This window comes from Argopecten irradians, chromosome 1, assembly GCF_041381155.1.
Source record: "Argopecten irradians isolate NY chromosome 1, Ai_NY, whole genome shotgun sequence".
NCBI classification, from domain to species: Eukaryota; Metazoa; Mollusca; class Bivalvia; order Pectinida; family Pectinidae; genus Argopecten; species Argopecten irradians.
In genome coordinates this window covers 64,218,225-64,362,403 of record NC_091134.1, presented here as the reverse complement: position 1 = coordinate 64,362,403, position 144,179 = coordinate 64,218,225, and the positions used below count along the sequence as shown (strand labels likewise).

The window sequence follows — 144,179 nt, the reverse complement described above, 5'->3', positions numbered from 1 at the left end:
TCGTGGAAATAAATTGAACGGTATCGGAGTAAGGTAACTTTAAAATTGTGTCATCACATATATGCAATTTCCAGCTTGCCTCATGTCGGTGCAGGGACAGCACACACACATTGATGACGTCGTTAACAATGCATAACGTGACGTCAAAATTCGTTAAAAAGCAGATTGGCCCAGATCGGCCCTGTGGCAGTCAACGAAAAAGTCAGATCGGCCCAAATCGGCCCTGTGGCAGCCTAAGGGTTAAGCACCAATGTATCAGGCAGATTATGTCAAAGGTATATATGTAATCATATGTTTATAAAAATCAATTAAGTACAAACTTTGTTGAACTTAAATAAAAGAAATAAAACTGTGATTTTTGTGTTTTTACAGATCTACAAATCATTGAAGATATTACAGAATGTCTCAACAGCGACAAGAAAGGACTGGATAAACTTATAGTTAACCTAAGGTTTGTATCTTCATACATTTAGCATTTACAGAGGACTCCAGCTATTTGCATAATGGTTATTTAAATAACTCACTTTAATATTTGCATAAAATTGTCTGGTCCAGGTTTTTTGCTTCTTTATCTTTGTATTTCAACTTTGTGTATCTACATCAATTTCCATGAACTCTGCTTATTAAAATATCTGTATATAATATACTAATTACCGCTTACCCTGCAATAGTTCTGACATTTGTTAACTGTCAGATTATGATTCTAAGTTACCATAAAAACTTGTGTAATTTGCGCAATTTTTCTGTGCAAAAATTAAATATGAAGTTGGGGGTGCGCAAAATACATTGATAGAGGCGAATAAAAAATTTTACTGGGAAAAAATCTGTCCATTCTGAGGGGCTGACGATCTATGAATGTCGAGGTACTGCTCTGTTATGGTAGCCATTTTATATGATAAAAGGTATTAAAGATTGTAAAAACAATGCCTCACCTATTAAAGTGGATTATCTAAGGCTAATTAAAGTGTTAAGTTATGTGTCTTGTTTCCGTTTGCCCCGAGAATTCAATGGCGACTGACCGAGAGCATGGCTTCTACTTACAGCAAGACATGTATACCCTGCACACCTTGTAGTATTATGGGACAGCCGCAATCAGTGACTTTGGCCGAGTCAATCTAGTTTACCTGTATTTTTTTAGGGGAGAGAGTCTGTAGAAAGTGTGTGTGTCGGATTGTCGTACAATTTATTACAATAAAATGTAAACAATCATCGCAAGCGGCTGTTTTCCCTATATGTTTATGTGTGGCTATACGGAGTTGTACCTTTGAGCGCCCGGATGTACCTTTGTGTGACGTCATCGCCATCTTTTCTGAAATCTCCTATACACAAACATTAGTGCCAGCCAGCCACCTGTGCATGATCACCAGTGACTGGGTTTGCTGAGCTGTGAATGAATGTCTAGTTAGCTTAAGTGATCTATATATCGTCAACAATGCATCTGTATCTACTTAAAATCAAAGAATTTATTCTTCAAAGTGCATCAACATTCACTTGATTAAAGTCCTATTACGTCTTTATTTTAGATATTATAATTACGGTAAGCTTCATATTTCTAGTCAAATTGCACATGAAACTCCAAAAGCAAATCTAGCAATGCTCCAGCTTACGTAGGGAACCGGGCGACTGCAGGCCGTGTGCAAAAAGTCAAAATACACGTGGGATTTATAAGATGCCTAAACTGACCTATATCTAGGACTTTCAATAAGTGGTTTGCAATTTTATAACTGCAGAATTAACAAGCTACAAGGTTAGTGACATTTTCAACCTATTGTTATATATAATTAGCCATCAGCTTGGATCTGGTACCATACAGGTAGCGAGTTTACTCACACTGCACTACGTATCCTCTAGCTGATTGCTGTTGATTGTAAATGATCTCAAACACACTAATTATTTATTGTGACAATTTTAAGTAAATAGGTTCTAATCTTTTCAATTATTCCTGATTAGTATTCATGTGTAATATCTCAAAACATTGACATGTGCACGGAGTATGGCGGACCAGACCGCCGATGTTTTGGACATCTGTAAGATATTTCAGTTTATATTTCAGTTTCAGGTTACGGTGGCCAATAAAAGAAAACAAACACAATGCGGTTTGAATATGTTATTTCTTCTAAATACAACACTTCTTTGTGCAAGTTGTCAAGCATTTATGGGGGATATTTTGCATTGAAATTGTCACCTTCATACATCGATTTTGGGACTCCCTGGACATCGTTTTTTTCCAAATTTTTTGATGCGCAAAATATACTGATAGTAGATTTTTTTCCAAATTTTCAGCCCTAAAAGTACCTGCGCAAATTACACTGGTGCGCAAATTATACCAGTTTTTACGGTAATAATCAAATCTGTTCCCCGACATTTCTGTCCAGACGGTGAGGTTTATGGACTAACGGCGTCCAAATTATCAAGTCTACACTCTACAGCAATGATTTACCTTTGGAAGCTTAGTATTTCGAATTTCAAAATAGATATTTGTATATATTATGCATGCATTTTGCACATCAATTATTGAATAAGAGGAAAATGAAAAGAAAATAAAGTTAAAAATGATTTTTCGTTCCTGGAATCTCATTTGATGGGGATAATGTTCCAAACAGCCGGGAGTATGTATGGATATTCATTGCTTCAAAAAGTAGCTGATATATTAAATTAGAGGTTTTGTTGGGCTTATTTGTTATTACAATGATTTGATAATACCAACATAAAATTTCATTTGTAGACTACAACTTTGTTTACTCCGATGTGAGAAGTCCATCCAGTATCTACAAACCACTTGTCTGCGCCATTTACCCCTCATTAACCTGGAGAACCACCCATTGGACTCATTAGGACCCCACAAACTGTACATACGCATCCCTAAACAGTCCAACCATTATGTGGTGAGTTGTGTTTAGGATCATGATAGAAATACCACTGACATCAATAAGTCTATTACACTGGTAGATTCCACTCCTGTTAAGTGTTCAACTTTCCAAACTTTAAAAACATGCACGAAAGCATGTCGTAGGTCCATTCCAATGGTAACATTGTTCTACATCTCTTGGTTAAAATGTCTTCATTAATTATTTTAATCTTTTGGCATTCATGTTTAATGGAATTAAATCCAATCTCTGGCTAAAGGTACTGAGTCTATATTTACAATACCATGGATCCTTTCAGGTTCTGTCACTGCGTGAAAAGAAAGATCGATGTGTAGAGTTTAAGTACTACTTAGTAGAGACCACAGCCTGTACAGCGGACGGTACAGAACTTGACCTGGCTGATGACATCGGAGCCAAACTGTTCAGGTCTGCAGGAAGACTGTTACCACTTGATACGTTTGCTTTCACACATGGCCCCTACAGTAAAGTGTTTGGTAAGTTATTCTTTGAAACAATTTAGATTTTGATCGAAATCGCAATCATTGAATTTGTAGACCTTATGTTTTTGCTTTAAAGTTGCAAAAAAAATTGTAGGTGATCTAATACTAGTGTTTTTAGTGCGAGTGTACTATCGCACTATTATTTTCCTTGTCCGTGTGGAGTCTGTGTACATCCACTATCCGCAAATTCCATCTACGCACGTGATACCGGAAGTTTGTGTCTTATACTGTTTAATAGATTTCGTCGTGATTAAGTGACACCGACCTTTCAAAAACATATACTAAGATATACCTGTCAGAGATGTTCTACTATAAATTAAAAACAGTGACATTACACAGTGCTACACACATTTGTTTTGTGTAAAGAAAGCGGCATATCATACAAACTCTTGCATCGGTCATGATATTCAAAGCATCTGATCGACTTTGGAAACTTCCGGAACAACACAATGCAAATCAGGTTTATGTAGTCAATAAAAGAAAGTGACGAAAAGGATAACTTTTAGTACCGGCCAAAGATATTTACAGCGTTATTTAGCAGATTACATTTGATTTATTTCACATCATCATAGGTCCTAGGTGTACGTTGCACTATCGCTTACTAAACCTTGTGACCACAGACCACATTTTCTGCAGTTCTAATAAATATTTATAAAATTATCCACCCTTGCGTAACAGAATAAAAAAAAACATTATAAAATATCAGTCTGGGTGTCTGAGCTCTAGATCCTATGTATATGAGAAAGGCGTTCAAGCATGACACAGGTAAGTCATCACGTTCACAGAGACTGGACAGTGTTCTAGTAGACTATTTTGAACAGCGAAACAAGTCTATCGTATCAATATGATAATAAACACACTTCTATGCACATAATTAACAAAGTTCAAAGTAATTTCACATTTAAAGTTGTGATGAAGTAAAGGAAAGTATTTATTTTGATACATCAAAATTCCAAAGGATAATGAACAAACATGCTATGTACACCTGTTGCCGAGGATGATTCCATACTAAAAATTAAGGTCAGGAAGCAGTAAGCGATCACTTAATGTCTAACAGACATTTTTCTAGTTTTTAGCTTAAGGCTGTATAGCCTTAAGGCTATTGTGATCATGGGTGACCTACTTACTCCAAGTTGCCCTTTCTACTACTACACCACCTACTTCCTGTCTGCTCTGTGTAGAATACACAAGACTGTGAATAATACACAACTACATCTAGATCTACCTTGCTTTCTTTGTGTATATTTACACACTCAATCTAAGCACACTAGTGACTCCCCATCTAAATTACATAATCTCTGATAATGATATTACAAATTACTTACTATCTAACGCTTAAAGACCTCAGAGTAATAAAGTAAAATAATCACAGTTTCTTTCTGTGTACATTAAAATAATGTTTTTAAATGATTGTTGAATGCAGATCTGAGACAAAAGACAATATTGCTGCCCTCAAGTGTGAATGATTTTACTTATATAAGTGAATACGTGAAAAAATATAAGACTTGCTTTCTTTATATTTTGAAATATTTTCTTTCATTTTTAAGAGTTTGAAAAAGAATGTCAAACAAAACACAAATGTATTTACTGTGATCAGTTGAATATTTTTGAAATAATTCATATCAAAGTCGGTCACAAGACATTTGACTTCTGATAGATACTCAATGCCTTAAATTAATCTTAATTTTCTAGGACATACAGTATCTGTTTTCTGGGGAATGGGGCATCTGCTTAACAGCGTAATGTTTTATGATAAATGGATTACTGGAAGTCAGATATTTATCATTAGGAAATTATTAATTTTTTTTCACATAGATAATAATTGTAAAATTCGAATGGTGTTTCATAATGTCATGTAATGAACATAACTTAAACTAAAAATCATATTTAATTATTATTTGTGGCATTACTTCAAAAATTATTACATTTACATCTATAGTGAAGTGAAACAGGTATATATGGTCAGACCATAAAACCAATTTGTCATCTACGATTTCATTTCAAATTTTAACATGTTGTAAGTAATTGTTAAGCAATTTCTGCAGGTGTGTTTCCCTCTTTCCATACATAAAGTGTAAAAAATGACAATTTTTCACTACATAATTTCTGTGTTGTACCAATTGGATGATTTTCATCAAGCCATATGGTTTTCTGTAGATTACTGAAGAAAAAATATGCCAATTTTTAGGTCATCTGACCCGAAGGGTCAGGATGACCTATAGTCGTCATGTTTCGTCCGTCGTCGTCCGCCGTGCGCCTTGCATTAACTTTTCACATTTTGAACTTCTTCTCAAGTTCTACCAGTGCGATTTAGCTGAAACTTACACGAAATGATCCTGACATGGTCCCGACAAAGTGTTGTTATTTTTCGGGTCGATCCGAAATCCAAGATGGCCGCCACAGCCGCCATCTTGAAAACACATTTTGAACTTCTTCTCAAGTTCTACCGGTGCGATTTGGCTGAAACTTGCATGAAATGATCCTGACATGGTCCAAACAAAGTGTTGTTATTTTTCGGGTCGATCCGAAATCCAAGATGGCTGCCACAGCCGCCATCTTGAAAACACATTTTGAACTTCTTCTGAAGTTGTACCAGTGTGATTTGGCTGAAACTGGCATGAAATGATCCTGACATGGTTCTGACAAAGTGTTGTTATTTTTCGGGTCGATCCGAAATCCAAGATGGCTGCCAAAGGTGCCATCTTGAAAACACATTTTGAACTTCTTCTGAAGTTCTACCAGTGTGATTTGGCTGAAACTGGCATGAAATGATCCTGACATGGTTCTGACAAAGTGTTGTTATTTTTCGGGTTGATCCGAAATCCAAGATGGCTGCCACAGCCGCCATCTTGAAAACACATTTTGAACTTCTTCTCAAGTTCTACCGGTGCGATTTAGCTGAAACTTGCATGAAATGATCCTGACATGGTCCTGACAAAGTGTTGTTATTTTTCGGGTCGATCCGAAAACCAAGATGGCTGCCACAGTCGCCATCTTGAAAACACATTTTGAACTTCTTCTCAAGTTCCACCGGTGCGATTAAAAGCTGTTAAACTATTACAAAATTATGAATATTTTGTACTCTGTAGAAAGAGATATTATATCTAATTTTACTTACTGGTAACTGATCAGACAGCTGCTGCGAATTTTAACAAATTATGAATAACTTATTACTCACATTTTCATTATCAAATAATTTTCATGGGGATGCTTACAGTGATGTAATACCCGATATCAAAGCTGACTTATAACACCAAATACATATGAAATAGAAAACATATCCAGATTCACAAAATATGACATTTTCTTTTATAATGCATATAGACTTTAGTTCTTAGAGATTACCTTAGACTTTCTGATTTTTCCTGAGCCATAAACTATTGTCTACCTTTAATTTTACACAGCTATCTTTTCACATATTTTGCAAAATATAAAGTTCATTTTGATGGTCATGTTCACATGATCATGTACCAAAACAAATAGAATAACCATGCTTCACTGAACTTCAGATTGTACAATACAGAGGATTCCGCTTATTTGCATAAGGCATTTTCAAGAAGAAAATATTCAAATAACCGGAGTATTCGAATAGGCGGAGATGGCGTTTCGCACCTCGGTTTGACCCCCCTACATGTCAACAGGCAATATCATTTCCTTCTTTTGATCAAAACCTAAGTTATTAACGCTTAAAACGAACAATAAGTAATTTCGAAGTTATAAATCAATTTTAATTGTTTAGTAACAAAACGATGTTCCAATGTTAGATTTTTAGCCCACCATCTGATGATGGTGGGATATTTCTTGAGAACTACTAAAGGGATTTTGTTCAAACTTCACATGGAGGTTACCCTTGGTCCCTAGTTGTGCCATACAGATTTTGAGGCTGATCGGAAAAACAAGATGGCCGCCAGGCAGCCATCTTTGATTTTGGCAGTTGAAGTTTGTTATCGATATTTCTTGAGAACTACTGAAGGGATTTTGTTCAAACTTCACATGGAGGTTACCCTTGGTCCCTAGTTGTGCCATACAGATTTTGAGGCTGATTGTAAAAACAAGATGGCCGCCAGGCAGCCATCTTTGATTTTGGCAGTTGAAGTTTGTTATCGATATTTCTTGAGAACTACTGAAGGGATTTTGTTCAAACTTCACATTGAGGTTACCCTTTGTCCCTAGTTGTGCCATACAGATTTTGAGGCTGATCGGAAAAACAAGATGGACGCCAGGCAGCCATCTTTGATTTTGGCAGTTGAAGTTTGTTATCAATATTTCTTGAGAACTACTGAAGGAATTTTGTTCAAACTTCACATGGAGGTTACCCTTGGTCCTTATTTGTGCCATACAGATTTTGATGCTGATAGGAAAAACAAGATGGCCGCCAGGCAGCCATCTTGGATGTTGATAGTTAAGGTTTGATATCCCCATTTCTCAAAAAGTGCTGAAGGGATCTTTCTCAAATTTAATATGTAGGTTCCCCTAGGGCCCTTGTTGTGCATATTGCATTTTTGGACCAATCGGTGAACAAGATGGCCGCCAGGCTGCCATCTTGGATTTTGATAGTTAACATTTGTTATGGCTATTTCTCAGATAGTACTGAAGGGATCTGTCTCAAATTTCATATGTAGGTTCCTCTAGGAACCTAGTTGTGCATATTGCATTTTGGGACCGATCGGTTAACAATATGGCCGCCAGACAGCCATCTTGGATTTTTATATTCAAAGTTTGTTATCGCTATTTCTCAGAAAGTATTGAATGGATCTTTCTCAAATTTCACATGTAGGTTCCCCTAGAGCCCTAGTTGTGCATATTGTGATTTGGGACCGATTGATCAACAAGATGGCCGCCAAGGAGTCATCTTGGATTTTGATAGTTGAAGTTTGTTACCACTATTTCTCAAATGGTACTGAAGCGATCTGTCTCAAATTTTATATGTAGTATGTTTGAAAAAGTTTAAAAAGTAGAGAAAAGATCCATCTTTCCTTTGTCAGATATACCGTATTTTCCGGACAATAAGTCGCACCTGTGTACAAGCCGCAGAGGCCTTTTTTACGATTTTTTCAGGTTTTGTACACACATAAGACGCACCGTTACATAAGCCGCAACCAAAAGTTGGGCCCATGCACCCACGCAACCCTCTGTGTATACGATCGATCTCTAATGAAGCACGGTAATGCTTATCGATCGATCAACAATACAAGAAGAATTCTCAAAACATATTTAAATCCAGTTAACGCATGGCTTCATTACCAGCCACCATTTTCGAATTCATAGACATTTGTCAAAACAACATTGCAAGTTGATCGGTCCTTTCAATTGAAGTTTAATCACGATCGTATGATCATTTTGCCAGGGCAAATGTATGTAAATTTGTTCTTTATTTATGTTCAGAATTGATACGTTAATATTTTCAAACACAGTCATGTTTAGTTCTTGAATGGTATCGATCGTTAATCTTTTATCGATCGTCAGCCGTTTTCTCAAACAGATTCACGTGTCGATCTAACGTAAACAACAAGAGATCCCAGAGGAATCTTGGCGCCCACCAAAGAATGATCTAAGTCTGACAAAGGAAAGAGGGATCTTTTCTCTGCTTTTCATACTTTTACTGCATATGGAATTTGAGAATGATCCTTTAAGTACTTTCTGAGATATATAACAGTAACAAACTTCAATTATCAAAAAACAAGATGGCTACCTGTCGGCTATCTTTTTGACCAATCTGAATATGCAATATGCACAACTAAGGTCCTACGGAAACTTACATATAAAATTTTAGACGGATCATTTCAGTACTTTTCTGAGAAAAATTGGTAACAATTTTAATTTAAGCTTCAACTATCAAAATCCAAATGGCGGCCTGTCGGCCATCTTGTTCACCTTTCGGTCCGAAAATGCGATATGCACAACTAGACACTTAGGGGAACCTGCACATGCAATTTGACACAGATCCCTTCAGTACTTTCTGAGAAATAGCGGTAACAAAATTCTATTGTCAAAATCAAAGATGGCGTCCTGTCGGCCATCTTGTTCATCGATTGGTACCAAAATGCAATATGCATAACCAGGGACCTAGGGGACCATGCACATGCAATTTGAGACAGATCCCTTCAGTACTTTTTGAGAAATAGCGGTAACAAACTTCAATTGTCACAAGAGATCCCAGAGGGATCTTGGCGCCCACCAAAGAATGATCTACCGTATTTTCCGGAGTATAAGCCGCTACTTTTTTCCCTGAAAATCGGGAGTGCGGCATATACACCAGTGCGACTTATCTGTGGACGAAAACCAAAATCTGACGATGTTTTGGCATTATTACGTCGTGATTCACATGTGAAAATCGTAAGTTTTACTCGCCAGTTTTGTAAAGTTATACATCGAACAAATCACTGTAAAAGTGTTTAAAAGATAAAATATGCAATGAAAATATATTAACGATGAAAATGATTACATATCAGATGCATATTCATTCGTAAAATTGTTTAATTCAAGGAAAATCCGCCGACTGAAACGTGTTTGTTTACTAGCGCAACACAATAGCGGTTTAGTAAAGTTATACATCGAAAATATCACTGTAAAAGTGTTTAAACGATATAATATGTGATGAAAATATAATAAAGATAAAAATAATAACGTACCAGATACATGTTCAATCGTAAAATTGTTTAATTCATGGAAAATCGGCCGACTGAAGCGTGGTTGTTTACAGTCACAACACAATGGCGGACTGATTTCGCTATCGATTTGCTGCAGGATCGTTACCAAGAAAATAATAACTAAAACGTCAAAAACCATCAAATATCAAACAATAAGTTAAATATATTATTTAAATATTATTTGAGTGAAAGAAATGTCCGCAGACAGGGAAAAAACAATCTTCTGAATGACTGCTAAATATAACTTGCACACGTGTTACACACGGTCAACATGTGTATTTCTCAGAATCCTGTTGCTGTGACTTCAATGAAATAATCGGCAGTCAAGTTTATAGTGTGAATTACATGTAATATAGAACATTATAGCGATGTTAAAAAGCACCAAACAGTCGTATAAAACATCATTTAATCGATCTCTGCAGCGGCAAACACCACGAAATCATATCCGGAAGTTTACAAAAATAAGGCTTCGGTGAATTGCATCATGGGATGGCAAGTTGAGAGAGAACACTCTAAACGAAGTCAATTTTAGGTTAATGATAGTCTTAATAATAAAGTAATCCTATACACATCAATATAATTAATACGCGAAGTATATCAAAATAGATATAAAAGAAAATCGTATGCATATTGAGGAAAGTATTTTAACCGGCATGTTGAAATATGAGAGAGAGTAAGCGTAAATCGTACGGCCGCCATGTTTGTTTACACACAAGAAGTCTTACGTAATGGCAGAGTAAACAACGAACAGAAACATGACCAAATCAATTTTGCTAAAGATATTTACATCATTGTGAGTTTTATTTGTTATACATTTACAGAACAAGTTTACAGACAGTTTTCGTGATTCTAATCGATCGATAAGCATTACCGTGCTTCATTAGAGATCGATCGTATACACAGAGGGTTGCGTGGGTGCATGGGCCCAACTTTTGGTTGCGGCTTATGTAACGGTGCGTCTTATGTGTGTACAAAACCTGAAAAAATCGTAAAAAAGGCCTCTGCGGCTTGTACACAGGTGCGACTTATTGTCCGGAAAATACGGTAATTGTTCCAGGATTAAAACATTGACTGTATTTTACAAACTGAAAGTTTCACTGAATCTGGACACGCCAAATAGTCCACATAGACTTATATAATTCAAAGTCATTAATTAATAAAAAAACGACTGTTTTATCAAATTTGGAAATGAAAATTATGTTACTATTTCAGATGATGAGGATGAAACTGAAGTGGAACTCCAACGAAGGAAAAGAAAGGTAAATTTCCATTGTTACATGGAGGTGATTAACAGTTATAGAATAAGTATTACTATCTCTTGTTCCATGTTATGTGTCCATATATCCTCTAGTGTGAATATATGGTTACTCCCTATTACAGGTCCTGTTAGGAGAGCTAGAGGAGCCACATGCTAAACGACAGAAGGGGGCAGCATATTACGTCCCAGAGCTGTCGTATATACTGGCAAGCTGTGAGGAGAGAATACCTCTGGTAGCTGTCGGACACGAGGTAAAAGTATATTCAGTTTTATGTTGAGATCTACGCCTCAATTGATCTGATTGGTGTAGAGTGTAGGTTCTGTGATTGGTTTACTTACTAGATGAACCAATATTACATGGATCAAAATAGATGACTGTGACCTATATTGACTGCTCATCTAAACCAAAGAGTAAACCTTTCTGGGCAGTTAATCCTTCATTGTTACTGGTTGGGGACCGTTATCAGACTGATGATGTGTTAGTTTTACATTCTATTAACGTGCTAGGTTTGATGGTGGAGGAGAAACCAGAATACCCAAAGAAAAACTATCAACCAGTGGCCTGTACCTGGTGACTGCCCCTCATGAGATTCTAATTTCTGACAACTGATGGGTCATTGGGTGAAAAAAAAAATTACTTCACTGCTTTTGGGAGAAACATTTATCTATTTGTTCACATATAAAATTTTGTTTTTAGTTTGAAAGGAATGGTGTGGTGCATTCTGGGATACAGGTGGACTCCGAGGGTAGCTGTTTCTGTCTATCAATCCTCAGGTAAGTTGTTCTGTCTATCAATCCTTAGGTAAGTTGTTCTGTCTATCAATCCTTAGGTAAGTTGTTCTGTCTATCAATCCTTAGGTAAATTGTTCTGTCTATCAATCCTTAGGTAAGTTGTTCTGTCTATCAATCCTTAGGTAAGTTGTTCTGTCTATCAATCCGTAGGTAAGTTGTTCTGTCTATCAATCCTTAGGTAAGTTGTTCTGTCTATCAATCCTTAGGTAAGTTGTTCTGTCTATCAATCCTTAGGTAAGTTGTTCTGTCTATCAATCCGTAGGTAAGTTGTTCTGTTTATCAATCCTTAGGTAAGTTGTTCTGTCTATCAATCCTTAGGTAAGTTGTTCTGTCTATCAATCCTTAGGTAAGTTGTTCTGTCTATCAATCCTTAGGTAAGTTGTTCTGTCTATCAATCCTTAGGTAAATTGTTCTGTCTATCAATCCTTAGGTAAGTTGTTCTGTCTATCAATCCTTAGGTAAGTTGTTCTGTCTATCAATCCTTAGGTAAGTTGTTCTGTCTATCAATCCTTAGGTAAGTTGTTCTGTCTATCAATCCGTAGGTAAGTTGTTCTGTCTATCAATCCTTAGGTAAGTTGTTCTGTCTATCAATCCTTAGGTAAGTTGTTCTGTCTATCAATCCTTAGGTAAGTTGTTCTGTCTATCAATCCTTAGGTAAGTTGTTCTGTCTATCAATCCTTAGGTAAGTTGTTCTGTCTATCAATCCGTAGGTAAGTTGTTCTGTCTATCAATCCTTAGGTAAGTTGTTCTGTCTATCAATCCTTAGGTAAGTTGTTCTGTCTATCAATCCTTAGGTAAGTTGTTCTGTCTATCAATCCTTAGGTAAGTTGTTCTGTCTATCAATCCTTAGGTAAATTGTTCTGTCTATCAATCCTTAGGTAAGTTGTTCTGTCTATCAATCCTTAGGTAAGTTGTTCTGTCTATCAATCCTTAGGTAAGTTGTTCTGTCTATCAATCCTTAGGTAAGTTGTTCTGTCTATCAATCCTTAGGTAAGTTGTTCAGTCTATCAATCCTTAGGTAAGTTGTTCTGTCTATCAATCCTTAGGTAAGTTGATACATTTGTTTTAATTGTATTTATGTCTATTCCCCCTGCAACAAAGTTGGAAGGTATACAGAACTGACTATATGTCTGTCTCTTGTTCGACACATGGAAATATATAACGGAGACTTCTGATTGGTCAAAATTTAAAAATTGTCCAACTAAGTTAAAATTTGCTTGGTCAAGATCATGTTATCCTGATTAACATTATGTAGATACTGAACACTTTATTTCCATTTTGTTGTAGCTTACCTGATGTGGAGGGTTGTGAGAAGAAAGCTTGTGATGGTCTAAAGAAATCACTTCTGTCTCTCAAACTGCGCATTCTCAATAAACCATCCCGGAACTGGATAGTAGAGGTAGTTCAATCATCAAAATTATATTCTCATTTCTGATATGCTTCAGTATCTATAAACAAGATTTTTGATTTATAAACGTTTTAACAAGTATCTGATATTGAAAAGAGAAAAAGATAATGAAAAAAATGTGATGATAATAATAATAAAGGCAATTACGACATCTGCTTCATTTCTTTTCCAGTTTTTGTTTGCAAAGGCACCCTTAGACACGGCTAACAAGAAGGAATCAGGTAAATATACTTGTGGATGTTTGTTTTGACTCCATGTTGCTCTGATAGGGGAGGGGGGCACAATGTGACATACCTTGTAAAGAGGACATAGATATGTAAATGCTAACCTGATAGGGGAAGAGTCTATTCTCTAGCTGACATTGGAAGGGGAAGAGTCTATTCTCTAGCTGACATTGGAAGGGGAAGAGTATTCTCTAGCTGACATTGGAAGGGGAAGAGTCTATTCTCTAGCTGACATTGGAAGGGGAAGAGTCTATTCTCTAGCTGACATTGGAAGGGGAAGAGTCTATTCTCTAGCTGACATTGGAAGGGGAAGAGTCTATTCTCTAGCTGACATTGGAAGGGGAAGAGTCTATTCTCTAGCTGACATTGGAAGGGGAAGAGTCTATTCTCTAGCTGACATTGGAAGGGGAAGAGTATTCTCTAGCTGACATTGGAAGGGGAAGAGTCTATTCTCTAGCTGACATTGGAAGGGGAAGAGTCTATTCTCTAGCTGACATTGGAAGGGGAAGAGTCTATTCTCTAGCTGACATTGGAAGGGGAAGAGTCTATTCTCTAGCTGACATTGGAAGGGGAAGAGTCTATTCTCTAGCTGACATTGGAAGGGGAAGAGTCTATTCTCTAGCTGACATTGGAAGGGGAAGAGTCTATTCTCTAGCTGACATTGGAAAGGGAAGAGTCTATTCTCTAGCTGACATTGGAAGGGGAAGAGTCTATTCTCTAGCTGACATTGGAAGGGGAAGAGTCTATTCTCTAGCTGACATTGGAAGGGGAAGAGTCTATTCTCTAGCTGACATTGGAAGGGGAAGAGTCTATTCTCTAGCTGACATTGGAAGGGGAAGAGTCTATTCTCTAGCTGACATTGGAAGGGGAAGAGTCTATTCTCTAGCTGACATTGGAAGGGGAAGAGTCTATTCTCTAGCTGACATTGGAAGGGGAAGAGTCTATAGGAGATTTCAGAAAAGATGGCGATGACGTCACACAAAGGTACATCCGGGCGCTCAAAGGTACAACTCCGTTATATCTACACATAAACATAGAGGGAAAACAGCCGCTTGCGATGTTTGTTTACATTTAATTGTAATAAATAGTACGACAATCCGAGAACTATTGCGTTATTTGAATTATAAAAAGGGTAAATAAAAATATTTAACAATAATATTTAGATATAAACATCTGGTATTTATATATTTTACTCCGTTTATACTCCATTTTCTACCGCCACGAGAAAAAAACACGGTCGCCATTAGACCTACGTATAAACATTGACAGAAGTTACAAAATTGACAGAAACTACAAATTAAATTCCAAGTTTCCCCAAATATTATACTGATATTTTAATAAGCAATTACTGTTTTCTAAGTCTTACTTGGTAAAACACCTTACGATGTGTGATTATGACCAAATTAAAATTTGCCTTCGTAGATACCCCAAGCGCACTGCAGCCATTACGTACAGTACTGCCGAGATCCTGAATTTCGTCATTTTTCATAGTCACAAAATTATGTATTCTGGTTAACTTTTTCGTTGGAAATTTAAGAATTTAGTTTATAACATTCAAATGAGTCATTTTATAGTTACTTTTTATCATATTTTTAAACAAAACTTAGAGTATTTTAGAATTCTCAAAGCCGTGCGCAATGTGTCCTGGTCGGCATTTATACATTGTAGTAATTACGATCTACATTGTAGCTATATTCATAAATCTAAATGTAGTCTATCTAACATGTATTCAAGTTATTTAAAAGTAATATCACCTAAATTTGGGACTTCACATAACGGCACATGGAATAAAAGTGATTAAAAAATAAAAAAATAAACTCATGAAATTGAACGATTTCACTATTTTGTTTTTCGAGATATCGGCAGCCATACTGTACGTCTACGTACACATACATGTATATCTTCATTTATGTGTAACAGTGGTTTATACCATTCATTTAAAATAATATATACATGGGAAATAACGAAATATATATATTTTACAAGTACTTATTGAGATATGTGTTGGTAATTACGTATAAATATTATTAATTTCCCAATTATCGGCTGTTGCCCGAGGTGATCTACCAGCGAAGCCATGCACGAGCGGCCGTGGTCTGGCCAGGTGGTTCACTTTTCGTTATATTTATATTAAATAGTGTTATGAACAGATTTTTCGTGTATAACAGAAATATGATACATTGAAATCAATTATCTATTCATAACTTTTTCACAACATGGATTTCTACGTGTGAACAAAAAGCGGGTACGTGTGACGGCCCGGCACCGCATCGCAAGCTGGCTTCAACACTAAATCTAAACAAATATATTTAGCAATAAACAATTGTAAATATAAATGTCTGTAACCTCTGAAACAATAAGAAACTATTTTGAAATCAGAATTTGCAAGTATGAAAGTGTATACTTTTGTCAACGTATCGATTATGTATCAGGGATGTACGTATCTGTTATTGTTTTTATTAGTCGCCATACCGTGTTTGTACCTTTGAGGACCCGGATGTTAACTTTCTGTGACTTCACGCCATCTTTTCTGAAATCTCCTATTCTCTAGCTGACATTGGAAGGGGAAGAGTCTATTCTCTAGCTGACATAGGATATATAGAGGATCTTATACCAGTGACCATGATTCTTCAGCAGGAGTGACTGTTAATTTCAGGTGTTAGTAATTTTTGTCAATGTTTTTCATTTTTTCATATTCAGGTCCAGTACAGCGTGTGATTTTCATGCATGAGCTGAACTTGGACAATCTGAAGAAGGTGGTAAGAGAAGTTATAGATGAATGGTGCTCCATCTGTCACCTCTACAGCCTCATCACTGACTTCGCCGAAATCTACAATGGTAGGGTCACCTTTAGATTTAAAGAGAAATTCCTTTTTAAACAGAACTTTTGTGCTTCTAAATTTAGTTTAAAAGATAAATATCATTTTAAACAGATCTTTCATACTCCTGAAGTGTTTATGTTACTAACGACCATCTTGACTGCTTTGATTTATGAAGGCGAGGGCTTCTATATTTTACAGACATTTCAAAGAATTCTATTTTTGCAAGATAACTATGTAACATAAGAACAAATGCTTGCACTATAAAGGCAAAAATGAAAGTCGCAGTAATACAAAAGCAGACAAACATGTTAAATTGGTTTGTTCAGGTCTATTAACGGATATGATCATTCAGGATGTGGTAAACTATAATGGGCAAGAATTGACATAGTTCTGAAAGAAAAAACACAGATCTACAGCCTTAAACTGGCAGTGACTCCATGGGAACATTGAACTTCAAATCTATAGGCAAAGGGCTTCTAGGGGAATATTAGATACCCAAAGCACAAAGTCCTTAGGGCCTACCACAAGAAATGCAACTACAAAATGTATAAGAATTGTAAATACAATATGATGTGAATACATGCATTCATTAAACTGACATTCATATTGCTATTGAAGTAATGAAGGGAGTGTACAATAACATTTTGATATTGATTTGAAGATCAGCGTTCTGGATTGCGGTCTACTGTAGATGTCCACTCCTATAGCTACAGAAAGCTGACCCTGGTGTATGGGCCAAACAAGTCAAGTCTGGTAAGTAACAAGTTGTGGTAGTTCAGCTGTCCACACATACCATTTTCAGAACGCTAGCTAATTCTCCAAAATACTTAATAAGCCATTATTCAGGGTATTTTTATATAGCCATCCAATTGTGAAGCAATTATAAGATTAATGACTCAAATAAGTCTTAAAAGTTCTGACTTGCAGCATTGTAACTGTCCACTTGTTGGTGTTACATCATGTTTACAGATACACATCCAGTGGAAGAGTGACAGTAAACAGTTTACTGTGACCTTTGGTACGATAGGTCCCTCCATCACCCTCAACCCTCACGTGATCATGTCCACGCAGATACAACAACATCTCAGCTGTCACAGAAATCTTGCTCAGATTGCTCAGGTAATTTAGACACAACGTCAAAGCTCTGTCAAAGCAAATATTATGAAATAGATTTGTATCGTCAAATAATAAGTCTTTTAAATTCAGAAATAAAATGCCTTTGTTGTAATTCTTCATTTGTACATCTATTTAGATTTTGTTTCTTTCACTATAAAATTATTAAACAAAGACATATAAATGAAAGTACTTTTACTGGTTATGAACCAATAATTCTATGTGCCTGTATCCCTCTCGGTCTCTTACCAGTATCCTGTATCTATGATGAAGATTTGTAGAAGACATTTGATTTATATAACAATATGTAAGCTGTTGATTGTTTGATGCAGGTCCTACATGACACCTGGTCCCCAATGATGTCCATCAACAAACTCACGAACATCATCATGCATGCTCCTATTGGGGTGAGTACAAGATAAAGGAAATCTTATGATAATCAAGTTCACATTGATAGACTTATATTGTAAGATACTAACCGTGTATTCTGTTTAACCAGCAACTATTATGACATTCAAAACAAAGCAAATTGCCAGTTGTTTACTTGGTTTCACCGAAGCAAGACACATTTTTTGATGCAGTGGAAAAGATTCATTCACTAAACCGAATAAAAGAGTGTACTCCTTTTACTGTCATAGGAAATATATAAGCACATTTGCAAACAATACCTGTAATTTTATTCAGTGTGTTATATCACTGAAACAATATGAAAATACTCAAAAACTATTGATTACCCATCAAAGAATTACTTTAGAATACATACTTTTGCCATGAGCAAAGGAAAAGACGGGTCTGTATGACGTTTGATTCACCTCAAGGTTAAAGTTCTGGGTCAAGTTAGAAAAAATTCTGTCAGATGTTGAACAAATTCATGTAATCGTATTTACATATCAAGCATTTTGTACTGATGGAAAAAGGCAGTATTTATTTGTCAGCATGTTGGGCAGTTGCAGGATAAAATAGCAGTTTTACAGCAATAATTATCCCGTCACCAAGACAACTTGTCGAGGAGTAGGTTTAATGTGACATCTTTTGGGATCACATGTTTTACAGTCATGTTGTGATGATGGTGGATTTTGATACATTCTCAGTTATTACTGATTTTATCTTTGTAGAACAACGCTAACAGACTGGCACAGTCCTTCTGTGTCATACCACAGTCTACAACACACGTCAGAATCTCCTACCGAAACATGTATCCTTTCTTTTAATAGATAATTGGATTTTCTATATATCTGTAAAAACTAAAGAAAAATATTTTAAGAATATATGTATGTGTATATGATGGTAGTGTTTGAAACTACATAACAATGTAGAGTGCAGACTTTATTATAGAGAACTTCAACCATGGAAGGGGTGCAATCATAAAGAAGTAGTCTTCATTTTGGGTATACTTATGTACAGCCAAAACATCTGTGTTATGTGAACTTGTGTGAAGTACATAATAATGGAATTTATATATTTATCTTAGGTTAGTTAAATTAAATTAAGAAGCATCGAAATTAAAAAAACAGGTATTTTAAAGATGCTCCACTGCTTACAAACGGTATTTTCTCACTATTGAAAACAGGAGCAGACGATTTAGTTTTTTTCTTAAGTAACCAAAGTTACTTACTTTACACCATAACACCATTGAAAAGTTTGAGCTTCTAATTTTAATTCAAGTTAAAAATATACGAAATAATTAATTGCATCCCAAAAAAATTCTGTGGCACTATATCCTATATGGAATGAAGTACTGATTGCGCATGCACGAAAGGCAAAATAAATTATTCTATATTATTTTATGTGTTGATTAGACATATTTATACATGATTAAACATCAATTTTTGTTCAAATGATGAATATCATTTAAGCTCCATCGGTTGTGGAGCATCTTTAAGTTATTCAATTTTAAGTAAGTGAGATACAGATTTAATAAAAAAAAAATTGATACAATTTTTATAGTACAAGATAGCTGATTTATTTATGTTACTTGTGATAACTGACCTTGACCTTTATTAGAAGCTCTATAGATGTCCATTTTCGTAGTAACAAGATTGTTGCGATAGAGAGCAGCAAAGTTGTGGAAGGATTCAATCCAATATCACTTTTAAAGGTATGTATTTGAAGAATCTAAGCTTGTTCAAAAACTTCCCCTGCAGGTGTACCATCATATACAATTTGTCAAAATTCATTGTTACTTGTTCTGATGTTAGTCTTATGTCTTTATTTCACATCTTCACTTGATATCTTACATATTATTTAGTCTGTCTAATGTCATAGCCAAATATGTGATTGATAGTCAAACCATTCTAGAAATAAAGTGCTCTACAATGATTTCCATTGCTTAAGTTTTATTATTCCTTTAATATACACCCTTTGATTGACAGACATTTCTGAACATGTATGTGGATGATGCCATTATTGGTCGGCATAATAGGCGAATGTCAACAACAGAAGACGATAATCCTTCATCGCCAGGTGGAATGGATACCATGGATATGTTTAGTCTGTCTTCAGGACCATCGATGGGATCACCGGCGTCAAGGCAACGACAAGATGGCGGACTACGCTTCCCCAGCCCCATGACTCCTCCCTCAAATCCACACACACCAGCTTCACCAAGTGCTGCTCGCATGTCAGGGGTAAGTGATTCTTAAATCCCAATATGTAATGAAATAAAATAAAAATTAGAAATATGAAGAAAAATCTACATATAACAAAGTACATTCCATTCATTTAAGGATAATATTCTTGATCTTTATGTGGCGATAAGGAAGTTGACTTGAATGTATCGTCTCTCATGATTTAGTTGTTCCTTTCTTTCTTGTGAAATTTAAATAAGAGAGAACACATCACAAGAGATGCTGTATTGTAGCAATACATTTAAATCTTAATTGAATTATATGCATTCTAAACGATCTAGGATAAAGTAAATTCATTTTTTAATATTGACTTTTTTCCAGATTGCTCCTTCACCATCAACAGCTTTGATTGGTACCCCATCTCCGGGGACACTTCTGGGGGCGGGGTCTCCAGGAAATCCACAACTCCATGTCCCCTCCCCCAGCTCCTTTGTGCCGACCCCCTCCCCTGGATCCCTGGGGATCCATATGCAGTCTCCAGCATCACAGTTCATGGGCTCACAAGGTGTGTAGAAAAATTACCTGTTTATAATGAATTGTTCTTAGTACTAACTTACTCCTGTAGGACAGTATACATTTTCAGCTACTGAAGAGAGTGAAAGTTAGAAAGCACTACAACTTTTTAAATTAATACCTGTCAAAGGAAGTATTTAAAGTCACTCACTGTAAACAGGTTGAAACTGTATTAACCCGATGTCAATGAGAATTTATTATAATTTCATGTTAACGGAGAATTGGTGTTACAGGTACATATGTACTTAAATTACATCATAAAACAATTTGATCACAACCAACAAATTACTCTAATTTATAGGGTATTCAGGTTCAACTTATTGTGGATCAACGTATGTATATTTGGTTTACAGATATGTAAAATAAAGATAATGAAGAATCAGTCTATTTTAATATTAATGTAGTTTAATGTCCGATGTACAATGAATTATATAGAATTACCTTTGCTGGTAGGTATGGAAGGATCACCGTTTGCCAGTTCTGGACTAGCCATGCCTTCACCAGGGCAGCGTAACTGGCCTAACTCACCTTCTGTGCCTGGTCCCTCACCAGTGTCACGCCACGGAACAGCCACATCACCAGGACACCCAGCCCTTCATTCCCCTCAAACAATGAAGGACGGAGAACACGGCAAACCTGGAAGTAGGTCTCACAAAAATCAATGAACAGATATTAGGTTTTATAAAATGATTGATTCATATGTTTTTGCACCATAGAATGTATCTAATGGTAGGCTATTCAAATTGGATTTTGTCCGTGGTCAGTGGTCCATCCTTCTTTCTGTCCTTCCGTCCGTTAACAATTCTTGTTATCGCTACTGAAGGGGGTCATTCTCAAATTTTATATGTAGGTTCCCCTAGGGCCCTATATGTGCATATTTGGTTTTGGGACCGATTGGTAAACTTGATGGCTACAAGGCAGTCATATTTGATTTGATAGTAAAAAAATTTCACGTTTTTTCTCAGAAAGTATAGTAGAGATTATTCTCAAATTTCATATGTAGGTTCCTCTTGGGCCCTAGTTGTGCATAGTGTATTTTGGGACCGATCGGTCAAGAAGATGGCTGACAAAAGGCAGCCATCTTGAATTTTGATAGTGTTTTTTCTTGTTTTACTTAATTTACTGGCCTATAATTTCACTGGTAAGCTTGATTTGGTCTTTTCTTTGAATTTTGAATAAAAATCATTTCTACGTTACTTTCTCTGTTTGCAGTGATGGGACATCCATCTCGCGTGTTTACACATCGTTCCTGGGCAGCCTCCATTCCAACCCTTCTATCCCATAATGCATTTGATACTCTGCTCACGCCGTCTGGACAGGGCAAGGTCACATCCCCCTTGGAGAGGTTCTTTGGTTGTGTGCTATTCACCAGGAACCTTCCACGTATTATACAGAATGAGGAAAATGTAAGTTGTACATGTACTTCAAGGCCATTTGTTTTTGAGAGGGAGTGGTTTTGGGAACAGACAATGAAGAAAATCCCTTATAAAGACTACTTTCAAAATTTAGTCTTTTTTTTTTAGCTATGAAATGCTTAAGAAATTGAGAAGTAAAATAATTAATAGTAAGCCCAACAAAAATGTTTTGCTTTAGAAGTTTTGATATTGAAAATCATATCATAAATCTTTTGGAATAAAGTAGTCAGCTTCTTATTAGTCGTCGTGTTTTGTAATTGAAATTGCCGCTGGCATTCAATAGATTAATTACCTCTACTATATCAGGAATGTTTGCCAGAAAAAAAATGTATTGTTATTTTCTCTTTCTTTGCAGTTGAATTTGGTGCGATCGTCCGATGCCAACGTAGTTATATTCAAGGTTGACACGCTTCAGTTCCGTGTGAGCTTTAACGCATCCACTCTCCAAAGTCTACATATGAATGCTACAAACTTGCCAGGTAGGTGCTGTGCTGTCACATGTATGTTATATATACAGTGGACCCGCGATAATCCGGACACCGATAATCCCGAAATCTCACAATCAGGACGGAAATGTCAGGGAACGGATTTCTGTAACATTATTTATACTCACTAGTCCGGAAATTCGGATTCCGAATCCGGAATTGCATTTAGGGAAAAGAATGTAATTTTCATTTATAAATTCCCGCATTAATCCAGACAATCTTCTGTCGTCACGTGCAGAGAAAATCCAAGGCCAGCTCCAGTCATGTGTAAAATATACACTACCACTTGCCACTATTGTGTGTTGTCATAACGACGGCTGCCAGGTCATAGCCACGGGCGTTTACCTGAACACCTGTCTCACAGGTACATGCAGTCATGTAACAGTTCATTGGTTTTCTAAAGGAGATCAAACTTCAGTGTTGTTATTGAGATACGCAATATATTTTTAGCCACACACTTTGAACCATGCAGTTTGAGCTTGGGTACGTATGATGTAGATACCTCACTTGCAGAACATATCCCTCTGAGTTTCGGATACATTAAAGTGAGAAAATACTCACAAAATAAGTATTTTTAGCCCACCATCTGGCCCACCATTATCAGATGGTGGGCTATTCAAATCGCCCTGCGTCCGTGGTCCGTGGTCCGTCGTCCGCCGTCCGTCGTCCGTTGTCCGTCCGTAAACAATGCTTGTTATCACTATTTCTTAAAAACTGCTGCAAGGATTTTGTTCAAACTTCACATGGAGGTTACCCTTGGTCCCTAGTTGTGCCATACAGATTTTGAGGCTGATCAGAAAAACAAGATGGCCGCCAGGCAGCCATCTTTGATTTTGGCAGTTGAAGTTTGTTATCAATATTTCTTGAGAACTACTGAAGGGATTTTGTTCAAACTTCACATGGAGGTTACCCTTGGTCCCTAGTTGTGCCATACAGATTTTGAGGCTGATCGGAAAAATAAGATGGCCGCCAGGCAGCCATCTTTGATTTTGGCAGTTGAAGTTTGTTATCGATATTTCTTGAGAACTACTGAAGGGATTTTGTTCAAACTTCACATGGAGGTTACCCTTGGTCCCTAGTTGTGCCATACAGATTTTGAGGCTGATCGGAAAAACAAGATGGCGGCAAGGCAGCCATCTTTGATTTTGGCAGTTGAAGTTTGTTATCGATATTTCTTGAGAACTACAGTAGGGATTTTGTTCAAACTTCACATGAAGGCTACCCTTGGTCCCTAGTTGTGCCATACAGATTTAGAGGCTGATCGTAAAAACAAGATGGCCGCCAGGCAGCCATCTTTGATTTTGGCAGTTGAAGTTTGTTATCGATATTTCTTGAGAACTACTGAAGGAATTTTGTTCAAACTTCACATGGAGGTTACCCTTGGTCCCTATTTGTGCCATACAGATTTTGAGGCTGAAAGGAAAAACAAGATGGCCGCCAGGCAGCCATCTTTGATTTTGGCAGTTGAAGTTTGTTATCGATATTTCTTGAGAACTACTGTAGGGATTTTGTTCAAACTTCACATGGAGGTTACCCTTGGTCCCTAGTTGTGCCATACAGATTTTGAGGCTGATTGGAAAAACAAGATGGCCGCCAGGCAGCCATCTTTGATTTTGGCAGTTGAAGTTTGTTATCGATATTTCTTGAGAACTACTGAAGGGATTTTGTTCAAACTTCACATGGAGGTTACCCTTGGTCCCTAGTTGTGCCATACAGATTTTGAGGCTGATCGGAAAAACAAGATGGCCGCCAGCCAGCCATCTGTGATTTTGGCAGTTGAAGTTTGTTATCGATATTTCTTGAGAACTACAGTAGGGATTTTGTTCAAACTTCACATGGAGGTTACCCTTGGTCCCTATTTGTGCCATACAGATTTTGAGGCTGAAAGGAAAAACAAGATGGCCGCCAGGCAGCCATCTTTGATTTTGGCAGTTGAAGTTTGTTATCGATATTTCTTGAGAACTACTGAAGGAATTTTGTTCAAACTTCACATGGAGGTTACCCTTGGTCCCTATTTATGCCATATAGATTTTGAGGCTGAAAGGAAAAACAAGACTTGGATTTTGATAGTTAAGGTTTGATATCCCCATTTCTCATAAAGTGCTGAAGGGATCTTTCTTAAATTTAATATGTAGGTTCCCCTAGGGCCCTTGTTGTGCATATTGCATTTTTGGACCAATCGGTGAACAAGATGGCCGCCAGGCCGCCATCTTGGATTTTGATAGTTAAAGTTTGTTATGGCTATTTCTCAGATTGTACTGAAGGGATCTGTCTCAAATTTCATATGTAGGTTCCCCTAGGGACCTAGTTGTGTATATTGCATTTTGGGCCGATCGGTTAACAAGATGGCCGCCAGGCAGCCATCTTGGATTTTGTTATTCAAAGTTTGTTATCGCTATTTCTCAGAAAGTACTGAAGGGATCTGTCTCAAAATTCACATGTAGGTTCCCCTAGGGCCCTAGTTGTGCATATTCTGATTTGGGACCGATTGATCAACAAGATGGCTGCCAAGGAGTCATCTTGGATTTTGAAAGTTGAAGTTTGTTACCGCTATTTCTCAAAAGGTACTGAAGCGATCTGTCTCAAATTTTATATGTAGTATGTTTGAAAAAGTTTAAAAAGTAGAGAAAAGATCTATCTTTCCTTTGTCAGATATAGATCATTCTTTGGTGGGCGCCAAGATCCCTCTGGGATCTCTTGTTAATGTATGTGAATCTCTTCGAATTCATCGTCTATGGTATATGATATAAAGGCTACGGAACATGTCATATACACGTGTGTGACATTGTGCACAATGTTGGACGTGAACGTGCACGTGGTTGTTACACACATCTGTAATTCAGAAAGCAAAGATTTGTGGAAATGGTCAATAAAAACACACAATATACAAAATAACAATTATATTACTTCATAAAATGTTCACAACTGTTTATTATCATAGTTTTCTTATGCCAAGAACGTAGATATAGATCCTTGGTTAGGCATTTTGAAGAGTAATTTGCTGTATGACAGATCAAGAGTGGATAATAGCTATATGCATACATAGAACACAATTAAAGATGGCTTTCGGTTTCGTATTTAAATAAAAAACATGTTTATTTAATATGATATGAAAAGAACACCTATAAAACATAACAAAAAAAGTATTTATTATAATACACGTATATTACATAAAAGCCTATCATCCATTAAAAGGTCAAGGGGAGTAACTCGTACATGGCAATTTGATCGACTAAGAACACAGAATTCGGCTGTCCGGAAAATTTGGAATCCGGATGGTTGTGGTATAACGATGCCTTGAAATGGAAATTTAATTTAAAGATTGAAGTTAAAGTAAGCTATATATAATTTGATATGATTGACCCACAGGTGTTCGTTTCTAATATAAGTATAAGTATAATACTGGGTCAAGGTCTATAACTCGGCCGGCCATATAACACTACCCAATTTCAGAAAAAGTATGATTATTATCCAACCGTATAGGATATAATAATAGAAATACTCTCAATCGACAGCCAGATAATTTATCTTTAATTTGGTATATGATACAATATATATCATGCCGTATAAATGTCACTAGGTATCTAGAAACATCGGAAAACAGCCAGATTTCAACTGGTCGGACACTGTGGTGTCCTCCGATAAACACGCTAGGGCTCTAATGGGTAGTTCAAAAACCACTGCATGTCAACACTTCAGCTTCATAGGAATTAAAGTTTGGTAAAAAACAAACTTACCGGTATGTTAGTGTTTATCTATGTACCATCCATTTGCGCAATACAGCCTTTTGAAATTTCCGATTGAAAAAATGTGTGTCTCTAGCCGTCATGTTGATATGTGTGTAGTACATTTGTTTTCTCGGCGTTGATTGGTCAATTAATTTTCGAGAGCCAATCAACGCAAAACAAATCTACTGCACACATACTTACATGGCGGCTAGAGACATAATTTTTTTCAATCGGAAATTTCAAAGGGCTACATTAGGCAAATGGATGGTATTTATCCAGGGATTTACTAACCGGTAAGTTTGTTTTCTACCAAACTTTCATTCTTATGACGCTGAAGTGTTGACATGCAGTGGTTTTTGAGCTACCCATTAGAGCCCTGGCGTGTTAATCGGAGGACACCACAGTGTCCGACCAGTTGAAATCTGGCTGTTTTCCGATGTTTTTGGATACCTAGTGACATTTATACGGCATGATATATATTGTATCATATACCAAAATAAAGATAAATTATCTGGCTGTCGATTGAGAGTATTCCTATTATTATATCCTATACGGTTGGTTAATAATCATACTTTTTCTGAAATTGGGTAGTGTTATATGGCCGGCCGAGTTATAGACCTTGACCCAGTATTATACTTATACTTATACGTTATGAAACGAACACCTGTGATTGACCAGTGTGAATATTCTTCAGGCACATATTTCAGAAATACATATGATATGTCGTGTATATGTCTCCAGGCCATAACATGACAGATTTGTCAGTTTTACATGTCCGATTAAATGTCCGTGTCTGGTCAGGTGTGACATATACATTTAATATGTAATAACCTTAATATGTCGTATCTATTCTGAGAAACATGTACATGTAGGCACATATTCACATAGGGTATAAAAAGGCCTGACAGAGATAGGCAGATAGAGTCTTAGGGAGTTTTAGAGAGTCTCAGGTCTGAACCGCTCCCTCGGGAGTACGGTCCCACTTGTGATTCAAGATGCCAGGCACGGCATGATTCTGGACTGTATGTTGTAAAAGGTACCACACGAAATAAAACGTCGACACAACATTGGAGTTCTTCGACTTTCATTAAAACAATAACTATGTGAACCTCACGGACGATGAACTAACAACCAACTTCAAGTCATACTCCATCATCATAAACTTACAAGGTAGGTTTCGCCCAATGAAATATAAAGACTACGAAATTGAAATTTATCCTGTACATAGATATAATCTTCAGATCATTTTCAATGTATACAGCGAACAATATGGGTGGTCAGTTGCCTAGCTTGACCATGAAAGTACTCCTCTAAGCTTTACATAGAACATGACGTATTTTTTTCCAAAACGAGGCCGCATCAACAAACGGAAGCGTGCAACAAAATGTCAGATAGAAGTGACAGTCTTGACACGGCATGTTTAGTTAAAAAATCAACAACAACAATACATATCATATAATCTAAAACACTTCATGTTACTTACATACGCTCGCTAGCTTTGTACACCAAATATACATGTAGTTAGTCTGCGGATGTTTGTGCGCTGGCATATGTGTTGAAATTTAACTCACCACGTGCAATGCCGTTACACGAGTCCCAACAGATCCCGGCAGTTCCACTTGAGATGTGGCTTCTGTTTTTCTATTGCTACATGCCATCTCTGAATTTAATTCCCTATAGATATCCTAGGGTGCTACAGAATCCATTATAATTTCCTCCACTTTGTTGCCAATTCAGATATATTTTTCTTTATCTCACACACTTTCGTTCAGCCATTTTTATCCCCCGCCCAACGAAGTTGGCGGGGGATATGCAAATGGATTCCGTCCTTCCGTCCGTCCGTCCGTCTGTCCGTCCGTACAAATGGTTTCCGGAGCATAACTCTAAAACCAGTAGAGATATTTCCACGAAACTTCATAGACACATTGTTCTTATGGTCTAGTAGTGCTTTTTGCTATTTTTAGGTTTTCATTTTTTGCACTTTTTCCGTAACCATGGAAACATTGCTGAAAATATCATATTTTTGTACCAGGTTCGTTTCCGCAGCATAACTGGAAAACCGGTTGAGATATATGCACGGAACTCCATAGGCACATTAGTCTTATGGTCTAGTAGTGCCTTTTGCTATATAAAGGTTTTCACTTTTTGTACTTTTATCTGTAACCATGGAAACATTGCTGAAAATGGCAGATTTTTGTGTAAGAATCGTTTCCGGAGCACAACTCTAAAACCAGCAGTGATATTTCCATGAAACTTCATAGACACATTTTATGTAGGACTTCTAATTTTGTATTATGCTTTACTTTTTATTTAATATGCATGCAGTAAAACTCTGATATATCAAACTCAATTACTATGAACATTCACTTAATTCATATGTAACTCTTTGCTGTTTAAAACAAATCAAAAATCGCACTGTTAGCTGCTGAACTTTGTTAAAGCTAAGATCAATTCTGGTATTTTTCAAAGAAGCAAATGTTTTCAAAGTTGGTTTCACTTTGTTAAAAAAAACATAAATATGTTTTGTATATATTCTTCAATTGCAGTTGGGTTTTAAAATACTTTCCCTATACTCTTACTAGCGTATAAAATTAATGCATTAATTGATTCAGCTTTCCATTGGCGGGGGATCTAAATGACTTTGTCCTTGTGTTTACTTTTGTGCGTGACAATGCGCATGCGCGAAACTTCGACAACACAATCTATCGCCACTTCATTTGCATACAATTTTGTCTGACGGACACCGTAATAATTCAAGGATTTCCTTCAATTTTGTATTCAAGACACATTTGTTCAATCTCAAACGCATAAAGAAATTAAATTGAGGTACTTTAATATGTTTTTTCATCTTTTCTTCCGTTTATCGCATTTCACAAAAAAATATTTATTTGGTTGGGCGAAACCTACCTTTAAAATATTATATGGTTTAGGCTGGGAACGAAGGTGTCTGGATTATCAAGGTTCCACTGTATATATCTTTTATTCCTGATGGCTCTCTTTCAAATTGGAATTTCTCAGTTCTCTTACTACTGTTATGGAATTTACTGTATCTTATTATAAAAATATCTTTAATGTACTATTAATGTTACTGTCATTGGTTTGTGAAATATTTTTTAGATTCTCGAGACCAATTCCCCACAGAACTGATCAACATCCTGGAGAGATTCTTTGATTTAAAGGTAAGCACTTTTCTGTTACTGAGTTTGATGTTACAACTGAAGTCTTAAACAGAGACTTAGTCTGTCTTCAGAGCGAGATATGAAATGCAAAAAGTAAGAGACCAACTTATAACATGGTATTAGATTTCATCCCAAAATGACAGAAAAGATATACAGATAAAGAAATTAAGTGCTGTAAGTAGTTTTGATTTCACTAATTCAGCATTGCCCAATACATTTCTCGTAAAATTTTAGTGAACCAATCATTTGATCTTGATAATGCCGTATACTCTAACATAGCTATTGACCATTTTCAATGATAATATTGTACCTTGACTGTGAGGCTTTCCATGACTTAGTGTAGTTCACTACTTAGAAACACACTAAGCCATGCCTTTTGTTATACAATGTATTTGTATTTCCAGGTTGCTACACATCCATACAAAGTTAATGCCCTTAGAGCGTTCTGCAGACTGTTACCACTGCCTAGCAGAATTCTGAAAGACTGTATACAGATCATGAGGCTTGAGATGGTAAGTTCTATATACTATCATGGTACCATGGTACAATCACAAACATTTTGTTTCTGCATTTTGCATGTGACATTTTAAATAAAAGATTATTTGATCCTTGTTCATTTCAGATGAATGAAACACGTAACACGAAATGGACTGTAGCATTCTGTCTAACAATTCCACCGTCTGCAGCCTCCATTGCTCCAGCTGGGACAGCAGCCATTGCTGTTAAGCAGAAGATGGTCCTAATGGTAAGATAACACAAGATCTTACAGCTTGCCATCAATGTTAAATGGCAGAATATGATAAGTTTCAGTATTATAAGTAAGGATTTAGATCTCTGGTCTGTACTGATTGTCATAACTTTAAACATGACACAAAACCTGAAATCCTTTGAAAGGCATGTCACATGCCTCCAATTTAGAAGTACTTGGTAACCAACTGCTACATTGAGGCTCATTTCAAGATAAATCTAGCCGTTTGTGTAGAGGTAAATCATTCAAATGTTTAGATGGGGACTAAGATGTCCTATCCCATTTATCATCATTTGTCTACAAAATATTTGGAAGTTAAAGCCAACTCAGTATTTACTGAGACATGTCTTTAATCACTTCTGTTTTGTTTACAGAATTTGAAAATCTAACAAATTCCTATTCAAGTTGAAATTATCAAATAACATTAATTCTTATTGTTAAGTTTGGTAAAAAACCCATATTTTACAAATTCTTTGGCATATTTGCTTTTACTTGTATTTTAGTGCGAGTGTACTCTCGCACTATTATTTTTGATGCTGTGAAACAGCATTCTTAGGTACGCTCGGAGAGCCTGTGCACATCGAAACAATGAAACCACTCCGCGATGAAAATTAAAAGTTGTTTTGTTTATTTCATGTAATACTTTATGGTATGAAAAAATAAAACCCCAATATTCAAAACCACAGACATAGAATTTGTACATACGTATACACCATGGATAGAGTGTTTTAAGTGTTCAGTTGGGACCCTATGATATTTGTATTACTCCGAGAACACTGGTCTCCCGAAAATCACGAACAACGCCTTCTTCGCTGTCTTCCTCCGCGACAGGCTTTCGGTGGATTTTGGATTGTGTATGTTTATTTAAATTTTACGTAATTCATGCTAATGATCAATTATTGTAATAAAATGTTAGGAAGGTATTTGCAAAAGAAAGTTCTTATAACGCTTATACAGTTTTTTGTGTTGGTTGTATTGACGAACTATACCTGAGATATTATTGCGCAGTAAAAGTTAATAGTTTTGAGTACGTGCCTCCTCCCTTGATCTGTCACTTGGAGTTCTGTCTTTGTTTATCGACAACTGCGGTATATGGAAAGGGAAAAAGTACCAAATCTATCAACATAAACTTACAAAATATAATGAAAATATAGATCTTTTTATGTACGAGCAACTTAAAGTGACAAATAAACTTATATTGCCGTGTAATGTACGGTATCCTTATGAAGACTTGCTAAAGTCCGATGTATTGCAGTTTTCTTGATGGTAGCGTTCTTATGAATTCAAAAGAAATTTGACTGTTATAAATTACCAAATAATGTACCCTTAACTTGACAAACGTATATGGCCATGTTTTATCATTAGTCAAAAGTTGGCAAAGTAAAACTCACGATAAATGTTCTGCACGATAACATCTCGGCAACCAGTTACTGTAAGGCTTACGAAGACTTGCTAAAGTCCGATACATTACATGACGTTTTCTTGATGTTAACGGCTAGCGTTCTTGTGAATTTAAAAGAAATCCGAGTGATATACTTAATGAAATAATGTACCTTTTATTTGGCAAAAGTATCTGGCCATAATTTATTAGTCAAAAGTCGTCAAAGCAACCCATGTTAGTTTTCTAAAAAGGAAACCAAAACATATCCGGAAATGGTAATATTTCTAATGTTATATTTTTCTGAAAATATTCTTCAATGTTAAGTGGATATTAAGATACGAAAATGTTTACTTATTATTTTTTTGTCTTTGAAGAGACATTGATGAAATTGATGATTTAGCAATTAATAAAGAATTATAAAAACATGATACTCAGATTCTGATCATTCGGTTTCATTGGTGTTGAAATCATTATTTCAAAAATAATTTGGAAATAAAATTTATTACAGTTATCTCAGGATAATAAGTTATTCAACTTATTGTTCTTGAAAAACTTCAAATATCATAAAATAATACGGTATATCGTAAATATTTTTTTATTAAACTTCGAAATTCAACACTGCACACTTATGTATAGTTTACTAAATTCTATATCTAAATGAAAAACCATTTTTTATACCTTTGTTTGAGTCCTTCATTCACAGCATCTATGAGTGGCCTTGGCTCTTTGATTCTTGTGAAGTTTGTGTACATTCACACTTAAGTAAGATAAAAAATAACCCACACTTAAGTAAGAGAAACAGAATAAAAAAAAAACATTATACAATATCAGTCCGGGTGCCTAAGCTCTAGATCTGATGTACCCAGAAAGGCATTCAAGCATGACACAGGTAAGTCACCACGAGCACAGGGACTGGACAGTACTGTGTCTATTGTATCAATATCAATAAGATAATAAACAAACTTCTATGTAGCGTGTATTTTTTTGTCCATTCACAGCTGCAGCTGACCAGGGCGGATGTTCAGCTCCCGATCGGTGTGGAGCCTCAGTCTATTATTGTCCAATTATTGTATGACTTTAATGCTAACACAGTCATACAGATGGAGGTGCCGTCACGGAACCAGCCAGCCCAGCAACCAACTCAGGCTCACATGGCTGTCTCTGCCTTCCTCAAAAAGATCGAGATGCACCAGAACACGAATGAGTGTGCACTTTTCCCAACAGTTCATAAACTCATGCAAGGACTAGTCGTGCCAGGATAACTTTGTTTTGGCTATCAGATTTGGGGAAGAGAGTTAGTGGTTAATCACTGAAGAATTGAGTTAGGGATATTACTGAGAGGGGTAGTAGGGGGAATCTTCTGATTACTATGGCAACATGGTCGGGGAGAAGGGTAATATGGTAGAATTTTGAGTCAGTTTGTGCTACCAAGATAAAGTTGATTGAGGAAACCAAAGCTTGTTTGACACTTTAAGATGTGTGATTAAATGTTCTTATATTTATCACATTCTAAATCATTTTCATTGATGAATAAATTCACAAAAAAGGATTTACATTAATCTATTTGAAAAATGAAAGATGATAATAATAAGCATCTAATTGCTGGAGATGCCTGTCATTTAGGAAACTATAACTTACTGGCAGCAGACATGAAGCTTTTGATCAATTATTCATACTTTTACATTATTGTAGACTAGGATTTCCATCAGAAATGAAAAGTGAAATTGTTGTAAACCAGAGGAAACAAGTGTTGACAGTGAATGAGAATCTCTGTGGCTTTTACAATTATTGTAAATGTAATGTTTATTGTTTACAGAAACCATATAAAAAGTGGCTATGCTTTGTTAGCATGGATGAGGTAATAGATTTGTTCAATCTTATTGTTATACATGTATATGGTGATAATCTTGTATCTAATTGATTGAATGATAGAGACAATCATGGTTTTGTGGTCTAATTGCAGGATCAAGAAACAATCTTAAGACTCTAGCTTTACTTCAGCCAACTATTAACATAGAAACTTTTCATAATGTTATTTGTCAATGTCTAAACTTAAGATTATTTTATGATCTTAGACCTAGGTGTAAGAAAGAGGTAGAAAAACCAACATTGAATTAAGGAATATTTCTTTGATAAGGTTTAACTCAACCAGCAATGCTAAGTCTCATTATTATTTCCTTCTTGTTTGCATTTTAGCAAGTGCCTGGTAAAACAAGATGTCTTGAGTGTTTACATTTCAATGGATGCTGCTGTACAGTTTATTATTGCTTGATTTTTATCAGATAGTTCGATCACATGAATCTGTTCAAGCTTTCTGTATCATTTGTTTTGTCAATATGATGTTCAATATCATTCGAAGGTTGTAATATTGCCTATTTATAGAATTATTGAATGCAGTACTTCGAATACTTTGAAATTGAAATGTTAGTTATTAAACTTCAAACCTCAACTGTTTACTGTAGTGAATAGACTATTTCCTTGAAAATTATAAATGCAGACATCAGTCAGCTATTATACTTCCACATGACAATGTGCAATGTCTACATTGATTTTATAATTGGATTAAGCGACTTTGTTCAATATGAAAGTTTGCTTGTAAATAATATATGTTGATGAAATTGTGAATACCTGTCATCTGTTAGTTATAATATAAATTCTGAGTCTCCATTTTACATGCAACATATATCATTTGTGGCAATATTTTATTATCAAACTTTCCACATTTGAAGAAAAATAAATATGATTACAATGAATTGTGATATTTTCTGTTATCAGTCAGTGCCCTGGGGAACTAGCTTTTCTGTGTGGTCCCTCTGTACCTTATTCCAGATTATCTATCTCCCACATCATGTGAAAACGAAATTGATTAGCAATAACCATTAATCAAAGTACTGAAAGTACTGAGACTTAAGCCTAAAAAAAACATTACAAATCAAGAATTCTGATTTGCATTGATAACATAAATGATAAATCTCAATGTACAACAGCATGGCCATCAATTGTTGTCAAATTGCAATGGTAAAGAATTTTTTTATATACTTTTTTAGAGTTAATTTTCTATTTCCTTCTACTCAAAACAAAAAAACATGCGTTATGCAATACAATAATCCAAAAACATTGCAATTCCTTAGATAAATGAATATGATATTGGTGTACATCATATCATAAATGAATTTGATATTGGTGTACATCATATCATACACATCATGTAAATTCCCAGTTGGACAACTATAAATTCCAGGTAAAAGTGTTGTATTATAAATGCAAGGACACTATCATAAGATGACAATTTATTTCATTATATATAAACAAATAGCAAATCATAAAATAGGGTTGACCATGAGTCAATGATTTATAAATATTTCCTTCTCTCTTTCTTTTGAGAAAATGGCAAAAAAATGTCATTTGTCACTCCAAGATTTTGTTATTATGTGTACCTTGTATTTATCATATCCTTTAAATCCCTTTACGGCAATCTTCAATTTACTCTGACAACATCAATTGGATAGTATCCTATATATAACTTATTCGTGCATATGCATATTATTTCTTTCATTCCTGCATATTTAATCGATATTGATTGAAAGACTTTTTTTGCATCATTAGCAATGTCAATAAAGCTAGAGCGCATCATGAAATTGGCCTCCCTCCAATTGGTATTCATATTGACTATGAATGCCAACTGAGAGCCAATGCTTATATTAATATTTACAACCTGAACTCACTCAAGGTTATCTGTATTTTACACAATATCATAAGCCACCTATATTTCAAATTATTTTGTAAATGTTGAAAATATCAAAATACATTTTAATTTGCATGTATACTTTTCAAGCCATCATTAGGTAATAGAAGCTTTTTTTAGGTATTTTTATTTCAACATAAGTATGTTAATTTAACACTGTTTGTGTCCGTTTTTATCATAATGATAGAATTCATTCTGTGTTATGAAAATTAGATCGTGGTTTTAATCTAAGAAGCATGCATAATTATGGGGAATAAACACAAAGAGTAAATTCTGCAATCATAATTTGAATGATAATAAGGTATCAACCATGAAACAGTGTCTCATTAAATTCAGTGATTTCATTCTGATGTACTGAAAATACAGTTTCAGTGTTTTTTTTATTCATATATGATTTTCATATGTATTTGAGGAAAAGGCAAAAAAGATGATTTCAAGGCCATTACATTAATCATAGAAATGATCATGCCGCACAAGTATATATGGATTTCATGATTTTAGTGACACCTCCAAAGTTGAATCTTTGTTAAGCTAGCGAGATGCAAACAACATATTTCATTTTGAACATTAGTTTACATAAATGTTAGAAGAAATGAAATTGTAGGTCTGAATGTATGTACTTGTTTTACTTATAACCATAGATGTAAATGTAATATCTTTTGCAATACTGCCACAAATGCTAATATAATTCAAAATGATTTTTAGTTTTATGTCGATTACACCATTCTGTTTTTACAATTATCATTATAGTAAAAAAAAATAATTTTCTAATGATAAATATATGACTAATTCATAATAAAAACATTAAGCTGTTAGGCAGATTTCTATTCCCCAGAAAACAGATACTGTGTGTTATATGAAAATTAAGCTTAATTCAAAGCTTTGTGTATCTATCAGCAGTCAAATGTCTTGTGACCGACTTTGATATAGATTATTTCAACAATATTCAACTGATCACAGAAAAACCATATATATGTTTATTTGACATTTTTTTTATCAAAATTCTTATAAATAAAAGAAAAGATTTTAAAATAAAGAAAGCAAAAGTCTTATATTCATTAAAAAAAGTTCTTTGTACTACACTCTTGTGTTGCTCACTTATGTATGCAAGTAAAACCATGCACACATAATGGCAGCCTTATATTGTCTTTTAACTCAGGTCTGTTTTCAAAAGCATTATTTAAAGTACACGGAAAGAAAGTTTGATTAATTTACTTTTTTTAATTATAACTTTTAGGTCTATAAGACTTAGATAGCAAGATCAGTAACAGAGATTATGTGTTTACGTTAGATGGGGGAGTCAACAGTGTGTATAGATTGTGTGGACAGCAGTCAGCTGGAAGGTAAGGTACTAGTCTAGCTGTGTATTAGGTGCCATTATACACATGCAGGCACAGGGGAGTAGGAGGGGGGGATTGAGATGTAGTACACAGTATAGATAAACAGCATTTAAATTAGAGGAGAGGGGTGAGATGTAGTACACAGTATAGGTCAACGGCATTTAAATTAGCTGGTCAACGGCATTTAAATTAGCGTGTCATAGGTCAACGGCATTTAAATTACTGAGTTGAAAGGTTACTGAAAGTAGTGCCTATGACTTAAGCCATACAAGGTATGGCTTAAGTCAAAAATGTGTTGAATGTGATGTGTAAAATACAACACGGAGATCCATCCCCAATGAAGGTGACTCATTAACATTAAGTGTAGCCCAGCCAGTCCTCATGGCATACCTACATCAATCTGTATGAAGTATAGAACTGTTGACTATGTTCTATTGGGTGTATTGGCTTGCAAGTTTATAATTATGTAAACGTTGATATACATGTAAATCCCTCCAGTTCTTTCACAGAATTTAGAAGTAACAAACAGATATAAAATTCAAAAGTTCATGCTTGAAAGATGCTTATAAGCCATATTTTTATCAGTCCGAAAATATTGTGATGGTGTAAACCACCAGCAACCCATGAACTAAATATATGTAATTATTATATTATTATGTATACATGTATATATACTTTCAACTTTGCTAGTCAAGGGTATTCAGTTCAAAAGGTGATCACTGAGGTATTATTGTAAGTGTGCCTCGGATAAAGCAATTTAAAACTTCATCATAGAATTACAATTAAGAAAAAGAGGTAAAAATCTTGGACAAAGTTGTTTATTCTTTTAACAAAATCAATACAAAAGAAATAAATGTTTACTTTGGTATATGATATGGAATTTAATTATAGAAATGTAATAATACATGTATAATAATGGTCTAAATGATGTACATACATATTATGCGATAAATGCATGCTACCAAATAGCTAGATATGTATATGTAATATAAATGTTTTCATCAAAATGGCATCCACACAAAAGTGAATTTGCCATCACAGTTTGACATTGATGGGCTATAAGATATGTTGTAGTATGAACTTACTAAGACTGATCTTTTCTTCAGACAACAAACAAATTCAAATCTGTTATACCAGATCATTTTGTAGATTTTAGTAAACATGAAAAAGATAAGGCAATTAAGGGTGATTTAGCCATATGACAGATTAGAAATCAGTGGACAAAAACAGGAAAAGTTGGTGCACCAAAATCAGAACAAGAGGCCTAGAGGGCCTGTATTGCCCACGTGGTTTGTAATGCCAAGTACTGTTGTGAATACGGGTTCATTGTTTCTTTTCTGAAGGAATTTGAATATTTACCTCTAATTCCCCTATTGGGCCCCGCCCCTCCTGCCCCCGGAGGGTCAGAGCCAAAATTTATACAAGTTCTGTTCCCCTTCCTCCAAGGATGTTTGTGGGCAAATTTGGTTACAATCCATGCAGAACTCTAGGAAAAGTAGCGATTTATAGGATTTACCTCTATTTCCACTATTGGGCTTGTCCCTCCTGCCCCCGGGGGTCAGAGCCAAAATTTATACAAGTTCTGTTCCCCTTCCCCCAAGGATGTTTGTGGCCAAATTTGGTTACAATCCATGCAGAACTCTAGGACAAGTAGCGATTTATAGGATTTACCTTTATTTCCCATTTTGGGCCCCGCCCTTCCTGCCCCCTGGGGGTTCAGAGCCAAAATTTATACAAGTTCTGTTCCCCTTCCTCCAAGGATGTTGGAGGTCAAAGTTGGTTACAATCCATGCAGAACTCTAGGACAAGTAGCGATTTATAGGATTTACCTCTATTTCCCCTATTAGGCCCCACCCCTCCTGCCCCTGGGGGTGGGGGGTGGGGGGGGTGGGGGGTCAGAGCCAAACTTTATACAAGTTCTGTTCCCCTTCCCCCAAGGATGTTTGTGGCCAAATTTGGTTACAATCCATGTAGAACTCTATGACTAGTAGCAATTTAAAGGAAATGTTGACGGACGGACGGACGCCGCGCCATGACATAAACTCACCGGTCCTTCGTGCCAGGTGAGCTAAAAATTGATGACTTTTTCTAAATTTGAACTATTGCATACTACAATTATAATAAATGGCTTTAGCAAGCCATCCTCATCTATCATTCCGGCTGACGGGACATAGAGAGAATGCTTTCATCAGTAATAATGGAGTCTGTACTACATAGACTGGCAGTGCAGTCATGGAATGAGGCAAAACTAACTTATAAACATCACTTACAAACACAGTAAACACATCCATGTTCTTATTCACAAGTACAGGAATGTAAAAAAAAAAAAATCACAGAAACAAATCAATTACCATATATCAGTTTCACCAAGACTCACCACGGTCATATCTTCCTCAACAACCAAGTTGCCTTCTCAAGTTCACAGATTATTCTATCCACTGGAATTCCTATTAAAGGAGATACCAAGTTAAGGAGGTGGAAGAAAACCCCGATACCTGGAGTAAAACTACCTGAAAATTGCTCCATCATGGTTTTAAACTCCCAACCCAAAGGTGAAGGACTTGTGGGATAATATATCGGAATGTCAGCTACAGTAGCCCCCCAATTAGGCCAATAAATGTAATATCAAAGTAGGATTTTGAAATGATTCCTTTATCACAGACGTGTTACAATTTAAGTTAAAATATTATGGAACCAGACAAAGCAGGCGTGGTAATTTCCATTTTAGTTTTAAGCTGAATTTTGATTAAAAATGGCCATGAAATGTATAAAATGTGAAAATTGAAATTTAAGCAGAATACTAATTTGCTGATGACTATACTAAACACTTGCTGTCATACCTCTTGGCAACATATTAGTTGGATTGTTCTGGATAGCATATGAAGTAACCAGCAGCAGCATGGATTAAGGACAAAAAGCCTTATGACTTAAGAGATAGGAGCTAGTTTCAGAATGACGCCATTAAAACCGCATGGACCCGGTGGCCTCTCAGAATGAAAAGAAGAAGAATTCCATGAGGGCGGATGTGTCGCATGCAACTAAAGTTCTCACAGGGAAATAATTTTCTAGTTATTGTTACAGTGACCTTGACCTTTGGCCTTCAAACCTGAAAAGTAATCCCAAGTAGAAGTACATTTTGTACATAATATATGTAGATCTAAAGATACAATTACATGTACTCGAAGACCAAAATTAAGCACATATAACCATACAGTTTACTGACACTTGCTAGTCATAATATTAATAGTGTAAAATATTAATATGAAAAAAGATACAGTTGTTTCTCTCAATTAATTTACCAGTGAAAAATAGACATACAAAATGTAAACATTCAATAATCACATTTACATACCGGGCAAATCCAATTGATATCAACAATTTATTATTGTTTTGACTTGGTATAAGCATAATCTACTGTAATTTTCAACAATAAACCACAGAGAAAAAATGTTGGTTCAACAACTGCTAAAGTTTGATCACACTTCCAAAGCTGTACCAGTATACAGACATGTACAGTTGTTGTATACTATATTCTGCAATAAAAAATAACTATCACAACAGATTTCTTTTCGATGTACTGCTAATATATAATTATGAACATTTTACTATCTGCAAAAATAATGAAAAAAATAAATCATCACTAAATTAATAATCTGGGACTCAAAAGTTGTATATAAAATATCATAAGAAATTTTAAGGGAGAAGCTTCTTTCTACAAATTACAGGTATCCTAATAAAATTAACATATATTTTAACAACATTAAAAATCATTTGCACCTAATGTTTAGTTTTTTTGACTCTATCATCTGTAATTCATTCATTATTGTGAAAAGAAGCAAGGAATGTTTTGACTTCTGGGAAGTGTATTACACCAGAAGTTCATATTTATACACAAATATACACCAGAAGTTCATATTTATACACAAATATACACCAGAAGTTCATATTTATACACAAATTTATCACTTTCTATAACAGATTTCATTTTGGGTATTTTGACAGATGAGACTATTATCAACTATTACATTGTTTAAAAAAAAATCATTGAATACAATGTCATTTCTCAAAAAAAAACAACACATTAATAATAAACAGCGCAGTGCTATGTGTAATGTACTATGCGTAATATCCTATGTGCAGAAACGATTCATTTTAGAAATTTGAAAAGCCTTTCTACATACATATATATACATAAAATTGTAGATTTTTTTTAATTTCAAGGCAATATGTTTTTAAGAGTGTACTGGTAATTCACAAAACTGTCATGAATAAAGAATAGAGACAAACAAATATAATGTAACAACTGTGATGACAAACATTGTTGACATTAGGTACAGGTGTTCATTTTGTGGTAAAGTATATTTGCCAGAGATTTATATTTACTTTAAAGTAAAGTGAAACAAGAGATCCCAGAGGGATCTTGGCGCCCACCAAAGAATGATCTATGTCTGACAATGGAAAGAGGGATCTTTTCTCTGCTTTTCAAACTTTTGCAAACATACTACATATAAAATTTGAGACAGATCGCTTCAGTACTTTCTGAGAAATAGCAGTAACAAACTTCAACTATCAAAATCCAAGATGGCTCCTTGGCGGCCATCTTGTAAATCGATCGGTCCCAAATCGAAATATGCACAACTAGGGCCATAGAGGAACCTATATATGAAATTTGAGACAGATTCATTCAATACTTTCTGAGAAATAGTGATAACAAACTTTAACTATCAAATTCCAAGATGGCAGCCTGGCGGCCATTTTGTTGACCGATCGATCCAAAAACGCATTATGCACAACAAGAGCCCTAGGGAAACCTACATATGAAATATGAGAAAGATCCCTTCAGTACTTTGTGAGAAATAGCGATAACAAACTTTAACTATCAAATTCCAAGATGGCAGCCTGGCGGCCATTTTGTTGACCGATCGATCCAAAAACGCATTATGCACAACAAGAGCCCTAGGGAAACCTACATATGAAATATGAGAAAGATCCCTTCAGTACTTTGTGAGAAATAGCGATATTAATCTTTAACTATCAAAATCCAAGATGGCTGCCTGGTGGCCATTTTGTTGACCGATCGATCCAAAAACGCATTATGCACAACTAGGGCCCTAGGGGAACCTACATATGAAATTTGAGAAAGATCCCTTCAGTACTTTCTGAGAAATAGCGATAACAAACTTTAAGTATTAAAATCCAAGATGGCTGCCTGGCGGCCATCTTGTTAACCGATTGGTCCCAAAATGCAATATGCACAACTAGGGCCCTAGGGGAACCTACATATGAAATTTGAGAAAGATCCCTTTAGTACTTTCTGAGAAATAGCGATAACAAACTTTAAGTATTAAAATCCAAGATGGCTGCCTGGCGGCCATCTTGTTAACCGATTGGTCCCAAAATGCAATATGCACAACTAGGGCCCTAGGGGAACCTACATATGAAATTTGAGAAAGATCCCTTCAGTACTTTCTGAGAAATAGCGATAACAAACTTTAAGTATCAAAATCCAAGATGGCTGCCTGGCGGCCATCTTGTTAACCGATTGGTCCGAAAATGCAATATGCACAACTAGGGCCCTAGGGGAACCTACATATGAAATTTGAGAAAGATCTCTTCAGTACTTTCTGAGAAATAGCGATAACAAACTTTAAGTATCAAAATCCAAGATGGCTGCCTGGCGGCCATCTTGTTAACCGATTGGTCCCAATATGCAATATGCACAACTAGGGCCCTAGGGGAACCTACATATGAAATTTGAGAAAGATCCCTTCAGTGCTTTCTGAGAAATAGCGATAACAAGAATTGTTAACGGACGGACGGACGGAAGGACGGACGGAAGGACGGACGGACCACGGACAAAAAGCGATTTGAATAGCCCACCATCTGATGATGGTGGGCTAAAAAAAAAAACCTAGCAAATATAAATACACGTATACACACACAAAAAAACAGCTTTCACTGCAGAATGTTGACAATGTGTGTGACTATATCAGTCACAAAAATCAACAGCACAAAAATGAAGTATTGGTTCTCCCCATTTTTATACGGAATTGATGTAGGAAATTGTTTTTTGATTGGTCCGCAAATTGAGGTAATCATAGCCATGTATCACTTTTAGACATCTGTTCATTCTTTCTGGATTCTTTGTCTGTAGAAAGTTAAGGAAGAACAAAGATACATGTTTGTGAAGTCATCACTGGGATATTTGGCATGTGCTGATTATTATGTACTTGACAAAAATTCATGGGTTAAATTCCAATTGCATCTTTTTACTAATCCAAGATGTGACAATATTTTTTTATTTGATAGAGATAAGTGATAATGTAAATTTCCTGTATAATACCATAGGGTATTACAAATATAATGTGAAGAAGTAAATATCCTCAATGAGCTTAATACACAGCAATGTACACAGCAATGTAAAAGCATTTAACAGCAATAAAGATCATGGCACAATACAACAGAAGCAATATTTTCTATAAAAAGGATACATTGATGAACTGATGGCATGGAGCTGAAATGAAAAGACAGATAATTTGTCAACACAGAGTTTAACATTCACCAATATGGGCAATAGTTACATTAACTTTATTATTTGTACTGATTATGATATCGCCATTGAATGGAATTTCTACAACTTCAATTATCTGATATCTCAAAAGCAGAAACTCAAATATAAAATTAAAGTAATGTAAACCAATTTTCTTTAAATTCATTAAAAAGATTAAAAGTCTTCATGGCTAGGCCAACAGTAATCTAATTTCCATTGACAGTAATCGGCAGAGTTATGGCCCCTTGAAGGACTGACCTGATCAATGAGTTTTGACATCTTGTCATTGCTGGCTGATTTCCCTTCCTCTGTGTCACGTCTTTAATAAAATTTAGGTGAATACATTATTTTTCAATGCAATGACTTTAAATCAGATTACTGTGTCTACCATTTCAAAGAAAAACTGAGACATCCTCAAGATTACCCACTTTGAAAATGCAATTCTATTCCGTTATAATAGCAATTTTTCTTGTTATGCAATTACTTTAAGATATTTTTTTATGAGAAAATTCTGACTACCAGATAAACGAAGCACAGAGGAGTTTTGACACTGTGAATTCTAAGGCTGCAGGTAATATGGCTGAAACATTAACTTACCGGTGCATATCCTGAAGTAGCTCCATCTCAAAGTGAAGTCTGGCCAATCTCTCTTGCTGTTCCCGGATATGATCCATCTTCTCAAATGTCATACTACCACCTACAATGTCACTTTAAATATAGACAGGATACAAAGTACACAACAATCACAGTACACATAATAATGACATATTAATCCAACTACCTGGTAGATAAAAGCATAGTGAATATAATGCTAAACACTTTAAACATTATGTCTCGGCATCTACTTTCAATTCCTAGGTGTATCTTTTTACGATATCCAATGATTACTCCTAACATTTATAGTATATGAAGTGTTGAGATTTACTGTACCAAAAGCTTGAAGTTTTCCAGAGTGAAAATCTTCTAGCAGCTGAAGAAGTCCCTGCTCCATGGTCCTTACGTCTGCTACATCGGTGAGGAAGGAATGTTCATTACACGGACGGCTAGTACCCACAGCAGACTTGTCTCCCTTTAATACTGTAAAATGTGTAAATTGACAGACATACACTACACAAGTCTCCCACAGAAACCAGAGGACTGATAAACAGGGAAACATTTCTGTAAATATTATACTTTTTTAAAGAACATTTTTAATGAATTTTGAAGGTTTTATAACAAAATTATGATTGCTTTAATGAAGTAAAATTGGTTGTAATGAGAGAATGACACCAATCAAAATTTCTTAAAGTAACTAAATGTGACCTAGAAAACAAACCAGTTGGAAATTGGTCTTGTAAGAATAAACTACAAATAATTATTTTTGTTGTAAATGTATTACTGTTACACATGAAAATATTAATTACCCTGTTTTGAAGCGCTGCCCTCAGTATTTGACTGGATGCTGACAGGGTACGTTTCACTCTTCATCATACGAGAAGCCATGTTGAGTTCTAATTTTCACCACTTCTGTATCATTCTTTTATCAGACCTGTTTTGTTGGGCTGTAAATAAATATAAAGGAGGATGACAACAATGATATACAATAAGCTCCGATCTGAACGTTCCTTGCCAAAATATTGTACTTATATAACATGTCTACATGCTGTTTTATTGAAGCAATAGGAACACTTAGAGATTTACAGGTCTATCAGGTCTCTAGGGCTCTTTAGGGCTTTTGGAGAAGAAATTGTTTAAAGGCAAATGTTGGCGACAGATGGATGTGGGATGGCGCATCACTGTATGAGTAAGTCTGAAGTCGTGGGTTCGAGTCTGGCTGGCAGCACACTATTCTCGCCTTATTACACATGTATGTATACATTATACAGTACACATTCACCTATCTGAACATTGAATTTCCTCTCCCTTTATGTCATCCTTCTTCAAGGGTTCCTATCACTTACAATCTTGGATCTCTACACCCCTGGACTATCTCATAGTAAAACTGGAGGCGAAGGAACAGAACAGATAATTTAGTCCTTTGATGCACATAAAAAGAGCTGTATAACTCTACACTGTGGTTGACTGTGTGGCTTTGAAGTTGGGTATCACTCTATCTGTAGTTTTCAAAGAAAATCTTTGCAGGCCTGTAATTGGTTCAGTTGTTTTCCGCTGAGCTGCCTCCAATTTTTCTATGAGATAGTCAAGGGGTGTATAGATCTGATCGTATGTGATCAGAATCCATTGAGTATCGAGGATGCCTTTATGTTAATACTAACAGTTATTGATTCCATATCAAAGATATTTATATCTCTCTTTAGATTTCAGTTTAGCCCTATAGTTTAATTTTTCAATTAATTTGAAAAGTCTATTTTTGCAGTTGATTTTTTTATGTTTTCTAATTTTTATGATCAAAAGTGTATTCACCAATATTTTTATACAGTATCTGAATGGAAACAGTAAACATTAAAGAAGTTGGTGTATTATATAAGTCTACAAAATGATACATAACATTCTTCTTTGGTGTATCACCATTCGTCAATATTGACGATTTTAGGTGAGGTGATCGGCTCAGTGTTGTGGGGGAAGGGGTTATATACAGCGCATTTTTATTTCTTCTGGTGCTGGAATAGATAAAAGTAGGTAGGTTAAAAACATGATAAAAAAAGAGGTGTTTATTTGTGAGTGGGGGCTTCAAGGGCTACATTGTTTATGTTTGCCTTGAAGCCCTCCAGTGTAGTGTTTTGTACTGTTGCCACAGGGAGGAGATTCCAGTGTGTGATGGTGTGTGGGAAAAAGGAGTACTTAAATGTAGCCTTTGTGGCTGCGATGTGTCTGTATGCATAGGGATGTGTGTGTCTAGTGCGGGTGTCTACAGGTGTTAGGTATTGTTCTGGGTTGATGGCAACGAGATGGTGTGTGATTTTATATAAGAGGATGAGTCGTGATTGTAGACGGCGTGTTTGTAGTGTTGGCCATTGGAGTGTGTATAACATGTCTGAGACTGAAGAAGTGTTATGATATCTGTTGTGTACATATCTTGCTGCTCTGCGTTGAGTTTTTTCTATTTGTTGTATTTGGCCAGTATTGTGTGGGTCCCAGATAGAGGAGCAGTACTCTAGTTTGGGTCTAACAAGTGCTTTATATGCGTGTTCTTTTATGTGTGGTGAATTGATTGTGAGGTTTCGTTTTAGGAAACCTAGTGTTCTGTTTGCATTTGCGGTGATGTTGTTAATGTGTTTGTCCCATTGGAGGTTGTTTTGTAGTGTGAGGCCTAAGTATTTACTGTGTTTGACGTGTTCAAGTGAGTGGTTATGGAGAGTGTAGTTGTGGTGGATTTTGTTGCGTTTGGTGGTAGTGGAGATGACGTTGCACTTGTCGGGGTGAAATTGCATTAGCCAGTCGTGTTCCCATTGTCCGGCATTGCCAAGGTTGTGTTGTAGTTTCTGTGTGTCTTCTTGTTTGTGTATGGTCTTGTAAATGATACTATCCTCTGCTAAAAGTCTAAGGAGGCTGTGTTTCATGTATTCATGTAGGTCGTTGATATATATTAAGAAAAGTATGGGGCCCAGACAGGTTCCTCGAGGGACTCTGGATGTTACTGGTATTTTGTGTGAGTGTTTGCCCTCAAGTATTACTGTCTGGGTGCGATGTGAAAGAAAATCTGTTATCCTTGCATGTGTGTTACCTGTGATGCCGTAGTATTTGAGTTTGTACTGAAGGCGTTTGTGTGGCTCTTTGTCAAAGGCTTTTGCAAAGTCCATGATTATGATGTCTGTCTGCGTGTTGTTGTTGTGGTTTTGTGTGAGGTCGTGTATGAATGTGGCCAGTTGGGTTTCGCACGATCTGGAAGGTCTAAAGCCGTGTTGTTTGTCGTAAAGTATGTTGTTGTTTTCCAGATGTGACATGGTGGCGCTGGTGATTATATGTTCCATTAATTTGCATGTGATGCATGTGAGTGATATAGGTCTGTAGTTTGCGGGATTGTATTTGTCGCCTTTTTTGTAAATGGGATTGACATTTGCGTGTTTCCAGTCGTGGGGAAGTGTTCCTGTGGTGAGTGAGCACATAAATATTTTTGTAAGGATTGGAGCTGTGATGTCTTTGAGTTCTTTCAATATTCTGCCATGAATGTTGTCAGGGCCAGTTGCTTTATGCGGGTTTATATTGCTCAGTAGTTTGTGTATGCCCTGTTGTGTTATGTGGATGTCTGGCATAATTGGGTGTGGTGAAGGTCCTTTGTCAGGTATGGTTGTATTCTGTTCTTGTGTGAAAGCAGACTGGAATTGTTGGTTTAAGATGTTGGCTTTGTCAGTTGTGTCCGTCAACAGCTGTCCGTCTTTCTGTAGGGCTGTGATGTCAGAGTTCTCTTTCTTAGTTCATTGTAAAGGTTTGAGAGTATTTTTGATCGTTCTATCAGAAATCTTTTATGGAAATAGGCCTACTTTATTGTAGGATTATTCCAACAATGTTATAGACACTTTTGATCACAATGTCGTGTCGATTATTAATAGTGAGCACAGACGCCTGTGTAGTGAGTGTAGGATAGGTCCAGCTGATAGATCAGGGAATGGACAATCTGAATGAAATACAGATCCTTATAACCACTCCGTTTAATAGAGGATCTGAGAAAATCTGATTAAGGGTCATGTTCGGATGACCTTTATACCACGTGTAATTCAGATCAAATGCATTTTCTGCACGTTGCTCTGTCAATTGACAACGCCATTTCGCCCCCACATACAACTACGATTAGTTTTATTGTGCTCTTTGGGCGAGATGACTGACTACATGGAAATAATTCTGACAGATTTTCAAACTATTTCGTCCCCTGAAATTCACTGTCAAAATTTTGCCAGCAGCAATTTGATTGGCCATTTACAAAGGTCATCTGGACATGACCCCTAATGGCATTTTCTCAGATCCTCTTATCTAACGTAGTGATAAAAAGGAGCTGTATTTTAATCAGATTGGGGAATGGACAACTGCTGATGGCCAATATTGGGGTAGTGCAACCTGCAGTAGTGATCAACTGTTAGAATCTAGTCATTGATGATATAGAAGGTAACGCTTTGCAGGTTATTTCGTGTACTACATTATGTTAACTCACCTGAACTAGAGAAGATTGTAAAAAAAATGCTGATCAGCATCAAGGCGTGTTGACAGTTGTAATCAGGAAACAAAAGGGAAGGAACTCTGATTCTGCCTCTTTCACTTCCTTGATAGACTTACCTCCCTTGTTTGACTCTTCATAAATTACTACTAATCCTTCTTGCAAGATGAAGTTTCTCTTCACACTCGTCGTCGTTTGTACCGTGAACTCGGCTTTTTCAGAGGTGATGTATCAATTTACTTGTGTTAATTAATATACAGTGTATGTTCATATAACAATACATGCTATTTCATGTTGATTTGTTATTATCGCAAGGTGACATTATCAGATTATGGTCATATCCATTACTCTTGGCACCGAGTTTGACGTTTTGTCAATGATAGCCTACGTACGTCACTGGCCTATTATAGATGCTTCCGCACTCCCTTTCACTGTAACTGCTGATGGACCCTGTGTATTTGCTTTGAAGTCGGGATGACAGATTATTGTCAATTCATTTGCAACCTTGCTATAGCCTAAAATATTAAAATGTATATGATTGCTTTTCATAACAGAAGGCTCCAACTGCCCAACCAACACTCCAACAAACAAGCTTTGAGGACAAGAGATGCAAGTGTGTGTGTCCAAAACTTGTTTCCAACATCACAAAAAATGATCAGAGTGTTTATATTAAGGACATTTTGGATCCTGAGGATTGGTAAGCCTATATTATTTAGAACATTTGCGCTTCATGCATCATTCATGAATGTTCGTGAAATCATAATTTTGTCCAATACATACCAATGTATTATAGGGGGTAATGCCAGATATCTATGTATGTTCAGGTGAAAATAAGATAAACATATTTAGAATAAAATGTTTCATATGTCTCTTAACCTGAATTAAAGTTGTAATCACTATTCTATATAAAGTTTACGGCTTTACGCATTCTTTAGATTTATACAGTAGTAGGCCTAGATACTGTACAGTAATGTAATTTGTAATTTAGTGTGAGATTGTTGTAAATGTCTATTTTACAGTCAATATTAATAGAATCCTATTTGTTTTTTCCAGTAAATGCAAGCATGTGGTGACCAACGCTACAGATGAACTTTGTGTTCAGTGTGAATGTAAATATGAAGAAAGAAACACAACCACCATCAAGGTAATATTTTTAAGAAACGTTGCAATTTAGAATTAAGAAAGAATTTCTTCAGTAACAGAATAGTATACATATGGAATAATTTGCCGCAACATATTATAGATGCAGATACTGTATACAACTTCGAAGTAATGTTAGATGAACACTGGAAAATATTTGTTTTAAAATCTAATAGTCTATATTGTAGGATCATAGCCATTGATATACTGGAATTTATTTACTTATTTTATGAATGTATATATTGTTGATATGGATATAGAGACTTCCAGCCTGCATCCATCAATTGTCCTAGTAAATCCTAATAATGTTCAACAATGAACAGACTAGGTCAGTCTCACAAATGAAACAGATCTAACAGGGCTCGACATTAACCATTGCACGACTGCCCAAGGCAGGTCAGTTATGTCTGTGACTTGCCCGACTGGGCAGGTGGATACTTTTAAATTTAGTGCCATTGATACTTGTTTGGGCTGATGTAGAGTTGATATCCCAGTCATTAAGATAGAATTAGGGGCCATGCAACAAGAGCTTTCTACACAGATTCATCAGTATAATTAGTCATGGTTAAACCAAGGATTTATAAGTGAGAAGGATTCGTGACTGTCTCTTTACACTACTAAACACCACGCGAGACGTTTATGAAGCAGGAATAAAAACCATTTTTCTCAACAAATACTTGTCTTATCGAGTCAAACGTAACAACAATGTAAAGTTAATTAAAATTCACAACGCTTAGAACTTGCTTTAAAGACAGAAGATTTAGAAGAAATGTCTTAAACTATCGTTAAAAAAATACGACAACTCATGAAATGACAGCACGCTTCAGAAAGTAAGAAGGTAACCTTAGCACCCCCATGCTACATCAAAGGCTGCGCCAGCGAATATCAAAGGAAATCAGTCGTCGCCCATCGGCACGGTCAGTGCATAAACACAAAAGTGCCTGCGCTGCCTTTGCCCAAAACCCAGTGTGAGTTATCCGTCTCACTTATAAATCCTTGGTTAAACAGATGTTTGCACACCCATGTAGTATACATGCTGTGATAATTCAAGTGCTTTGGTGACACGGTCATAATAAATATTTGACAGAAAGCATGGCAAAGAGATTGATAACAAATGGTAGCTCAAAAGCGACGGTATGGCAATGGTGGAAATAAAAAGTTTATTATTATGTGCAAGATTAATTATGCACGACCAGCTTTTGACTGAAAATCAAGAAATTTAGAATATAGAGGCTTTGCCATGGCGAATGGGGCTGAAAATTTGCGAACATTGGCTAAAAAGAAAGCCCTGACATTATACAGAACACTAAAGTAAAATATAGTAAAACAATTGCCTGAAGATTGCCTAAAGTATTGAAAACAAATGACTTAGTTGATTATATCTTCTTTATTTTTACAGTACATAATTAGATATATGTCCTACAACTATACAGATACCATATTGTGATATGGACTCCATTCAGTGTGTTACTTTATTTTCCTCCTCAGGTAGTGGTGATCTTCATCATCTGTGTGGTGTCCTTACTGTTTGTGTACATGCTGTTCCTGCTGTGCCTGGACCCACTCATCGCGAGACGACCTACCCAGTACCAACAACAGACAAATGAGGAGGTGAATTTGGTAAAGTGTGCGGGTGTGGTAGCCTGCTTGTACTGACTTACAAACTGTTACCATATCCTCCCTTATGTCCCCTCCCCCTCAAAAAAACAAAAAACATGTAAGATCACCAATGATTATTTGGTCAATAAAAAGTGCTCATGGGGATTATCTCGAATTAAACTACAAAATAATGTATTTTCTTTTGTTTTAACATCAATAAAATTTCATTGAAATAATGTATGACAACATACATCTGGCAGCTGTGTTTCCTTAATTATGCCTCTCTGTATTTAGCCAGAGGTTTACAAGTCCCCTTTGTCTAAACCCTAGATGCTGTGCATCACCTTCCAACAATGTGCATAGGTTTGTATTTCAGTTACATAACCGGGTTACAAGATTTAGGAACAAAATTAAATCTCAGCTTTTAGTGCTAAGTACTAGAGGATATGGTGACAAGTCTTGTTTCACTCTTTACTAACATGTGCTCAGAATAATTATAATCTTATTGTATATCATTTCTGAAGTATTCATTTTAATCAGCAATGTGTTAAGGTTTCAAAAACACAATACAAGCACTGGACATTACCCATGTCATGATAGTTTTCTTCTTTTAGAGCATATCACACAAAAATTACTGATAACATATATATGCATAGTATATTTCCAAATGACATAATAGTTTTAATATATGCTAATGAATGGAAATTCAAGTGTGCAAAAATGAAATAAGATAAAAAAAAATGGTAATCTTCTATAGTCATGAATAATACGTACAAATGTCTTGTATACAAACATGGATATTGTAAACCAGCTTTCTTTTGTGGCTACTAAGATTTCACAATTTCCATTTCAAAACAAAATTGCGAAGAGCAACATTTGCAAATTTGAAAATTAAAGATCAATCCCTATCAATAGATATTGATATTAATTCACAGAGAAAACTTTCTCCAATTTCATGAAAGTAAATCGCACGTGAAAGAAAGTTGGTTTTCAGTATAAGATGTGAAAATGAATAGTTTAGATAAAAGTGATATACTGCTAGTTTGTTGTTGGATTAGAACTGTAAGTCTAGGATTTATGGTGTACACTATATATGTAATGTATACATATCTGATATCTATCTATCACATGTTGATAAGAGGTCAGTGATGCAAGAGGGGTTATGGTGTCTTGACATTTACTAGACTTCGTTTTATAGGGAGAATCTGACTTATACTGATGGTAAGTTGGTGGGTCATCAAACAAAAGCTTTAAGGCTCCAATACCAAAACAATTCATAAGATCACAATAGAACTCATAACAAAGGGAAACATTATGTCCTTTCATAAAGCAAACTTACCTCCCCTTGAAATCAGAATTACTGAAATGTTGGAAGTAATTATGTATACCTATCTAGCAACATGATAAAAACAACTAAAAGAATAGAACTTCTTTTCTTTTAACTACTCTACTAGAGACTGATTGCTTTACTACAACTTGAGTATAATTCTATTATGTATTCTAACAGCGATATGTAACAAAATCTGCTGACAAGGGCAATAACTCCCTCTATCGAAAACTGGGACTGTTTCTATATGTTATCCAAATTACAATTTAGTTCGTGACCAAAGCAAAATTTTGAAATAGATTTTTAAGTATTGACTTTTCGTGATGATGCAGACTAAACAGTAACACACAGATGAAACCAGAATAATTTTGAACACCATGAGAGAACATTGAATCTGAATAAATCATCATTATTATAAAAACAGATTGACTCAATAATGATAGTTTTTTCAGAATTCAGAGTGTGGTGATACTGTATCATAATAAGGTGATGATTGGTGTGTGATAACAAACAATTCTTTGAAATATTCTTTTTCCTCTTTCACTTTAGCAATAGAACATATTAACACTGGTAGATACAGAATATATATCCTGACATAATATCAATTAAACACTTTCTATTTTCACTTTGGTGATATAATTCATTAACACTGGCATAATATCAATATTCTTATTCCACTTTATTTTAGTTGTAAATTTAACTATTTGATATAACATCCTGTGGTGTATATTTTGTATATTTCCTTATTATATATAAAAAAACCTTTAATTGTATTATCATGTGTATCTGTAATCTTCCTTTATCACTGCTGTTTCAGAGATATTTATCTGTAATTATTTGAAATGTATACATAAATGCTGTGCTGAAATGTTGTTACATATGATATAAAACAGGCATTAAATTCTACATATTCCTTATGCTATATTATGTAACAATTTAAAGTAATACCAATATATGATAAGTCCTCGGTCTTAATTTCTAAAAGTTTAGATCATTGTATTGGTAGTAAAACTGAAAGAGAATCAAGTTTATTGAAAAGTAGTGCAGTGATGTGTCACTTGGCTTAGGGGTTATCAAGTTGAGTACAATATTATTATATATAATGAAAAGGAATTGAATATGGTACCATAAGCTTTACCATACATAGAAAGAACCAATCTGCAATGTTTTAACATATGAACCTCAATATTTCACAGGATGACCACTCTGTCTCCCAGATGTCCAGTCGGCCGGAAATGACCAGACAACGGTCAATCATTAATCGTGTGACAGATGAACAAAAGAAGTGGAAGGGGACAGTACAGGAACAGAGAAAGACCATCTACGACAGACATGCTCTCCTCAACTAAAGGTCCTTATACTCACCAAGGTGGGAGGAGTTCAAATAGAATGTTCTTAACCATGAATATGAAAATGATATACCCACTCTGAAAATGTTGGCGTAATATTCTTCTCGTTTACCATCTGTACCATGGTCTGGTGGAGCTAAATTGACCACGCTAAGATTGCTGGGCAGGTCTCTGGTTATTTTGAGTATGTATATGAGTGTGTTGTTGGTTAAGTATATATAATGATTTGTTTAGATTTCATTGAGATTCAGAACCTATTTTGGAGTGAGGTTAATTCAGAGGCTGATATATGTTAATGTTAAACATCTATATACCAATACTGAACATGAAAGTTTACACAAAAGTGAACCACTGCCGGCTTTGTTTGAATTAGTTTAGGTGATGTATGATGAATATGATAGATATTTAAAAATTTACCTGATATATGATATTTGTTTAGAGACAGATTACAAATGATTTATAACTGATGTCTAACTGCGTTGTATTGCAGCTGCAATGGTAATGTTCACATTCTGATCAATCAGAGTTAATTTTGTTCATGTCGTGACTGCAGTTTAACAAAGGGAAATAACTCTGGTAGATCGGGATTAACATGCAATGTGGCTTAATATATATGTTAAGTAGTAATAAACATCTACCTGGACTGTTGATTAGGACACTGTGAATAGTTACTGTAGTAAAACTAAGACACTGTGAATAGTTACTGTAGTAAAACTAAGACACTGTGAATAGTTACTGTAGTAAAACTAAGACACTGTGAATAGTTACTGTAGTAAAACTAAGACATTGTGAATAGTTACTGTAGTAAAACTAAGACACTGTGAATAGTTACTGTAGTAAAACTAAGACACTGTGAATAGTTACTGTAGTAAAACTAAGACACTGTGAATAGTTACTGTAGTAAAACTAAGACACTGTGAATAGTTACTGTAGTAAAACTAAGACACTGTGAATAGTTACTGTAGTAAAACTGAGACACTGTGAATAGTTACTGTAGTAAAACTAAGACACTGTGAATAGTTACTGTAGTAAAACTAAGACACTGTGAATAGTTACTGTAGTAAAACTAAGACACTGTGAATAGTTACTGTAGTAAAACTAAGCAGATGAACTACCATTATGTTGTCCATATTAGGTTCTATTATACATTGTCAAATGAATCAGGAGGTGTAAAGTAGATCTTGTCAAGTCAATATGTGTTAGTGCATGTTCCAGAGCGTAGATGCCTGTCATATTAAAAGTACATTGCATCTAGTATTGGTAACACTTACCTGCTGAAAGTCTATTACAGACAAGGGAGCATATTCTGTGAGAATAGTCTAGTATCAGGTGTTGCTTGCTAAATAACTAGTTTCAGTTTCAGGGAGAGAGGTTTTTGTAAATATGTTGAATGTCATGGCACTAAGTTACATTCATTTTGGGATATGAGCTTCAAGTTCTTCAAGCTCTCAAATATTAACAACACATTTTGATCATAGACCAAAACAAATTGCCTTGAGAACAAAAAAACACTAGCCTGGCCATAGACCTTGAGAGATCTGAAGAAGTATTTTTTACTTGATGAAGGTTGAATTCATGGACATTGTATATATGTGATACATATGTTACATCATTTACATTATATAGAATTTGTCTGTATATTAGTAAATGTAAAAACTGCCAAAGAACTGTTCATTTTGTATTGAATCATCATCTTTGATGCAGACTAACAAACTGTCTGCTTTTCATAGGGACACCTTTGTTCCACATAAGTAAATATACCTTTTCATAGGGACACCTTTGTTCCACATAAGTAAATATACCTTTTCATAGGGACACCTTTGTTCCACATAAGTAAATATACCTTTTCATAGGGACACCTTTGTTCCACATAAGTAAATATACCTTTTCATAGGGACACCTTTGTTCCACATAAGTAAATATACCTTTTTATAGGGACACCTTTGTTCCACATAAGTAAATATACCTTTTCATAGGGACACCTTTGTTCCACATAAGTAAATATACCTTTTTGCACATCTTTGTGCACAAGTGCTACTCGTCTAAAAAAAACTCAACACAGATGATAATAAAATCTTAGGATAAAGAAAACATTTCACCCAAGTACTGTATCGTAATGTTTATCTACTAATTCTTACATTCCATATTATACATTGTGCATTGTTTTATACTCAAATAAGGAAAGCATTACTAGGGCTCGGAACCCTATAGACATCCCTATGTCTGTCATGTTTACTGTCTAACAGTCTCCAGCTATGTTATAGAAACCCTAAGGTTGGTTTGTATGGTAATACTTTATGTTATTATGTAGATGTGCAGTAGGCATTTCAATATTTCTAAGAAATCCATAACAGCTACCTACTACAGGCATCCTAAATTTAGGTTAAAATACTTAAGACCAAAGCACCTGTTAATTACTTCAGATAATTTAGATAAAGAATTTTAAAATAGATTCATAGTACAATGTCTTTACATATATCTAAATTAAAATCTAAACGTAGAGCCATTTCAAAACCTCTTACTGTAACTAAGGACTAACTGGTAGGGCAGGGCCCTTTCAGATGGATATCAAACTCCTGTTTTCTACACCTGTAAAAACCTATAAACTTAACTTTTCAACTTTTTTATTTTAGTTAGATTTCACAATTATGCTCACACGAATCACAGCAATTATGTAGTAAGTTGTAATGATGAAGAAGATTATGAGGAGTATTTTATTTATTAATTTATAAGGTAAATTCTTAAGAGGAGTGCTTGTTTATGTGTCCGAATTTTATCTGTGATATTTTTTGTTTGTGTTTATACACATCATTTTATTGTAGATAGATCTTTACTTTCTACTCTCTGTAATCCTAAATACATCATTTTACTTTTCAGTTAAATTTGAAATCATGTGCACATGCCTGAACCATATGAGACCTAATGTTATTATTTAGGTTAAATTTGGTTTTATTTCAGTACAAATATCATCAAGCTCCTAACATCATAACTTGATGGATACAGGACTATTTTAATCTCAAATTCTTAAAGATGTTGCAGATAAATTGTGAAAATTTTGTGTGTGAGTTTGGTTATTTATTTGAAAAGTGTTTGTTAATATAGTTTATCATTTTACTTTCCAAAGTTTTGTATGTTTCTTACTGTTAATCTCCCATTGCCGTTTCTTCTTAGATGGCCACTTAGATAAAAATACACTGTATTAAGAACAGAAATATAAAAACACACTGTATTAAGAACAGAAATATAGCTTACCAAAGAATAAGATCAGTCTGTTTATAGATTTCTTACATCACTTAAGGCAAGTTATCAAGCAAATTAATCAAATTGCCTTTGTCCATTGTTTGGAAAAAACTTCTGTTAAACTACTGAATCAACACGATATGCTTCATAATTCACTTATATGGGTATATAATTTTTTTTATTGTATATTAGAAATAAGGAAAACCAACTCTTCTTAGATGGAAGAACAAATGTCCTTTAAAAGATTTTGTATAAAATGGCCAGAGTGTTTCTTTGTGTGAATTCATTAGAAGGGTCAAACACGTCTAAACTCAGGTGACCATTAAGGCCCACAGACCCTTTGTAAAGATGGGCTGACTATATTATACATAAATTATGTGATGATGTGGGAGGGTGTGTGTTTTGGAGGTATGGTTTGAGGGAGTGGGGTGTTTAGGGGTTTAAGTTATAATGTGTTGTTTCTGTGAAATTTAGATGACACAAGAGTAAACGTTGTAATAATGAGTTGTCTTGAATTGTGTAATATTGCTGTTCATGTTATATAAAGTGTATACATGTACATGTACGTACAAAATAAAACAAAACCTGAAAGTAGCACCTGGTCATCTGGTCTGTTATATTTTGAGGTTTGTAATTTATGAATATGATGTAGACTCTTCTTCCAATGAACAAAATAGATTAGTTCTGTTTATTTATACAACCAATGAACAAAAACATTGATTCTTAGATGATATTTGTAGGCTTATTGTTAATGCATTTAGACCATTGCCATTGTCTGGGCTAATCATGGTTATACATTGTGCTTCATCCTCTTGTATATGACCACTGATTTGCTCAGAAACCAGCCTTCCTGATTTATTGTTTTGATAGAGATCTTGTAAAACATACAAATTACAACCAGTAAATGTAGTTGTTTGTAATGTTAAAGGAAAACATCAGATAGTTACCTCCCCTGTTTGTGACACGTCCACTTTGATACAAACTGAAACCCTGATACCTTGACAAGACAAAAGTTTTAACTAAATAAACATTCAAATTCCACTTATAAAGTTCTTTGTAAAAGGTGTGCATTATTTATACTGTATACACTTGGTTATTTATCGAAAACACAGAATATATAGGTGTATCTAGCAGGATATCAGCTAGGTTCTGTGCAATAAACTTATATATAATTAGAATTTACAGTATTGTACTTATGATGCCTGTACATGTACCGTATTATTGCGTATATAGTACACACTTTTTAGCCCACCATCATGAGATGGTGGGCTATTCAAATTGCCTTTCGTAAGTGGTCCGTCGTCCATCCGTTAACAATTCTCGTTACCGCTATTTCTTAGAAATTGCTAAAGGGATCTTTTTCAAATTTCATATGTAGGTTCCCCTAGGACCCTAGTTGTGCATATTGCACTTTGGGACCCATCGGTCAACAAGATGGCCGACAGGCGACCATCTTGAATTTTGGTAGTTAAAGTTTGTTACTGCTATTTCTCAAAAAGTACTGAAGGGATTCTTCTCAAATTTTATATGTAGGTCCCCCTAGGGCCCTAGTTGTGCATATTGCATTTTGTAACTGATAGGTCACACGGCCGCCATCTTGGAATTTGTTGTTGAAGTTTGTTACCACTATTTTTTAGAAAGTACTATAGCGATCTGTCTCAAATTTTATATGTAGTGTGTTTGAAAAAATTTGAAAAGCAGGGAAAAGATCCCACTTTCCATTGTCAGACATAGAGCATTCTTTGGTGGGCGCCAAGATCCCTCTGGGATCTCTTGTTTTCATATATTAACAAGTGAACAATTGGGGTGGGTATCAAATTCACAGATACAAACCATGGCCAGGCCTTGGGTCATGACGTACGGTCGTCAGTGGGCTGTAACGTGTTGTACAAGTCCTCGTGATAGGATAGTGTTGTAATTAAATTCTTGGATCTTGCTCAATGCATATACATGTATTCAATATAAAATTAATACAATGCTTGAAGTTTCTAATTTTAACTCATTGAAAGCTCATGTGTTACTAACTGCGCACTATAGTGTCTGTTCTTCTGACCTGATGAACTGTCATAAAGTCTGTCATCTTCCAGAAAGTGTGAACTTACTGCAGAAATTGGGTCTCTTTAACCTTTAATCCAAGGGTCAATTGAATGGAAACTTTTTTCTACAGTCTGTAAAATCTTGTTTTAGAAGTAAAAAATAACATTGTCAATGGCAACCATGGTCCTTTACACTAATGAGGACAAATAATAACAAGAACTCGTTAATGAATTCAGCATCATATTCCTTCATTTCGATTTTGTGAACACAACTTACATACCTTGTCACATTATTATTGTTATTGATGAGTGAAAAGAGCAACATAATATGCACCATGGTCCATTTTAAAGCAATGTGAAGGTACTGAAAGGTATGGTGACTACTCCGGGAGAATGAGTACATGTATTACTTAGATAACTCATACAACACTCACTCCGTACTGTTTTGTGTTACATGTAATATTAATGCTCTTCCAGGAAAATTAAACTTTATTCAATCGTCAAATAATGAATTCTGTCTTTAAAACGATATTGGTTTTTTTATCATTGAAGAATGAAATACACATGTACCTCTTACAAAACCTTCACAATTCCTTATGGTTAACAAATCAAAGTTCATGATTTCAGTATACTGTACTACAATGTACCATATTCCATTGCATCAAGCTCAAATAATGACAAAGTTGAAATCAAAGACAAGTTTTCAAATACAGTTTACACAAATATGGGTTTAATCACTGTAACTCTGAACAAACAGCTATTACAACCTGTCTATCACAATTTGATTTTTATCTTGATTATCTTTCTTCTGAATGAAAATTGTTTTATGTTATTTTTCTTAGGTAATCAATATACTGTTCAGGCACTACTTAAATATAAAGCTTTTTTGATAGCTTCAAAGCACCAATTAATTCATATGAAAGCAAGAGGATTCTGTTAATTGAAGCTGTTTTGTGTTTTAAATTTAAAATGTTAAAACATTTAAAGTTGTGATACCTGTTATCAATACAACTTCAGCGGGCAATCCCCCTTTTTATGGTAGTACTACCAACAAAGGCTGATCTAGGACCTCATACCAACAACTTATTCTAACATAATAACATAATAAAAATTATGTTGCTATTGTAACCAGTATATTTACTTTTGTTGCTATGGTAACTCATACCAGCACAATTAAATCTGTTGCTATGGTAACCCATAACAACACAATTACATCAGTTGTTATGGTAACTTTTATCAGCATAATTACATATGTCGCTACGGTAACTAATAACAACACAATTACATCTGTTGCTATGGTAACTCATACCAGCACAATTACATCAGTTGGTATTGTATATTTCAATACAATAGAGATAATTACATCTGTTGATTATGTAACTCATACCAACAGAGAATTCAATTTATTTACATGTGTAGTTACGGAAACTTAGGTATTCAAAGGTAACTATAGTAGCCCATTCCTATCATCGGGATACATGGTATTTTATACCAATACCGACAACAAAAACTATAGATAAGTCTAGTAAAGGGAGACAAATCTTGAATGTGGGGAAAAATAACTCCTTGTAATCGCCATCACCTTTAACATATAAGTATATCACAGACATGTAACAGGAACAACAACAAGTGAAGATACACCAGGATGATAATACATCCACTAATGGCCATACAAAGTGACTTACAGCATTTTGATTGAAAGGGCCCAGAAATCAAAATGGCAAGTATTGAAAGAAGTTAAAAATATTTTGTATTTGATAAAGAAAACCATTCTTGTGTGAGCTTAATTAGGAATTTAGAATTTGTACATGTATACAACAGTGATACCTAATATCATTGACTGCTGTATTTCTGTTAAAACAGGTTTTTAAACCTATGTATACATACAGAGCCAAGGTATGATGTATAAAATCACAACACTATTAAATTATCCATGTTTTATGTGGATATGATCTAAAATATGTGTGCTTAAATATAAACCATATGAATATAACCTATTTTCAACATATTTATCATTTGTTACCACACATATAAACAGTTACCTCATCATCACAGGAACTAGCTGGAACATTATAAATATTGTAAACATCGTCGTCAGTGGGCTGTAACGTGTTGTACAAGTCCTCGTGATAGGATAGTGTTGTAATTAAATTCTTGGATCTTGCTCAATGCATATACATGTATTCAATATAAAATTAATACAACGCTTGAAGTTTCTAACTTTAACTCATTGAAAGCTCATGTGTTACTAACTGCACACTATAGTGTCTGTTCTTCTGACCTGATGAACTGTCATAAAGTCTGTCATCTTCCAGAAAGTGTGAACTTACTGCAGAAATTGGGTCTCTTTAACCTTTAATCCAAGGGTCAATTGAATGGAAACTTTTTTCTACAGTCTGTAAAATCTTGTTTTAGAAGTAAAAAATAACATTGTCAATGGCAACCATGGTCCTTTACACTAATGAGGAACAAATAATAACAAGAACTCGTTAATGAATTCAGCATCATATTCCTTCATTTCGATTTTGTGAACACAACTTACATACCTTGTCACATTATTATTGTTATTGATGAGTGAAAAGAGCAACATAATATGCACCATGGTCCATTTTAAAGCAATGTGAAGGTACTGAAAGGTATGGTGACTACTCCGGGAGAATGAGTACATGTATTACTTAGATAACTCATACAACACTCACTCCGTACTGTTTTGTGTTACATGTAATATTAATGCTCTTCCAGGAAAATTAAACTTTATTCAATCGTCAAATAATGAATTCTGTCTTTAAAACGATATTGGTTTTTTTTATCATTGAAGAATGAAATACACATGTACCTCTTACAAAACCTTCACAATTCCTTATGGTTAACAAATCAAAGTTCATGATTTCAGTATACTGTACTACAATGTACCATATTCCATTGCATCAAGCTCAAATAATGACAAAGTTGAAATCAAAGACAAATTTTCAAATACAGTTTACACAAATATGGGTTTAATCACTGTAACTCTGAACAAACAGCTATTACAACCTGTCTATCACAATTTGATTTTTATCTTGATTATCTTTCTTCTGAATGAAAATTGTTTTATGTTATTTTTCTTAGGTAATCAATATACTGTTCAGGCACTACTAAAATATAAAGCTTTTTTGATAGCTTCAAAGCACCAATTAATTCATATGAAAGCAAGAGGATTCTATTAATTGAAGCTGTTTTGTGTTTTAAATTTAAAATGTTAAAACATTTAAAGTTGTGATACCTGTTATCAATACAACTTCAGCGGGCAATCCCCCTTTTTATGGTAGTACTACCAACAAAGGCTGATCTAGGACCTCATACCAACAACTTATTCTAACATAATAACATAATAAAAATTATGTTGCTATTGTAACCAGTATATTTACTTTTGTTGCTATGGTAACTCATACCAGCACAATTAAATCTGTTGCTATGGTAACCCATAACAACACAATTACATCAGTTGTTATGGTAACTTTTATCAGCATAATAACATATGTCGCTACGGTAACTAATAACAACACAATTACATCTGTTGCTATGGTAACTCATACCAGCACAATTACATCAGTTGGTATTGTATATTTCAATACAATAGAGATAATTACATCTGTTGATTACGTAACTCATACCAACAGAGAATTCAATTTATTTACATGTGTAGTTACGGAAACTAAAGTATTCAAAGGTAACTATAGTAGCCCATTCCTATCATCGGGATACATGGTATTTTATACCAATACCGACAACAAAAACTATAGATAAGTCTAGTAAAGGGAGACAAATCTTGAATGTGGGGAAAAATAACTCCTTGTAATCGCCATCACCTTTAACATATAAGTATATCACAGACATGTAACAGGAACAACAACAAGTGAAGATACACCAGGATGATAATACATCCACTAATGGCCATACAAAGTGACTTACAGCATTTTGATTGAAAGGGCCCAGAAATCAAAATGGCAAGTATTGAAAGAAGTTAAAAATATTTTGTATTTGATAAAGAAAACCATTCTTGTGTGAACTTAATTAGGAATTTAGAATTTGTACATGTATACAACAGTGATACCTAATATCATTGACTGCTGTATTTCTGTTAAAACAGGTTTTTAAACCTATGTATACATACAGAGCCAAGGTATGATGTATAAAATCACAACACTATTAAATTATCCATGTTTTATGTGGATATGATCTAAAATATGTGTGCTTAAATATAAACCATATGAATATAACCTATTTTCAACATATTTATCATTTGTTACCACACATATAAACAGTTACCTCATCATCACAGGAACTAGCTGGAACATTATAAATATTGTAAACATGATAAAAAGGATACTTATAATAAAAATGGTATGAAAAAACGATAAGATCAGATAAATCAAAATTTACATTTCTAATAATAAATGCAAAAGATTTAAAACAGACAGTCAGTCCTCCAAAAGTTCTGTTACATACATTCATGTAACATATTTGATAATGTGTATATTTTGCAATAACACTATCGTAACCATGTACTTGTGTTGTACATTTTTTGTATAGTATATTGTATTGTTATGACATTTAGGAGCTCTAAGGCTTAAAACAAATAAATATTGAACATAGTGTGTTTAATTTTGAGATGCATATTCCTTAGCATAAAACAATCAGGAAATTCAATCATTAAAAATGATAATGAAGCTAGTTCTTTTATATATGCAATACAAAATAGATTTGAATAGTTCTGTACTTTGAATACATTTATTGAAAATACACATGTAACAGATTCTTTGGAGTGCTGTGTAAGAAAAAGCTTAAAATAACAGTTTGAAGTACATGTACATATACATAATCTTTGTTTTGTATCCTTTAGATGTTGTTAATGTTTAAGCTTTTGTTTCTTATGAACACCAGCTTTAGATGTTGTTCATGTTTAAGCTTTTGTTTCTTATGAACACCAGCTTTAGATGCAAAACCCAAGCAACACTGTTTAGAATATTTGTTTTGACTACAGTTTTGATGTGAACACACATTGGAAAGGAAACTGTGACAAACATACATGTTCAGGCTTGGGTCAATATAATATTAATGATTGATAATAAGGATTTCTAAACAAACAAAAAAACTAATTCCATGAATTGAAAGAAAAACAATGAACAAACATGCCTGAACACAGCTGCAAGCTTGTACAGTGTATATGATTATATGATTGATATAAGCAAATAAATGATTCCAGAATTTGTTTTACATTAAAGCTTCATTTATACAATGAAATCTACATATTGATTGCTTCCTTACTGTTCTAACGATGTCCAAGAGTTCTTTACAGATGGGTGCCAATGCCAGACATCAATCTGTCAGAATATCTAAGTATGAGGCCAGACATCCTCGATACTCCAGGGGTTCCGATCACTTACGATCTCTACACCCCTGGACTATCATAGTGAAATTGAAGGCAGCTCAGCTGAAAATATTTGAACAATCACAGACCAGCAAAGATTTCCTTTGAAGACTACAGAGAGAGCGACGCCTAACATCAGTCACACAGTCAACCACAGTGTACCGTTATACGGTTCTTTTGATGTACATCAAAGGACTAAATTACCTGTTCTGTTCTGTTGCCTCCAGTTTGACGATGAGATAGTCCAGGGGTGTAGAGATCGTAAGTGATCGGAACCCCTGGAGTATCGAGGATGGAGGCCAGAGGAAACTTACACTTGACTAAATGATGACTCTAATGACATACAGAAAGTATGCTGAGATAGGGGAGGTACATGTATATCGGATTCCCTTCAATATTCTTTACTCAACACTAAAGGGGCCGATAGATATGGAAGAATGAAACACATGGTTATGATATCATTTTGTTGGTTTTTGTATGCCCACAATTTGGTTTTCCACACTTTTTAAAATCTGTAGTTTTTAACAGATCTTTCTGACTATCCGTTGATTACCATTTTTCACTTAAAATGAAGCCAGTATTTGTTGGAAAAGCTGTGAAAGTTGGTGAGGTAATTTTACAAATAGACGTAATCCCTTCCTGGTATATGGGTATGGATATCTATTTTGGGGTTATATTTAAACATCCTTCCTCCACCTACCGTTTTTTTCACTTTTTCACACATATATGTCTGTTAACGTGTTTTCCATTTTCAGTTGTTTCACCCACTTTTATACACACAATGTTTTACACATGTTTTTTAACATTCCATCTCAACTCTGCTTTTTTGTTATCACTATTTCTAGTTTAATATACTTGGGCTGACTTTATACATAGACAAGTAATTTTTTTTCTTTTCACAAAATCTGAGAATTTTGGAAAATAAAGATAAATATACCAATGAAGTAAATTCTATGAAATTTCCTTTTATATAAAAAAAATTATCAAATGAGACTTCCAAATGTAACAGTCTTTTTGTAAAATATAAAATCTAAAGCATTATTTTTTTTTTTAATTTTTCAGGATCTAAAGACCTCAGCTCTGACAGGTTTGAGACTTCCTTCTGTGTTACAGTCAGCTGTCAAATGTATTTCCCTCATTTTTGTTTTAACTTATCCACAACAGTTGGGGTTAAGGTGCTTGATGAAGTTTGTCTATTCCATGTATATATCCTCAGTCGGATGAGTAAATGCCATGTATTCCTGGTAAAATCTCTTAAAAGCATTGCTGAAATGAAATGAAACAAAATTATAATCAGACGATAAAATTTACCAGGTAATAATATATTCAGCTTAGAATTTAAAAACAAATCATGTTGAATTGACAATTGTAAAAGTTTTATTATAATTGAATTTGAACTGAACTTCTTCCACAAAAATGTGTTAAAGCTTTACCATTTAGGTACAAAACAAGAAAGACAGATAACTTGTTCTACTGATTCTGTTAGACTGTTTTGACCTTGAATGAAGGTCAAGGTGATTCATATAAATAAGGATACTGGTAGCCCTTTAATCTGATATACTATACTGCCCAATCAGGTCCCAGTCCTTAGTTATTAACTAGTCTATCTTATGTAAAGATGTCTGCATGTTTGACCCCCTGTGACCTTGAATGAAGGTCAAGAAAGATGAGAGAAACAGGCTAACAATCTTGTCTTACCCTAGAGCCTCACTGACACTCCTGGTCGACTTTTCTCCCAAAAATACATGACAAGCAAATCTGTATGCTTTAGGATGCTTTGTTATGAATCCAAAATATCTGAAAATAAAACATCATAAATTTCAATTTTTAATGTTTACACCATTTTCTGAAAAAGAAATTCAGAGAACTCCTTTATTTTTCAGTATTTATTACATTATCTACATCCTGAGATATTCCTACATTGTACTAGATATGATAATCTAACATTAATCAATATTGAGGCTATCCAATGCCATAGCAGTTATGTATGCTTGCCGTTGACACAGAATGGCCCTATAGTTGCTGTTTAAGTCTACTTTTGATCCAGATTAGTCCCCTAAAAGCTTCTGTTACAATAATTCCAGACACAGAGTCAGTATATGTCTAATTATCTCACCTTTCATTGCGAGGATGGAAGCCACAGAACGAAATGTTCTTCAGGGCAAAGAAGTGAGTGTAGGCGTCAGATTCACTTTCATGCTACAAATACAACAGGAGGTTATTGATTTTTGGTAAATGTTGTTTGTCCCAGCTAATGGTGTAGGGTTATCCTCAATCAATAGAAACAATGGCACTGATGACATGGAGCAGTCTCATGAATAAATCCAAAATTAGCCTTTCTTCAGGATTAAAAAATATGCATTTAAGCAATTAGATCTAGGTGACTTGGCTGTAAACCAATTAACAAAAGGCTAGTGCAGTGGAACCCGGTTATATTGAAGTCTCAGGGGAATGGGGAAACAAATTCAATACAACCACGGAGAAATAAAATGGATACATGTAAACAAGCATTATAATCTAATTCAAATCAAGCAATAGATAAGCTTTCTCTTTAGAAGGTCAAAAGGTCATAATAAACTTACTATAAGTTACAAACCCATTAACAAAGTTATAAGGTCATAGTGGCACGAATCATTAATTGTATAGATTTGATTTGACCTGATGAAAATCACAGTTCAGCATACCAGACAACTGATAGAAATGAATGAAATACAGAAATAGAAAAGAAACACATTTTTTTTACTAATTATTAAATAAAGACGAAGAAAATAAATACAAAATGCACTGTGCTATGATGATGACAACGATGATGGTAGCCATGGTCCAGTGTTTGTAATGGTAATGCAAATGAAATAGTGATGTAATAAAATTAATTTATAAAACTAAAGATATTAATGGGATAGGGATAAAATTAAATGTTACTTACCCCACTTTTGCTTTTGTCAAAACATTCTAATTCCATACTGGCTGACTTCCACTGTACATAGTGGTGGGGGAGTTGAGCATTTGGCAGAACGACGGGAAAGAGCAATCTGTCATTGAAGAAACAAATGATAACAACATGATACAGACACAGAACCTGATACTTAATATAACTCATCTACTGGCTGTGGTTAGGACACACACTTAAATGATTGAGGTTTGAAGTCCTCATCAGATGACAATGGATGGGGTCACCTGCTTGGGTGAAAAAAAACCAATAATGAGCTTCTCTCCTGAGCAACGAGAAACCAGCATCAAATGATGCCTCAAGTATATTCTTACTTTATATATATATATATTTTTTTCAACTTATTGCTACTGGCCCGACAGAGAACAGCATCCCACTTGTGTTAACATACCTTGTTAATGGCCTGGCAGAGAGAGGTGTCCCCCTTATGTTAACATACCTTGTTAATGGCCTGACAGATAACGGCGTCCCCCTTGTGTTAACATACCTTGTTAATGGCCCAACAGAGAACGGTGTCCCCCTTGTGTTAACATACCTTGTTAATGGCCTGACAGAGAACGGCGTCCCACTTGTGTTAACATACCTTGTGAATGGCCCAACAGAGAACGGTGTCCCCCTTGTGTTAACATACCTTGTTAATGGCCTGACAGAGAACGGCGTCCCCCTTGTGTTAACATACCTTGTTAATGGCCTGACAGAGAACGGCGTCCCCCTTGTGTTAACATACCTTGTTAATGGCCTGACAGAGAACGGCGTCCCCCTTGTGTTAACATACCTTGTTAATGGCCTGACAGAGAACGGTGTCCCCCTTGTGTTAACATACCTTGTTAATGGCCTGACAGAGAACGGTGTCCCCCTTGTGTTAACATACCTTGTTAATGGCCTGACAGAGAACGGCGTCCCCCTTGTGTTAATATACCTTGTTAATGGCCTGACAGAGAGAGGTGTCCCCCTTGTGTTAACATACCTTGTTAATGGCCTGACAGAGAGAGGTGTCCCCCTTGTGTTAACATACCTTGTTAATGGCCCGACAGAGAACGGCGTCCCCCTTGTGTTAACATACCTTGTTAATGGCCTGACAGAGAGAGGTGTCCCCCTTGTGTTAACATACCTTGTTAATGACCTGACAGAGAACGGTGTCCCCCTTGTGTTAACATACCTTGTTAATGGCCTGACAGAGAGAGGTGTCCCCCTTGTGTTAACATACCTTGTTAATGGCCTGACAGAGAACGACGTCCCCCTTGTGTTAAAATACCTTGTTAATGGCCTGACAGAGAACGGTGTCCCCCTTGTGTTAACATACCTTGTTAATGGCCTGACAGAGAACGGCATCCCCCTTGTATTAAAATACCTTGTTAATGGCCTGACAGAGAACGGTGTCCCCCTTGTGTTAACATACCTTGTTAATGACCTGACAGAGAACAGTGTCCCCCTTGTGTTAACATACCTTGTTAATGGCCTGACAGAGAGAGGTGTCCCCCTTGTGTTAACATACCTTGTTAATGGCCTGACAGAGAACGGTGTCCCCCTTGTGTTAACATACCTTGTTAATGGCCCAACAGAGAACGGTGTCCCCCTTGTGTTAACATACCTTGTTAATGGCCTGACAGAGAACGGCGTCCCACTTGTGTTAACATACCTTGTGAATGGCCCAACAGAGAACGGTGTCCCCCTTGTGTTAACATACCTTGTTAATGGCCTGACAGAGAACGGCGTCCCCCTTGTGTTAACATACCTTGTGAATGGCCCAACAGAGAACAGCGTCCCCCTTGTGTTAAAATACCTTGTTAATGGCCTGGCAGAGAAATTTGTCCCCCTTGTGTTACATACCTTGTTAATGGCCTGACAGAGAAAGGTGTCCCCCTTGTGTTAACATACCTTGTTAATGGCCTGACAGAGAACAGCGTCCCCCTTGTGTTAACATACCTTGTGAATGGCCCAACAGAGAACAGCGTCCCCCTTGTGTTAAAATACCTTGTTAATGGCCTGGCAGAGAAATTTGTCCCCCTTGTGTTACATACCTTGTTAATGGCCTGACAGAGAGAGGTGTCCCCCTTATGTTAACATACCTTGTTAATGGCCTGACAGAGAACGGCGTCCCCCTTGTGTTAACATACCTTGTTAATGGCCTGACAGAGAACGGCGTCTCCCTTGTGTTAACATACCTTGTTAATGGCCTGACAGAGAACAGTGTCCCCCTTGTGTTCGTTGACCTCTACAGACCCTAGGAAGCGCATGTTGAAATGGGAGGTGCCATCAGTTTCTGAAAAAGAGACATTCTATATATACATATACTTTTGATGACAAATCCTAAAATGAAAAGTTGAGGATGAACTATTGACATCCTGTTTTGTCTGTCGTCGTGCACTGTCTGTCGTGTGTTGTGAGTATAAGACTATTTCATACAAAAGCTCACTCCTTCTTAATCATTAAATGGAAAACAACTATAGTTGTTGTGAAACACCATTAGGGGAGGATAATAATAATTTATATAAAGGACAAATGCCCGATTCCTGGAGACAGAGAGATGTGGCTCAGAAAGGGGAACTTTGATGAAATTTGGCTTTAAAATAATACTTCTCCTTAGCCCTTGAGTTGATTTTAACTATATTTGGCGTGAAACTTCATTTGGGGAGTAAAAAGATATTCCTATAAATGAGCAAGGTTCGACCCTAGGGACAAAGGGTTGGGGTTCCAAAAGTGGAACATTGCTGATATTTTGCTTAAAAATCTTAGTCCTAATTAACCCTTGAGTGGATTACAACCATATTTAAGAGTCATTAAGGGAAGGCAATCACATAAGCGAGTCTTGTTCAATCCCTAGGGATGGAGGCGCAGGGCTCAGAAGGGGAAACATTGCTGAAATTTGGCTTTAAAATCTGACTTCTCTTTAATCCTTGAATGTATTACAACCAAATGAATGAATTCAAATGAATGACATTGACTTTCATTCAAAGTCACGCTGGTCAAAATGGCTAAAATGTTCAAAGGAGTTTTTGTAAATAACTATAAGAGGCCTAGTGACCTGATATTGATTCTGCGACATGCTGAGATAAAGTGCTATAAAGTCTGTTCAAATGAATGACCTTGACCTTCATTCAAGGTCACAGGGGTCAAATAGGCTAAAATCTTGAAACAATTTCTTGTGAATAACTAATTAAGAGGCCTAGAGACCTATTATTGGACCTGCAGCATACTAGGATGAAGGGCAACCAAGTTTGTTCAAGTGAATGACCTTTACCTACTTTTAAGATCAAAGTCATCAGATATTTCAGAAACTTACAGCTTCAACTAAGGATCGAGTGTCTTGTATGGCCTTAATTTGTTAGCAACTATTGTTTACTGTGCCTATGTTGTTTTGTGACAATAGTCAGATGACCGTTTAGGCCCCTTTTAAATCTTAATCTTTGTAAAGAAACGTAGAAAAGAGACTTCCTAATAAAAACTAACTGATATTAGTTATATTGACTCAGGGTATTAAATTTGCCAGTTGTTAGTTACAAAGGACAAAAACTCCTTTTTTTTAAACTTTACTTAAGAATTATTGATACAAAGTAGGTAGAATTACCTGAATCATCCTCTAAGAACTGAAGATCTGTTGCATACATAGATGGAAATATCCCACGGTGAAATGTTCGTAGATTCACACCTTAAAAGTGATGTAAAACAAAATTAAACAAACATGACAAATGAAAAATAATATCATTATATATCTAACTTATATATATATTTTTAATGAAATCATAAATTAATTACTGACATAATTTGTAGCACATTGGAACATTCATTTTCAATTCATGGGAAAAGCATTATGCTCAGCTTGATATTTACCTGGTAAATAAATTATTTCCATATAAAGAGTCCAGCCAAGAGGCAATGGTTTTATTACATGATTTTGGAAGATCTAGCATTTATAATGATTCAAATTCATACAAGAGATCCCAGAAGGGTCTTGGCGCCCACCAAAGATTGATTTATGTCTAACAATTGACAGATTGATCTTTTCTCTACTTTTCAAACTTCAGCTACCACAATCCAAGATGGCGGCCTTGTGGCCATTTTGTTGACCAATCAGTCACAAAACGCAATACACCTAACTAAGGCTCTAGGGGTACATACATATGAATATTGAAAGTGATCCCTTCATAACTTTCTGAGAAATAGTGAAAACAAACTTTAACTATCAAAATCCAAGATGGTGGCCTAGTGGCCATCTTTTTGACCCATCTGTCCCAAAACGCAATATGAACAACTAGCGCCCCTAGGGGAACATACATATGAAATTTGAGAACAATCCCTACAGTACTTTCTGAAAAATAGCAATAACAAACTTTAACAATCAAAATCCAAGACGGCATCCTGGCAAACATCTTGTTGACCAATCTGTCCCAAAGCGCAATATGTACAACTAAGGCCCTAGGGACACCTACATATGAAATTTGAGAGTGATCCCTTCATAAGTTTCTGAGAAATAGCGATAACAAAAATTGTTAACAGATGGACGGACGGAAGGACAGACCACGGACCACGGAGGAAAAGCGATTTGAATATCAGATGGTGGGCTAAAAACATAGCATATGTTTTATTTTTCGTTAGAAAGAATGCACACCTGTTTTATTTTGTTGTCCAAGGGGGAGATAACTAGATTTAGAAGAGGCCTAGTTAGAACTTTTAATAATTATAACAACAATGATTAGATAAGATTATATGTAATAATTACTCACCCTCACACCACAAATCATCAGCTTCAGAGAAAACATGTATAGGGTCTCCAATCTCAACAGCAATCTCATCTTTGTGACGAGGCATAAATCGGTGCATCCCCCGATGAGTAACCTCCAGGTCAGTGTAATTAGAACTTGCCACACTTGAGGTTGATTTTCTTTTCGATCCTGTTGGTTACAAAAACAAAAAGGAAGAAAAATTTAATGGAGTCTTTTGTGTGATAGAAACATTTCATACCTGTTGAGTTGTTGTATTCTGTACAAGAACCTATAGAAGTCTGCACGCCCTTACCTGAAATTTTATTTTAAAGTCTCACATTTTTCTCATCCTATGAAAAGACCAACTTCAAAAACAATTTCATATCTTGCCTTTTAAGTGGATATAAAAACCACCAATCTATTTGTCCTCTAATGAGCAACATTTATGTGTATGGCAAGAACATTGTGTTTAGTAGATCCATTTTATTTCTATTGTCTCCTTGTGCTAGTATGGGTCCATTGTCTAGTCTACTATTACAGAGCTTTCCCAAAGATACAGAGCAGGATACCCCACACAATGCATACATATCTATAGCTAGTGGGACATTGCATACATATCTATAGCTGGGACAATGCATACATATCTATAGCTAGTGGGACATTGCATACATATCTATAGCTGGGACATTGCTTACATATCTATAGCTGGGACATTGCATAAATATTTATAGCTTGGATATTGCATACATATCTATAGCTGGGACAATGCATACCTATCTATAGCTGGGACATTACATACATATATATAGCTGTGACAATGCATACCTATCTATAGCTGGGACATTGCATGCATATCTATAGCTGGGACATTGCATACATATCTATAGCTGGGACATTGCATACCTATCTATAGCTGGGACATTGCATACATATCTATAGCTGGAACATTGCATACATATCTATAGCTGGGACATTGCATACATATCTATAGCTGGGACATTGCATACATATCTATAGCTCAAACATTGCATACATATCTATAGCTGAAACATTGCATACATATCTATAGCTGGGACATTGCAAACCTATCTATAGCTGGGACATTGCATACATATCTATAGCTGGAACATTGCATACATATCTATAGCTGGGACATTGCATACATATCTATAGCTGGGACATTGCATACATATCTATAGCTGGGACATTGCATACATATCTATAGCTGAACATTGCATACATATCTATAGCTGGGACATTGCATACATATCTATAGCTGGGACATTGCATACATATCTATAGCTGGGACATTGCATACATATCTATAGCTGGGACATTGCATACATATCTATAGCTGGGACATTGCATACATATCTATAGCTGGAACATTGCATGCATATCAATAGCTGGGACTTTGCATACATATCTATAGCTGGGACATTGCATACATATCTATAGCTGGGACATTGCATACATATCTATAGCTGAAACATTGCATACATATCTATAGCTGGGACATTGCATACCTATCTATAGCTGGGACATTGCATACATATCTATTGCTGGAACATTGCATACATATCTATAGCTGGGACATTGCATACCTATCTATAGCTGGGACATTGCATACATATCTATAGCTGGAACATTGCATACATATCTATAGCTGGGACATTGCATACATATCTATAGCTGGGACATTGCATACATATCTATAGCTGGGACATTGCATACATATCTATAGCTGAAACATTGCATACATATCTATAGCTGGGACATTGCATACCTATCTATAGCTGGGACATTGCATACATATCTATAGCTGGAACATTGCATACATATCTATAGCTGGGACATTGCATACATATCTATAGCTGGGACATTGCATACATATCTATAGCTGGGACATTGCATACATATCTATAGCTGAAACATTGCATACATATCTATAGCTGGGACATTGCATACATATCTATAGCTGGGACATTGCATACATATCTATAGCTGGGACATTGCATACATATCTATAGCTGGGACATTGCATACATATCTATAGCTGGGACATTGCATGCATATCTATAGCTGGGACATTACATACATATCTATAGCTGGGACATTACATACATATCTATAGCTGGAACATTGCATGCATATCTATAGCTGGGACTTTGCATACATATCTATAGCTGGGACATTGCATACATATCTATAGCTGAAACATTGCATACATATCTATAGCTGGGACATTGCATACATATCTATAGCTGGGACATTGCATACATATCTATAGCTGGGACATTGCATACATATCTATAGCTGGGACATTGCATACATATCTATAGCTGGGACATTACATACATATCTATAGCTGGAACATTGCATGCATATCTATAGCTGGGACTTTGCATACATATCTATAGCTGGGACATTGCATACATATCTATAGCTTGGACATATTGCTACTCACCATCACCTCCAGAGCTGTTTCGTCTCCTCCTGCTGCTTGTTGCCACAGATAGGTGGCGCTGACTGTCGGTCGTGGAGTCCTCCTCTAAGTACACATTATTAGACGAGGTGTAAGGTCGAGTGTTCTTTGATACACTGTTAAAGTTTATTAGCTTAAGTTCCTCTAGAAATTTACAGCTAAACTTTGGGTACATTTTTGGTGAGGTCTTATCTTCCGAGGGGGTAGGATAAAATACTTCGTCATCTTCATCTGTTGAGTTGGGTCGACTATCTCGAACTAAAGCCTCTTGGAGTTCGTCTGCCAAACATTTAGCATTCACTGGGCCACTGGAAGAGCTTTCTCCATCTTGAGCTGTAAATATAGCATCAATTTTACCATTAAAATGTGTCACCTCAGTTTACACAGGATATTACTGGTAATTTTTGTACGTGTATATACATGTATACATGTATATGTTTTTAGACACAAAAGGACATCCACATAACTTATCATGTTATTTGTACATTAACTATAAGAACACAACAACTAACTCAAGTTTTCTCTCTTAAAGATCATAGCCCCATGTACGTAAGGTTAATGCATTTGTCAAATCGACAGGTATGGTACTAACACTGAGAGTAAGATCCCATGACAGAGTACTTAAGTACGTGTATAGTTTTGTTTTGGATAGACAGAGTGTAAACTCACACTTATTTGGGATATCTGGAAGTTTGCGTGGTTTCCTCACTGGTTTAGCGATGTTAGCCTTTGGTACCACTGGTGGGTGAGGCCTAGGGTTTGGATCCTCATTTGGGGTTTTCTTCTGTTCCTGGGGATGAAGTGAAACATTAAAGATGCTCCACCGCCGACAGAGCATAAATGACATTTATCATTTGAACAATAATTGGTGTTTAATCCTGTATATACATCCCTAATTAACACAAAAATAATATAAAATAATTTATTTCGCCTTTGGTGCATGCGCAATCAGTACTTCATTCGATATAGGATATAGTGCCACGGATTTTTTTCGGGATGCAATTAATTATTTTTCATATTTTTAATTTAGAGTAAAATTAGAAGCTCAACCTTTTCAATGGTGCTTATGGTGTAAAGTAAGTAACTTTTGTAACTGAAGAAAAATACTAAATCGTTTGCTGCTGTTTTAAATAATGAAAAAATACTATTTGTCAGCGGTGGAGCATCTTTAAACACAAGCTTGGTAAATAATCTAACCCATCATCAATTACAAAAAAGCATTATATATATAATTATTGACTTTCAATAAAGCTATTTCAGTTTAATTTTAACGTCTTTGACTACTTTTATTTGGCTTCATGAGGGCCAAGGTTTCCAAATGCTTCTACATGTGCAATATTCTCTTATTCACAAGACTAGTTTTACAATAACTGCTGCATTTGGGAACTTGTGCAGCCAGATCGATGAACTTTGATGAAGAAGATTGGACGCCATGCAAACTTTGGGAACACACATAAAAAATCCTCAAAATGAGGCGAAGCATTGTTTTCTGACTCTGCTCTATTTGGTTATCTGGTTATAGCATCATAATGAAGAATAATAATGTCATATTATCTCCCCTGATTTGAAATTATTCTAAATGATTTTTTAAAGATAATTGGTAGTTTTGATAATTCAGGAACATTGGACCTTTAAAAAAGTTACAATAAGATATTCTCCTTTTCCTCCAGATGATTTTTTCCTATATTTTCCTGTTTTTTTCTAAATTTCCTTACATTAAAATGATATACTGTATCATGGTATACTATATATGTGGTATTCATTGTTCCTATTTGTGTACTTACTTGTTGGTGTTTGTCAGGGGAATCTGTTGGACCATTGTCCTGTTTACAGTGGTATTGAACATTGATAGCATTATTCAGCTGTTCTATAGTTTTCTGTTTGACGTCTAGTGGTGATTTTAACTTCTCTGAGCATTCCTGTATCAGGTGGTCAGCTTCTGCCTTTTCTGTTGTTTCTGTGAGGGGTACTTTCACATTGATTAAACTGGATTTCTTTCTCTCTGTAATTGAGTCTATAAGAGCAACCTTTTTGTCAGGAATTAAGCTTTCACATTTTTTGGAGAGACATGAAAAGATAAATTGTTCGCGGCTGACCTGATCCAAGTCATGGTCGTCTTCATCACAGTATAGATCTGGACTGATATCATGTGTTAGTCTGGAAATAAAATATAAAGATCGGGGTTGACTCTGTATGTCATAAGAAGCAAATGGTATGGTAAAAAGACACCTCATTAGGAAGTTCCTATATAAGGCATTCATGAGACCACTCTTAAAATGGCTGGACACGTCATTACACACAGTAAAAATACTCCCATTGATATTGACTAGAATATTGTGATTTGACTAGAATGTGGTGTCACATGACTGGTGTGGGTGTCACATGACTGGAGTGTGGTGTCACATGACTGGTTTGTAATGTAGCATTACTCTTTTGTGGTGTCATATGACTGGAGTGTGGTGTCACATGACTGTAGTGTGGTGTCACATGACTGCAGTGTGGTGTCACATGATTGTAGTGGGGTGTAACATGACTGGAGTGTGGTGTCACTTGACTGGAGTGCAGTGTCACATGACTTAAGTGTGGTGTCACATGATTTGAGTGTGGTGTCACATGACTGCAGTGTGCTGTCACATGACTTGAGTGCAGTGTCATATGACTGAAGTGTGGTGTCACATGATTGGAGTGTAGAATCATATGACTGAAGTGTGGTTTCACATGACTGGAGTGTGGTGTCACATGATTGGAGTGTGGTGTCACATGACTGGAGTGGTGTCACATGACTGAGGGACATGGTATCAGATGACTGGACTGTGGTGCCACATGACTTGAATGCAGATAATGACTGAAGTGTACTGTTAAATGACTGAAGTGTGGTGTCACATGATTGGAGTGTGGTGTCACATGACTGAAGTGTACAAACACATGACTGAAGTGTACAATCACATGACTGAAGTGTGATGAGTGATGATACATGACTGAAGTGTGGTGTCATGAGAGGAGTGTATCGCTGAATCGATAAAATGACATTTTTGGTAAGCTTCTGGCCTTATTTGGTGTATGTTTATACTTTCTTCAACTGGTATAGTACTATACATGCGCGTACTATTTGTTAAAAACTTCCGGTTGCGTTAAAAGGTGTCTTTATTTGACACTTGGTAATCGTTCGTTAATTTACGTAATGTTGATTTTGTGCATATACGTCATGGTGACCCTATTGGGTGTTAAAAAAGAAAAGAAAAAAAAAACATTACATGAATGGAGTGTAGTGTCACATGACTTGAATGCAGCATCACATGACGTGAGTATGAAAAATATGTTGGACAGTGGTATCACGTGACTGGAGTATAAAGTCATATGAATAAACAATGATATATGTGTTACATGATATACAAGTTTTATGTTATCATTTCACCGTATAACGTTATATTAGGAAAATATTGAAAATACGTTCAATATGCTTTAGATAACGGAAGATATATACCAGTATCGATAACATCTCTTCGCCGATAACGTTTAACTGGAACTAGTGCTTAACCAAATTTAAAGAAATTTAACAGTCATCTTGTTGCAGCAGCGAGGCAATGTTACGATCAATGACCTACTTGTTATTGGTCCTAAGGTGGATATTTATTTGTGTGTAATATCCGTCATTTTCCCTATATGTAAAATATTAATGCTTTGAACACACACTTACATAATATATATAGTACACACGATTATCAATGCCCAACAGCGCTTAAAATCATTTTGAAGCATACATTGTGAAGAGACAAATGACCAGATCAATTTAAACAAAACAATATACTATGAATACGTATACAAACAAATGATAATCAGCTAATTACAACATAAAATTCTTCATCTTTGTCGTCAGTTCTCCTTAAGTTCCAAATCCGTGAATAGCCTTATAGCGATGATCAATCGAAAACGTTTTTCTTGGAATCTTTGTGAGACCCCAGATGGAATTTCAAAACAATGTCACAGAACTCACAGCCTCTTTTGGCTTTATGAACAGTTTTTCAGAGTAAATCCACGACCAGGACTAAATCTCCCGTCAGCAGGGACCTACATACATTTTAATGATTCATAGTTTGACAGAAATCTATGACACACTGATCACATGCCCATTTGCACCATAATTAGGCACAAACGTCTGCCCGTCCAACCATTCCGGATTATCAACCCAGGACTTCATTCACAAAGATGTGCTGTAATTTTACCTGAATGTGAGCTCTGTACAGAGAGGACGTTGTATCTTCAGCATGTTGGAAAGTCTGCTGATATCTGGTGAGGAGACTTGGTCCTGGGGTTAGAGAGGGACACTGTCACATATTTCCAGACAAGTAGATACAGTCAGCCATTATAGATGCTCCATACATTACGTCCCGATATAGCCAGTCTCATGAAGCATAAATTATGCAAGCCAGACATCGTCAGTTCTGACGTATACCGAGTGTGTATTGGCATTGGAAAATCAATAGACTAGGAGCGACCGCTCGATATAACTACCTTCTCAATGGGCCAATTCTACTATCAGCTGCTGATGAAATAAAAGTGGTTTGTTGATCTCTATTTTCTGGTATTTAAAAGACCATTAGCTTATCTATAATGACTATTTTAAAACCCCTTCTCCAAATACTGCTTAGTTTAGCAGATGAGAACCTGACTGCCTGTAGACGCATGGACAATTAGACGTTATGTAACCTGGATTGTCTTTCTTGTATTCCTGTATTCGTCCGCTCGTCTAAAGAAATAACGTTATATGCGATACGGTGTTGCGAAAGCCTTTGAAAAAGGGTTCTCGGTCAATTTTCTAGGGAGTATATATATCTATTTTTTTCTTGCAGTATGTCAAAAAATCACGAAAGAACTGGCCTTTTGTTATGAATAATGTTTAAATATATTGCCTCTTATAACACAACTCTTGAACTGTAACGCTCGACTTTTTGAACGCACGCGAGCTTGCTCAGTTATCAATTTCATCGGATTTGTTAATTTTCTCAGGTTATGTTAAAATATTCAAACAATCGCCCTACAGAGGGAGAAAATAAATCATTTACACAATGCAAACATCTCTTCTTTCATAAATTTTCGGCCTCAAAAAGTACATAGCTATTGAAAAGAGGCCGAAAATTGGTAGGAGAGTCGTTTGTACTGTTCAAATATGTTTATGATATATCACAGGTCTTGTTAATTAAGTGAATTAAATAAATGTCGACAATTAAAAGACATCCGTTTTGCTATTTTGAGGCAATCGAAAAATGGCCAACTACTACCTTGTACTCCTGTCCCCAGATCTGACAGCATCACATAAAGCGTGAAGTTCTGGTGTGACTGTTCGGTCAAGTTCTGATGTGACTGTTCGGATTCACAAAACAAATAATCACTTGCATATTCTAGGAAGTGAAATTTCGGCAGAGTTTTGAAAACCTGCATTATCCTTTATTGGTGTCATTTCGTCCCAAGTAGTCTACAGTAGCTTACCGTTTTCACCAAATGACTATACAGGTTCTGTCACAGCGTACACCACTAACCTTTTCAGCTTCAACTATTGGTGATTAAAATAGGCTAGAAGGGTTTATGAAGGTGTGCGACTGGACATTGTGAACCCGAGTGATAGGAAAATCGCCAAACATTGGGAAGAGTCGGTCAAGCTGTACTGTAAGACTGTCGACAATCAGACAAAACATTCAAGAAAATAATTCATGAGAGTAATTGAGTAAACAAGATGGCTGACGCACGTGTATTATTGGAATGGTCAAGTAATTTCTGTTGATAATGTCTTGTCCTTTGATGCTCCAGTCCTATCACCGTATGGACTCTTTAGGCCGTAACTATATGATGCACTAAAGTTCACTCCAGTTTCATGAGCTCAGCTATCTTCATGATCATCAGTCAATGCAATAAACAAGTTTTTTTTCAGCTAACATCTCATTATCACCATGGAATTGGCCAATTGCGTTTGATTGAACCTGTTGCGCTGTCGTTCTACATTGTATTTGTATGCTGTTACGGCCCAACATTGGTCCTATTCAGTTATAGTCACTCTAAATACTGGCTCTATGTTTAGTTGGCTCTCTATAAGTCTGAAAACCCTTATTTTTGCGGTAGCGTAATTTCCATGCCTAACTATTTTGGTGGTGGTTTGGTTTCACGATTTAGGGTACTTAATTGGTTCTACTGATTCTTTTTCGCCGCGATATTTTTTGTGATTGCTTCTAAGCTGCTAAATTAATACTCACGGGCAAATAAGATGATTTACAGCTCAATCTAAGTGTTGGCAATAGCCTATTAGAATGCTGGGCCAATGTGTCACCCACATGCTTGCTCTACATTTGACGTATGTGAGTAGTCAGTCTGAATGTTGGCCCAACTGCTTTTAATGGATGTATGATTGAAAACTACTAAACAGAGTACACTGTATTCACTTTATTAGAAGATTTCGCGTTATTTTGATTTCGATGACATTTTTTTGGATTTCTGGTTTTCCCTATGCCTCCTGCCTCCTTCTCTGTCTGTGGCCGTCTTTAGCCAATCTTTAATGACGTTCTCTATCTCGTCGTCAGTTGCATTTTCAAACGAAACGTTCCTCCTCACCGCCCCTGTAAAACAGCAATGAATATGTACTGTACAGGAACACATATGATTTTTGGAAAAAAATCTTCTTTTTTAAATATATTTCCAGGAAATGTCTTGTTTTAAGCCATTGGAGGATAATCAATGCTTTCATGTGGCGTAACGTATTTTTGCAATGCATATGCATATTGCAAAAACTAAATTTTCATTTAGAATACAGTATTGCCAACTCACCCGATTTTTCCGGGTTGACCCGTTTTTTAGACATTTTAGAATGCCTAACCCGATTGACCCGGCGGGTCACCAAATAACCCGATTTTCAGCACTGGGACCAAAGTGTCAAAAAGCTCACAAAAAGTATGTCAGATATAGCCATTAGCGCAATTTTAATTATATATCAGGGCTTAAGACTCATATCAGGCCCTTGCATAAACAAACTTTAATAAAGGTGTGAAATTGTAGCAATTATTCTATTTAAGGATTAACTTGAATAGATTTTTTATGTTATGGAGATATAACACAAAAATCTGAGTGTACTCTAAATAAACCGCGAAGCGGTTTATGATGAGAGTACACTCAGATTTTTGTGTTATATCTCCATAACATAAAAAATCTATTCAAATTAATCCTTATAATTCAATTTACCAAAGATAATCTCTTCAACATTTAAAATTCATTTTGGGACTCTTTTGTCTATGAAATTATTACGCCGTCATCTCAGCCAATCAAAAGCGACGTTACAAACGGCGACGCCATTTTTTCCTTTATGGGCTGATAAAGTAAATTTTTAAGCCAATGGAAATGCTCGTAACAAGCAACATTGAATTATTCAGTCATGCATCACGATGTCTTTGATCGTTTTTAGCCAGAGCCAGCTAGGAAAATTAGACAGGGCCAATATTAATTAATACTGTTCAAAATCAGATCTAATCTCTTCAAAATTCTTCAAAAGCACAAACACTTGTGATTTCAGACAAAGATTTACTCACATGAATACATGTAAAACATAGTAAACGTGGGCGATGTCCTGTTGCAGTAGGCAGGCAAGCCAATCATAATGGCCGCCATTTTGTTTAGTCAAAGATAATAATGAAACCGGACACGTGTAGAACAAAAAATCCGGATTTTATCAAATATTATTTTAAAAGATTTTTTGATACAATATTTTTATTAATTATCAGATATTAATTATGTTATTACAAAAAAATCATCATAAATATTATTGAATAACAAAATGAAAATAATAAATATATGCATATTTAAGGCTTTGAAAAAGTGTTAAAAATTACACTAAAATGTTGTTTCGCATATGACCCTTGTTTTGACCCTTTCACCCGTTTTTTCATAGGTGATCACCCGATTTGACCTCGTCAGAGGTTGGCAATACTGAGAATATCAATTTGTTACAAGAAGATGTATAATTACAAATGTTGTATTTTTATAGAATTCTGAGCGTAAATGTCTCATTATCATCTTACTTATGATAAGTATCCTCAACTTGAGAGTAGAGAATGGTGTTTTCCCACCCTTCCCGATCCAGTTACAGTGTTGTGCCACGTCGTTTGAGATCACCAGTTTCATCAGTCGTCGTACGGCGTCTCGTACTGATGTCCCTCCTATCAACGACAGGCGTCTCAACTGTAACAAAATAACGACACTTCATATCAATTGAAGTTCCTCATTTCAATAAATCAGTAATTTTTAAGATATGTTTACCTTATAAATATAAAGTTTTTCATCCATCACATAACCCGCCCGATACTTCGCCCATACAATATCACAAATTCTCAAATAAACACGCATTTACTTTAGTAAGGTTCTATAATATTACATTTGCAGGTCATATTGTTTAAATAAGAGTTCAACTAGATGTTCTTACCACAAGCAGTCCTAACTGTTTTAATAGAGTTCCACTAGAAGTTCTTACCAGGCGTCTAAAACACTCCTCGTCCTCCAGTTTTAATTCTACATCATCCATGCTTTGGAAACTTTTGATTGGAAAGAGTTCTTTTACCAGCTTATCCAGCTCAATTTCGTCCATCATATCGTCCTTTTGTTGCCGCTGAATTTGTTTATTTATTCTTACAAGATCATCCCTCATTTGTTCTAAAAGTGTCAAAATCAACTCCTGCATATCTGGAAAATGTACAAAACACTTAATTAAGCTTACGTTTTTACTTAGATGTGCAAATAATAAGTCAATCTTATCTAAGATTTTGCGAGTGTCAAGGTGAGTGAAGAACTATACAAATTGTTTGCATTAATTGATTCCTACCAGCATTAGAGAGGGTTGTCGACCCCGGTGAGCTGGGTGGTGTATTGGCCTGTGGTGGTGTTGCTGGTAACGAGGCTGGCAATGCTGAAGGACGACGTGGAGTAGAAGGAGAAATAGGGGGTGGTGACCTCGGCAATGGTGGCTGGTCATCATCAGTAGGTGACCTCGGCAATGGTGGCTGGTCATCCTCAGTAGGTGACCTCGGCAATGGTGGCTGGTCATCATCAGTAGGTGACCTCGGCAATGGTGGCTGGTCATCATCAGTAGGTGACCTCGGCAATGGTGGCTGGTCATCCTCAGTAGGTGACCTCGGCAATGGTGGCTGGTCATCCTCAGTAGGTGACCTCGGCAATGGTGGCTGGTCATCATCAGTAGGTAACCTCGACATCTTCGATCTAGACCGCTTTTGCTGATTGTCTGTCTTCCTGTATTTGACTGCAGAGTCAGGTTCACTATCTGATGAATCCAGGCTCCTGGTACTTGGCCTGCATAACAAGAATGGATTCTAATTCATTATTTGAGTGAAATTATGTAAGACGACTATGCATCGGTTACTAGTAATTCCAAATACAGTAATAGGACATACATTTCTTGAGCATGAACGACATCCTCAAAACTTTGGAAAATTATTAGAAATACTACTGTGACAGCGGCAACGGACAGTGCTGCATTTTAGCCTACAAGCAATTATATTAAATTAATTTACTTGTGCGGTAAATCCTGAAATTATTTCATCGGAAACTAAAATAAAACACATACCTTTTGTATCTCTTTCTCTCGTGTAATATTTCTCCATCATCTGGTTCTGAAGCAGTCGTGTCGTCTGCCTCGTAACGTTTTTCCCTGGCCTTCGTGTAGACAACTGTAATACATATATATTTCGTAGATCATGTTCTAACCAACGCACATGTAATCAATATTAATCTTAACTTTTGATATTTACTTAATTTCTATAAATACATTATTTTTGTTTGATTTTATCATTGAATTGAAGCCATTTTACAAATAAAAGTACGTAACACGTATCGCTAAATCGTTTATTATACGATGTATTAATGCCAGATCTCCTGTAAAATCAGTTGATAAAATTCGGTTTTATTTCGTGAGAAACAACTCTTTGTTATGATTATGATAAATGTCCGACAAGGAATATGACCATCATATAACCACCCAGATACGAGTTGTCCTATATCAGTATACCTGTCTCATCACCCAGATACGAGTTGTCCTATATCAGTATACCTGTCTCATCACCCAGATACGAGTTGTCCTATATCAGTATACCTAATATGACCATCATATAACCACCCAGATACGAGTTGTCCTATATCAGTATACCTGTCTCATCACCCAGATACGAGTTGTCCTATATCAGTATACCTGTCTCATCACCCAGATACGAGTTGTCCTATATCAGTATACCTGTCTCATCACCCAGATACGAGTTGTCCTATATCAGTATACCTGTCTCATTACCCAGATACGAGTTGTCCTATATCAGTATACCTGTCTCATCACCCAGATACGAGTTGTCCTATATCAGTATACCTAATATGACCATCATATAACCACCCAGATACGAGTTGTCCTATATCAGTATACCTGTCTCATCACCCAGATACGAGTTGTCCTATATCAGTATACCTGTCTCATCGAGTTGTCCTAAATCAGTATACCTGTCTCATCACCCAGATACGAGTTGTCCTATATCAGTATACCTGTCTCATTACCCAGATACGAGTTGTCCTATATCAGTATACCTGTCTCATACAGAACTTTTATTTCATACAGCTTGAAGTCATCATCAGGGGCCGCCATCTTCTTGATGTCTTTGGTTAATCTAGTCGAGCTGTATTTTGAAGACGGCCATCGACATAGCTTCCTTCCCACTAGCCAGCACTTGGGTACGACCTCTACTCGATTTTTGTCCAAAAACCGAACCACCACATATGCGGCCCTAGAGTAAAAATATGTTCTATTACATTATCATCTAGTATATAATGTTTTGTGTGTACAAATAGTCTCAACAATGGCTGAAATTAATTATAATATGTGTATCGTGTACTTGTTCAGCATATGGACATGTCAGATTTGGGAAGAGGGAAAAGCCACCATCGACCTACCGCCATTTCCTGAGTGATTTGTGTGTCACAGTTATAATTAATGGAGTGATAGTTCAATTTGTAATAACTTTTCGGTTTTATTTGCCCTTTTTATGCATAAAACACTAACTGACAGAGGTACAGTACTCGACCCTGAAAGCAACACTCTTCTTTCTATGTCTTTATCAAATGCAGACCAAATATGTGAATACTAGACATGTTCTTTACTATATTTTTTTTTCTGTGCAATAATTTTTTGAAGTGTCTAAATTGGGCTCCACCTAATACGTGCAGACTTTCACTCGACACATTGCGACCTGTTAATAGGATGTTTAAAAGTCCAATCAACCAACCAAAAAGACAAAAAGCAATCCCCAGTTTTAATCGTCCTGGTAGTCCGAATTATTAAGCAGTGGACTTTTGTTAAGGCAGTTTAAATCTATTATCAACAACATAGGGTCTGGTGGTCAGTCAATTTCTCTTGCCAAGGGTAGTCAGTACGATACTACATCTACCTGAAACGGTATTATCTGCCTGAAACAGTTTCAGGCAGAGTATCGCAATGAATACCCTTGGCTATAGCGAAGTTGGTGGTCAGTCACCCTCGATACTTCGAGGGTTATTATCACTGACGTTATATCCACCCCTGGCCTATTAGACATTTCTTACGTCGATCAGACACGAACTCCAAGACCAACTTCGACTGTTCTCAGGGATCATCTCAAAATTTGTATGTAAAATTTTTGCTCGGACGTCGCCGAGGACATCCCAACTCTGTATAATTTGTCGTTGATAAAATTATTTAATGTATACTGGTCAAACGGATACTGCATCAGGTACAAAATGTAATGGTCTCAGGTTCGATCCTCACTAATATCTTTTTTTTTTTACTTTTCTTAATTATTTTATTTTTATTTCTTTTTGTAATACGCATCAGCCACAGTCACCTTACTGCTTAAATGACAAATAAAATATTATTATCACCTTGATTAAGCATTTTATTTTATATCTTAAAAAAGTTTTAATTTTGCTTCAGTTATTAACCATATGTTATAACAATAACACCGTCTCACTATCAATAATCTCTACAAAATTAAAAAAAAGTATTCCTTATGGTTATAATATTGTAGCTGTAAATAAAAATACACACATTTGTCCAACAAATAATCTCTTCATATTCCTCATAATCTTTGTCATTCCTGCATCAAGTCATTGTCAACTTCTATAACAGCCTATTCAATCGGATTCCATTTTCTTTTCATGAAGCGTTCCGATTGCAGAGAGTGACGTTTGCATTAATTCCACCAACAGTATCAATTTTCTCGCTATACTATCATTATGCACACATATGTTTATTACATTTGTATAAAAAATGGTTAATGGAGTCAATGCCATTGGAAACAATTAACATAAATCTTTTGATTGAGGATGGCCCGGATGAAAGAGCGTGAGGGGTCTTAGAGTGGAAACAAACCGGGGTGCTCGGAGAAAACACAAGTGATCGGGTAGGCGACATCTGAGCTTCTCGCACGATATACGCACGATGTCTGGATCTAATTGAAGTGCGAATTGAACATAAGGAATAGACATTTTGTTTCACCTAGATTTAAGTTGCCATTAGAGCTCAAGTTCCCGCGACCTCTCGGATTGGCCAATCATAAAGATAAAATGAAATACCGTCCAGAGCTAACATAATCTTTTTGCATATGTATAATCATTCCTCCCTAACAGCATATGTATGATGTGACGAAATGGCTTGTTCATATGCATCTCAACCGAGGTAAGTGTACACGGTTATGTACTCCGGGGGATCTTTGAGTTTTATCATAGTTTCTAATGACGCTGCAAAATTACAATTTTTAAATGTAGATACTATAAATGCGCCGCGAATATATAACTATAGTGTAAGAGAAAGGTACAAAGATATGTTATGCATTGTGAGATGACCCCTCAAACCGTCGAAGTCGTTCTCCGAGTCTGTGTCTCTGTCGAGGTTAGAAATGTCTATTACATCTACTAAAATCCTAACACAATGAAATCTCGTTATCTCGAGATCAGCAGGATCATCTTACAACTTCGAATTTACAGAGAGAGAATTTCGAGTTAAGCGTACATGGATATTGTTATCTAGTGGAAACAAATTTGGTTGGGACCTACGAAATATAGCGTCAGGTTTGACATTTTCATGTTCGTGTTAACGAGGTTACACGTATTCCGACAAAGGTATCTTTCCTGCTCAGGTAAGTTTCAGACACATTTGTGTTAATAACATCCACCAATAGAAAGAGTGGTCTGTAAGTATACATAACAGGGCATATTTCTAGTGCAGAGTTGCATGATGTCTTGCAATAAAGGAATTTACCGCCTTCGAACCACATTGACCAACTTATATATATATATATATATATATATAGTGACCAATATCAAGAAGATGGACAATAGCTATAGAAAGCTTTTGGTAAGCTTGAAACGTAGTTGTTTGTGTGAGTCTATAATGCCATATTTAATAGAAAAAAAATATGATAAATATTTAAACAATAAATAATGATATATGGTTATATTATTATATAACTGCAACGAGAGAGGGGGTATTATTTCCCCAAGTTGGAACATGTATCTAAATATCTACTTAACTAAAATCAGTATCCCCTCCTGTGTCACTTGAAACTTTTACAGGGCACGTCTTGAAGGTCACGGTATCTAATATATCTACGTGTACGTACTACATGTATGTGTGTAGGTCAATAGGGTTCTCCCGCCACTGGACCACCGCTCCTTTGTGTTCACTGACCTCTATGGCTAACCTTATTTATTGACATACACAACACACGTGCACCGGGCACCGTTTTTGTTAGATGTTTGGTTAATCTATTTTGATAATCAACTGTTGTTAATGTCGAGCTAACCCGAATTATAATAACGGTTTTATAGGTTTTCTACAACTCTTCTTATTTCTTATATTTAATTACGGTAAAACTTGGTTTTACCAGTATTGGGATCGCAATTCCGGAACTAGCTTTTTACCCCCCCGGCTGGTGTAGTGAAGAATAAACTGAATAACCACACATTTGTGGTATATGTAGTTGTAATTTGCACCCAGATACAATATAAACTAGTTTAGAATCATTCTGTAAACTTATTCAGTAGCATCAATATCATTTTAAATGGATTGCGAAGAAAATAAGACAAGAGGCCCATGGGCCTTAACGGTCACCTGAGATAGAATATATAATGAAACAAATAATGAAACAAATTAAAGACATATAAACACTATATGCTGGGCCTTGAGGTTGGTCAGTGATTTATAAATTTGACTTTTAGACTATAAAGAGTATTTGCTTCCATCAAACCTGTGAACTTAGAGGTATTTTTTGAAATTTTAATCATTTTGACCCTGTTTGGTCCTGCCCCTCTGGTCCCCTAAGGGGTCATCGAGGACGGATATGGATGTTAAGATGCTATATCTTAGGCTAATAATTCTAATCAAGTTTGACTAATTTCCTTTGAAAATTGGGCAAATAATGTTCAAAAATATGTTTTTCCTATATAAACTAAAGTAAACTTGACCCCCTCCCCAGGGGGTAACGTGAGACCCCAAGGTCATATAATTCACAATTTTTATAAAACACCTGAAGACCTTTCCATCTATAATTATTTGTTTTTGTTTCTACTATTTCCAGAATTTTAGAAGATTTTTGAAGTTTTAGCCTATTTGACCCTTTCTTAGCCCCGCCCCTCTGCCCCCAGGGGGTTGGCCAGGACCAACGTGGATGTGATATTAAAATGCTATCTCAGGCTAATAATTCTAACCAAGTTTGACTCATTTCCTATGAAAATTGAGCAAAAAATGCTCATTAATGTGTTTTTCCTATATAAACTATAGTAAACTTGACCCCCTCCCCAAGGGAAAACATGAGACCCCAGGGTCATATAATTAACAATTTTTATAAAACAAACTTTAAGACCTTTTCATTTGTTAAGTGTAATTGATTCTACCATATCCAGAATTTTAGAAGAATATTTTTGAAGTTTTAGCCTGTTTGACCTTTTTTGGCCCCGCCCCTCTGCCCCAGGGGGTCAGCCTGGACCAATATGGATATGATGTTAAAATGCTATCTCAGGCTAATAATTCTAACCAAGTTTGACTCGTTTCCAATGAAAATTGAGCAAAAAATGCTCATAAATGTGTTTTCCCTATATAACCTATAGTAAATTTGACCCCCTCCCCAGGGGGAAACGTGAGACCCCAGTGTCATATAATTCACAATTTTTGTAAAGGACCTCAAGACCTTACTATTTATGAAAAGTATTTGATTCTACCATTTCCAGAATTTCAGAAGAAGATTTTTGAAGTTTTAGCCTATTTGACCCCTTTTGACCCTGCCCCTAAGGCCCCTGGGGGTCAGTTATAGAAAATTTGTTAATAGGATTAAATGGCCATCTCATACTGATAATTCTGACAACATTTGACTCATTTCCTATTACAAATGACCAAATAATGCTCAAAAATGTGTTTTCCCAATATAAACTATAGTAAACTTAACTCCTCCCCAAGGGGAAACTAGAGACCCCAGGGTCATATAATTCACAATTTTTGTAAAGGACATTTAGACCTTTCTATCTATGAAGAGTATTTGATTCTACCACATCTGTGAGTAGAGAAGAAGATTTTTGAAATTTTACTCAATTTTACCCCTTTTGGCCCCTCCCACAGCCCCCTGGGGGGGTGGGGACCATGTAATTCACAATTTTGATTGGCCTCATGCCTTAGAAGGTTTGTGCAAAATTTCATTGAAATTGCTTCTGTAGTTTTGGAGAAGAAGTCGAAAACGTAAATTGTTTACGGACATACGACGCACGACGGACGACGCACGACGGACGACGCACGACGCACGACGGACGACGGACGACGACGGACAAAAGGCGATTAGAATAGGTCACTTGAGACTTTGTCTCAGGTGACCTAAAAATATAGTGAACTGCATTTCATTATTACCTTAATGATATTCGCATAAAACAAACAGCAACAAGTGGTGTCGTGGTAAGTCCTGAGCTTTCTATGCGGACGACCCGGGTTCAACCCTTACCGTCGGCAGATTACTTTTAATTTTTTTTTTATTTTATATTTATTTTTGTTGTTAATTCACCATGCTTGAAAATATTCTTTTATTTTGTCTTTATATTTATTTTTGTTTTATTTTATTTTTATTTTCCAAAAGTTTATTCCAAACATAGACATGTATAGCATATAACTTACACTAAATTACGAACATTCCACTATTACGGCCACTTATTTTCAGTTCCGATTTTTTTTCTCTTCAGAAATACAATCACACCGCTATTCCGTTTTACGACCAATTTTCATAGTCCCAACGACCACTAAATTAACACTAATTGACCCTTTGATTATGACCACAGGCACATGTGACTTCACACCTCGCTGTGCCTCACCTTCCCGCACGCAGCAACCCGTGAACAACTACCCACAGGTACATCAGTCAGTCTTTTGTTTCCGTCGACCTAATTATCAGATTATCTACCTGTACTAGGAGAGTGTTAATCGCCATCATTTGCATACTTGTGACTGGCAGTTGACGTGATCGAAACCACAAGTAATGCAACGTTCTTTCGATAGCCCTGGTGGCGAGATCGAACGATTTAGGCAGTTCTTTCTCATACGTGTAACGCCAATGGAATTAAAATTCTTTAATGTATGAGATATATTGATCTTATTTTAGATATTTATGAAGTACCGTACGTCAATCATCTCATTTCAATAGATGTGTCATCTATTTATCGGTGTTTTGCATTAGTTAAAAGTACGCTTGACTATTGCACAGTAGTCTTTCAAACACTTTACCGATTGTGATCGTAAGTTATTATTTGACCAATCATTGCACATGGCGGGATAATTAAAATCGATTTACGTAAATATTAATAATAATTTACACAGATCAATACCAATTTTAAAACATATAGATTCTCATTTACCTCAGGTGATACTATGTGATAATTAAACCAGAGACATAGATAATTTAATAACTATCTAAATCTCTGATTAAACTAACGATATGTATTTGAATTATAATTAAAACATAATAGAAAGTAATGTCTAGAAAAAGTATTTTCATTTAGATTGTCAACAATTACTTCAGTGAAATTCAGTTTAAGATTTAAATAAGCACACACCATTAACTTTATTTAATGAAAAAAATATGTCTATGCTCTAGAAATAAATGGTATAGTCATTATATGTCCCTAATTTATCAAACTTTAAAAAAATATTTGTAAATTATTGGTTTTGATTAGATACGCATGCATTAAAATATGATATGATTAAGATTCTAATGGCCGACAAAACTGATTGATCAAAAATAATTTGCAAATTTATCTTAACCAAAATATATCAAACTGGTTTTTTCCCCACACGTACATGTACATACTCAGCATGCTATGTTATGTTTCTTATGTTTTTTTTTTTTTTATATAAATGTAATGTATATGTCATGTCAAGTTTATGTTGATGTCCCATGTATTTGTAAATGTGTTAAATGCAAAAAATTGAACAAAAAATTAAAAAAAAAATATATATAATATACATTTATATATACATGTATATTGCATTTTTCATAAAATTTCAATTTTGAAACAAAAATACAGTACATATATTATGTACCGGTCAGCTAGGATACAGAGTTTCTGTTCTTGATCGTCATGATCTTAGAAGAAACCTGGTCCACCTCAGAATTAAGACCACCTCGCTATTAAGACCACTTTTACTCAGACCACTGGGTGGTTTTAATAGATAGGTTTTAATGTAAATACTGTTATACATATTCTCAACACATGTTATATAATGTTTCTGACGTCCCTTGCTCATACACATTTTCATTTACAGTGGTTCGGAGCGGTAGGGAGCTGGGTATTCGAGAAAAATATTTCAAAGATTAAAGGATAGATAACCACCCCATATATACATATCTTCGTATCTGTAGCAGTGTGCAGCCAAGCGTGAAGGTGTGATACATTGATCATGACCACATCAAAACAATAAGCAGTGATCTAGAGTTGGCTGTTCTATTGTTTAGAGGATTAAGTGTCATTTTATAACGAAATCTTATCGTTTGGTTGTTTATGCAAATTAAATGAAAAAATTCGGAGGTGTTTAAAATATAACTGAAATTGTAATACATGTACGTACTATTCTGTACTAGGCAAATGTACTTATATAATTTGTAACACAATGTTTTTTTCAGAGTAGATTATCATGTCAAAGTAAAATTGCTGAGTGAATCTGCTATAATATATATTGAAACCACTGAAGCTTATAATTTTCGTTACTGTAAAGGAAATTTTAGAAATATCAACCCATTTCAAATGATTCGACTGAACTAATTAAGTCTTCCCATCTTCTCCTCCCGGTAGGAGTATTTTATTTTTTCATTACATTGTACAGATCAATATGAAATATTTTATGTAAGTGGGAAACAAATTTGACATATTTCAGAGTCAGCCTAATTCAGGTATTCTCTGATAGCAGATAATAAAACCGTGATATTCCACAAAATTAGTACTAATCTGATAGATTTGTATCAATTCATCAAAACAGTAAAAAGTAAGCGTGTCACTATCCTTCATTAAATCAAATACTACAATTATGTTTTTCTTGAACCAAGCCTTATAAGAACAGTTTTTCTACCAATATTCATATTTCAAAGTAAATTATCATGTTCAAGCCTTATGAAAACAGTTTTGGAACCAATAGTCAAATTTCAAAGTAAATTATCATGTCAAAGTAAAATTTCTGAGTGAATTTGCGATCCGAATTTTGGACCTATCCTTGCTCCAAATTTTGCTGAACAACTTTCCATAATACTTAATAAGAAGATATTTACAAATTGTAGTTAGAAAAGGACACTGATGACAATATCTGTCATTTAGGTAACTCGTGCCGTTACCGTTTGTTAGAATATATGTTGTAATGTACTACAAACTTGATAGACATAGAGAAAAAATATTAACATGTTTTGACAAAAAATATCCTTCGTGCCATTTACATGTCGTTTAGTTAATTAACTCAGGTTATTTAGTTTTATAGTTAATATATATACATTCATGTACTTGAAACTTGATAAAGCATATACCGGTAAACAGCTGATAGATTTTTTTCTCTCTTTCCCTCTCTTTCCCCTCTTTCTCCCTGATATGTTGCCAAAGTAGTATTAGTGAAGTTATGAAGCATGAAAGTCATCCTTTATGACAATATACGTTAGTTATATATGTTACACGGTCTGACAACCATTAATTTTTGTAGTTATAGATAGTATGGTGTTCTTAAACTTGCTAGATACATTTTTGTTAAAAAGGAAATCCTTGATGTCATTCATATTAGTCATTAAAGGTCAAATACGTGTACGGTATTGCTTAAACAGTATATGAGATTTTATATAATATAACCAGTAAGTTTTTTCTTGATATCTGAAGAATGCCTATTTAGTTTTTAACAAAAAAATCAATTTAATTTGACATTACAAGTCACCATAATGCTGAAACTTTTCTTTATATAAACTTGACAACATAAATACTTCCTCTTTGATTGAAGGTTCTGCACTGAAATGCATTATGTGTATTTAGAATAACTGGACCTGTACAAAATGTGAGAAAATAAATCAATGTGATAAATTATTACGACCAAATAAAAAACAATTATTTGTATTAGTTTTTCAGCCTTAGTTTAAGTCCTGTTTTCTTTGGATCGTTTTCCAATTTGCAGTTATACTGATAATATAACCATTGACTTATCAATCTTTAACACTCGAATCAACTCCTATCAACCAGAAGTTTTACCGCAGCAGTACTTTCAGTACTTTGATTTTATAGTACTGGACAATTATAAATTTTAAGACACTAAAATCCAAGCGTAATATACGTACAATTTACAATGTATCATATCTTTGACTGTTTATAAAACTGACACTAAACAGTTATTTTTCACTCTCAGTTAAGTACTTTTATCTTTTAAGGTTGTACCAACGTTGGTTCAACTAGCTGACCCAACGTTTGGCCGATGTCTAAATCCTTCGATCTATATTTCGATTGTATTTTGCTTTATACTCTCAGTTGATACAATAATAAGCTTGTGTTCAAAATATATTGATAATACATTTAAATTACAGAACTAAAAAGATAATTAATAAATGTTAGAACACTTACATGTCCCGTTACTCCTTCTATGCGAGTGTGTAAGTAGCACTAGTACTTCTTCCACGTACCACTGGTCAAGCCACTGACGCTAGCGTGGGAGATGGCCTGTACAACTAAGCGCGGGAACTGACCTACATTGTATTGTTATCAGATGTAATACCCTCATACCACCACCTACAGCTACTTCATCTTCCATATACACAGGAATAAGTCCGCTAAATAAAAACAAGCGTATATATGATATGAGAATAAGTTATATATTTTGACCTACATGTACTCAGTCATGGAGTTAATTAAATATCGATAAAACAATATACTAGAGTGTGAAACGGTTTCTTTATCCGTGTACCAGTACATTCCTTTACAGCCATCATGCCTATAAAGAGTATGTTTTTTACTAAAAAGACCCCTTACAATTAAAATCGTGAAGGTTATGATTTCTAGTATTTTCATCACTATTCGTATCGTTGTTATACCTCTTGTTTAAAAACATAAATAATATCATTGTTTATGAAGACCATACATAATGTTGTTCACATAATCTGTATTTATGTCATCTCGCCCGTCAGTAAACTTTTCACATTTTAAACTTCTTCTCAAATTCCATCTAGCCTATAGGATTGAGCTGGAACTTCCCTAGCTGATATCATAATCCCGACCAAATGTTATTTTTCAGGTCGGTCCGAATTCCATGATGGCCGCCACAGCCGTCAATTTAAAACACATTTTAAACGGATTAAGTAGAGACAATAGCACATATATTATGGGAATGTATAGAGGTGCAGATATTTTTGATTAGCTTTGAATCCCTACGAGATAGATTACTCATCCCATTTGCGTTTAACAAAGAAACATTCATTTTTGGATTATTTAATCAACCAATACTACATTATAGGGTTGACAATATGATTATTCTATTATTAAAACAATACATATATCGCACAAGATGTTACTAAGAGAATTTATCAGTATTTGGCTAAACTAATTAAGGATGCATAGAAAAATACACTACAGTCAGCAAAAGTGACATTCATATTTACAAATTAGACAATGGTTGGAATAAATGGAAGTAGTAATGTATGAGTTCCGTAAGACCCCCTAGAAATTATGATACCGGTAACACCCCTTCAAAATTGTGATATTCGTCGCTCCCCTATGTATTGACAATTGTTAGGCAAAGATGATGACGTAAGTACTGATCTGGTCTTGAGCATTCTCACCCATCAGAGTTACTTCTCTTTCTTTCACTCTGTAGGTATAGCGATAGCTTGACAGCCGATGGGGGGCGAGATGATTTTACAAAATAGACAGAACACGGTTATAAGATATACAGAATTCTATATAAGGGAAAGATGATGACGTAAGCAGATAGTACTCGGATAGTACTGATCTGTTTCTAACAATGGTCTTGAGAAGATACGGTTATATAATGGAGATGAATTATAGGACAGGACGTTGCTAGGTTAGTTAAAAACGGGTTAAGTAGGAGGGATTCGATAGATAACAGTATCAAAGGTATTGAGATTATAAGTGATGAATTTACCAAATATACAAAACGAGTGTTATAAAAGGGAGATTCCATGATCTATGTAAGATAATAAACGTGTTTATAAAGACGGTTTCACAACGAGGAAATCAACTGTAATGATCTACTTAGGTCCAGTCCATGTATCTACAGCAGCATTAAGGTCTTACTGTTGTTTCTAAAGGGAATACTAACTACAATGTATGTGAACACATCAAGCTTTTTGAGAATGTATATTACACACTAGGAGGTTTCAATTTAAACTAATATTACGTTGGCGATTTTCAAACGTGTTACTCGAAATCGATTGTTTGGGAAAACAAGCATTTGGTTCATTGTGGTTTTGCTACCATACACGTTACCATCAATATGTCGACAACACCGAAATTACGTTTTTGTTTGAAAGATGATGTATATGTTTCAGTACAGTATTGGGAAGGTGCATTAAGAGTGGACATTCGTAAATGGATAGTTATCGATGGATATAAAATGTTTCCAACCAAGATAGGGGTTAGTTTGACTAGACAAAACTGGGATGTGTTTTACGGAATGAAAACAGAAGTATTAAGCGCAACGGAAGCATTGCACGCATGTAAGGATCCCAAACGAATTGAAACAAAACACTTAGCTGGACTTATGAACTTACAATTCCGCTATATAGAAACCGGGAAAGTTATCGCACAATTCGTAAAGCTTGGAGATTTCCCTCGGAAAATCGTTCTTGAAAATGAGATTTGGCGAGAATTACTCGATATGATGGATAGAATAAATAATTCGGTTTTAGCATAAATAAAATAAAAGCTGTGTGTGTGTGTGTGTGTGTGTGTGTGTGTGTGTGTGTGTGAGCGCGCAAGTGTGGGTGTGTTCGTGTGTAAATGTGGGGAAATGCAAGTGCTAGAGGAGGGGGGGGGTGTACATAGATAGTTATATATAGAATTTGATAGCTGACAAAACTTGTTTAGTAGCACGCGGGTATATATATATATATATATATATATATGATCAACCAATCAAACGAAAGGATTAGAAATCGGGTGCGGTTTTAGACACAGCGAAGCGAAAAGGATGAGAATTAAAAACCGACAACAGCAAGCAAACTAGATCAGAAAAGGATGGAACGGCGATCTCCACACTTCGAGCGTTGGGATTCGGAGAAATCTGATCCCGACGATCATGATTTCGCGCAAATTGAAAAGGGGATCAAAGCATACGAGATGAGGGACGAAATAGAAAGAAAAAGACAAAGAGCAATAGCGATAAGAGAGGTAAGTATACGTTATCCCGACTCTTCATGCATTTCTGTAATCACCCTGCTAACGATTCTTTACTCACTATTATATAATTATATATATATATATATATATCGCTTTTCCTTAGACAAAGAGGAGAGAACGCATGGAAAAAGCAAGAGAGTACGGGATATTGCAATCACCAGAAGTAAACGAAGGAGAGAAAAGAGAGGTAATTATCGCGAGTTATCATGTATCTCCGTAAATACCCTGCTAACGATTCTTTAATCTAAATTATATAAATTATATGAATATCTCGGTTTTCCTAAGGCACCAGGAAGGGAACCTCAGGTAGACACATCAGAAGTGATCAATCTGATGGATGATGATGATGATGTTGATGATGCTAAACATGACGATAATGATGATGATGCTAAACATGATGATGATGATGATGCTAAACATGATGACGATGATGCTAAAGATGATGATGTTGATGATGATGATGAACATGATGATGTTGATGATGATGATGAACATGATGATGATGATGATGATGATGATGCTAAACATGATGACGATGATGCTAAAGATGATGATGGGGATGATACTGGTGGCGGTGTAAAGAGAAAAAGAGAAAGAGAAGGGTACAAAGAGAATGAAAAGGTAAGAGATAAATCTATACGTATACACGAGAATTGTTTTATAAATGTTGAAATTGATACATATTTATCTTCTCTCATTAATTACAGTCCATACATAGCGGTTTAATGTAACCTCATAAGCTAAGCTTCATAATTATAGTTTAAGTTATTATCATTGTTACAAGTATTATTAATATTTATATCTACCACGTTTTCCCCTCCCACTCTATCATCTCTCGTTACATAAAGTTAGATAAGAATGAAAGGGGGGATGAGAACGGGAGAGAAAGGGAAGTGGGTGATACCCCACCAGAAAAGGGAGGAACTGCGGATAGCGATAGTATGTCCCAGTGTGGAAGTTATAGAAATAGAATAGAGCCTGGGTCGTCAAGACAGCGCGATAATGCGGAGCATCATTGCGAGATATGCGGAAGTCAATTTGAAACTGAGGCTGAACTTGATCAGCACAAACGCTCGAGACATAACGAAAGAGGTAGAAAGAGAGTGAGAGGAAATGAGAGAACGAACAGAGAAAGCCCTCCGCATTATCGCGTTATCGACGACAAGATCGGAGATGACGATAAATGCCAAGACCTTTTGAAAAGATATAGTAAACTGATCAACATGCCACATCAACGGGGTAGAATACAGGATTATTATAACTTTCCTGTAAGCGACTTAAGTTACGACGAAATACACAGACAGCTAGATATAATCTACAGGGAGCAGAACCGCTCGTTTAAGGTTAATCTCTCGTTTGGTTTTGTATTGAAGGATACGACAGGTAACATGAGATATTTTTACCCACACAACAATCAAAATCTACTTGAAGTTCCCATGTTGATAAGCGATGCCCGCGATCTACAACGGCTATGCGACCGTATCAGGGAAGCTGACATGTTGCAAAGTATTTTTGTTCAACGTCCGTCTAGTAAATGGACGGTGTACAAAGTTACAAATGTGAGATGGAGTGTGACTCGTACAAGCTATCCTTTAGGGGAATCGGTCGTTTTACCGACGTACATAAAAAACAAAAAATGCATAATTTCTTTGACTCATGACGCCAAATCAGGAAAGAGTTTTAACGATAATCTATGTCTGTTTCGCTGTTTAGCATACGATAAAACACGTGACGTCAGACGATTAGAGCGCACGACTAGACAATTATTTAAGGACTATACAAATCAAAGCGCAGAGAGTTTCCAAGGAGTACAGCTATCAGACTTGCCTAAAGTAGAGAAACTGTTTTCAATGAACATAAATGTCTTTAGTTTGGATGAGAATGGTGAGGTTCGATTTATCACTAGGACTGCCGGGCGTTTCCAGCGCACGGTGAATCTGAACTTATATAGACAGCATTTGAGCTACATTAAATCGCTCCCTACGTACAGTTCAAAGTTTCGTTGTAGGTCATGTGATAAACTACACAAGACAACAGGTAACTTGAAGCGCCATGAAGCTACATGCGATAATAGTTGTAAGAAAGTTTTCCCCGGCGGATATCACAAAGTCGACTGTAATATTTTTGAAGAACTAGAAAACTACGGTTATGTTGTAGAGCAATACGACCGGTTTTATCCGTTCTTTATCACTTTCGATTTTGAAGCGATGCTGAAAAAGTCTTCAAACGAAAAATACGAACAAGAACACATTCCCGTGTCATGTAGTGTTTCGTCCAACGTAGCGGGTTACGAGGAGCCGTTTTGTATAGTGGAAGAAAACGATGCAGACCTATTGGTTGAAAAGTTTATAAGCTATCTAACAGAAATTCAATGCCGCGCGGCCGAGGAAATGCGCGATAACTTCCGCGATATTTTTGAAGTATTAGACCAAGAAATATTATGTGAAAGTGACGACGACGAAACGGACGGCGACAATGAAAAGACGGATATTAATCAAAGATCTAAATCATTGAAGCAATTACGCGACAGGTTTGCGCTCTATCTAGAACAGATACCCGTGTTAGGGTTCAATTCGGGTAAATACGATATCAATCTTATCAAAACAAGATTAACGCGGCAACTCGGTTTAGATAGCGATAAAAGTAGCTTTGTCGTGAAGAAATGTAACAATTATTTGTGCATTGCAAATGCCTGTTTTCGATTTCTCGACATCAGTAATTTCCTTGCCGCTGGTAGTTCATATGATCAGTTTATCAAAGGCTACAACCCACAGGGCATGCGAAAGGGTTATTTTTGTTACGAGTTTCTCGATACTCCGGATAAGTTGAATTATCCTTCCCTTCCTCCGTACGAAAGCTTTTACAGTGAGTTAAAACAATGTAACGTATTGGAGGAAGAGGAATTGCAATACAAGACGTTAATTGACGACGGGCTTTCACAAACAGAGGCAACAAAAGTTATGAATCTGAAACAGCCGCCTAGCAGCGGGAGGGAAAAATATAGAGATTTGGAAGCAATTTGGGTCGAGGAAAATATGACGTCATTTAGAGATTACCTAGTGTATTATAATAATTTAGACGTAAGCCCCTTCAGAGACGCGGTTCAACACTTATTAGATTATTACAAATCTGACCATGTTGACGTTTTTAAATCGTGTTTATCTGTTTCAGGGGTGGCTAGAAACCTTTTGTTTCGCTCAATAAAAGGAACGTCGCATTTTGCACTGTTTGGCGAAAGAGACAAACACATTCATCAGACTCTACAACGCAACGTTGTAGGTGGTCCGGCGATTGTCTTTAGGAGGTTTCATCAAAAAGATGTGACATACATCAGAGACGGCGATGAAAAATGTCAACAAATTTTAGGGCTAGATGCGAACACGTTATATCTGGTCTGTCTATCAAAACCCATGCCTGTTGGTTACTATTCAGTTCGTAGTGAAGATACAGGGTTTTTACTTGAACGGAGAGATAACTACTTGAAAGCATTTAAGTGGTTAGACTGGATGTCGCATGTTAACAATTGCGTCATTCAACATTATCTGTACCGCGGGAGGGAATTTAGAATCGGTCCAAATCGAGTTTACGGGTTCAACGCGCGTTCCCAGATCATGTACGAGTTTGACGGATGTTTTTATCACGGACATGGCTGTCGGAAAAATGTAAATGTCTTGATCCAGCGTAAGCGTGCTAGACAAACAGAAAAAAGACGGAATTTTATCGAATCGCAAGGTTACACAGTATGCAAAATATGGGAATGCGAATTTGACGACATGGTGCGAAAAAACTCCGAACTACGCGAACATTGTGCTTCGTATAGCAGAGAAACGGAAAAATATAAAATGATGACTACCGATCAGATCCTAGGACATATTCGCTCCAGAAAGCTTTTCGGCGCAGTAGAGGTAGATATCCGTGTTCCGGATCACTTGAAAGAAACATTCAGCGAAATGTCACCGATTTTTGGCAACACTAGCGTACCTCGCGATGTGATAGGTGATTATTCGGAGGAGATAGCTCGATCGATGGGAATTTCTGAGAAACCGCGTACACTCTTAATCGGCGCAATGCGAGCTTGTAAAATCCTACTCTCTACCCCGTTGTTAAAGTGGTATATGGAACATGGTTTAGTTGTTTTGCGCGTACACTTAGTGATAGAATTCGGCTCTAACAGCTGTTTCATGAAATTCACCGACGATATAAGTAATGCTAGACGCGGATCCTAGTTTAGCCATAATCGCAGAAACCGCTAAATTGAAGGGTAATTCTTCATACAGGTCTATGCTTATGCGGAAAGATCGCCATACAAATATTAGTTATATAAGAGGAGAGGAAAAAGTTTTTCATAAAGTAAACAGCAAAGAATTCAGAAAGCTGCAAGAGGTAGGAAACGGGTTTTACGAGGTAGAAAGCGCTAAGTCGCGAATTACAATGGATATCCCTATCGAAATAGGATTTTTCATCCTACAATACGCAAAATTAAGAATGTTAGAGTTTTATTACGACTGTCTAGATAGGTTCATAGAGCGTTCAAAATTCGAATTGATGGCTATGGACACCGATAGTTATTATATGGCATTGTCGGGTACAGATTTAGAAGAATTGATTCGACCCAAATTAAAGCAAGATTTTCTCAGCAAGAAAAATGATTGGTTTCCGGACATCTCCACTTCTCAATCTAGTGCATTTACACGTCGTACTCCTGGGTTATTTAAAGTAGAAATGCGCGGAATATCGATGGTAGCGTTATGTGCTGAAACCTACTGCGTCGAGAACATAGGGGAAGATGGGAAAATAAGCAGTAAATTTAGCTGCAAAGGTATCAATAAAAAACAATTGCATCATCCTATACAAATGTATAAAGATGTTTTGATTTCTAAAGAACCGCGTTCTGCGGTAAACAGAGGTTTCAGAATAATAGAAATCACAATATTTACATATAAACAGTCACGCTGTGGTTTCAGCAGTTACTATATCAAAAGAAAATTGCTTGACGACGGTATACGCACCGTACCACTAGATATAGAATTAAATATCATATAAGGGAGGGGGGGGGTGACTGCATTTTCGTCATCTCCGATTTTATAAGGTTAGGAACTATATATGTTATATGTGTTTGTGTGTGTATTATTATTATATCATATTATTAATCTATCTTCAGATATTTTATCTATTCGTAAGCTTTTAAAACTGTTGAAAAGCGAAATGATCAGAAAATAGGTGTGTTGTACGATAGCGCGAGTGGGAGGGTCGAGGGTCAATAGAACAGCCGAGCGAGTGACTGAGAGATATGGTTTACGTAACGAGAGTGATGGAGCTTTATAGGTCACAGGTCAAAGGGACAGCCTATATTGGTCAAGATGGCGATCGGATTAATTGTGTTCACGCTAAGTCTAATTAGCGTCACCGCTATGCCCAGGGTCTGCAATAGAAAGGGAGAAGTGATTAAATGTGGAGGAGTTCTACAGGATGTCGGACCAACAACCTTCCCACCCGGGATAGAACGCTTGATTATCCACAGAGTTCTTAGATTCAATCTGGAGTCAGGACAGAGCCCAGCGTTGCGGTACCTACAGATAGATTCTAGTGTTACATGCAAACAGCTTTACGCTTTAGGATGGGATACAGTCAAGTTGGTCGTGAACAGAACGCTATGCAAGGTAACGTTCCTTATTACAGAAAACATGCTGCAACACCATTAAAAAAAAAAAAAAAAACCCCATTTTAAATATATCTGTATTTTTATTTCATTAGCGCGGAACAACGACAACCTTCGCTACTGTTAACACAACCGTGCAAACAACGATGACTTCGACTACATCCACCACGGCATCTACAACCAAGGTATTTATTTGCTTTTTATCGGACGTTTTGTTTAATCAATTAGTATCATTTACTTTATTGCTCGTTAAGATTGATTAAAAACAAATCTCGTTTGTTGTTTTTGTTTTGTAGTTGACCAGCTCCGCGACTCCGAAGATAAGAACCAGAAAGGTAACTACTTTACTTTTCGTCTTTAATAGAATACATGATGTAACACATGTATATAAATATCTCCATTCTCTATTGTTCCAAGCGTGTCCGCTATTTGTGTAAATTTTGTATATCTAGATATAAAAAACACACTTAATGCTGAATAAATGTAAATTTGACTCTACATAAATTCAAAAAATATATTGTATTTACAGCCCTCTCCTAGACCCAACACCGTCCGCCCGACAACTACCACGCGATCCACGACCTCGGTTAATACGCCTTTGATGACTCCGGCGATGACCACCCTTGACCGGACGACTCTGAACTACACGGACATCACAAACACCGCCAACAACAGCGAACTCAACACCGTCCAGCCTGACCACGGCGATGAGTTATCTATAGGTAAGTTATCGGTAAATATCAATATGATAACCGTACAGCGTTATTGTCGATGTTTATGATATTTCATAACTTGTAGAAAAAATATTCAGATATATTTTATTTTAGAACTTTTAATTTTTTTTTTCAGGATTATACGTCATGCTTCCAAGCCTTGGTATCATCGTGATCATCATCATCGTATGGAGATTTCGTCGTCGTAGGAACACGGGCGCAGCGAAACTGACTGTTCTCCCTATGATGGAGTTCCCGACCAACGCAGCTATGGAGGACGACGAAGTGATGAGCTCTCCTGAAAACATTGGAACACGCGACGGGGAGGACGATAGGGTTATGTTCGACCAGTCATTATCACCGAGGAGAAGGAAACAAAAACAAAAGAAACATTAAAGAAAAGTGTTGGATTTTCACACAAATAAACCGTAGTGACAATTTTAGTGTCTAATTTTGTAGTTAGTGTTCAACTGTTTATGATATTCTGTGTATCACCGAGGAGACGGACACAAAAAAAAGAGAAAAGTGTTGGATTTTCACATAAATAAACCGTAGTGACAATTTTAGTGTCTTTTTGTGTAGTTAGTGTTCAACTGTGTGTATCACCGAGGAGACGGACACACAAAAGGAAAGTGTTGGATTTTCACCGTAGTGACAATTTTAATTATACTGTTTATGCTAGGTTCTTAACTGTGTGTGTGTGTGTGTGTGTGTGTGTGTGATATATAAGTTTTAATAAAAGAAGAGAAAAAAAAAGAAAGTCTTTTGTTTTAATTTATTTTATTCAGTCATGATACCACAATAAAATCTCACATTTAGTCTGAAGAGCTGGAGCGAAAAGCGCTCACGTAAGTCAGCCGTTATTGATTATTATATATCATAATTTGCAAAGAAAACAATAACGCACGACTGACGTTAGCGCTTAGGAGGGAAAAAAAGAAAATGGTGCGCTCGAACACGCTAGACATTAAATAAAAGAATTGTCAGTGGTTCAGACTATTCTGAAACACTGATTTCTATATACAAGTTATACTGTCAAAAGACATCGGGGCGATGTCTATTTTTTTTTTCTTTAAAGCGGGCACCTCGGGGCGATGTCTTCATTTCATCCATTTGATGACTGGTTCGCCGGGAGGGGGTCCAATTCCTGTGACGTATCCCGTTTTTCTCTTCTTAACATCAGACGACAATTTTCGACGTTTGACTGACGACTTTAATTCCTTCTCGGGAACTTTATCCGATAATAGTCGCCGGTATTGATCGATAGGTAAAACGACGTATTCGCTTGACATGGTTACCGGAATAAGAGGGCTTCTAATCGACTTAAAATAGGTGCGAGAGCCACGGGCAAAAATCGCCCGTTATGTTTCTCTATCAAGTGTCTCTTAACGTCTAGCGGCGTACCTCTCTTCGATAACTTTAACAACAGGCTTTTGTATTTCCGTAAAGTACTCACGTAGGCGACCGTAGGTGGTAAATCCGGATTAAACACGATGTTCCGGACGATTTCGCAAATCGCTCTGATTTGACCTCGATTTGAGGACGCCAGTAACTGTCTTCGTTGTCTGGGTTTGGCTTGCGCTAATAGTCTAACGAAATTCCAGTTTTCTCTGAGATTCTTGCTCATTTCCGCGTAATAGGTCACGCGGTGGCGTCGAGTCCTTAGGTACATACACAATAGGTATCTCCCCGGGAAACACTCGCGTTCTCAGATTAGTTGGCGTCCTCGGTGATAGGTCAACGATCAAATACCCGTACTGTTGTTCGTCCGTAGCCTTTTTAAAGCTATCGAGTAAATACGCCGTGTTGTTGGGAAACAATTGTCGGGCTAAGACGTTCAACTGCATCATATCTCTCTGGTTCTTGAACAGCACCAAATAATGCGAATTCAAACTTATAGACCTGGCGTATTTACCTTGCGGGAATATGTTCTGCGACAGGTAGATTACGGTGAAATTTCCGTGGTGTATATTGACGGTGAATAGCTCCAGATAAGTCGGGTTATCTATCAGGCGAAACATCAGGTCGTCTAATACAAGTAGAGTGTTCCCCCCTTCGCTATCCGTCGACCATCTTTCGAGTTGTTGCTTGTCGGGTAGACCCTCAAAAAACACCACGCCCTCATTTTCGCGTCGTATCTCGTCGTAGGCCGATTGCCATTGAGAGTAGGCGTACACGATCTTTACAGGAGGCGGGGAGAATACTCCCTTGTCTATATTAGCTAGCATGCGTCTGACGAAAGTCGTTTTACCCGACTGACTCGGTCCGGCGACATAGACAGCGCACGGAGACAGGAACGGGAACGCTGACATAATGAACATCCGATGGACGAGTCGATCCAAGATATGCTGTCGTTTGGACGACGCGCATTCCATGAATATTTCGAGACGTAAAAATAAGGTCTGGATAAAAATAAGGAAAGGAAAAAGAGACTTGGCTATTTCACCCGAAATTTTCTCTCAATTAACAGAGGTGCGCGAGTCCTTGCTGCTGGCCTGTGCTTTCATCGAAGGTCAAGCTAACAATGCGTCTCCCGCAGGACCTAGATCGCTACCTGGCGAGTCTCTATTACAACCTGAGAGAACCCGGGGCGTTTCGCAGCCCCAGGCAGCTACTGAGACTGGTTAGAAACGACGGTAAATACGATATTGGTCTAGTGAAAATCAAACATTGGCTACAGACACAGGATCCGTACAGCCTTAACCGCCCAGTCAGGCGCCGTTTCAAGCGACGACGCATACTAACCGGCGGACTTAATCAACAATTCGACGCGGATTTAATGGATGTCCAAAACATCGCTAAGTACAACGACGGCGTGAGATATTTACTCGTCTGTATAGACGACTTTTCGAGATATCTCATGTTACAGCCGCTTAAAAACAAAACAGCGGACGAAGTAATGCGAGCATTTGTTCGGATATTCGAGGAAAGACCGACGAAGACACTCCGCACAGACGCCGGTAAAGAATTTACTTCCAACAGAATCGAGGCTTTCTTTAAGGAACGCCGCATTAACCATTTTTTGACGCATAACGAAACCAAAGCCTCCATGGCCGAAAGAATAATCTTGACCTTAAGACAAATCATGTGGCGGTATTTCAATTTCCATCAAACCTATAGATTCATCGATGTTTTATCGGATCTTGTCGCCAGTTATAATAACACGCCGCATACGTCGCTAGGAGGTCTTGCCCCCGCCCAGGTCACACCGGAGAACGAAGTAGATACCATGCTAGCCGTTTACTTCCCAAACGAAAAGCAACGAAAAGAAACAGCGACAAAGAAGAAGACGAAGAAGAAGAAGAAAAGAAGCACTCCGATATTTCGATTCAAAATAGGAGATAAAGTGCGCATTTCTCACTTGAGACGAACATTTGCGCGAGTCTACCACGAGACGTTCACCGGAGAGATATTCGAGGTGACTTCTCGCGCGTTGAAACAAGGCCTGCCTATCTATTACCTCAGAGATTACAAGCAACGCCCTATCCAGGGAAGTTTTTATCAGAGCGAACTTCAGCGCGTCGTAAATCCTGAAAATCTACGATACAGAATCGAGAAAGTGTTGAAAACGAGGCGCAGAAACAAAAAGAAACAGTTATTAGTGAGATGGTTAAATTGGGGACCGGATTACGATTCGTGGATTAACGAAAGTTCGATCGAGGACATTTAAATGGATTTCTATGCGATCGTGTCAAATGCGGACAGTCTAGACTATTACCCGCTGAATACGCCGTGGAGATTCATTACTCAATTTAAAGCTCCCATACGGTTTAACGGTACGTGGTTTGCGGGATTATGCGAGATAAGCCTATCGAGCGAGGTAGACGAGCCGGTATTCGTGTACTGCGACCTGATAGGATCTACTTACGTCGCAAATGATCAGCAACCTTTACTACGTAGGGTGTAGTTCTCTCGCGATAGCAAACACGCCGTGTACAGTGCGCCGTTTTACATACCCGTTATAATCACGGAGACTCACACCGTCGAAATACACCTGAGGACTGATGAGGACAAGCTGGCTGATTTCTTGCGAGGTCCTGTCACTCTGACATTGCATTTTAAGACATACCCGTTCTTAGCATGACAGTTTATCTTCCCGACGTCGGAAAATGGACTCGCTTCTTCGTTAATACGGCTAAAAACCCGACGCTCTCAGTCAAGCGTGCGCAGGTCGGGGGGAGTTTGGGACGCAATTCTAACACCCCCGCTTATATCGTTCCCGTCGCGGAACACCCCTCAGACGGGAAGCAGACCTCCGTCACGCAGTTGGTGTCACCGACGCAGCAGACCGTGGAACAAGCTCGCTCTGAACTGAAACGCGATACCGCGATAAAACGCAAGTCTGTCGGGAAAACAAAATCACGCAAGAAACGGAAGAAGACCAATTTTTCATGAACTATGGAAGGTCTGCCGCAGGAACTCATGCTTTTTTCATTACCCGTCGTGCAGAGCGCCGTGCAGAGAACATATTTCGTGGATTGCAGGCCGGTATCTCAGATTTCCGGTAGCGGTCCGATCGAGTTTCACCTACCTAATCAAACAGGTGATTATCTCTCTTTGCAAAAGAGCGTGCTTTACGTCAAAGTACGGTTGCTGAAAGCCGACGGGACGTCGCTGGTCGACGACGAGTCGGTAGGGTTTATCAACATGCCGCTACAGACACTGTGGAGTCAGGTAGACGTGTCGCTGCAAGGTCGACAACTCACCGGTAATTCGGGCAATTACGCGTATAAGGCGTATTTGCAGACATTATTGAATTTCGGAATATCGACCAAGAAAGGCCAGCTTACGTCGCAACTCTACTTTCAGGACACGCCGAACGCCATGGATGATGCAGACCCGGATGGCCAAAACTCGGGCCTGTTTGAGCGTAACGCGTTTACAAAGAACAGCAAAAGCGTGGACATGATCGGACCGCTATTAGAAGACCTGTGTCGCTTGGACAGGTATATACTTAACGGTGTCGACGTCGATATCAAGCTCTATCGAAATAATGCCGCGTTCTCTGTGATGTCGGCGGAATCGACCCCGGACTATAAGATTGAACTACAGGAAGTTTTATTCCGCGCTTGCAGGGTTCAAGTGAATCCAGGCGTGATCGTGGGACATAACAAAGCATTAGAACTGACCCCCGCAAAATACCCTTACATACGAACTGACGTTAAGTCGGCGTCCATACCCGTCGGACAGACCAGCTTCATTTGGGACAATATCTACCAGTCGAAGGTACCTAGAAAGCTAGTGTTCGGATTAGTCTCCACCGACGCCTATACGGGCGCTTACGACAAAAATCCGTTTAACTTTCAACCCTTTGACGCGTCAAGTGTCGCTGTTTATCTCGACAATGTAAGTGTCCCCGCGCGACCTCATAAGTTGGAGCTTTCCGACACGACTGGGGAGTGTTATGTCACGGCATTTCGCAGCCTTACGAGGTCGCAAACAAATCCGATCTAGACGCGGACAACGCAATCGACCGTGACGATTGGCCGGGCGGGTATGCCTTGTATGGGTTCCAGCTTCAGCCGCAGTTTGCCGCCGATGCTTATCTTTCTCTTCCTCAGCACGCCAATGTCCGTTTGGAGATTACATTTGCCACTGCTCTCAAGGAAACATTGTCTTGTGTTGTGTATTCCGAGTTCGAGGAGACATTTGAGATAGATCAAACTCGTAACGTTATTCGTCATGAACAATAGTCAGCTTAATCGTCTCGCTAAGACCGATTCAGTTCTAGGTCGTGAATTTTTGGGTGTGTATTCGCGAGATACTTTACAAAGTCTACGTGTATTGTCGTTTCCGTGTTCTCTTATAGTCAACACGATGCCTAGCTCCTTGTATGGACATTGGATTGTATTGCATTTCGATAAAAATCACAGCGCAGAGATATTCGACCCATTGGCTACTTCTATTCCTATCTCGATCGTTGATTTCGTGAAACAACATTCTGTGAGTTATAAATTCGTCACTTCAACTCCTATACAGAGTTACAATTCGACATTATGCGGGGTTTATTGTCTCGTTTATCTATTGCTACGGGTCCGAAATATCAATGTGCTGCGATTTTTCAATACAGACTGTACATCTAACGACATTTATCTGTATTCAATATTTTCTGCTATATATTGGTTATAATATTAATAAAATACAAACTCAAAAAAAAAATATGTTCTCTCTTTTATTTTTATTAAACTCAGTTGTTATTCAACCACGTGTTTCCATTGCCTTAGCTTGGTTAGGGCAAGCACTTCACTAGAGCGGAGAACGCTCCTATAGAGCCGATACAGATCCACTTCCTCGTCGTCGCCGTCATCCCATATTTTAATGAAAAGCGCTAACACATCCTTTCTCTTAATGCAGTCAACTGCACGATCGAAATAGGTTTCGATCAGTTCAGCCCAGTCAGTAAGGCACCCCGATGTCTGATGCTGTTTTTGACTCGGGTGATCTATTTGGCACCCGTGACAGTTCTTGGTGGACATATCCTTCACTTCCTGCGAAATGACAAATGAAATACATTCCGTCATTAGTTCCTCGCCTTTTGATTTCCCTCCGGTTATATCTCTATTGATACCGGCTTTCATTCCCATCAATTTATACCATTCCGCGATTTTCATCGCCACCCCGAATCTGGTAGGGTTGACGGGCTCGTCAGCTCCCTTCATAAAATAGACTCTTATATCGACGAGCGTCATGTAGACACTCGTATATTTACTCTGTAATCGAGTAACGCTCAAAAAGCGGTTGGGGGAAATCCTCCACGACTTCTTACTTGTAGCCTCCAGCTCCGAGACGCGTGATATTTCTGCGTCTATCTCTTGGGAGTGCCCGTCGATTGTCTCCCATTGCTGGACACTTAGGGAAATTCCTGTAAATAAGTAAATAAATAAATAAATCTACAATAATAATGAGGTAAAAACGGTATAAAGCTAGTATATTAATAATCCGAAATAAAAGGCCAAAGTAAAATCAAAATCATGTCTATGGAATATATTCAGCCGCTATAGGGCCTTCTTCAGTCCGAAATAACACTAACCTAAAATCTACAAAAATTATTAGAATATATATATATATTTTTTTTTTTTTCTTACGAAAATACGAAAGATGTTTTGGACATGTACATACCTTTGTTGTCAACAGGCTGAAGTTGTCCATCTCCGTCCGGCATCAGTTTCTTTATTTTAACACGGAGTTCATCGTTGTACATACCCGTGTAAGCATACAAATTCTCTCCTATCTCTCGTAGAGCCATATTGAAGACTGACGATCGAACACTAAATAACCTGTTTCTTATAACCCGACCGATGTATCTATAATTTGTATCCCTAACAATCTAAATAAGTCCGAAAATATCTCTATTAAACACTCAAATACTCTCTCCTGATCCTCTGTTACGTGAACATATATTTTAACGAAACGTAATTCCACACGATCTCCTTCACGATCCATTTCTATCTTTTGTTCCAGTAATCGTTTATAGAATTCTCTTATATAACAGTGTTCTGATTAGTTTTTAAAATGTCAATCAACATACCTTTGATATTGTTATCTTTCGAAACCCTCCTACTTGACCCGTTTCTAACTAACCTAGCATCGTCCTGTCCCGTATACAGAATTCCTTATATAACGCTCGTTTTGTCTATTTTGTACAATCATCACTTATAATTAACACATATTTCGAAAACCTCCTACTTGACCCGTTTCTAACTAACCTAGCATCGTCCTGTCCCGTATACAGAATTCCTTATATAACGCTCGTTTTGTCTATTTTGTACAATCATCACTTATAATTAACATATATTTCGAAAACCTCCTACTTGACCTGTTTCTAACTAACCTAGCATCGTCCATTAACCGTATATAGAATTCCGTATATCTCCATTACCGTGTCCTGTCTGATTTTGTGTTCTATCATGCCTATGATATTTCGAAACCCTCCTACTTGACCCGTTTCTAACTAACCTAGCATCGTCCTGTACCGTATACAGAATTCCGTATATCTCCCTTATATAACACTCGTTTTGTCTATTTTGTACAATCATCACTTATAATTAACATATATTTCGAAAACCTCCTACTTGACCCGATTCTAACTAACCTAGCATCGTCCTGTACCGTATACAGAATTCCGTATATCTCCCTTATATAACACTCGTTTTGTCTATTTTGTACATTCATCACTTATAATGACAGAGTGAAAGAAAGGGAAGTAACTCTGATGGGTGAGAATGCTCAAGACCAGATCAGTACTTACGTCATCATCTTTGCCTAACAATCGGGGTGTTACCGATATCATAATTTCTAGGGGGTCTTACGGAACTCATACATTACTACTAATGGAAATTTGTAGCCCTGGTTCAATAATTTTATAAAGGAATACTATCAACCAGTAAATCACGTTAATTTTTTTTACATACACATGTAATATTAGCTGTATATTCTGAGATCATTCTTACCATAACTCTCTCTCTCTCTTTTCTTCTTCTTTTCTCTCTACCCCCTTTATCTATCCACTATACAAACCCTTTCGCTTTCTCTCGTCTTTCTCCTCTTCTTTAGAAAAACATCAACACAGTATTTTATTTCTTTTTTAAAAATAACTGAATAAGTATGATGTTAAAGGATTTGTGCAGTCAAAAATGATAATTTCAGTTTATGCTGGAAATGGCTTTATTAGCACGAGTAGAAACGTCTCCGTGCCGCGGTCCCTTGCTCGTAGAGATATGCAAACTTTTGTCTAGAACTGCTCAAGTCGTTCTGACAGTAGTGTGTATACCTTATTAGGTGAGTTGTCTTGCCTAAAATTAATCATTTTATCACCTTCTCAGTGGTTATGTAGTTTATTTGTTTATGTGCCGCGCACGCGACCGGAATAACCTGTAATCCGTCGATATTGAGGTCCAAAATTCTGACCGTCCGATTATGCATATTTTCTAGCTCTACACCGTGTGACGTCATAATAGTCCATGGCTTATAGCTGTACTATAACTGATGTGCTATCACTTACATCGACGGTCACAGGAAAACGATCAACGATTTTTTATGATTACTTTTGAGTGAAGTTAATCGTACAATAACTTTGGCTCGAATGTAAATAACTAAAAGAGTGAAATTCGATGTTTCAAATACTCTAATTTATGCTCTAATTTATGCTCTAATAGCAGGTATCTTCGTGTAATTATGAAAGAAAATCATTATAAGTATATTTTTGAAATGGTACACGATATTATATCTATTTATTATGCCTGTATACAAGTAATTTCATTTTTCAGTCGAACACTATATGTGGTTACTTTTTGGATTATACGATAAGTTTTCATATATCATACTATTAAATCTCGGTATGATATACAGAAGGATCGACAATGAATATACTATTTAAAGGATTTAGTATAATTTTGAAATAATGACTTTAAATCTACACTTATACATGTACTGTAATTTAGAAACATATATATCAGAAATATCATTGATGTATTTCTGCTTTTTAGTAAACGTTATGGATAAAGTTTCAAAGGCAACAATATAGATATACATATTATTTTCTGTATAAGTTCGGTACTGTTACTCCAATATCACATAACTGATAACCGTCCACATTTTATTTTTACTCAAAAACTGTGCCATGTTTGCATCGTTATGGCAGAAGTTTGAAATAAAAACACAGATTCTAGATATATTCATGCTAAATTTTGGGATTTTACTCGTAAAAAGATAGTGTTACATTATACTGGGTTTTTTTATTACACAGAAATTTACATAATATGCTATCTAAATCTCAGTCCAGACTGATCCGAACATCACTTTGACATCGCTATCAAATTGGACGGATTATCTAATATGCTTGTTTGAATGTTTGAAATGGTGTAAATGGAATGTTTTGAAACTGAAAATATCTTCATCATTCAGTTAGAATAACCATTTACTCGAAAAACTCAAATTGTAGATCTAACGTATACGTGTATATGCTGTATATTCAATTCAATTCTTTATTTTTCCTTAAGTTTACAACTTATTGGAATTGTGCAAAATACGCACATATACATATATATACAATCACATAGTAATTAGTACAATATCATAGACAAGTTACAAATGTACTATACATTGAAATCAAAATGTGTATTATATAAAGGCTACATAAATTACAGGTTAAGTATACAACATTAAAATAACTGTACTGAAATTATTGGAGGCGGGATCGTATTTTCATGGCCTCAAATATAAATTTTGCTAATTTACGTATATCACTTATATTTTCGCAACATAATAATTGTATCAACTTGTACATAGATGGTTTACGCCAATAAAAAGGTTTTACATATTTCTTTCTTAAATCATGATAATTAATACATATTAAAATAAAATGATATTCGTCTTCCACATCTAAATTGCAACCAGGGCACAATCTTTGTTCTCTAGCAGTATCGGTATATCTGCCTGTTTCGATGGCCAAATTATGAGCAGATAGACGAAATTTAGATAAGACAATTCGGTATTTCGGAGGTATATATTTGGTCAAATAGTATTGTATAGTAAAATGATTCACAATATGCTTATATAATATACATTTTGATGAGGAATCCAATAAGCCTCTCAAATGTTGCTGACTTTGGTCAAATAGTCGTTGCTTTATCAAACATAATATATGTTTATGGTTATACAGATAGTGATGATTCCATACATTACCAAAACCAATAGAAAAAAGACAATGTTTAACATGGTTTATCCAATTGAAACAATTACCAGTGTTGCTATTACTTAAATATAAAAGAGCGGAATTCAAAATACAGTTATTTGAGACCATTAATTTAAGCCAATACTTTATCATTCTGTACTTCCTTAAACATTCTAATGGATACCGGCCTAATTCAAAATATACCATGGCGTTACACGTTGATCTCTTAACTTTTAGGATCTTCTTACAAAATGACAAGTGAATTTTTTCTATATCACACCCTTTCGATGATCCCCACACCTCGCAAGCATAATGCAAGATGCTAGAAACATACGTGTCAAATAAACGTAACAAGGTTTCAAAATTTAAATATAAATTAGAACACATAGAAAAAAGTGCAAACATGGCTTTACGACCTTGGTCAGATAAATGTTTTTGAATTTGATTAAATTTATTATTATACTTCAGCTTTACACCAAGATAGCAAAAATCGTTTACTATTTCAACTTCATTGCCATTATATCTCCACGATTCCTTTTCAAGTATACGTCCTCCATTTCTAAATACGTCTATTTTCGTTTTATCAGTATTAACACACAATGTCCACTTAGTTGAGTAACTATAAAGACTATCTAAGAGGCACTGCAGCCCTTCAACAGTTTCAGAGAACATTACCAGGTCATCCGCGTACATTAGGAGAAATAGACTCAATTCGCCGAAATCATAGCCAGAATTTCCATTTTCAATAAATGAAGTTTCAAAATCATTAACAAAAAGTGAAAATAGAATCGGTGATAATATTTCACCTTGCATTAATCCAATATTGTTCTCAAAATAATTAGAACATTTACCATTTACCAAAACACAAGATTTAACCGATTTATATAGTGACTTAATAACAGATAACATTTTCCCTCTAATGCCTAATTTAGTCAGCTTACGCCATAAGCTTAATCTATCAACAAAGTCAAACGCTTTCCGAAAATCTACAAAACAACAATATAGGCGTTTCTTTGATGACAAAGTTTTAGATATAATTGAGTGCAAAGCAAAAATTGCGTCTATAGTACTAACTTCTGGTCGAAAACCAAATTGCGCATCAGTTAAAATGTCATATTTGATACATACATCTAAAATACGTTTATTTAATAGAGAAGTGAAAAGTTTACAAAGACAACTAATTAAACTAATACCCCTAAAGTTATTAGGGTCATTACGATCCCCCTTTTTATATACAGGTATGATCATAGCGGATGACCAATTAGTAGGAAAACAACCACTGTTAAGGATGTTATTGAATAATATTGAAAGAGTTGGAATAAGTAATTCCTCACAATATTTAAAACATTCATTTAAAATGCCATCAGGTCCATGTGACTTACCACATTTTATTTTATGTATAGCATCAGCAATTTCACGGGATGAAATACGGGCATCTAACTCCTCGAATATAACATCATTATCAACTAGAGTTATGTCATTATGTGGAACTATAGATGTATAGTACTAGGCTTACCTTGTGTAGCCGCGGACTACTGTGACATCACAAGACCACGTGACCGCCTAGCTCATTATCTCTGAACCGTAGTCGACACTACCCGTAAATCACGACCAAAACCAACCGATAGCGCTAAAAGCTAGGCGATTCGTCGGGTGGGACTTAATTTTTCATTCATCCAGAGTAATATCCTGATGTATTATCAAAAACAAATTTTGGCTGCACAAATTCTTTAATCTAAAATAAAACATTTATATAATGTATGTCAGGTTCATATTGTATAAAGACTGACTATGAAAGAATATACAAGTATAATTTAATTTCATATGTTACACCCATTTTATTAGTTAGATTTTGAGGTTATTTTCCATAGACCGAAAGATTGCACGTCAAGTATTATAGCGTCATAAATACAGCACTTTTTCGCGGGGAATTTTAAGAGCGGCACAGTCATTGGCCTAGCTGCAATATTGTAGCTCAAAAGACTTTTTGACAGAAAATGGTGTCGTCTTTAGAGCTACAATTGGTGCCTATTACTGCTAATGGAGCAAAGTAATGATTATGCAAACCATTATAAAACGTTTTTTTGCATTTTTATCGTACTTGTTTGATATCGCTTACCTACTAGGCAATAAAACTGAACCATATAAAATATCGAATTCTCATCGAGGCAATATTTTTTTACATAATATATATGAAGGTCTTTCTGAAGGGAATTTATACGGCAAGTCCACAAATTAAAAATTTGACGTCTTGTGAGCGGTACGATAGATACTAAGAATGGTAGTTATGTTTGTTTTGGACAAAAATAATATGCAAATGCATGTATACGCATAAAATAATTGGAAACCTACAAAAAAGTATAGAAAACTATGCCCGAGTGATTTTCGGAGGCAGTGCTCAACTACGACACATAGGGACCAATTCGTACCCGGCCGAAAGGTATAGTAGGCCGGGTACGTATATTCGTTCTATCATTGGCCAAACTGAATTATTGAATAAGACTTGATATCACATAATGCGCCGCAATTTAATTTGTTTTATTGTAAAAGTAAGTAAAATCAAGGAAATTTGTGTCTAATTAGTACCTGATGAAGGTTATTGAATTTAATTATAAACTTTATTCTCAATATATTTGGGGTTAAGAAGTCATAAGACAGAAGACGGACGGATACGTCCTTCCTTTTTTTGTCTATGACCTCATAACCCCCAAAACTATTGACAATAATGCTTAATTGATTTGTTTTAATTATATTGTTCAGAAGGTGATGATAAGTGTAGTGTTACCTGTAGGAAAATTATCAATCTCGTTTTACGTTCCCATTTAAAAATTGCGTGGTCAAAATAGTAAAATGACTAACATATTATCTTTACATAACGTTAGATTTACATACAACTACAGTAAGTGTACAGTATATTTAACGATATTAACTCCTGTTTCCAACAAGAAATATAATTTATATTAGCTAGGACAAGTCATATGGAAATATTTACTTATGAAGAGAGAAGATTCTTAAAGGATTTGTGCAGCCAAAATTTTTTTTTGATAATACGTCAGGATATTGCTTTGGATGAATGAAAAATTAAGTCCCACCCAACGAATCGCCTAGCTTTTAGCGCTATCGGTTGGTTTTGGTCGTGATTTACGGGTAGTGTCGACTACGGTTCAGAGATAATGAGCTAGATGGTCACGTGGTCTTGTGATGTCAGAGTAGTCCGCGGCTACACAAGGTACTTAGCCTAGTACTATACATGTATACAGCATATATACGTATACGTTAGATCTACTATTTGAGTTTTTCGAGTAAATGGTTATTCTAGCTTTATGATGTAGATATTTTCAGTTTCAAAACATTCCATTTACACCACTTCAAAAATTCAAACAAGCATATATCTAACTTTAGATTAGATAATCAGTCCAATTTGATAGCGATATCAAAATGATGTTCGGATCAGTCTGGACTGAGATTTAGATAGCACATGATGTAAATTTCAGTGTAATAAAAAAAAAAAACAGTATAATGTAACACTATCTTTTCACGAGTAAAATACCAAAATTTAGCATGAATTTATCTAGAATCCGTGTTTTTATTTCATTCAAACTTCTGCTATAACGATGCAAACACGGCACAGTTTTTGAGTAAAAATAAAATGTGGACGGTTATCAGTTATGTGATATTGGAGTTACAGTACCGAACTTATACCGAAAATAATATGTATATCTATATTGTTGCCTTTGAAACTTTATCCATAACGTTTACTAAAAAGCAGAAATACATCAATGGTATTTCTGACATATGTTCCTAAATTACAGTATAAGTGTAGATTTAAATTCATAATTATTTCAAAATTATACTAAATCCTTGAAATAATATAATACCGAGATTTAATAGTATGATATATGAACATTTATCGTATAATCCAAAGAGTAACCACATAAAGTGTTTAAATGAAAATTGAAATTACTTGTATACAGGCATTAAAAATAGATATAATATCTTGTACCTTTTTAAAAATATACTAAGTGATATTTAAATAAGTATATTTAGTGTGATAATGTTGTAACCCTTCTTGTATGACTATACATGTACATTTAGATTCGAAACGGTGAAAATACATGCTTAGAATTTTTACTAATACCTTAGAAATTACGGAAAATTGCTATATGCCACGATTCCGTAATTACAGTGCTAGACTGGAATAATTTTTAAGGTTAAACCTTTAGTTGAAATAGTTCTTAGTACCATTTTTGTTTCTGATTAAGTCACCTTCCATTTTTTGTTTTACCTGTGTACGACATATATATATGTGTGTGTGTATGTAATATATATTCCTAGGTATGATCAGGTGTATTTTATTTCCATTTGCTTTTACATCTTCATTTTAAAAATGGAGGTGACAATAAAAAAAACTAGAGCATAGATGTACGGGGGTTCCATAATTCAAATCACAATCCAATTAACGGATGTCCTAACCTGATTGACAGTAAGACAATAGCAAATACCAAGATTTCAAGATTCAAGATTTTTTATTCACTCATGACATATGTACATATGCAACAAGAGGTCAAAAGGAACAAAAATAATAATTATAAAAAAATACCCCATATTGTCCACCGAATAGCAAATTGCCCGCGGCCAGGTAATTACAGGTGAGTTCGATGAATGGCGTTGTGTACAGGTAAACAACATCCTGGTCTAGGTATTACATAACCATCAAACCAAAGGCATGGCTAATTATATATATCTATAATATCGGTGTATCTACTCGTATATCGATTAAAAATTGAAAGCGACCGCACAGTCTGAAAAAATAGTTTGTTTTGCTTAATATCTCAATATTAAGATCTTTTATAATATCAAAAGTAAATTCTTTCTACCACATGTTGAAACGTTTTGCGGTATTGTAATAAATGTATCTCGATTTATTCGGTTAGCAACACACAACACAATGTCTGCAATGATCAATCATCGGTGTGTACGTATGTCAGGCATCATATCCTTGATGCTTTAGTCACAAACTTTGCAATTCACAATGTATCAAAGATACAGACTACAGGAAAATATTATCTAATTAAAGCGTATTCGTTGCTGAACTCCTCGACAAAAAATCTGAAACTTTTTTTTCTGTGTGGATTTTCTTTCATAATTACACGAAGATACCTGATATTAGAGCATAAATTAGAGTTTTTGAAACATCGAATTTCACTCTTTTAGTTATTTATATTCGAGACAAAGTTATTGTACGATTCACTTCACTCAAAAGTAATCATAAAAAAATCTTTGATCGGCTTTCCCTGTGACCGTCGATGTAAGTGATAGCACATCAGTTATAGCCACGGACTATTATGACGTCACACGGTATAGGGCTAGAAAATATGCATAATCGGGTGGTCAGAAAATTTGACCTCGATATCGGTGGTTTACAGGTTATTCCGGTCGCGCGCGGCACGGAGATGTTTCTACATGGTCTAATAAAGCCATTTCCAGCATGAACTGAAATTATCATTTTTGACTGCACAAATCCTTTAAAGGGACAATTCAGGCTAAAAGAACATTAAAATTTGTACATATATCGGGAAAAAACCAGTTCTAATGGAAATTAGATCAGTTGGTTTTACTGTAATATGCCAGAAAAGCCCATGGTGGTGAAATGCGTGTGGAGTATTCAAACTCGCTCGCTGTCCGCCATTACACATTGTGGTCGAACTTCTGGTATGCCGAACCCTGTCCCTTGCTCGTAGAGTAATGCTACTTTTGTCTAGAACTGCTCAAATCGCTGTGACAATAGTGTGTTTACCTTATTAGGTGAATTGGCTCGTCTAAAAAAATCATTTTATCACCTCCTCAGTGGTTATGCAGTTCATTTGTTAAACGTGCGTGACGTTGGCTCGGGTATAGATTTATAATTACAGATACAGCGAACATCAACGATTTACCTGTTGAATCGTATTTTTTAAAATTAATTTTAGATCTGATTTAACATATTTTATTGATCAATGCAAAGTAATGAAAATATATAAATGAGTGATTAAATAGTAAATAAGAACACTTTGGAGAGAAAGAGAGAGAGAGAGAGAGGGGGGGGAGTAAGGAGAGAAAGAAAATTCAATGTCTTAAAATTGTAATACTAAATCGACTTAATTAATAAATAATAATTTGCGGCAACAGTTGGACTAATTATCTCGTTCTTTGCCTTCCCTCTCAAAGAATGTCCATCACACTCCTAAAATCTTTCTCCTAGCTGTTCAGGTCTTCCATCAAATCCATAAGCAATCGTCGCCTTAGTACCAACTTGCCATAATATCTAAAATAACGTGATTTAAGTCGATTTCTAGATAACACAAAAATACACAAAAGAGATATCGAAAAGAACTGATAGGTGTATAACAATAAAGGTATTCGTCTAATATTAAAATCTTTTGCTTAATTTAATAAAGTTTTGAACATATAAAAATATTCCTGTGTTCGTTTCCAGAGACAGATCCTCATTTCCAAACAAGATTAAATTTAAATCAATAAGAACATTTAAATTCATATTATTTAGGCTTTCCAATAGCAAATTCCTTTCAACATTATAATTTTTACATTCGAAAAAAAAGTGATGTACACTCTCACAAATATGTCCACAGTTGCAGCATGGAGTTTCCACAAGGTTTATCCTGAACAAATCGTAATTTAGGGAACTACATTGATGTCTAAGTTTTGTATGCAATATATTTAACTTCCGGTCACCAATGCCAAAGTAAGAAGGAGAAGATTTAAAAACCGGTTTCAGTGAATTTCTAAAAAGGCTCAATGATATTGCTGACTTAACAGAGTTTTTTAAGTTATTCCAAGAGCGAAGAGTAGAAGGTAGAGAAGAAGTGTTTGTAGATGAAAGTCTGTAATACGGAATTCTATAGTCATCTCTATTTCTTAATGGATAGGCAGCTTGATCTTGAACGGTAGAAGGAAGTAGAGAAGTAAGAAAATCAGGAGTTTGATTTGTGCGCATTTTATAGAGAAGATGAAGTTTTTTCCTTTTCCTTCTAGAAGATAGAGATTCTAAACCAGTTTCAAAATATAGAGAATCGATACTTGCATAAGAGGGAAGACCGGTTATTATTCTAGCAGCTTCCTTTTGAACTTTTTCTAATTTTTCCGAGTCAGAGTTTGAAAAACCATCCCATAATTCACATGCGTATTCTAATACAGGTAAAATAAAAGCGCGATAAATTCTGAGAATATAAATAACATATAAATAATTTAGTATATATTAATATGCATGTATTTTATATTATGTAGTTTTATCTAAATGTTACAGATAGTTGTTTCTATTCTCTTGCATTTTCATCCACGATCCCGCTGACTGATATACCAACGTATGTTTTCAAATGAATTAGCAATTGACTCCATCCTTTTGTGTTCTGGAAAATGTTTTTTTATACTGTGGCAAAATTGTTTTAAAATAAAGAAATCGTTATAAACTTAAACACTTTTAAAAACATGCTGACAAAGCCTCAGCTCTAACATTTCAATTTTCTTTTATTTAATTCTGATATGGTGTATAGCATTTGTAATGTTCAAGTACTCTAAAATAATATTTCTCTTTTCAAAGCTTGTGTCAATTAACTGTAAGGTTCACATAATATTGTATCACTTAAAATTGATATTTGGTTCATCGTTTTTATTGCTACGTTTTACAAGTATATATCCACTTCACTTTTTGTAAATGTAAAAAAAATGTAAAATTGCTTATAGAAAGTTCAAAAAATGTTCTTTGTACATATATCATATATTTCTTCAAGAAAATAACCTTCATGACAAAGGTATTTTTTTTTTTTACGTTTCTGTTAAATTTTGTTCATTCTATGGAACTCTTCTATTTGGGGGGATAAAGAGGAATGTTTATTATAAATAATAAATATAAACATTTTCTTATATATTTATCCTATTACTGTAAATTCCATATAGAAGCTGATCATTACAAACCCAAGTCTGTACATCTAGGCGTACGGCGACTCTCCAACGTCTCTTGATTCCTCTATTGTCATTTTTTTCGTGGCGCATTTTCTTTTAAAGATGCTTCACCGCTGACAAAAAGTATTTTTTCTCTTTCAAAAACAGGAACAGGCGAATTAGTATTCTTCTTCAGTTACAAAAGTTATTACTTTACACCATTACCACCATTGAAAAGTTTGAGTTTCTCATTTTTCTTTAAGATAAAAATATCGAAAAATAGTTAATTGCATCCCGAAAAAAAATCGTTGGTACTCTTGATCCATATGGAATGAAGTACGGGTTGCGCATACACCAATAGCAAAACAAATTATATTATATGATGTTTTTGGTGTAATTTAGACATATATAAACACGATTAAACACCAATTATTGTTCAAATGACGAGTATCATTTTTGCTCTGCCGGCGGTGGAGCATCTTTAAATAGCATGCATATGTTCAAATTATTAAACAAAAAGTACTAAACTAAAGAAAAAATATCTTAAATACCAGATAATCCTTAAAAACAATCGTATACAAACATAGACCCAACTCATATTAAACGCATGACATTTTTCTTAATACCGAGATTTTTCAAAAAAAAACAAACAACAACACCCTGTATACTTAGACGGACCCAGTGGGGGACAAGTTGAATCAGGAAATGTGATGCGATGCATTATTATAATATCTACATTATAAACACACATACATATATAACATGTGTGTTAGAGTAAAGAGTTGATATAAAACGGATAACAATATATTTGAATACCGCAGTTATCCCATAAACGACCCCTATACTAAGACGGACCCAGTGGGGGACAAGTTGAATCAGGAAATGTGATGCGATGCATTATTATATTATCTACATTATACACACACACATACATATATAACATGTGTGTTAGAGTAAAGAGTTGATATAAAACGGATAACAATATATTTGAATGCCGCAATTATCCCATAAACGACCCCTATACTAAGACGGACTCAGTGGGGGACAAGTTGAATCAGGAAATGTGATGCGATGCATTATTATATTATCTACATTATACACACACACATACATATATAACTTGTGTGTTAGAGTAAAGAACTGATATAAAACGGATAACAATATATTTGAATACCGCAATTATCCATCCCATAAACGACCCCTATACTAAGACGGACCCAGTGGGGGACAAGTTGAATCAGGAAATGTGATGCGATGCATTATTATGTTATCTACATTATGCACACAAATATACATATATAACATGTGTGTTAGAGTAAAGAACTGATATAAAAACGGATAAATATATATTAAGATATCACAATTGTCCCAAAACACTACCCGTATACTAAGACGGACCCAGTGGGGAACAACTTCAGTCAGGAAATGTGATGCGATACAATATAGATAACATCTGCATTATGAATGCATATAAAATTGATAACAAATATTTTACAGTGAAGAATTCATACTAATCACATGACAATATTTTCAAATGCCGCGATTTTTCCAAAAAATATCCTGTATACTTAGACGGACCCAGTGGGGGACAAGTTGAATCAGGAAATGTGATGCGATGCATTATTATAATATCTACATTATGCACACAAATATGCATATACAGCATGTGTGTAAGAGTAAAGAGTTGATATAAAAACGCATAACAATATATTAGAATACCGCAATTATCCCATAAATAAGCATGCCGTTATATTAACTAGTGTCTATAACAGGTACAAAAAACGATTGATAGACCGAAATCGACTTATTTTTTTTTAATTAACAAAAACTCATATTTTGGTTATGTACGTTTTGTCTAATTTAAACATTGAACCATAGATGAAATACATGGTATAATAACAATCGTCTATTCTTATGGTCATAATTCAAATCAATTATTGGCAAAATATAATACATCCACAAATAAACATAGTTCGGTGTCATCAAGGCCCACTACCTTTCCGGAGGAAAATTTAAAGGTTACTTGAAAACATGCATTATGAAACATGCGTTATATATAAAAACAGTCGAGATTTATTTCGGGCGTAGTGATAGTAAAAGATTTAGTTCAATTTAATGCTTAGCGTATGCATTTCTATTGTTGTAAATGCAAATGCAAAATGCTGCTAAACATCAAAGAAGCTCTTAGATGCTTTAAATGGCGGATCACAAATATAGCGTATAAGAAGACATTTTAATTGATACAAATGCTCTTATATACACTATAAGGTACTTAGTCCGCCAAACCTGCCTATATTATTAGGCTTTTTTTTATTTTTTTTATTTTTTTTTTTTGCCTAATATATATAGGCAAAAAAAAAATAAATAAAAAAAGCCTTATAATATAGGCAGGTTTAGCGGACTATAAGGTACTCTGAACATGACAAGAAGAATATTTACGAAAAAAATAGTTAAAGGCCCACTACCTTTCCAGAGCAAAATATGAAGGTTTCTTAAAAACATTAAAAACATCAGAAAATATATACCGATGGCCTAAGATGAGGTTACAACACCAAACATGTGCAAGATTTCCTGCGTAATATATGATAACAGTGGAGAGTAATTTCGCTGTTTTGCCGTCTGACGCAATGATAGTCAACTACCGCGCGGTATTTAGGACGACGGCGGGAAACATAAGACGACCCGCGTTATGAAAATTAACATTTAAATTTATTTTAATCAAATTGTGCAGAAGGTGGTGATACATGTAGTATTGACGGTAAGTTAATAACTTTTGCGACTCTACAAAATTACCGATCTAGTTTTACATTCCCAATTTGAAAATTAAAAGCCGTTTCGGAAAGGTAGTGGGCCTTTAAAATGTGGACTTTGAGCCTCTTTCCGGAAATTTGCATTTTTCGCCCCAAACAGATTGTTTGAACTATTTTTTTCGTGAAGAGTCTTCTTGTTATGTTCAGAGTACCTTATGGTGTCTATAAAAACATTTGTATCAATTGAGATGGCTTCTTATATGCGATATTTTTGATCCGCCATTTATAGGCATTTACTACAGTAGGCCCCGGCGCTATTTGCTGGTCCGATTTTGCCAAACAAACTGTTGGAGTACCTGGCATATTCACAACTGAACACGATGGCATGATTATTTGGTTCCATCAATGCAATTCACACGAGTTCTATGTCTTCTCCAGAAATATACATTTTTCTCATATTTTACTGTATTTTACACGCAGCTTCACAAAATACATATCAACAGTAAGACTGACAGTTAGCCAGGGTATATACCAACAATTAATGAAATTAGTTCTGTTCAATTGCAGCACAGTAATGAGTTTTAGGCTTGCAGAATATCACTGTTTAAAGCCATTACATGAACCTTAATCTATTTTTTGGAAATGCCTTTTCTTTGGTAGTCCCCATGTTTGCGACTTCATTTTGCGACATCGTGTACCACAGTTCGCTTTACGGTAACATCGGCCATCCGGGCACTCCTGAGAAGGACGAGAAGGTCGCCAACATGATGCGACTACGACCCGTCAGCCAAACCATCAGGGCAGGTATGAAAATTCTATCGAAAGCACTTGTATCTAGATATGATATTTAATACCGTAACCAAGGAAAGACATATGCATTGTGTGGATTTGTCTCTAATCTATCTAATTGTAATGCCGGTTTGACTCCCGGTGTGGTCGGTGCTCTTGCCGGTTTATCCAAATTTGTCGACAAATTTAGCCTCTGAATTTGTTTTGAATTACAAGATAGTCATTGCTTTTTATACGTGACAGTATGAAACTCTTTTTTCCTCAGTGTTTTTGCTTATCCTGAAATTCAGAGTCCGTGCAGCAGGAACCACGAAATTGCTAGGCTAGCCAGTAGGCATGCCATGTCTGAAGGTTATCGTTGACAGTAGGCCTATTCAATATACAACATATACAATGGGAATAGTGTTAACCAAGTATACTTACTGCTGCGTGTCAGAAATGTCACAACTGCATCTGTATCTGTTTAATAATGGGCTTCCTTCTATACTGAAAATTATGCTCATGGATGGTAGTGGCGGATTTAGAAATGTTTTTTGAGGTTTTGGCGAAAGTCCTCTACATCTGTAGATGTTTCACAGATATTGCTTAAGGACGTTCCGAACATTGGTCGAATGCGCCGTTCGTTCGGACCTCCTTGGGTCAATGATTGCATTCAGAACTGCACATGAAAACTCTTTTGTGACTAAGATTATGAAGAAGAGCGATCTATATGTTATCCGTCTAACGATATCTTACCTTTTAATGTTAAAATCAGGATAGTATAGTCGATAAACTGCGTATTTGTCGATACTGTACTTTAATAGTTCGGTTTGCCTAAAGCTTGATACCGGGTGAAAATCAAAGTTTGTACGGTAGGTGTAGGACCTAGTTTCGACAAACTAGAAAAAAATAATGTTTTCAGATATTTGAATTGGGCTAGGCTAATATAACATGAAGCTACATGTATCTTTTGAGAAGCACATTACATAACTCATACAAACGGCTGATATATGCCGATACCGTCTCGATCTTGTACTGAATAAAATGAGATTTCATAACAATCAAGTGGTTAAAACATTTTCTGCTCAACTCCGTTAAACTGTGAATATTTGATCCTTAATATACATGTGTTTTAAGGGAGATGCATAATTAAATCAAGATATTCCAATTTTGCCGAGTAATCCTCTAGTATAAAACTACAGATACATAAATATTTTCATCTCTCCATCGCCCCACCCCTACTTTTCGTTCAATTTGTACATGTGCAAGTTAGTATATTTCATGAATATTGCGTATTTAGGTCTACATGTATCATGTTTAGCTAATATGATCCTCAATAAGCACTAATACGTTCGGGAAACAAGATTTTATTTACTGTATACATGTACGATAAAACATAGGCCTAACTACTGTAATTAGATGATGCATGTATTTCCCATTTTGAAAAAATACAAGGAAGTACTCTGATTCAGTTGATCAAAAACTATCTTACGAAAAAGCACATGTAAGCTAGTGTCAACATCAGTATTATATCTGTGATATAGAAACTAAACATGTACATGTAGGCATAGACTAATTATTTTCCTGTCTACAGTAATCAGCTGAACGTAGATCGAGGATTCAGAATAAGAGATTTTTTTTCTTAGGCGTATACTTGCCGTATAGGTTATATTGAGGATCCAAAAATCTGTTTTAGTTCACTTCAGATTATAAATATATATCTACATGTATTAGATATGTAGATATCTCCTCAAAAAACATACAAAGACATACAGTTGTGTATGATGACATCGATTTTATCGACATTGTTGTGACCAAGTTGAAGTTATCAACTTCGATCGTTGTTACATAGACGCTTTTCATCGTTACAATTTTGGCGCCAAATTCAAATTTATGCTTGAATATCTGCCTCAAACAACTATTGAAGCTAAGATATCTTGACGATGGAAAGATAGATTTTGATAAAATATGTTTCCGCTAAAACAATATAAAATCATGGATTGTCTAAAGGGTAATTGAAGTAGAATCTTTACAGGAATTTTCCATATTCATTTCTCAGATATGATATCCAGGCAAAATAATGGCTTATTTGTGTCATTTCTTAGCTTTGTATAGCATCAAATCGGTTTCATCGTGACATAAAACAGGTAACAGGTACTGTAAACTTTCGGTTAGTTCGAACAAAATTAAATTAATATTGATGGACCAGTTCGAATTATCCGAAATTAAGCTTCAGGAAAAAATCGTGAGTTCGAACTATCCGAGTTGAAATCGGTAAAAACCAGTTTTTCGTACCGATGTACCTGGCATAAGCAATGTAAGGCAGAAAATCTATAGGGAAAGTATTTAGTTTCCTGAAGATACCGTAATTTATTCAATCATTTTTTCGTAAACATGAGCATTTACTTTGTGAATTTATAATTAATTGCGTAGCAGAAGCTGCATGCATATGTGCACATGGACAAGGCCCCAAACAGCACCGTTCATGATCGCAGCCTATAATTTACATCGACGTCTGTTAACCGAGATAGAAACTTTATTTAAACCACAGAAAATCTAGTTAGATCTTTGTTATATTTCGTAACAAATGTAAATCTATTTATTTACTTTTAGTTAAAGAAAGTCCGGTTGCATTTACGAAACTGCTGTTGAAAAATTTGTTTACATTCATTCGTAAAATTAGGTCACAATCGCACAGTGACTGTCAGATTGTCCAAAACCTGATTGCATATTGTCTGCTTCTAAAATTACGTAACTAGTTTTAACCTGATGAAAAGCTACGTTTCTATTGTTTAATTACCCAACACGTGGATTGTTTTGGCTAGAGCTGAATATGTAATCACACCCACTTGCTGTGACCCAGCGGCTGGCTGTTGATGCTCGCTGTGACACCTCATAACTGGCCTGTCCAAGCCAGTGTGAGGCACGTGTTTACAGGTAATTTAACACCTTGATCGGCTGATTAAAGATAGATTGAATGCATATTTTAATGTCAACTTAAACTGATATCCTTATCTTGACTGGACTTAACAAACATTGGCGATTTCTTCCATGTGTTTCCATCAGGTACAGCAAATTTAAATATACATTGTCGGGGCCTAAGATTAAACATTTGGCCTTGCTGCTTTGTGTACGATATCTGCATAATAATTTTTATTTATGGCTTAAAATGTTCATTACTTATCTTTCGTATGGTCATAATAATGATCAATTATACAATCTTTATTCCAAACATCAAAACGGTTGCAATATGCTAAATATATCGCCATTTTTGGTGACCCCATTGCGCCGATTTGCAGACAAAAATCTTACTGTGCGTTCATAATTTGACGTGTTCGAACTATCCGAAATAGGATTGATTATAAAAAGTCAGTGTTCGAACTATCACTAGCTAAAGAATTACAGTTTTTTCTGGGAAAAATTGTGTGTTCGAACTATCCGGCGGTTCGAATTAACCGGAGGTTTACCGTATAACAATTCATATTATCAGCCTATTACACTTTATAATATTCAATATATAAGATGTTCTTTATAAAAATATCACCGCTCGATTTCGGTCTAATAATATAATTGTGAAAAAAGTCTTTTTTTTTAGGGGTAGGGGTATAGAAAGGCTAATTACTCTAAAATTCCGCGGTCAATTTTTTAATATTCTTTCATCATAACCCAAACAACTGTTTTATTATGTGGACAAAAAATAAAGAAAATTAAACGACACAATTTTTTGAAATTAAGTATTTAAGTTGAAATTCAAATGCAAAAATTGGCCCTTTTTAGGCCTCATTTACACGCATTCGCGTGAAAAATTAACAATTGTTGTATTTTTAAGAGTGGAAACGACATAGAGGCCATTGATAGCCATATAAACTTACATATTAAAAATAAGTTGTTGTTTCTAATATTTCAGTCAATTATCAAGCTTTGAAAATATGTGTGTAAAATTGTATTTTGAGAAAAACAGACGGGGAGGGGGGGGTGGCTATTAGGCCGTTGATGACTTTGTACAACATAATGAGACGGTGTTCTACACGGTGTTCTACAATTTTACAGCACACAGCATGATGCCTGTCGTGATCAGGCTAGGTGAAAACCACTAACTTGCATATTACAAGTTATACTCCTGATTACTCTATAGCATATAGCCCAGTATTTCACTATCATTGTTTTGTTATAATGTAGTAGGATAGGAATAATGCACAGCCAGGTCCCAAATCAAACTCATGACTTTCCAAACACTAGCAGGAGTGCTCTAGATTACCAACCGAGCTACATTGTCTCCGGTGATCGGGCTGGTCCAGAGCCGTTACAATCTTCCCTCCCTTTTTAGTCTTTGCCCTGCAGACCCAGACACAGATATTCCCCTGCTAAGCATATCTTTAATGCTTGAAACAGGAACTTTGGTCACAGGCACCAAATGACTATGTAATGGGAGCGGAAAAATGCAATATTGCATAGCCAGACCAGAATTTAACCCTTGCAGGACGGTGGAGTACTGTATCAATTGAGCTACCCAAACTGTCCCAGTGATTGATCCAATACAGAATTGTTACAACTAAAATAATCTTAATCGTTGAAAACTAACTTTTTCCCCACTAGATCTGGGATCTCTCGTTTAAAGGTACATTTACCAACAAGTGTATAGTAAGGTTTTAACTTTGATTTAATATTTTTGAATTATTCTTTTAATTAAATTGTATTATTTTGGTTTTCAGGAGCTAATGCAGCAAGAGTTCTTTTGGCCAGCCCAAAGTAAGTTCAGTAAACAACTATTTGTGTAAATGTTTGATTTCCTAATTGCTAAATAAAAAAAAAATATGGAATAAATAGTTAAATCATGAAGAATGGATGTAGACAAAACCAAAGTTCTATTGCAATGTTTTAACATTTACTGACAGAAAATATCAAAGGCCTCAAAGAGAAAATGATATATTTGATTTGTTTCCCTTTCAGATGTGACGTAGAACAGAAAGCTAGTATTGGAAATGTTGACTATGGAAGGGTTGGTCATCGCAGAGTGAATCACTTGCGGCCTCCTATACCCTCTATAGAAGAAAGAGTTGCTGTGTGGAAGGAAGTCAGTGACATTTTCTATGGCCCAGATAGAGACCTCAAAAATTTCCCACCATTCAAACAAGTGGTGGATCCACCCAAACTCAGACACATCGTTTTCCCCGAGTCTTTATTCGAGACCTTTTACAATAAGACAGGGATCATGGGTATGTATTAGATACTGATCTGAGTCAGAGTGTGTATCACTGTGTGATCCACAGTTGTCTAGGATAATACAATCACTTATAAAAATTACATCAAAATACTTTATATATGAATGTATTTGCATATTAAAATAGTTCTCTTCCCTTGCTTTTTAAATTGTCGATTTGATATGAAAGCATAAAATTCAAAGCTTAATAGATCAAGATGGGAAATAGAAACACATAATCTGATTAAAATACAGATCCTTATTATCACCATATTTAATCAGAGGATCTGACAACATCCCATTAAGGGTAATGTTCTGGTGACCTTTGCAAAATGGCCAATCAAACTGCTGCTGCCAGAATCTTGACTGGGGACGAAATAGTTTGAAAAAGTTGTCTGAAGGTGGTACAAGGTCATCTGAACATGACCCCCTATGGGATGTTGTCAGATCCTCTATTGAACGGAGTGTTATAAGGTTCTGTATTTTAATCAGATTGAGAAACACATGACTAGATATAGCTATATTAATACTTTCTATGTTTAGAAAACAGATTCAGGCCATCCGTGAAACACCAATGTATATAATACAGATTGAACATGAAATAAATATGATACCTGTCCAGCAAGCTTTTTATAATTAGTTGAATATTTGCATATAGTCAATTTAAAACTAGTATTAAATGGTTGTTTCTTTGTATTTTCAGGTCCATACATTCTGTTGCTTGGGACACCTGCCTTCCTATTTTCTCATGAATATTTAAAGCCTGATTATGAATGGGGTGTTGCTGTTTTTGTTTTTGGAGGTGCACACTTCATAGCAAAAACTACAAAAATGGCTGATTTGGTCAAAAAATTTGTTGATGATAAACGTGAGGTAAGAATTTAAACTTTCGTTCATAGACTGTACAAATTGCTCATCTCATTTGTCCCTGTATGTGTTATCTGTGACTTTCTACAGGTCTTGATCTATAATTATCACTTAGTTATACATTGGGACTAACTATATGCTCATTTCATATTTAGAATTTCAACACTTTCTGATTTCCAAAGTGAAGCAAAGGAATATCTCTTTACATATATTACAAACTACTTTCTTTTTCATTATTGCATTTGATTTGAAACATCCTATGGATGTAACCTTTAAGTATTTGCATGGTGTAATCTACATAGAAACATATGGTGGATCCACCCAGTTACAGCTACCTTATGACGGTGACATTGTGATTTTTTCAGGTTATGGAGTCGTTTTGGTACAAGCCAATTACAGAATTTGCACAAGAAATGAACGCCAATATTGAGCAAAGACGAACACTGATGTACCAGCAGGAGGGACTGGAATATTCATTTGAGGCCAAAAAGGTTTGGATATTTCTAAACAAATTTTTGTGTGTAACAAATATAAAAATCATAACTACATACCATTAATATATTGATGTAGCTTGTTCATGGAACAGTCTGTCTTATCCACTCACTGAACAAACTAAACTTAATTGTAATCAGTATTTATAAGTTTGTTTTAAAATATCAGAGACTTTTTTGAATACTATAAAAATATGTCAAATACTTAATTGAGTAACTGAAAGTTACTCAAAGTTACTGCAGTGTAGATTTAATATTGTCTTTGTTTACAGGAGAATGTAGCCTTACAGCTTGAAATAGAATACAGACAGAGACTCAAGTCTTTGTATGAAGAGGCCAAGCGCAAACTGGTTAGTATACTTACAATAAAACACAGTTATAACAAACCTCTTGGTAATGGGAACCACAAAATGATTTTATATACAAATATTAAAGATATATAGTAACATTGGCAGGGAAAGAAAATCACTATGTTATAACCATGAATTCTTTGTAAGCATGTTTGTTATAAACATGTTTTACTTTATATTATTCAATCAAAAAATACGACCTGAATTGATAGCACGATTCCTTTTCTACCATGTCGATTATATTTGCAGTGTACATTTGTATCAGTAAAAGCATTTATCTGTATACATCTAAAGATTTGAGTAGAAGCATTTATCAGTACCGGCATATATCTAAATTTTATGTTTCCACAGGACTATCAGGTATCCATTGCTAATTCAAAGAAGAGCTTTGAACAGGGACACATGGCCAAATGGATCACACAGTCTGTATACAGCAGCATCACCCCACAGCTGGTAAGTTTGTTTGATATCTATCACTACTTGTATCATTCCTTTCTTCACCGATCACTATTTGAACATCATATCCCTTTAAAAGAGACACTTTTTCACAGATTTCAGTTAGTCAAAGTACGTATATAGGTCGGTAGGTAAAACGTGATAATTATATTAATTTTGTAGTACAGTGGACCCCTGATAATCCGGATGCCGATAGTTAGGAAAACTCACGATCTGGATGGAAATGTCAGGGAACAGATTTCCGTAACATTATTTATACTCACTAGTCTGGAAATTTGGATTCCGAATCCGGAACTCCATTTTGAAAACAGAATGTAGTTTTCATTAATAAATTCCAGCAATAATCAGGACTATTTTCTGTCGGCATGTGCCGAGAAAATCCAAGGCCAGCTTCAGTCATGTGTAAAATACACACTACTGCATGACACTGAGTGTGTTGTCATAGCAACAACTGCCAGGTCATAGCCACAGTGGTTTAAATGTACACATTTGTCACGAGTTCATACAGTCATGTAACGGTTCTTTGGTTTTCTTTAGGAGATACGCATTGCATTTTTACACACACACTTTTAAACACGCAGTTTGAGCTTGGGTACGTAAAATGTATCCTAAAGATATCTTTCTCATGCAAAATGTACCGCTCCGATTTTCGGGTACAATAAAGTACTGCTCACAAAACTAATAAGTTTTTAAAATTTATATAAACCTATTCAAATTTGTCGTCTATGGTGTATTACGTACAGGCTACGGCACATGCCATATACACGACGCGTATGTGTGTGACTTGTGCACGGAAGTTAGATATGAACACATGCACGTAGTTCTTACAAAACGTCTATAAGTCAGAAAGCAAAGATTTGTGGAAATGGTGAATAAAAACACACAAAATACAATATAACAATTCCATTAGTCCATAAAAATGTTTATAACTTTTCATTATCGTGGTTAGACCAAGTACGCAGTTAAAGATCATTGGTTAGGCATTTTGAAACTTAATTTGCTGTATGACTGATCAAAAGTAGTATACATGGCTATACTGGCATACATCATACTCAAACAACGATGGCTTTTGGTTTTGTCTTTTAAAAATATGTTTATATCATATTCTTATCGTAATAATAACTATTTATTTTAGTACACATAAATTACATAAAAACCTTTGATTACAAGGTCAAGGGGAGTAGCTCGTACATGACTATTTAATATAAATTAATTGACCAAGAACACCAAATTTGGCAGTCCAGAAAATTTGTAATTCGGACGGTTTAGGCAGGGAACAAAGTTGTCTGGATTATCGAGGGTCCACTGTACTCAACCCCAAAATGATAGTAACATTTTATAGACAAAATATAAGCTTCACTCATTTTTATTTTACATTTTTGTATTTCCAAAAAGACAATTATATGTGTAGTTTTTGTGCAGATCAGTCATTCAAGTCATTTGTATTTTTTCATGGAAATTATTTGTGATTGTTTTACAGGAGAAACAGGTGATGGACAGTTGTTTAGCCAATCTTCGTGAGTTAGCTAAAACCAACACTGCTACGTAGTGTCTTGGTGGTCTTGTCTTTGAATGACATGATGAGAAACTGAGTCAACTTTCTGTTTATGTGGAATTACAACAGAAAAAGTTGAAACTGCGTGATAAACACTTGTCTCTGTCGACAGAAAATCAGTGCTGTGCTGTTATCCATATTTAGAAGGTCAATTTTGAAATTAAAATTATTGTAAGAAAAGAGAGTGTTATTTTTTACTTCATTCTAACTTCCGCATTTATTTAAGGAACTGAAAGGAACGGTTGGAAAGTTTTATTAAAACAGTGGATTAAAAAATGTTTCCATATTATTTTTAATTTTAAATACATGTATTGAATATGAAAAATAAAAATGAATAATTATTATACAAATCTGTTTATGGAAAAATAACGTAACCACAGATTGATCATGATTGGTGAGTATCTGGCTGATTGGACGAGACTCTGTCTTCAAGTCAGGAATGTCCCTGGTTACAACCCTAGTCTCCCATTATAATATAACCTCGTAAAACATATTTTAAAGATATCAATGGGTAATTTATTGTAAACTTTCTTAATATTAATGCAATGCAGCAATTTGTTTCAAATATAAGTACAAATCTGGTTTAAATGTTAAATGCTTTATTGTTAATACAAATGCTGGAAGGAATATGTCTTGTTCAAAGCTTGATGTATTTACAGATTACACTCAGTTTTAGTCTGATCACTGTTTCTTCTCACAGTCAATAATGACCTTGACCCCTTCACCAGATTTGGCAGTTTCGAAGGCCTTCAGAGTTTCCTCAAGAGAAAACATGTGTGTGATGAGTGGTTTAACATCTATCTTTCCACAAGACATCATCTCCAGACATGTTGGCCAACTGTAGGAGGAAAGAAATTAATATCATATAGCATTACTATCAGTAGTATGTATACAACCAGCAGAAGTTCAGGATGCTAACTTCTAGTGCTGAAGCAACTTCGCTGGTCAATGGTATTCAGTGAGCAGGGAGAGTATTGTACTGATCCCTGCACGGAGAGCATGGAGAGTATCATACTGAATACCCTTGGCTAGTGAAGTTGGTGCTGCAGATGAAACTAAAGGAAACTCGAACAAGAGAGACTAGAGACAATTTTGACAATTTCTGTATACCATTTAGAATCCTGCCATCTAACAGTATATCTCATCTTCATTTCGTTTTTCGACATACTCATGAAAACATAAATTCACAATCAAGAGCTCTTGCTGACAATTGGGTTTTTATTATACAATTATTTGCTAAAAATTTGAATTCACTTGGAGCTCTTTCGTGAAATTGTTTGTCGGGAATATAAATTGGTTAACAGTAGATCTCTAGTCCATAGCGCTTCCTTATTTTATATATACCAGAATATGTCAAATTAATATACTTTCATAAACCATAATGTATCCAAAATTTATTCAAGCTAGCTACAAGACTGACAGTTCTAGTTTACCATAAAATAACAAAATTTGAGTTTCTAAGTCCAATGATGCCAGGTATTTGTTCATTTTACACTAAAGCTTTGGCTAGGACTAATTTAATAAGTGATTTTATAGTTTCAACTCGTCAAGCTTTTTGGTATTTTAAGGGACAATTCAGTCTAAGAGAGAGCATTGAAATTTATACATATATCGGAAAAAACCCAGTTCTAATGGAATTTAGATCAGTCGGTTTTACTGTGATATGCCAGAAAAGCCCATTGTGGTGAAATGTTCAAACTCGCTCCCTGTCCACCATTACACATTGTGGTCGAATGTCTTGTATGCCAAACCCTGTCCCTTGCTCGAAGAGTAATGTAATTTTTGTCTGGAACTGCTCAAATCGCTCTGACAGTAGTGTGTTTACCTTATTAGGTGAATTGTCTTGCCTAAAAATCATTTTATTACCTCCCCATTGGTTATGTAGTTCATTTGTTTAACATGCGTGACTTTGGCTCGGATATGGGTACAGAGTACATACTGTACCTGCTTAATCGTATTGATCAACAATTTGTAATTTCAACGGTATCAATTAAAATACTAACAATGACGTGGAATTTGTCAATATTTTATGTTCTATGTTTCATAAGAAATGTAGAACAATACAATTTTAATTCTTGGTTATGTAAAAGAATTAGCCTGAGTGAATTGTCCTTTTAAGTAGAATAAGTCCATGAAACATAATCAAGTTGTCAGACACAAATGTGACTGTTAGATCACTGGCTAATGTTCCAGTCCAATCAAACTCTGGTAGGGATATTGTTTTGTACATACGTGTTCATGTATCGGAATGATCCCTTCAGTGTGATTTCTCTGGTGATAACACTGGCTACAGGGAATGAGACCTCATCAGGTCCATGACCAATCACCACCATAGTCCCTCCTGATCGTGTGGCCTACAATAAATTAGAATACTTCTTGTTAGTATACACAATAATCGAGAAGTCTTGTATTTGAATTTTAGCTTATTGCTCTATTGTCAATCAAGCAGTATCGTAATGTGGAACAACATATGCTCCACCTATTTCTGTATTTTTAGCCCACCATCATCAGTTTTTTTAGCCCATAAAGTTTGTTACCGCTATTTTTCAGAAAGTACTGAAGGGATCTTTCTCAAATTTCATATGTAGGTTCCCCTTGGACCCTAGTTGTGCATATTGCATTTTGGGACCGATCGGTCAACAAGATGGCCGACAGGCGGCCATCTTGGATTTTGATAGTTAAAGTTTGTTACCGCTATTTTTCAGTAAGTACTGAAGGGATCTTTCTCAAATTTCATATGTAGGTTCCCCTTGGACCCTAGTTGTGCATATTGCATTTTGGGACCGATCGGTCAACAAGATGGCCGACAGGCGGCCATCTTGAATTTTGATAGTTAAAGTTTGTTATCGCTATTTCTCAGAAAGTACTGAAGGGATCTTTCTCAAATTTCATATGTAGGTTCCCCTAGGACCCTAGTTGTGCATATTGCATTTTGGGACCGATCGGTCAACAAGATGGCCGCCAGGCAGCCATCTTGGATTTTGATAGTTAAAATTTGTTACCGCTATTTCTCAGAAAGTACTGAAGGGATCTTTCTCAAATTTCATATGTAGGTTCCCCTAGGACCCTAGTTGTGCATATTGCATTTTGGGACTGATCGGTCAACAAGATGGCCGACCAGCCGCCATCTTGGATTTTGATAGTTAAAGTTTGTTACCGCTAATTCTCAGAAAGTACTGAAGGGATCTTTCTCAAATTTCATATGTAGGTTCCCCTTGGACCCTAGTTGTGCATATTGCATTTTGGGACCAATCGGTCAACAAGATGGCCGCCAGGCAGCCATCTTGGATTTTGATAGTTAAAGTTTGTTACCGCTATTTCTCAAAAAGTATTGAAGGGATTGTTCTCAAATTTCATATGTAGGTTCCTCTAGGACCCTAGTTGTGCATATTGCATTTGGCAACACATCTTGGATTTTGATAGTTTTAAGTTGAAAAGCAGCAAAAAGAGTGTAATCTTGGATTTGAAAAGCATCCCTGTTTCATTTGTTACACTATTTCATCTTGAAAGTACAATAGCGATCTGTCTCAGATTTTATATGTAGTGTGTTTGAAAAAATTTGAAAAGCAGGGAAAAGATCCCTCTTTCCATTGTCAGACATAGATCATTCTTTGGTGGGCCCCAAGATCCCTCTGGGATCTCTTGTTAAAGTTTATAAAGACAAAGTTCATTGGATTGAACTCGCTCTAGGGTGTTCTAAGCATAGTATCAGTTGTCTGCCTTTACACCAGGGTCTAGTATTACATCTCTTGTGTCAGGAAAGTTGAAAATGAATCAATATTGTTCATTTGAAGTAACAGATGTACAAGTAAGGCAGATATAGAAAAGGCTTTTTAAAGTAATCAAGTTATGAAATGAAAATTATTTTTGGACGTACATGAACTCCTAAATTGACGGAGGACTGTGCTCCGCTACATTCCACTGTGTGCTGTGGAGCGCCACCTATCAGACTAGCGATTTTTTGTGCTAATTCTTCGGGCTTATCATCTTTTGTTACAAGCACGGTATGTGTGGCTCCACATTTCTTGGCAAATTCCAGTTTTCTGCTGTCAATGTCTGAAATCAGATAAGAAAGCAAAATCAGGTAATCAGTAATTAAGTTCTAACATTTAAAACAAAGTTAACAGGAATGTTTGAATTTAAAAACACTGCAAGGACAAAAATCTGTGACCAATGCTAATAATTACAGTACATTACATGTATTAGTTTATATACTATTTAATGTTCATGTAAATCCAGAAGATATCTCTTATACAGTAGTGACTTGTCAGGCGTCACTCTACCTGTCATGCACACTGCAGCAGCTCCCAAAGCCTTGGCACTCAGCATGGCACACAATCCAATGGGGCCTACAACAAAGTGGACATCATACACCAAAAACAGACTGCATGTTTGATTCAGTAATTTGTAGCACCATGTGCATCAATACGACTTTAAGCGATTCAAGCATTATTGGCATGTGTGTACTTTAATTCACATATTGTAAAGGCTTCAGAATGAAGTAATAATATATTTACTCGTCATTATACTTGTTAGTTGATACACTATTGTACAAGATACAAGTGACTGCATTGGATACACTATTGTAAGAATAGATACACTATTGTACGACTAGATACACTGTTGAAAGACTAGATAGGCTATTTCCTATAGAAATAGAATAAATTGAAGAAAATTTAAGGACCTACCTCCTCCACAAACAAGGACCCTGCTCCCTAGGGTAACTCCAGCCCTGCGACAGCCATGTAGACCTACTGACAAGGGTTCCACACAAGCCCCTTCCTCAAAACTCACATTATCAGGTAACCTACAGGATAGAGAAGAAATGTAGTACGTAATATCATGCTGTGAGAGTAACAGTTTTTGTGACCCCTAATTTTGTCAAAGTTTCATAACTTCTTGCTCTATGTACAATTATTAAACTTCTCATGAAAGCAAATAGAACTAAAAAGTTTTTGTCATTTTGAAATATTTTTGTTGATCAATTTAGTTATATTATAAAGAAGAACTTTGTGAAATGGATTTAGTAGTAAAGATACTTGATAACCTTATCTTTAAATTTGTATCTGAGAATTCCAGCTATATCTCCTCTGTATAGGTCAAAAGGTCACCAAGGAAAGTATCTCTAGTATACTTACTTGAAGACAAAATCAGCAGTATGAGTGTGGTACCTAGCCAGTGCACCGTCATCTGGTGGGGTGGCTAGGAAGAAGACGTCTTTACACAGATTGTACCGGCCTGATTTACAGAACTCACACTTACGGCAGATGTCATGAGGCTCGATAGCAACACGGTCACCTGAAACGTAAAATCAGGTAACTTTACAAATAAGTTGCTCTAGTCATCCCCAATACTCCAGGGGTTACTTTCACTGTCATTATTTCTCATAGCAAAACTGAAGGCAGTTCTGGTGAAAACAACTGACCAATCACAGGCCTGCAGATATTTCCTTTGAAGATTACACCTGTCTATATTATTAGGTTTTTTTTTCAAATATATATATATGGCAAAAAAAAATAAAATAAAAAAAAGCCTAATAATATAGGCAGGTTTGGCGAACTAAGGGATACCAAAATCAAAGCAACACAATCAGCCACAGTTTACCGTTATTTCTATTGATTATTGTTATGTACATCAAATAACCAACCAACATGTGTCTGCTCACTTGTTATCAAAACACAGAGCCTTCAGTTTTGTTATGACATTGTCTAGGGGTGGACATTACGACAGTGATAGCAACCCCTGAAATATCAAGGATGTTGACAAGTAAGTACATGATTTTTTAGCTTATATGTCATCTATATAGAACTTCCACTTACCTGGCTCCAGGTGGGTTACTCCCTTGCCGACCTTGGTGACCACTCCACTACACTCGTGTCCAAGAAGCATTGGATGGGTGACCTGAAAAGGACCGATACCCCCAGCTGTCCAGTACTTCACGTCCGAGCCACATATTCCAATTTTACGCATAGACAGCTGGACCTCTGAAAAGGGGACAGAGAAATAAACACACACAAGTCAAGTTCACGGTCGTTAACTAGCATTTGAGGTCTAGTATCTACATGGTGGAGAGATGGACCCCGAAAAATTTAAATTCCAGTATAATGATATTCTCACGCTAATAGGTGAATATGGATTATGTACTATTAATTGTTTCTTACCTCCTTCCTTTGGTTCAGGAATTGGCCGATCTTCCTGTTAAACACGAAACATTATTTTACAATTCGTGACTTGTTCAGAAATGCTAAACATATATGTCGTGTAATTTTAATTATGTGCAGTGTATTCAGGCTGGAGAAAATTACCAAATCGCACTATGTTTTAGTGCTAAACATATATTGCGAATTCAGATGCACATGCACACTGAGACCTATAAAATTATATGATACAGAGAAAGAGGAAGTACTCATTTGTTGAAGTGCATACTAACCAGTCGGAGGTCGCCTTTCTTATAGAGCACGGCCGACAAATTGGTGTCCGACATTTTCACCGTCTAGTGGTCATCAGAGCCGAGGGATTAGATTGACTAAGTTGGTCAGATGTTTGGACATAAGTAAAGTTACACACACGCTGCTAAACAACTGAGAAATCTGGCCGACCAGCACTGCACTATGGAAGCTCCGCTGTCGCGAACCGCTGTACGCGTATATTACGTACTTCCTGCAACTGTAATATTATTCGCGGTGGTTTTTGTCTCCATACACGATTCCAGATGAAATGCATTGTCTTTTCTCTCATTTGTTCATGTATCAATCACCTTAAATTTGCATCAACACAATTCCATTTCATAATGGATTTAAAGAATTATTTTTCATTGGAGTGTACAGTTGTCTACGGGATTTTAAATTATAACGTAATGAGCATGGCGTTCTTATCTATTTCACTTATTGTTTAAAATCTGACGTGAAACTATGGCTTCTCGAATGCTAGTATCAATTACAGGTTGAATCGAACACTGTTCTACATTCTCCGACAGTCAAAAATAAATATTATTACAGTACTGTATACTTTGCTATAATATTTATAACCCTCTCGATACCTTTACATTTGTATATTTGTTCGTGAATCGGCTGAAATAAGGTTTGACTTTACATTAATAACTTTTAAATAGCTAGCTGTAGTCACTTCTCTCCCTCCATATTTTATCCTGGCGGCTGGAACTGCTTGTTTATCTTTCCCATGACCCACTTTTTAAAACAAGCCTTCTCGACACACTTTGATAAGTTCAGATCCTAAATAAGGATCCGGTAGCGTCGTTTTTATAATACGAACATGACCGATTCCAGACAATACTGTTTTAGTTTTGATCTGTCTGTCTCTCTCTAAGTTTTCCGTGACCTTTGGAGCTGCTCATTGTCGTGACTACACATTGACAAAGGTATTTACCGAAGTCATTGAACATAAATATTATTGATTTGTTGAAATACAATTGGTCCTTGTTAACTCAAAATGAATTAACTTTCAAGTAAACCATGCAAACTCCATCCTCGATACTCTAGGGGTTACTATTACTGACGTTATATCCACCTCTGGATTATCGCATAATAAAACTGAAGGCAGTTCAGAAGAAAATATCTGACCAATCACACACCTTCCTTTGAAGAATGCAGAGAGAGAGCGACGCCACACAAGCAACCATAGTGTACCATTATACGATTTTTTTTTTGATGTACATCTGGCAAAGGACTGAATTACCTGTTCTTTTCACGGGGATCCGAGAATAAGTTACGTACGTAAATAGTACTCTGTAGAGTATCTAGACCCCTAAATATGGTCTTAGGGCACTCTGATGGGTCCATAATTATGTAAACTGTAACTAATTATCAGATATCTGTGGTTCTGTTCTGTTGCCTCCAATTTTACTATGAGATAATCCAGGGATGGATATAACGTCAGTAACCTCTGCAGTATCGAGGATGTGCAAACTCATAATGCATAAATAGCTCTTGAAGAAAAGATTACTGGTATTATTATAATGAATGAGAAAATGTTGGAAGACCACCAGATCGAATATCGTTATGATAAAGATCTTGCAAATGTCCACGCTACAATAAAATTTAATTATGATGTGTTTATTTATATTTATACGATGAAAGTACTTATCGTGGATAAAATTCAAATCTTATCGATTTTCAGGGTGTGTAACGGCAAAAACAGATCTAGAAAGAATTAATTGTCGACGCTACACTATAGATTAGCGGCCTCTCAGAGACGTTTTTTAAGGACCTGACTTTGCGCACAATGGCTTGAAATTGACTACATGTATCCAGAGAGACATTTGTTTGCTTGTTTATTTGGTGCAGGATAGCAAAGAGAACTTTTAACTTTTCCATTGAAACTGGTGAAATAGGGGATTTGAAGTCGAATTGAATTAAGAATAGGGAATTACGTCATTAAAGTGGAGACGTTAGATTTCTGGTCAGTTCTGAGCCTCCTAGTTAACTAGAAAACATTACTGGTGAATAAAGTGAATTCACCATATTACCGTAAGGGGTTCCTTTTCTGTACAGAATTCTCATAAAATCTTTCAGTTAACGTAGATTCTAGAATATAAATGACGTCTTACTTCCAGCTTTAAATTGCATCGTTTCTTTATTGATATAAAATGACAAGGAACACTGGATATACATAGATGTATAACAAAAGCAAAATATCTTAATGAAATCCATAGACTAATTTCAAAGTCAAACTGCAGCGATCAACATCATTATATACACTGTGATTTCCAAAGTTTTATATTTTCAATATTTTCTATGTTCAGTATATGGGTAACAACATAGAGCATTGGTACAGTTTTCAACCCATGACCCAGATATGATTATGTAAATAGTGGGTATCAAATTAGTACTTACGAGTCCCTGTGGTGACAATGACATCCCAGATATGATTATGTAAATAGTGGGCATCTAATTAGTACTAACGAGTCCCTGTGGTGACAATGACATCCCAGATATGATTATGTAAATAGTGGGTATCTAATTAGTACTAACGAGTCCCTGTGGTGACAATGACATCCCAGATATGATTACCGGTATGTAAATGGTGGGTATCTAATTAGTACTAACGAGTCCCTGTGGTGACAATGGCATCCCAGATATGATTACCGGTATGTAAATGGTGGGTATCTA

General features: G+C 35.8%; 11 protein-coding genes across 12 annotated transcripts in view; 7 read left to right on the top strand and 4 right to left on the bottom strand.

Moving 5' to 3' along the window:
• Positions 1-34,463, top strand: part of LOC138305171 (mediator of RNA polymerase II transcription subunit 14-like) — a 47,039-nt gene extending 12,576 nt beyond the window's left edge. Inside the window, exons 19-41 of the mRNA XM_069245594.1 lie at positions 373-451; positions 2,726-2,885; positions 3,166-3,361; positions 11,230-11,276; positions 11,398-11,526; positions 11,973-12,049; positions 13,355-13,466; positions 13,648-13,696; positions 16,400-16,537; positions 17,183-17,274; positions 17,491-17,640; positions 17,967-18,041; positions 18,750-18,829; positions 19,639-19,732; positions 20,007-20,261; positions 20,583-20,766; positions 21,228-21,416; positions 21,987-22,180; positions 22,545-22,668; positions 29,520-29,581; positions 29,986-30,093; positions 30,204-30,326; positions 32,709-34,463. Of these exons, the coding sequence (XP_069101695.1) occupies positions 373-451; positions 2,726-2,885; positions 3,166-3,361; positions 11,230-11,276; positions 11,398-11,526; positions 11,973-12,049; positions 13,355-13,466; positions 13,648-13,696; positions 16,400-16,537; positions 17,183-17,274; positions 17,491-17,640; positions 17,967-18,041; positions 18,750-18,829; positions 19,639-19,732; positions 20,007-20,261; positions 20,583-20,766; positions 21,228-21,416; positions 21,987-22,180; positions 22,545-22,668; positions 29,520-29,581; positions 29,986-30,093; positions 30,204-30,326; positions 32,709-32,972 (2,981 nt within the window). The 3' untranslated portion in view covers positions 32,973-34,463. The remainder of the gene's footprint in view (positions 1-372; positions 452-2,725; positions 2,886-3,165; positions 3,362-11,229; positions 11,277-11,397; positions 11,527-11,972; positions 12,050-13,354; positions 13,467-13,647; positions 13,697-16,399; positions 16,538-17,182; positions 17,275-17,490; positions 17,641-17,966; positions 18,042-18,749; positions 18,830-19,638; positions 19,733-20,006; positions 20,262-20,582; positions 20,767-21,227; positions 21,417-21,986; positions 22,181-22,544; positions 22,669-29,519; positions 29,582-29,985; positions 30,094-30,203; positions 30,327-32,708) is intronic.
• Positions 34,464-34,983: 520 nt separating this feature from the next.
• On the bottom strand, positions 34,984-48,541 carry LOC138305211 (coiled-coil domain-containing protein 28A-like). Its single transcript, XM_069245634.1, has 7 exons — positions 48,432-48,541; positions 44,749-44,886; positions 44,276-44,422; positions 43,943-44,042; positions 43,604-43,664; positions 43,287-43,309; positions 34,984-42,943 (listed from the first exon to the last, which is right to left on the bottom strand). The coding sequence occupies exons 2-7, from the start codon at positions 44,825-44,827 to the stop codon at positions 42,922-42,924; spliced, it is 432 nt and encodes a 143-aa protein (XP_069101735.1). The 5' UTR covers positions 44,828-44,886; positions 48,432-48,541; the 3' UTR covers positions 34,984-42,921.
• Positions 48,500-57,683, top strand: LOC138305190 (proton-transporting V-type ATPase complex assembly regulator TMEM9-like). Of its 2 annotated transcripts, none has more exons than XM_069245633.1 (5): positions 48,500-48,657; positions 48,989-49,131; positions 49,488-49,578; positions 51,063-51,185; positions 53,697-57,683. In XM_069245633.1, the coding sequence occupies exons 1-5, from the start codon at positions 48,601-48,603 to the stop codon at positions 53,847-53,849; spliced, it is 567 nt and encodes a 188-aa protein (XP_069101734.1). In that variant the 5' UTR covers positions 48,500-48,600; the 3' UTR covers positions 53,850-57,683. The 2 variants fall into 2 exon arrangements, with proteins under 2 accessions (XP_069101734.1, XP_069101728.1); XM_069245627.1 differs by having other exon boundaries at positions 51,063-51,194.
• A 3,935-nt stretch (positions 57,684-61,618) lies between these two features.
• Positions 61,619-79,109, bottom strand: LOC138305161 (JNK-interacting protein 1-like). The gene is given in 12 exon segments (XM_069245583.1): positions 61,619-65,801; positions 66,234-66,332; positions 66,652-66,734; positions 67,462-67,482; positions 67,484-67,567; positions 69,651-69,748; positions 71,054-71,134; positions 72,210-72,377; positions 74,656-75,006; positions 75,343-75,463; positions 76,458-76,830; positions 78,897-79,109. Coding segments are annotated over 12 exon segments (1,596 nt in total). The 5' UTR covers positions 78,941-79,109; the 3' UTR covers positions 61,619-65,728.
• A 1,981-nt stretch (positions 79,110-81,090) lies between these two features.
• On the bottom strand, positions 81,091-94,970 carry LOC138305154 (104 kDa microneme/rhoptry antigen-like). The gene is made up of 7 exons (XM_069245570.1): positions 94,843-94,970; positions 85,288-85,484; positions 84,287-84,389; positions 83,528-84,012; positions 83,180-83,388; positions 82,731-82,890; positions 81,091-81,278 (listed from the first exon to the last, which is right to left on the bottom strand). Coding segments are annotated over exons 1-7 (1,311 nt in total). The 5' UTR covers positions 94,845-94,970; the 3' UTR covers positions 81,091-81,123.
• A 2,982-nt stretch (positions 94,971-97,952) lies between these two features.
• Positions 97,953-102,708, top strand: LOC138305140 (uncharacterized). The gene is given in 2 exon segments (XM_069245547.1): positions 97,953-101,848; positions 101,850-102,708. Coding segments are annotated over 2 exon segments (4,101 nt in total). The 5' UTR covers positions 97,953-98,573; the 3' UTR covers positions 102,676-102,708.
• Positions 102,709-102,732: 24 nt separating this feature from the next.
• On the top strand, positions 102,733-104,721 carry LOC138305148 (uncharacterized). The gene is made up of 5 exons (XM_069245558.1): positions 102,733-103,292; positions 103,387-103,476; positions 103,588-103,626; positions 103,821-104,013; positions 104,141-104,721. The coding sequence occupies exons 1-5, from the start codon at positions 102,993-102,995 to the stop codon at positions 104,398-104,400; spliced, it is 882 nt and encodes a 293-aa protein (XP_069101659.1). The 5' UTR covers positions 102,733-102,992; the 3' UTR covers positions 104,401-104,721.
• Positions 104,722-106,528: 1,807 nt separating this feature from the next.
• Positions 106,529-107,674, top strand: LOC138307436 (uncharacterized). The gene has a single exon (XM_069248228.1). It carries the CDS (start codon positions 106,529-106,531, stop codon positions 107,672-107,674), a length of 1,146 nt encoding a protein of 381 aa, XP_069104329.1.
• Positions 107,675-108,402: 728 nt separating this feature from the next.
• On the top strand, positions 108,403-109,458 carry LOC138307366 (uncharacterized protein F54H12.2-like). Its single transcript, XM_069248108.1, has one exon. It carries the CDS (start codon positions 108,403-108,405, stop codon positions 109,456-109,458), a length of 1,056 nt encoding a protein of 351 aa, XP_069104209.1.
• A 16,556-nt stretch (positions 109,459-126,014) lies between these two features.
• LOC138305131 (ATP synthase subunit b, mitochondrial-like) lies at positions 126,015-135,231 on the top strand. Its single transcript, XM_069245535.1, has 8 exons — positions 126,015-126,168; positions 130,845-130,881; positions 131,083-131,348; positions 132,036-132,205; positions 132,565-132,690; positions 132,963-133,040; positions 133,392-133,493; positions 134,977-135,231. Exons 1-8 carry the CDS (start codon positions 126,030-126,032, stop codon positions 135,043-135,045), a joined length of 987 nt encoding a protein of 328 aa, XP_069101636.1. The 5' UTR covers positions 126,015-126,029; the 3' UTR covers positions 135,046-135,231.
• A 402-nt stretch (positions 135,232-135,633) lies between these two features.
• LOC138305120 (sorbitol dehydrogenase-like) lies at positions 135,634-141,686 on the bottom strand. Its single transcript, XM_069245523.1, has 9 exons — positions 141,482-141,686; positions 141,213-141,246; positions 140,871-141,035; positions 140,190-140,349; positions 139,740-139,858; positions 139,335-139,400; positions 138,929-139,107; positions 137,284-137,405; positions 135,634-135,889 (listed from the first exon to the last, which is right to left on the bottom strand). The coding sequence occupies exons 1-9, from the start codon at positions 141,533-141,535 to the stop codon at positions 135,733-135,735; spliced, it is 1,056 nt and encodes a 351-aa protein (XP_069101624.1). The 5' UTR covers positions 141,536-141,686; the 3' UTR covers positions 135,634-135,732.
• Positions 141,687-144,179: the final 2,493 nt, after the last annotated feature.

What these genes read in the sequence shown, in the direction of transcription:
- LOC138305211 (XM_069245634.1), bottom strand. Translation starts at nt 44,827, where the DNA reads ATGGCTTCTCGTATGATGAAGAGTGAAACGTACCCTGTCAGCATCCAG. An exon ending in GGGCAGCGCTTCAAAACAGG is followed by an intron (nt 44,423 to 44,748) that starts GTAATTAATATT and finishes CACATTTTACAG; the next exon opens with TATTAAAGGGAGACAAGTCT. An exon ending in CTACTTCAGGATATGCACCG is followed by an intron (nt 43,665 to 43,942) that starts GTAAGTTAATGT and finishes ATTTTATTAAAG; the next exon opens with ACGTGACACAGAGGAAGGGA.
- LOC138305190 (XM_069245627.1), top strand. Translation starts at nt 48,601, where the DNA reads ATGAAGTTTCTCTTCACACTCGTCGTCGTTTGTACCGTGAACTCGGCT. An exon ending in ATTTTGGATCCTGAGGATTG is followed by an intron (nt 49,132 to 49,487) that starts GTAAGCCTATAT and finishes TGTTTTTTCCAG; the next exon opens with TAAATGCAAGCATGTGGTGA. An exon ending in GAAACACAACCACCATCAAG is followed by an intron (nt 49,579 to 51,062) that starts GTAATATTTTTA and finishes TTTCCTCCTCAG; the next exon opens with GTAGTGGTGATCTTCATCAT.
- LOC138305154 (XM_069245570.1), bottom strand. An exon ending in GAGAGAAAGAGATACAAAAG is followed by an intron (nt 84,013 to 84,286) that starts GTATGTGTTTTA and finishes CTTGTTATGCAG; the next exon opens with GCCAAGTACCAGGAGCCTGG. An exon ending in AGGAGTGTTTTAGACGCCTG is followed by an intron (nt 82,891 to 83,179) that starts GTAAGAACTTCT and finishes ATTTTGTTACAG; the next exon opens with TTGAGACGCCTGTCGTTGAT.
- LOC138305148 (XM_069245558.1), top strand. Translation starts at nt 102,993, where the DNA reads ATGGCGATCGGATTAATTGTGTTCACGCTAAGTCTAATTAGCGTCACC. An exon ending in TGAACAGAACGCTATGCAAG is followed by an intron (nt 103,293 to 103,386) that starts GTAACGTTCCTT and finishes TTATTTCATTAG; the next exon opens with CGCGGAACAACGACAACCTT. An exon ending in CGGCGATGAGTTATCTATAG is followed by an intron (nt 104,014 to 104,140) that starts GTAAGTTATCGG and finishes TTTTTTTTTCAG; the next exon opens with GATTATACGTCATGCTTCCA.
- LOC138307436 (XM_069248228.1), top strand. Translation starts at nt 106,529, where the DNA reads ATGCGTCTCCCGCAGGACCTAGATCGCTACCTGGCGAGTCTCTATTAC.
- LOC138307366 (XM_069248108.1), top strand. Translation starts at nt 108,403, where the DNA reads ATGGAAGGTCTGCCGCAGGAACTCATGCTTTTTTCATTACCCGTCGTG.
- LOC138305131 (XM_069245535.1), top strand. Translation starts at nt 126,030, where the DNA reads ATGTTTGCGACTTCATTTTGCGACATCGTGTACCACAGTTCGCTTTAC. An exon ending in GTTCTTTTGGCCAGCCCAAA is followed by an intron (nt 130,882 to 131,082) that starts GTAAGTTCAGTA and finishes TTTCCCTTTCAG; the next exon opens with ATGTGACGTAGAACAGAAAG. An exon ending in TTGTTGATGATAAACGTGAG is followed by an intron (nt 132,206 to 132,564) that starts GTAAGAATTTAA and finishes TGATTTTTTCAG; the next exon opens with GTTATGGAGTCGTTTTGGTA.
- LOC138305120 (XM_069245523.1), bottom strand. Translation starts at nt 141,535, where the DNA reads ATGTCGGACACCAATTTGTCGGCCGTGCTCTATAAGAAAGGCGACCTC. An exon ending in AGAAAGGCGACCTCCGACTG is followed by an intron (nt 141,247 to 141,481) that starts GTTAGTATGCAC and finishes CGTGTTTAACAG; the next exon opens with GAAGATCGGCCAATTCCTGA. An exon ending in TCATTCCGATACATGAACAC is followed by an intron (nt 135,890 to 137,283) that starts GTATGTACAAAA and finishes TTCCTCCTACAG; the next exon opens with TTGGCCAACATGTCTGGAGA.